Raw genomic sequence first — 107,852 nt, 5'->3', positions numbered from 1 at the left:
ATCTCAAGATCTTTAACAAAATTACCTTTGCAAAATCCCTCTTTCCATGTAAAGCAATATATTCATAAATCCTGGGATCAGGATGGGACATGGCCATCTTTGGTGGCTATTGTTCTGCCTAATGAATACATGGTACTGGGTCTATTTTCTACCCATAGGGAAAAATAATCCTGATGCCTGTCTTACAATATACAAAACAAGCACCAATTTCAAATTATCATAAGCCTAAATGTGAAATATAGAACAGTTAAATTCCTAGGATAAAACATAAGAGAAGGGCAGCCCCGGTGGCTCAGCGGTTTAGCACCGTCTTCAGTCCTGGGCGTTCTCCTGGAGACCTGGGGTTAAAACCCACGTCGGGCTCCCTGCATGAAGCCTGCTTTTCCCTCTGCCGGTGTCTCTGCGCCCCCCACCCCGTGTGTGTGTGTGTGTCTCTCATGAATAAATAAATAAATAAATCTTTTAAAAAAACATAAGAGAATGTCTTCATGAACTTGGGGTAGCAAAAATTTCTTCGGGCCACAAAAAAAAAAGATTAAATAATTAAAGTCAAGAACTATTCATCAAAGACGCCATTAAAAGTTGAAAAGGTAGTCCATTGAATGGGAGAACATGCTTTTAATACATATATCTGACCTGTATCCACAACATACAAAGAACTCTTAGAAATCAATGAGAAAAAGGCAGATGACCCAATGGAGGACTGGATAAATAGCTAAGTGAGGGACCTGCTGGGGGCAGGGGGCTTTTTCCAAGGTGCTCAAAGGTGTTCTGGTTCTTCCCCCAAGGGCCTTGCCCTCCAGCCTCACATCAGGCCCTTTTCCTAGGCTCACATCCTAGTCTTTGCCATGGCCAATAAGTGCAGGTCAGCTACCCCCCCCCCCCCCGTGAACATCCCTCTCTTGCCAGCTCACATGCTGTGGTACCTGACTCCAGTGGTCCTGCCACTCCCCACCATCCTGAGCCACTCCCACTTATCCCTCACTTCCTTTTTTTTTTTAATTGTTTATTTATTCATGAGAGACACACAGAGAGCCAAAGACACAGGCAGAGGAAGAAGCAGGCTCCATGCAGGGAGCCCAATGTGGGACTTGATCCTGGGACTCCAGGATCATCCCCTGGGCCAAAGGCAGGCGCTAAACCGCTGAGCCACTCAGGGATCCCTGCCCTCCCCATACCCTGATTTCTAACCTGATTCCCTAACCCGTTGTCTAACATGATCGCCCCCTCAGATCTCTTACCTGACTCCTGACCTCATCCCTAACACAATGTCCAACATGACCACCCCCCACCCCCACCCCCAGATCCCTAACCTGACCCCTGACCTCATCCCTAGCCAGATTCTCTAACCTAACTCAGGGCATTTGTGCTGCCTGAATATCCTACCCTGTTTCTCTGGACTCTTGTCATTTGTGTAAACATAGAGGGACTATGGAAGATTATGTTCAGTTTGTACGGAGCATAGATAAAAAAGGCCTGTAAAAAAAGAGAAGAGAGAGAAAAAAAAGCAAAAAGAGTCCATGATATAAAAAAACAGACCCACTATGCCAGGATTCTGTGACTAGGACTGCTGCATGGTGTGGGGCAGGAAGGCAGCCATTCATGTGGCATTAAGGGCATGCATGGCAAGCTGCCAGGATGCCAGATTTTTGTTTTTTGTTTATTATTATTATTTTGTATTAAGTAAGCTCTATGTCCAATGTGGGACTTGAACTTGTGACTCCAAGATCAAGCATTGTATGCTCTGAGGACTAAGCCAGCCAGGCACCCCTCTACTTGTTTCTTTGTATTTTATATAAACTTAAAATGTTTGTAACAAGCATGCATTTTTAAAAAGATTTTATTTATTTATTCATGCGAGACACAGAGACACACGCACACAGAGAGGCAGAGGCAAAGGCAGAGGAGGAGCAGGCTCCATGCAGGGAGCCCGACATGGGACTCAATCCTGGGACTCCAGGATCATGCCCTGGGCAGAAGGCAGGTGCCAAACCGCTGAGCCCCCCAGGGATCCCCACAAGTATGCATTCTTTAGCTAATTAGAAAACCCAGTTATTGTTAAAAAATGAATTTCTGTAAAACTCCACCATGGCAGTGAAGCTGCAGAAAGCATCACAAATGGGTGTTTAGAAGCCCCTCTCTATAGAGACCTTATTTTTGGCTTTCCCTTCTCATGCAACCTGGCTGGGCCACAAGTTAATTGTGTCAAGGGCATGTGACCATCGTTGCCACATTTCCTCACACCTGGCCCCTCAAGCAACACAGAGGCAGGTGGGGCCTTCCCCCCATTCGCTATCCTTCAAAGTCCTGCAGACACTTGCAGCATCAATGAAGACCAGCTTTGATTCCCACCCATTCTGTGGGGCCTCACCGCCTGCCCCTATTTGGCTTTGGAACAGACCCTTCCGGGCAGAGGGCCAACGTCAGCTACTAGGACTAGCACAAGCATTCTCCTATACTTTGGGCATTGAAAGGCTAGTCCTGTCTGATGGTGAGCACCTGTTAACTTTGACTCAGACCTGACCCTGAAGCCTGTTTCAGGCACCCACGTGCTCAGGTTAAATCTGCAGCGCTCACTGCCCAGGGCCAGCACGAGCACTTCCTAGCACCTCTCAAGTGCCCTCCACTTTCTCCCACCTGAGATGGGAACTCCAGCCTCTCCCAGTCCAGTATCTGGCAGTTCTGGAAAGGAAAACCGGGCGGGCAGGCTATTACTTCCTGACGCTGAGGGCTGAGTGCCGGGGGACCGTTCTAGTGAGAAACGCCATTCAACCAAATTCAGCCTCCGACGACCGTGAAGATTGGCGCGGAGGACGCAGCTCAGGACCTTCGCCAGGCGGTACCCTGGGATTACATCGGTGAACCCGAGGCCGGCAGGCGAGACCAGGAGGAGGGGGAAGCAGCGCGGCGGGTCCCGCGAACCGGGCTGGAGCGCAGGCTAGCGGGAGTGGCCTCTGGGGACTGCAGCGACCACTCAGGGGCCGCCCCCACCCCCCGCGTTCCCTCCATCACCTCTTCCGTCCCCGCACACCGTTGCGAATACGACCCCCCATCTTAGGAAAGGCGAGTGTGGGGCTCCGGGCTGGGTAGGAGGCCTCGGGGGGGGGGGCGGCGTCTGAGCAGGGTGCGGGTCAGGCCGCGATGTGAGGGCGCCGCCCTGGTCCCGGCCCCCGGGAGGGCCCCGCGGGACTGGCGGACAGCGCACCAGGACTTCGCAGAACACTCCAGCATACCCGCGCCCCTCCGCGGGGCTCTTCCGCAAGGGCTCCCGGACGCCCGCCCCGCGGCCGCTCCAATACTGATGGACCCAGCGCGCACGCGCGGCCGGCGCACAAGCCCCAGAATGCCGCGCGGCCTCGCGGGGCACGCCGGGACCCGTAGTCCGCGGTGGCGCGGGTCCGCCCTCCACCTGGCGGGCGGCGGGAGCCTGAGGGGCCCAATGGGAGCGGCGGCGCCGCCGCCCCGCCCCGCGCCGCCGGACGCTGTGCCGGGACATGGTTGCTGCCGGTGCCGGGTCCTTGAGCTGAGCGTCCGCCGCCGGGAGCCAACCGCCGCCTTCAACCGTCCGCGCGGGCGGGCCGAGGCGCCGGCGGGCGGACGAGGAGCCGCGGCCACCGCGGAGGAGGAGGCAGCAGCAGGAGGCCGGAACGGCCGCCGGGCCCGGGCACATGGCGTCCATCTTACTGAGGAGCTGCCGCGGCCGGGGGCCCGCTCGCCTCCCGCCGCCCCGTGCCGCAGCCGGGAGAGGTGAGCAGCCGGCGCCCCGCAGACAGTGCGGAGCTGGGGGCCGGGCCGCCGGGGGCCGGGGAGGGGGGCGGGAAGGGGGTTGGGACAGCGGCTGGGGGGTCGGAACCCGGGGGCCGGGAGCTTGTGCCAGGCCGGGTGGGGGTATCGGGTGGCGGCTTGGGACACGGGCTGGGGGCCGGAGCAGGGGCTGGGGGCCGGGGCCGGATGAGGGGGCCGGGTGGGGGCTGGGGGCCGGGACCCGGGCAGGGCTGCGGCCTGGAGCCGGGGCCAGGGGGGTTAGGAGAACAGGGGCAGGGAGCCGAGCGTCCGGGCCGGGACGGAGACAGGCGGACGAGCGGTAGAGGGCCTCGGGCCCAGCTGCTCCGCGGCACCCCAGCGTGGGGGGCGGGGGGCGCAGCGGTGGGTGGTGGGTCAGGGCGCTCGGACGCGGCCCGGGGCTGGGGTCACGACGGGCAGGGCCCGTGGGCCGCCTCGCCCCTCCGCCCCGCCCGGGCCGGCCCGTTGTCAGGATTGTCGGAGTGTGGGTGCCGCGCGGGGCGGCGGCCTGTGACTCACTCGCACTGTGACCTTAGCCGCCCGGCTGCTGGCCGTGGCGTCCCGAGCGGGATTTGGAAAGTTTTTTGAAGGCAGCGCGCTGACGGCCAGCCTGGGACTGCCTGGGCACGCCTGTCGTGGTTAAGCTTGGTGGAACGTGGTGGACAGTCGTGCCCTTGGGCCACATTTAGGACTCTTGAGGAGAGATAGCCCTCGGGTTCCGGCCTGGCAGACACAAACGAGCTGATCTGCCGGCTTGCATGACATCGGTGGGGCCAATATCCTTACAGTAGTGTTGTGTGTCTGTGCATGGCGCCAGGCGGGTCCCCTGGTATCCCCAGCCTCCGTGACCCTAGCTGTCCACATAGAGATCACACCTAACTGAGCGCTGGGGGTTCACATGTCTGTAGCCCAGACTCCCTTTCTGACTTTTTATATTAACCTTTTTGAGTCTGTTCCTTATTTGTTAAGCTGAGGACTTCCTTTAGGAATAGTAGAGACTTGGGACACCTGGATGGGTCAGTGGTTTAGCTCCTCCCTTCAGCTCGGGTCATGATCCTGGAGTCCTGTGTCTTTGCGTCTCTCGTGAATAAATAAAGTCTTAAAAAAAAAAAAGGAGTAATAGAGACTCAAGTGAAATATATTTCAAAGTACATCATGATTCACAAAAGCACTCCCAAGAAACCTGATTCTTGTAATTTTTATTTTTTTATTTTATTTTAAGATTTTTTAATTTATTTATACATGAGAGACACACAGAGAGAGAGAGGCAGAGACACAGGCAGAGGGAGAAGCAGGCTCCATGCAGGGAGCCTGATGTGGGACTCGATCCCCAGTCTCTAGGATCACACCCTAGGCTGGAGGTGGCACTAAACCACTAGGCCACCGGGGCTGCCCTTTTTTTTATTTTAAAGATTTTATTTATTTATTCATGAAAGAGGCACACACAGAGAAAGGCAGAGACACAGGCAGAGGGAGAAGCAGGCTCCATGCAGGGAGCCCGATGTGGGACTCGATCCAGGGTCTCCAGGATCACACCCTGGGCTGAAGGCAGCGCTAAACCGCTGAGCCACTGGGGCTGCCTGATTGTAATTTTTAACAGTAGTGGCTGGTTGGCAGCTTAGAACTTTGGAGCCTTGGGAAGGGCATTGAGCAGCAAGAATTGACCATATGAATGGTCTAGGTCCAGTCCAGCCTTTAGTCTTTCCTTCTGCTTAGAGTTCTCCTTGTATTTCTTCCCTGTTAAGGATGGTAATAGAAATACTTGGGCCACTTCAGATTTCTGGAGCATGTTTACAGTTTAAAAGTGAGCTGATGGTGGTTTGGCGCCTGCCTTCGGCCCGGGGCGTGATCCTGGAGTCTCGGGATCTAGTCCCTCATCGGGCTCCCTGCATGGAGCCTGCCTCTCCCTCTGCCTGTGTCTCTGCCTCTCTCTCTCTCTCTATGTCTTTCATGAATAAATGAATAAAATCTTTTTTTTTTTTAAAGTGAGCTGAATTTGTTTTTGTAGTTGTATCATTGTGGGAACACAAATGTTTCTTGTAGTTAGCACTGTTCTTTATTGTACAGGAAGGGGCTCAGAGTGGGTCAGACAGGGTTTGCTGTAGGACCAGCAGGGAATTGAGCCTGGGAGCCCCACGACCAGACTGTGAGGCACAATTTTGAACCAATTCTGAAATGGCACTCCCAGCTGAGCACAGTGGCTTTTTTCTGCAGCACATTTCCCCAGTATTAACCTTCTCTGTCCCTCATTGTCACAATTAGTAAACCAACATTGGTACATTGTTGTTAACGGAGGGCCATACTGTATTCAGATTTCTTTTATTCTGTCTCAGGCTTTACTCTGATTTTTTTACTTTGTTATTTACATACTTTATTTTGCTTGTGCTTGCTTATTTGTTAGTACCTTTCCTTTGTTGTGCATGCATTTTATTCTGATGTCTTGGTTTGTTCCAGGACTTTATCCAGGATACCAGGCTGTGACACGTTTCTCAGGCTTTCCTTGACAGTTTGGAGGATTGTTCAGTTCTGTTGTAGAATCCCAACCTTCAGGAAGGGGAGGGGAGTCTAGGATTGAATGAGATGGCCAGTGGCCTAGGGTATAATCAGTGAGGCCTAGGACATGAAGATAGGAAGGCTTGGGGAGCTTTGGAGTTGGTGGCGTGTGATGTAAACCCCACAGGGACAGAGGCTCCTGAGCTTAGAGATCTTCTAGATCTTGCATAGGAACCTCATCATCTGGCTGTTCCTCATGCCCTTTATAATAAACTATAATAGTGGGGATCCCTGGGTGGCGCAGCGGTTTGGCGCCTGCCTTTGGCCCAGGGCGCGATCCTGGAGACCCGGGATCAAATCCCACGTCAGGCTCCTGGTGCATGGAGCCTGCTTCTCCCTCTGCCTGTGTCTCTGCCTCTCTCTCTCTCTGTGTGTGACTATCGTAAATAAATAAAAAATTAAAAAAAAAACTATAATAGTAAGTAAAGCAAATTTCTGAGTTCTTGTGGTTGGTTTTTTTTTTAAGATTTTATTTATCTATTCATGAGAGACAGAGAGAAAGAGAGAGAGAGAGAGGCAGAGACACAGGCAGAGGGAGAAGCAGGCTCCATGCAGTGAGCCTCAGTCCTGGGACTCCAGGATCACACCCTGGGCCCAAGGCAGGCGCTAAACCGCTGAGCCACCTGGGCTGCCCCCCCTCCTTTTAAGATTTTATTTGTTTTAGAGAATTAATAGAACTGTGGTGGAACTACCAAATTTGTAGTTGGAAGAGTGTGGGTGACCTGGGGACCCTACTTGCAACTGGTGTCTGAAGTGGAGCAGTCTGTGGGACTGAGCCCTGAACCTGTGGGTGTGTGCTAACTCTGGGTAGAGTCAGAACAGAATGGGAAGCTGCCTGGCTGCTCTCACAGAGTTGGAGAATTGGTTGTTGGAAAAGAAAACAAAACAAAAGGACTTCGAGAAGGAGAAAGTGACCCATCTGTGGTCCAAATCCTGTAGTTCTGCTCCTTCCACCATCCCACAGGAGCAGGGCTCCTGGAAGGCCTAGGGAAGCCTTCAAAATGGGGAGATGGTGGGAAGGGACCAGGTAGGACAGGGAATGTGCAATGATGGGAGGGCAGGCCAGGGAGGGAGCTCTGGGAGCTGTGATAGCTTGTCTACTTGCTTCGTGGAATGCACAGGGCCAGGAGCCATTGCTGGGCTATATGTTCTTGAGGTGCAGGGCTGGCCCAGGGCAGGAATGAAGAGGACAGGCCCAGGCGTGGGGCACATCTATTTGGTACTCAGCTGGGGTGAGGCTTGATGTGACTAAAAATGTAATGTTTGAAGTATAAGAGATTATTCTATGATTCATGAAAACTGCTTGTGAGCCCAGACCCCAGCTTAAAGCCAAGCTGCCACCTGTGCTACAAAGCTCTAAATTTGGTGGGAATAGCCTTTTTTTTTTTTTAAGATTTTATTTATTTATTCATGAGAGACACAGAGAGGCAGAGACACAGACAGAGGGAGAAGCATTGTCCCTACAGGGAGCCCAATGTGGGACTCGACTCTGGGACTGGGATCACGCCCCAAGCCAAAGGCAGATGCTCATTCGCTGAGCCACTGAGATGTCCCTGGGAATAGCCTTCTACACAGGAATATGAGAGGTGCCCATGATGACACTGGGCACTGAGTTACATAAGGTGACAAGTGGAAGTCCTTATCCCCAGAGGGTCCACTGGGAGCTCCGAGGGTGTCCAGGAGTTGGCACCTGTCCCCTGCCATGCCCATCTTCTCTCCTCCTTTCTCATGCTGGCGCCCAGAGTGGGCCCATAGCACCCCACACCTGCTCTGTGTACTCCTGCTCCTGGAAGGTCTTAGGGTGCCAGCCTGCCTTTTCAGCCTTGCTGCCTGGCACCCTGTCGACATGATGCCTCTGGCCCTGTTGCTGTCCCCCCCCCCCGCAAACCCCCCCGCCCCCGTATCTGTCTTGTTCCTTCCATAATTGGTTTCCACAGCACAGGGTTTGATCACAGGTAAGCCCGAGCATTGATCATGTGAATGAAGTCTGAATTTATGCTTGTAGAAACCACATTGAGTTAGAAAAAGTGTCAAAAAAAAAAAAAAAGGAAAAAGTGTCAAAAATACATCAAAATCCTAAGAGTGTGCTACATACTTACTAGTAGTGTTTATCCAAGAAATGGCTTGTTCTTAGCATTTGTATTATCAATAGTTCTCATAGCCCTCACCCCCTCATGTGAATAGAGAAGGTGTTGGGTTGTTTGGATGGGGCCCTTGCTCTATGGGGCTGTCTGTGCACTGGGGATACCATGCAGTCTGGCACCAGCTGAAGTGATTAGGGAGTGGTCCTACCTGGGGAGACCCCCAGTCCTGGGCTCTGTGGATCCTTTAGCTGGTGGAACCTGGTGTCCCTGGTTGGGGTGTGTGAAGCCAGGGGCTGCCTCAGATTCCCCTTCTTCCCTAGGGCTACCCCAAGACCCTGTGTTCCTAACTGGATAGACCCTTCACTTATTGACACTCTGAAACCTTGCAACACTCAGAACACACTTATAGAAGCTTACTCTGCAAAAGAGATGCGTGCCCCTTCAGATTCTCAAAGGTGATAGCGATTAAAGTGCCTGGTTTGAGACTCACGTTCTCATTTTCTCCTTGTTTTCCCGTAGGTGGTCTGGGAGATGGTGCTTGTCTTGGCTGTGCCAGCACCGTGGGGTTGATAAGCCACTTGTAAGTAAACAATGTCACTTGACATCCATTTGAAAGTGGGAGCTTGGAAATGCTTGAGTGGTGTGTGACTCCTGATTTTGGGGAGACAGTATATTCTACTTTCCTATTCTTGGTTTTTATTTCTTTTTAGCCTTTATCTTTACACTTTGAAATATATGACCTCATACGTTAGTGGATCTTTGGGAAATAAACATTTATAACCCCAGTACCTGTTGTATATATTATTAAATTTCGATGTATTTTATTCTAGGTTTTTTTTTTTCATGTGTCTCTTTTTAAAAACAGACAGTGCTGTATACTTACAGCGTACTGTGTGCTTTTCCATGCTCACATAACTGCTGTTGTCAGCGACTTCTCCCATACTTGTGCAAAAAGATGTAGGATGTGCCAGGCAGAGTTGTAGGTGTGGGGTTCTGTCAGTGAACACACTAGACCCTCCCTTGGAACCCCATTTGGTCCTTTGCAGAGCATCATGTTGAGCAAGTGCTGGCCACAGGGCTCATCCTCACCTGGTTCTAGGGACATGCCCAGAATGTGGTGGACTTAGCCCTTCCCTTTGGTGGTACTGTTGTGAGGCTGGAAGGCTTCCTGTAGGGAGTAGCATGCATACTTCCCTATCCACTGTCCCACATGGACTCAAACTTCCCTCAGGGTTCCTGTTCTCTCCCACCCTCCATTCCCTCTGCCCAACATCCCCGAACAGTTTCCTTCTGCTCCCCTGCTCCTGCACAGTTGGATGCCCAGACCTCTCTCCTGACTTCCACTTGCTCCAAGTACCCAGAGTGGGGCCCATCTTTCTCTTCTGACATCCTTGATTCTTTCTGTTGGAGAGTGCTGGACCTCCTTCGCAGGTGCCATCCAGCTGCCCCTCACAGTCATGGAGCCATCAAGTCTTTTGAGTTTTCTTACTCATTTGAGATTGTTAATTTGTTACTTCATCTTGACTATAACACTTTTCTGCAGAATGCTTCCTAGAACAGATTTAATTCCCTAAAATAAAAACTGTGTAAGTCATACACAAAAACTTGGTTGATGTTAAAGCAAAATTGTGCTTAAACACAGCAGGCTTGCATGGCTTTTCTTGCATGTGTGAGTGTCTTTGTGGAGTGGGGTTGGCATACATGCAGCGTATGGTGGGAACATAACAGTCTGTTTAAAAGCCCCTCCCAACAGCAGACCCTACTGGCCCCTGCCTGTTGTAAGAGTACTCCCACCTGGCTCTTGAGATTGATTTTAAAGATTTTATTTATTTATTTTAGAGCGTGGGGATGGGGGGCGGCAGTAAGGGGAAACAGAGAATCCCAAGCCGACTTCCAGTTGAGTGGGGAGCCGAGCACCAGGCTCCACCATGCAACCCTGAGATCACCACCTGAGCTGAAATCAAGAGTCAGTTGCTCAGGGGCCCCTGGGTTTGATATTAATTAGATTTCTGACCAGTGTAAGACATTTTTGTCATGAAATCATTCTTTTTATGGTGTGAGACCATTAATGAATGGGTATAAAACATCTTTACTCCTGCCAAAGTGTGTGTTTCTAGATTTAATTTTTTTTAAAGAAATTCCTTTAAAAAAAAAAGATTTTATTTATTTGAGAGAGAGCCAAGCAGGGGGAGAGGCAGAGGGAGAGGGAAAAGCCGACTGCCTGCCAAGCATGGAGCCTGAAGAAGGATTGAATCCCAGGACCCTGAGATCACGACCTGAGCTGAAGGCAGACCTTTCACCGACTGAAGCGCCGCCCAGGCGCCCCCTAGATTTAATTCTAAATGTGTTTTTTTTTCTTAGATTTTATTTTATTTACTCATGAGAGATACAGAGCGAGAGAGAGAGAGAGAGGCAGAGACACAGGCAGAGGGAGAAGCAGGCTCCATGCAGGGAGCCTGACGTGGGACTTGATCCAGGGTCTCCAGGATCACGCCGTGGACTGCAGGCAGCGCTAAACCGCTGCACCACCGGGGCTGCCCTAATTCTAAAGTAAACTGTAATCTGCGGGTAGCATTTGAAGGGCATGGGGCCCAGTGTGAGGCTGGAAACAGTGGCTGGTGATCCTGGGGTGCAACCCATGCTTGCCATAAAGGATGTAACTCTGTAAGGCCAACTTTAGGGTTTTTTCAAGGCAAGCTAGAAGTCTGGGTTTTTGGGTAAAGTCTCTGGTTTTTGAGTATTGGCCTCTAAGGCAGGTTAGAGGACTGCTGTGTGGACCAGCCATGACTGGTTCATCTTCATGCACCACCTGGAGGTGGGGAGTGCTGCCAGTGACCCCAGCAGCCTGCAGAACCTTCCAGGCCTTTTTCTCTTGTATGAGGTGCTTGTGTCTGAGTGGTCTATGCTTCACATTTACCCTGGTGAGTCCTGTTGGCTTTTATCTGAGGGGAACCAGACCTGGAGCCTCCTTTCTGGACAGTCCTTCTGCGTTTACTTTTCAGTTCCTTTTTTTTTTTTTAATATTTCATTTATTCATGAGAGACACAGGAAGGAGAAGCAGAGAAGCAGGCTCCCCACAGGGAGCCCGATGTGGGACTAAATTCCAGACCTTGGGATCATGCCCTGAGCCAAAGGCAGATGCTCAACCGCTGAGCCACCGAAGTGTCCCAACTTTTCGGTTCTGAAGTGGTTTTTTTGGGACTGTAGCTGGAGTGTTCTCAGAATCATAAAATTGGGATGCCTGGATGGTTCCATCGGTGAATCGTCTGCCTTCGGCTCAGGTCATGATCCCGGGATCCTGGGATCGAGTCCAGTGTTGGGCTCTCTGCTCAGCAGGGAGTCTGCTTCTCTCTCCCTCTGTCCATCCCCCTGCTCGTGCTGTCTCTCACTCTCTCAAATAAATAAAATCTTTTAAAAAAAACCAAGAACATAAAATTGAGAATATTAAAGCAGAAGTGTGCAGTTTCCTGGGGGTAAACTGTTTTATTTAGTTAAGACCTTTTCTCTGTTTCAGGAAAAGGTCTCATTTTCTTTATCTGGGCCACATGTACTACCTCTAAGACAGTGCCTAGATATGTTGGGTTTGGTGTGGATGGGCCTCCTTTTTCATTATTTTTTCTAAGTGATTATTGCTGGCACATAAGTCACCAGTTTTCTTGTGTCCAGCCACTTCTCACAGTCATTTATCATATTCTAACTCACACTGTACCACATCTCTTTGGCGGTGGGGCCTGTTCGGGCACGGCTCCCTCGCACTCCTGCTGCTTCTCTACTCTCTCAGCCTCCTGGCGTCAGAACAGCACAGCCCCTCCCATGTTGTCACCCCAGCAAACAGTGTGTCTAGTGTGGTCTGTGTCATGTTAGCTTTTGTGTTTAGTACTGTTTCTACCCTATCGTCTTATCCTTATTGTACTAAAATGTATTTATTAGGGATGGATGTTGAGTTTTTCAGGCACCTTTAAGAGTCCAGCATACCTGCATTTAAGATTCATATTAAAAACTGCTTTATTAATACAATTTTTTTATAAGTTAACAATTTTTAGAAAGTTAAGCACTTTCTTTGGAAAGTAGGCGATGCGGAGCATCCACTGGCTCAGTCAGTGGAGCAGGTGACTCTTGCTCTCAGGGTCATGAGTTCAAGCCCCATGTTGTGTGTAGAGCTTACTTAAAGAAAATAAGATTTTAAGGGGAAAAAAGAATATTAAGCAATGGGAACTATGAAGGTGTTTAGCTGAACTCATACATTTCAAAATAGAGATTATAGGTGAGAGTTGGAGTCTTGCATCAGTCTCAGTATCCAGAACATGTTGCTTTTCATTTTGGTGGCACAGTGTAAAAAATATTAAGCGCCATAGATAAGTACAGGTGACCCTTGAACAATACAATAAGGGATCGGATGCTGACTCCTGTGCAGTCGAAAATGCACATATAAGGGCAGTCCGGGTGGCTCAGTGGTTTAGCACCGCCTTCAGCCCAGGGCGTGATCCTGGAGACCCGGGATCGAGTCCCCCGTCAGGCTCCCTGCATGGAGCCTGCATCTCCCTCTGCCTGTGTCTCTGCCTCTCTCTCTCTCTCTCTCTCTCTCTCTCTCTCTCTTTCCGTCTCTCATGAATAAATAAAATCTTAAAAAAAAAATACACATATGACTTGACTGACTTCCCAAAAGCTTAACTGATAGCCAGCTGTTCATTCTGAATGTAAACAATTAACTTATGTCTTGTATACGTATCATATGCTGTGTTCTTAAAGTAAGCAAGACAAAAGAAAATCATAAGGAAAATACGCTTACAGGACTGTCCTGTATTTATCAGAAAACCTCTGCACAAAAGTGGGTCCAGGCAAAGAAGTCCATGTCGTTCCGAGGCTGGTGTGGTCACAGTAGCACCCTTTGTATTGGTTCTTCTGTGAGATTAATCTTCAGCTAAAATGGTCCAAACCCCAAGGGTGAGCAGGTGGGGAGTTTCTGATCATGGGTGTTAATCTAACTGCTCTTGACCTCCTTTCATAAATAAAGGCAGAGAGGGAGCACCTAAAATTGGGAATATGCCAACTATAATTCGTTAGTCCTGGAGCTCATTCCGTGGGAAAACTGGGGCTGCCTTGAGGCTCTTTCCAGAGTCTCATGCAGTGTGAATGCTCATGAGATGGGTTGCAGAAACACTAAAATGATGGGGACAGCTGCTTCCCCGGCCCCCCAGAATGCTTCTGGCATAGGGTACGCTGGATGTCACAGGGCCTTGAGGGCTCTGAAAGGTGTTGAGATGTTGTGGGCAGTGGTCCCCAGTTCCCCAGCAGAGGGGCTCCTTGTCCTGCAGGCAGGCACTGTTGCACCTCTTGTCCTCAGGCAGAGATGTCCTGCACTTTGGAAATCATTCCTTTTAGTCCTGGTACCTCTTACTCAATTGTCCATTTTTGCTTCCCTTTCTATTGTCACTTTGCCCTTGCTGGCATCATGTCCCTGAAGAACTGAAGGTAGCACATTAAGATTTGGGATCTTCCCATGCCCAGCCTCAGGCCATTGTCTGGGGCAACTGCCCCCTTAAGAACAGGACATGTTAGGAGTCAAATGGTCCACAGGTGTTGTGCCTGTGGCATGTTTACAGCCATTGACAGGAGTTACAAAGGTGCCATGGGGAGAACAGGCATGGGTCCCTTTGCCACTCTGTGGAGCTGATGCCACGAGTCACAGGAAATGCTCTAACCCTATGAACACGTTCCTTTGCCAGGAACTACGTGGTTTTCTCTGTTTTTTGTTGTTGTTTTGTTTTGTTTTTTTAAGATTTTATTTTAAAATAATCTTTACACCCAACATGGGGCTTGAACTCACAGCCCCGAGTTCAGGAGTTGCAGGTTCCACCAACAGAGCTCGCCAGTGCCCCTAGTTTTTCTCTTCTTGAAGGTGGCAGCAGGTTGTCTGTGTTGTGGATGTAGGAGTCAGCACCTGAAGGTAAAATGGGAGGCTTTGACAGGAGCCCCTAAGCTGGCCTTGTAGGGGTGAGGTGGGTGTGTGCTTCTCGGGGGCTCTTGGTGAGGTGGGGCAGAGCAGTGCCCATGTCAGTGGTGTTCTGATGAAGATTTTAAAAACAATAGATTATGTAATTTTATGCTTTTTGAAAATAGCTAAATCTTTCTGGCTAGGTTGTCAGTAATAATAGTCTCCAGTATGCATGGAGATAGCCAGATCTTGGAGCATCTCTGGCCCCAGCTGGATAAACCAGGTGTTTTTCTACTCGCTCTGGTTTCATGAGTCTGTCTTTGCCTGTTGGTTGTCTCCTGCAACTGCTGACATCATGCCTTCTTGTGGAAGCCACTTGCTTCCTTGATAATTGAGGGTTGGAAAATTGGATAATTAAGTTTGAGGGAGAGAGGAGGTAATGCTTATTCCCGTGTGTGAGCACGGTTTGCCCATGTTGGGAGGCAAGGCCAGGGCGCCGAGGGCACAGGCTGTGGCCACAGTCTCACAGACCCAAGGGTCTGAGCAGCGCTGTTGTGTCCTGGGCAGCCTGTCCCTTGGTGACTGTAACTTAGCAGGGTGGGTTCAAGTCCATCACTTAACAGCTCAGGTGTTGATCGAGGGGGTGGGGAGGAGTGGAGGGTGTCTAGGGCTCACGGCACAGGACTGACTACCCTTCAAAAGCAGGAACAGGGACTCCCAACAGGCAGGAGGCCAGTGTGGTATTGATCAATGGATGGCTGGTGGTGCCCTGTACCCGCTGCACCCACTTGATACAGGTTGCAGACTGAGGTGGGTCTGTCCCTGTTTGTGCTTTGGTATTCCCCATCCATGATAGGTGCTGCTAAACTAGACATTCTCCAGCTTCCTTTCAGCGCTGACTGGCAGCGTCTCAACTGCTTTGATGGGGGAGTAATCATAGCTGCCACCTCCCTGGTAGTTGTTGCTGTGTGCAGATACTGTTCTGGGTACTCCATATTTATTTTATTTTATTATTTTTTTAAAGAGATTTTTTTTTTAAGATTTTATTTATTTATTCATGAGAGACAGAGAGAGGCAGAGACACAGGCAGAGGGAGAAGCAGGCTCCACACAGGGAGCCCAACGTGGGACTCAATCCCGGGTCTCCAGGATCATGCCCTGGGCTGAAGGCGGCGCTAAACCACTGAGCCACCCGGGCTGCCCTCCACATTTATATTATCACATACATTTAACAGAGGATGCTCCTGAAAGCACAGGGAGGTTAATTAAGTTGCCCAAGGTCTCACAGCAGTAAGTATTGGATTGGAATTTGAACAGGGACAGGCAGCTGTAAAGCTCAGATCCTCACTGCTGGTGTTGGGCCAGGTGCAGTGAGATGATCCAGCAGATGGGAAGGAGCTAGGGTGTGTATGTTGGTTATAAGTGCACACCTCTGAGGTTAAGTTGGAGCCTGTGGCCTCCCAAAAGTGGGTTTGTGCACTCAGGAAGGAAAGACATTTCCAGTGTGATGGGTGAGATACATAGAAGATTGTGGGGCTCCAAGAATCGTGCAGGTAGGTTGCTCCTGCCCTGGACTGTAATCAAGGCTCTGGGCTGAGCAGAGGGAACAGCATGGGGAAGAGAAGGAGGAGTGGGCTCTAGACGTGATTCATTGGGTTTTTGCACAAACGTATTTGCTGGGTGGTGCACAAGGGCTCTAGACGTGATTTATTGGGTTTTTGCACAAACGTCTTTGCTGGATGGTGCACAAGTTTGGGTCACTGTTGATTTGAGCATCCTCACTGTCTTCCAGGACTCACTGAAGAGCTACAGGTCTTTATAGAAAGTCACCTGGTAAAGGACTCCTGCCCCACCCCCACATTCCCTAAGTCTGGGAACCCACCTGGGAGATCTACCCTGAGGATTGGTCTGTCAGGTCCAGGGCTCAGGTTTCTACTATTTGTGTCCATCCTGTCCCTTTGAGCCCTCAGTCCCTGCCCAGGCTCTTTGGTGTCCTAGTGTCTCATGAGCCCAGGGGGTGCTGGCTGCCCTCGTCTCCCTCACAGGCCCCCCTGCACAGAGCTGCTCGTCTTCTGGATGTGTTTTCCGGCTGTCAGGGAGCAGTGGAGAGCCTGTTTCATGTGCGGGAAGATCGAGTGTGTTTGTGATGGGGCTCTGCTCTGTGTTGCTCTCGTTCGTTGTGGTGCTGGGAGGTCAGGGACAGGGGCTGGCCCCTCATTGCTCTTTCCCTTTCTCCCTGTTGAAGGAACGTTCCATTTCACTGCTGCACTCCCGTCCACCCCATCCACCTTGCCTTTAGAGCCAATCCTCGTGGCTGTTGGACTGTGAGGCCTGAGCGCGTGTGCATGGCAGCCGGAGTGCCCTGGACCCCCACCTCGGCCAACTTGCTCATCCCAGGGCTTCAGTTCCTTCCTTTGCGCTGCTGGCACTCATCACCCCCACTGAGGGATGACTCCGTGGTGGAGAAGTCGCTCAAGTCCTTAAAGGACAAGAACAAGAAGCTGGAGGAGGGAGGCCCTGTGTACAGCCCCCCTGTGGAGGTGACTGTGAAGAAGTCCCTGGGGCAGCGGGTCTTGGACGAGCTGAAGCACTATTATCACGGCTTCCGCCTGCTCTGGATTGACACCAAGATCGCCGCGCGCATGCTCTGGCGCATCCTCCACGGCCACACCCTGACCCGCAGGGAGCGCAGGCAGGTAAGGGATGCGTGGGGCCAGGTGGCTCAACTTTTGGGTGCTTTAAGACACTTTAAGGGCTTTTTTTCCTGCCACTTTTGCTTTAAAAAAAAAAAAAACAAAAACAGAGAAACGAAACCACAAGCTTCCCTATAATACACCACTGATTGCAGCCCTGCTTCCTTCCTGCTTGTCCTTTGGCGGCTCCTCCACCAGAGGTGTTCATGCCTCCTGCTCTGACCTTGTTCCCCCGCCCTTGGCTTCTTTCCTGTTGAGAGGTCTGTGTCTTCCTAAGTGGACTTCTTTTTTTTTTTTTTTTTTTTTTTTTTTTTTTAAGATTTTATGTATTTACTTGAGAGAGAACACAATCAGGGGCAGAAAGGAGGGAGAAGCAGACTCCCCAATGAGCAAAGAGCCCCACAAGGGGCTGGATCCCAGGACCTTGGAATCATGACCTGAGCCAAAGGCAGATGCTTCACCCACTGAGCCCCCCAGGTGCCCTATGCCATCCACCATCTCTTAAAAAAGACTGTTCCTATTTTTCCAGGAGCCCAGACCTTCTAGGTCTCTTCCTTTGTGTGAAGTAACTGATGGTTACACTGTAAACTTTTCTTTCTTCATCCATTCATACTTTTTTTTTTTTTTTGGTGTGTTCCCAAGAGGCAAGGGCATTTTTTTTAATATATATTTTTTGAAGATTTTATTTATTTATTCATGACAGAGCAAAAGAGAGGGAGAGGCAGATGGGCAAAGTGAAAAGCAGGCTCTGTGCAGGGAGCCTGACATGGGACTTGATCCCAGGTCTCCAGGATCACACCCCGGGCTGAAGGCGGCACTAAACCGCTGGGCCACCAGGGCGAAGGGCAGCTTTAAATTCTTAGCACCCTGGATTCCCCAAGGAGAGGTGCACAGATGTCTCTTCCCTTGAAGTTGACTGGCCAGAGGATCTGGGGAATTTTTTTTTTTTTTTTTTTAAGATTTTATTTAATCAGGGCAGCCCCGGTGGTGCAACGGTTTGGCGCCGCCTGCGGCCTGGGGTGTGATCCTGGGGACCTGGGATCAAGTCCCACATCGGGCTCCCTGCATGGAGCCTGCTTCTCCCTCTGTGTCTCTGCCTCTCTCTGTCTATGAATAAATAAATAAAACTTTAAAAAAATTTAAAAATAAAATTTATAAAAAAAAAGATTTTATTTATTCATGAGAAACAGAGAGAGAAAGAGAGAGAGGCAGAGACACAAGCAGAGGGAGAAGCAGGCTCCATGCAGGGAGCCCGATGTGGGGCTCGATCCCAGGACTCCAGGATCATGCCCTGGGCCAAAGGCAGGCACTAAATCACTGAGCCACCCAGGGATCCCCAGATCTTGGGAATTGGCTTTCATGTTTGACAGTTACCTTGGCTTCTGATTTTATACTTGTTCTCAGGAACTTCATGGAGAACCTGGGTGGTGGTTTTAACTGGCTAGAGTGTCCCCTGGGACACTGTTTTAGGAAGGAACAGGTTGAGGATTTGAAGAACAAGTAGTGGCATTGGGATTGCAGAATCATGCTGTTTGCACTTGCTAGGTGTTGATTACAGTGCACAAGTTCATGCTTTATGGCCTGGACTCACTTCTGCTTTAAAAGATGCATGTGTTTGCTACTTTATTGAAGATAGTGAGACTTTAAGAAAAAACAAACAAAAGATTTGGAGGAGGTCAGCCCGGGTGGCTCAGTGGTTTAGCGCCGCCTTCAGCCCAGGGTGTGATCCTAGAGACCCGGGATCGAGTCCCATGTCAGGCTCCCTGCATGGAGCCTGCTTCTCCCTCTGCCTGTGTCTCTGCTTCTCTCTCTCTCTCTCTCTCTCTCTCTCTCTCTCTCTCTCTCTGTGTGTGTGTGTGTCTCTCATGAATAAATAAATACAATCTTAAAACAAAAAAAAAAGATTTGGAGGAGATGAGCATCTCCCAGGGCAAGGTCCCAGGGTGGACATGGGCTTGGCAGAGGCAGCACATCCCTGTTGCCAGTGTTAAGGAGAGGGTTTGTGGAGCTTTGCTTTTTTCCCCTTGGTTAAGGCCTTATACTTTGAATCTGAACAAAATGTTGGCAGGCTTGATAATTACAAAAAGTAGGAAAGTGACTCTTAAATTATATTTACAAAGGCAAAGAGATTATAAAATAACTTGTGTGAATATTGTGTAAGTGGGAGGTATTTGAAATATGAGTTTAAGGTCATGTAACTGTTGAATGCTTGCTGATCACGTTAAGTAGAGAATGACAAAACGAGATTCCCATGGAATAGACTTATTTGGAGAGAGATTTTGTGTTCTGACTTTGGGCCCCATGTTTGGTGGAAGTGTTTGGTGGAAGAAGTGTTTCTGTCCCCAAGACGCTCACCTCGGTCACAGGGTGATCTGGCTCACCCACAGAAATGACTCAGAGTAGTAGTGTTAGCAGGAGGGACCATGGAGCAGCCGTGAGTGTGCAGTCACAGTGTGTGTCTGTTGACAGGTGTGGCCGACATTGGATGAAGCAGTCTGGGGAGAGGTGCAACCAAGACCTGGTTGGTGGGCAGCTGGGGGCTCTGGGGAGCTTAGGGCCACGGAGGGGACATTTGTTCCCTGCTTCTTCACTGTGGTCATATATCCTCTTCACAGAGCTTTCCTGCCAAGTGCTCGCTTCAGGTGGAGCCTGTTGGAGGCCTGATACCCTCACCATGTGGCCATGCTCTTGGGATGATTAAATTGCTGGTCCATCCTTTGATGCCAGGCACAGTACTTAGAGTTACCAGTTTCTCTTGGCGTCATCAGTGTTATTTCCTGACTGTCTCTGGCTTTGTTAGACTATTCTTATCTCGGGATCCCTGGGTAGCGCGGCAGTTTGGCGCCTGCCTTTGGCCCAGGGCACGATCCTGGAGACCCAGGATCGAATCCCATGTCGGGCTCCCGGTGCATGGAGCCTGCTTCTCCCTCTGCCTATGTCTCTGCCTCTCTCTCTGTGTGTGTGTGTGACTATCATAAATTAAAAAAAAAAAAAAAAATTAAAAAAAAAAGACTATTCTTATCTGGTCCTTGACCCTCCTGCAGTTGAGCCTTCTGCTCCCTTCAGTTTGGTGACCAGATGTAACAGTGGTTACAGCCTAGTGGTAGTGCGCACACTTGGCCCCCAGCTTGCAGAGAGGACCCAGGGCTCCTTGGAGACATAGCTCATCAATGACGTGCTATGAGATGAGCCTGTGTCAGAAAGTAAGGGAAGACTTGAAAATAAACAGGGGGCACTTCTGGGTCACCAATGTGGAATAAAATAATCTTTTTCAATTCTTTCAGTAATATTGTACGATTTCATGTTTTTTGATGCTGTTATAAATGGAATTTTTCATTGTGAAATAACACAATTTAAAATTTACCATTTTATTTTTTTGTATATTTTTTAAAAGATTGTATTTATTTATTAGAGGGAGAGCAAGAGAGCACAAACAGGAGTAAGGAAGGAGAGGGAGAAGCAGATACCCCCCTGACACAGGGCTCGATCCTAGGACCCCGTGATCCTGACCTGAGCTGAAGGCAGACGCTTCACCAACAGAGCCACCTAGGTGCCCCTGGAATTTACCATTTTAACCATTTCTAGGTCGATGCTTCTGTGGCACCAAGTACCATCATACTGTTGTGAACATCCATTTCCACCCAAAACTCCACCCCTCATTAAACACGAGCTCCCCACACACAACACCCACCTTCTCTCTCTGTGGTCTGACTCCCCTATGGGCCTCCTATACATGGATCACAGAGCATTTGTCCCTTTGTGACTGGTTCACTTCATTCAGTATAGTGTTCTCAGGGTTTATCCAGTTGGTGGCAGGTGGCTGAGTTCCTTCCTGTTTAGGACTGAATAACATTCCACCATGTGGACTGTGTCTGGTTTGTTTATACATCCGTCCATCCAGGAACACTTGGGGTCTTCCATCTTTTGGCTCTAAAAGGTAAATGGAGTCTTTAAAATTTCAGTTTCCTGGGATGCCTGGGTGGCTCAGCAGTTGAGCGTCTGCCCTTGGCTCGGGGCATGATCCCGGGATCTGGGATCAAGTCCCACATCGGGCTCCCTGTGAGGAGTCTGCTTCTCCCTCTGCCTATGTCCCTGCCTCTGTGTGTGTGTGTGTGTCTCATGAATAAATAAATCTTAAAAAAAAAAAATTCTAGTTGTTGGTTGTAGTACAATTGACCCTTGAACAACACAAGTTTGAACTGTGAATTCACTTGTGCGATTTTTTATAAATATATAAACATAAAAATATATAACTACTATAAATGTACTTCTATGGTTTTCTTAGTATTTTTTTCTGTCTGACATTTTTTAAAAGATTTTATTTATTTGACAGTGAGCAAGCACGAGTTGCGGGGAAGGGCAGAGGGAGAAGGAGAAGCAGACTCCCTGATGGGCAGGGAGCCAGATGTGGGACACCATCCCAGGACCCCAGGATCATGACTTAGGCCAAAGGCAGATGTTCAACTAAGCCCCTCAGGTGCCCCTTTTGTCTGGCTTTAGTGTAAGAATACAGCATAAGATACCTACGACATAGAAAATGTGTGTTAATCAACTGTTTATCAGTCAATAGTAAGTTATTAGCAATTTTGAAGGAGTCATAATTTCTGTGTGAATTTTTGACTGGGTGGGATGGTCCCTGCCCCTAACTTCTGTGTTGTTCAAGGGTGTACTATATATGGAAGTACAACTGATTTTTTTTTTTTTTAAGATTTATTTATTTGAGAGGGAAAGAGCATGTATGTATGCTTGGGTGACAGGAAGGACAGAGGGAGAGAATCCCAAGCAGACTTCCCATTGAGCATGGAGCCCAAGAGGGGGCTCCATGCCACAACCCCGAGATTAGGACCTGACCCACAATCAAGATTCACTGACACTCAACTGACTGTGTCACCCAGGTGCCCCAGGAGTACAACTGATTTTTATATATTGATCTTGTGTCTTGGAGATTACCAAAGTCAGTTATTCTGGTATCTTTTGTTACAGTATTTTATTGTTTTGGTTTTTTTGGGAGGCTTGAGGGGGAGAGAGAATTTTTTTTTTTTTGAAGATTTTATTTTTTCATGAGAGACAGAGAGAGAGAGAGAGAAGCAGAGACGCAGGCAGAGGGAAAAGCAGGCTCCATGCAGGGAGCCCGATGTGGGACTTGATCCCGGGTCTCCAGGATCATGCGTGGGCTGAAGGCAGGCGCTAAACCGCGGAGCCACCCAGGGATCTCTTTTTTTTTTTTTTTTAAGAGGGGAGAGAGAATCTTAAGCAGACTCCCTGCCCAGCGCAGAGCCCGACACAGGGCTCAATCTCAGAACTCTGAGATCAAGAGTCAGCCACATAACCGACTGTGCCACCCAGACATCCCTGCATCTGTTTAGGTGATTATATGGTTTTCCTTTTTTTTTTTTATTACTTAAATGGTTGAGATTGTAAGATTAGATAAAAACAAAATAAAACAAAACAAAACAAAAACAAGACCCAGCTATATGCAGTCTACAAGAAACACCTTAAATGTAAAGTCACAAATAGATTGGAAGTAAAACAGTAGGAAAAGGGAAGTGGTGCTAACAGAAGAAAGCTGGTGTGGCCACCTTAGCACCAGACAGAAGTGACTGCAGAGCAAAGATGACCAGGGATGGAGAGGTCATCCTGGTATCCAGCATTTCATGATACTCCCCTGGTGGCCCTTGCTGCTGCCAGCAAGAGCCAGTCGTCGCCTGCTGCTCTCATCCCGCTGGCCTGCAGGCCCAGTGGGCAGCACCATGGCAGTGTCAAGTCATGTCTGCAGAGCAGGATTCCCCAGTGGGTGGTGTGTGATGGGAGGTGGTCCACTGCTCAGGCCAGCTTCTACCTCTCCTTTCTGAAGACTGTCTTCCCATGGCTTAGTCTTGGGAGGAAGAGCTGGCTTTAAGAGCAGCTGGCTGGGCTGTTTGGAACGTAGCACTCTGGCTGACCCCTGCCAGGCGTTAGGTGCGGTGCACCCCTGAGGGTGGCGGGAGCAGTGTGGTCATACCGGGGCTCTGATCCCTTCCACCTTTTCCCAGTTTCTCCGGATATGTGCTGACCTCTTCCGCCTGGTCCCCTTCCTGGTCTTTGTGGTGGTCCCTTTCATGGAGTTTCTGCTTCCTGTCGCTGTGAAGCTCTTCCCCAATATGTTGCCATCCACGTTCGAGACCCAGTCCATCAAGGTAATGGGGAACTGGGGGCAGAGAGCTCGCTCCAGGGCGGATTGGGCGTTATTCTGACGTTTCTCATCTCCTCCATGATTCAGTCATTCCACACCATGACGAGTACAGGATGGGCTTTGGAGATATTTCTCTTTAAACATGTTTTAGAATACAGTTTCACTTGCCCACCTCTTCAGGCCACAGGTTGAGGCTGCTGGTCGGGGGTGAGACCCATGGAAGGCAGGGCAGACCTGCTGTAGCCCTGGGGCCCATGCACTGCCCTCCATGCTCATGGACTTGGTTCACACCACGCAGTCCCTGCTCCAAAAGGCCACACAAATATTTTTTGAAACCATGAAATAAAAGAAGAAGTCTTAGAATGCATAGCGCCTGGGTGGGAGTGAGTGCTGTTCAGGGGAACGTGGGTGGCACTGGCTTGAGGGGTTCCCATCAGAACAGTGGCAGCAGCTGCTCTGACTGGTGCCATCCAGGAGGCCATGGGGGGACCAGGGTAGGGGCCAGAGGAGTGAAACACCCCCTCTCTGACCTCACAGGAGGAGAGGCTGAAGAAGGAGCTGCGGGTCAAGCTGGAGCTGGCCAAGTTTCTCCAGGACACCATTGAAGAGATGGCCCTGAAGAACAAAGCAGCCAAGGGGAATGCCACCAAAGACTTCTCTGTGTTTTTCCAGAAGGTACCATGATGCTTCAGAGCCATGCTGGCCTCAGCCCACTGGTCCAGTATGCTGGCTAGAGCCTCAGGGCTGCCCTGCGTTACGTGCGGACATGCCTTGCTTCCTTTCTTCCCTCTTCTTGACCTCACAAAGCAAGAGAAACTCCCAGACAAGCATGGGCTGGTGCTGGGGGGGGGGTCCACCAGGAGCACCCCCCCCATCCTGCTCTCCTGAGAGCTTAAACCACATTGACATTCAGAATTATTTGCCTGTGTCTCCAGACTTGGTAGCAGCCCCAGGGGAGGTGGAGTTTGGCCAATGAGGAATAAAGACTGCAGTTGTGATGGGCTGGGGGGCCAGGCTGGGAGAGGAGGGCGCAGATCCCCAGAGCTACTGCACAGCTACAGCCACAGTGGGGAACCTCTTGCCAGTTAGCAGCCTTGGCTCTAATGGTATGGGCAGGAAAGGGGCCAGCCAGTGCGTGCTACCTGGAGGCATCCCCCATGGGGAGCCCCCAAGGGGCTGCTCCCCAGTAGGAGCAGAGAACAAAGTGGGTCTGAGGGAGGGGCTCTTCCAGCTGATCCTCCTTAGTTTCTTTTATTGAGGCTTGTGACCCAAGACGGTGGGTGGCGCTGGGGAACACACCCCCACCACCCAGTGGGTAACCCACGTGATTGTTCCTGCAGATCCGAGAGACAGGTGAGAGACCCAGTAATGAGGAGATCCTGCGTTTTTCCAAGTTGTTTGAAGATGAGCTGACCCTGGATAACCTCACACGGCCTCAGCTGGTGGCCCTCTGCAAGCTGCTGGAGCTCCAGTCCATTGGCACCAACAACTTCCTCCGCTTCCAGCTCACCATGAGGCTGCGGTCTATCAAGGCTGACGACAAGGTGAGCAGCCTGCATTTCAGGCTCTGCCTTTCCAGGTACCTTTGGTTTCTGGTTGCAAAAGCAGCAGCTGTCCTCACTGTAAAGCCCTGGTAGTCCTGGATGATAGAGGAGGATCAAATCCCTTGTTGTCCTGTCCTACCCAGACTGTAGCTGTTGCCATTTTGTGCCTGTTTGCCTGCTTGGTGCTCTGCACACAGCCTGAATGTAAGTGTACATGTACTGGAACGAGGCTGGAACCGTACAGCCCAACAGCTTGTCACCTGGCATGACATTAGGAGACCTGCCCATGTCACTGAGTATTTGTTAAAAGAATAAATGGCAACAATTGCTTGATGTTTCATTATGTGAACACATCATAATTTATTAAGCATCAGTTTAGCTAATATTTTGCTACTTTAAACAGAGCTGTAATACACATTCTTTAACATGGATTTTTGTTCCAGATCTTTGATAGTTTTTATAAAAAGAGTGACCTACACTTGGGGCTCTCAAGGAGAAGGGCAGGAGGTCAGAAGCAAGTCTTGCCTGCAAGCAGACTGCTCCAGGGGCTGTGTTGACCTCTGTGCCCTCCCACCTGCCCTGCCCACATCCCAGTGGCTACAGACCCACTGCTGCGTGTGTCCCCGGTGCACTTTTCTCAGGAGGAGCTCCTAAAACACTCTTCTTTTTCTCCAGTAGTGCCTTTCGCCTTTGCATCTGAGGTGTCTAATGTTCTGATAGCTCTGCAGGCACACCTCAGAGGTGTTTAGCCTCAGTCCCAAACCATTTGTCCTCCTTTTTCTGGAATAGCTCATCAGAGTTCCTGCCTGATTATTCCAGTAACTGGTCTATAGGTCCTTTTTGTTTCGTTTTGTTTTCTTGGGATTGTGTGTTTGTAGTATCTCGTTGTTCCTGAAGGCAGACATTGTCTGTGGGAAGTTTCTGAGGTTCCAGGTATTGCTATCTTGCCCCAGGAGGGTCCACCCGACTCTGCTTTGTAATAGAAGGGCCTGATCCCCTTAGAGTCACTGACCTCGATTCAGGGCTGGGCCTGCAGCTGTACCGCATCCCTTCCCCACCATGCCACCTCCATAACAGAGCCCTGGAGGCCGCTCTGCTTTGTGAGGGTTTTCTGCCTAGCTTCTTGGCTCTGGCTGCTTAGTGGGAGAGCCTGATACCACAGTTATTTCCTATCCTGTCTGCTGAGCAACCTCTTGTCTCTGGCTGTCATCTTAGCGAGATGTCTCTGGCTCTCGGTAGTGGCCTTTGTTTGGACAGGACTCTCAGCTTGCCTTAAGAGTTGGCAAGTGGGGATCCCTGGGTGGTGCAGCGGTTTGGCGCCTGACTTTGGCCCAGGGCGCGATCCTGGAGACCCGGGATCGAGTCCCACGTCGGGCTCCCGGTGCATGGAGCCTGCTTCTCCCTCTGCCTATGTCTCTGCCTCTCTCTCTCTCTCTCTCTCTCTCTCTCTGTGACTATCATAAATAAATAAAAATTAAAAAAAAAAAAAGAGTTGACAAGTGTTCCTGGGTCCCCAGTGACTCCCACCTCCTTGGTTACCTGGTCTCTCCTAGTCCACATAAAGCTGTCTGTCTCTGAGTCTAGTTGCGTTAGCTTTCTGATGCCTCCCAGATGTGGATTTGTGTTTATTTTGCTTTATCTGGCTTTCTAGTAGCTCTCGGTAGGGGTGTTGGTCTGATGAAGAATGGCTCCTTATTCGAGCTAAAAGTAGCAGAGTATCACTGCATTTTTTTTAAGAATGAAAAGAAATCCTTTCTCCAACATGGTACAAATTGTGTGTAGGAGGGTGCTCAGGACATCCACTGAGATAGAGTGAGGAGCTGACTTGGGCGGTCTTCGATGTGCCTCCTCACTCCTAGAGAGCCTGTAGCATGCTACCCTCAACCTCCACTGCCCCGCCTTAGGAGAAGAAGCTTAAAGGCAGGTGGCCTGGGGTTGAGTCCTGGCCACTCACGTGCTCTGTGATCTTGTGCCAGAATCCTATGAAATAAGACAGCAGCCAGACCTCCACAGACCTCCACTGTTGGGAAGGTGGAAGGGCATCCTTTCTCCTGAGTGTTAAGTAAAAAACAAACACAAGAAGACTTTGATTAAGTGGGAGAAGACCCTGGCAGCCCAGGACCAACCAGGTGGGTCCTTTTGCCTGGAGGCTGAAGAGGTACTGCTGAGCACAGACTTGCAGAGCCCTGACAGGAGTGCCCAGCTGGCTCCCTCCATGGAGTGTGTGACTCTTGATTTCAGGGTTGTAAGTTTGAGCCTCATGTGGGGTGTAGAGATTACTTAAAAATAAAATCTTTTTTAAAAAACAAACCAAAAAACCCCTAACAAAAACTTTCTATCTCTGGCCAGAGGACAGGGAAGGGGCTGCTTCATACAGAGGACTTCAGATGGCAGCTGCTCTGCCCCAGGCAGACACCAGGGGACATAATGTCACCCCTACCACATGTACTGCTGGCTGAGGGCTGAGACCTCCACCCTCTTCAGGATGTCACAGCTGGGATGGTGTCAGGGAAGGCCAGCTGACCAGAGCTGCTCCTTCCTTCCCAGCCAGTGGTAACAAGCTGCCCCTCCTCCTCCTGGGCACAGTGCCAAGTAGACCAGCAAGGGCCAGGACCTCCACTTCCACCTCCACCTGACAGTTCCAGAACCTTCCCCATGCATCCCACTGGGATGGTGTCTAGAACCAGGTGGGGCCAGCCTGCCCCTCCTAGCCCAGGAGGTATGTGGAGCCCTGGTGGGAAACTGGCTCAGTGGAGGCTGAATGGGGAGCGTGGCAGCAATGAGGCAGCACCCTACCTATTCCAGACTGTACCATGGATGTAATTTGTGGATATAACTGAGAGATAGCACAGAGAGCTCAGCCACTGAAGGGAGCTTATGACTCACATTTGCCCCAGAAATGGGGGCACAGGCCCACTGAGGGCCAGATGAGATCTTGACACACATGGAAACCAGGGAGGACCTGGGACTTGGCCTTTATTTCTAGTGTGGAAGGAGAAGCCAGCAGTGGCAAGTGATACATGGGGCTCAGGCTTTGTGGTTTCAGAGTTTGAGACAGAATTCTTGCATTCCCATGAAAGCCAGGCCACACAGGAGATCTCAGCCATGTAGTCTTGTTAGTTTGGATCAATAGATGCCAGATCATCAATCACAAAATCTATAGAAGTTGGTTAGAACATCACTCACCACTCCCATGCCAGGGTGTTGTCAGAGGAAGCCAGCTAAGACAGACTATGTTCAGAATCTCATATTTAATACACAAATCATCTGGGTTTAAACTGAAAATCACTCCTCATGTTAAGAACCAGAGGCTCGGGCAGCCCGGTGGCTCAGCAGTTTAGTGCCGCCTTCAGCCCAAGGCCTGATCTTGGAGACCCGGGATCAAGTCCCACGTCAGGCTCCCTGCATGGAGCCTGCTTCTCCCTCTGCCTGTGTCTCTCATGAATAAATAAATAAAATCTTTAAAAAAAAAAAAAAAAAAAGAACCAGAGGCTCTTGGGGCACCTTGGTGGCTCAGTTGGTTGAGCATCCGACTTGATTTCGGCTCAGGTCTGGATCTCGGGGTTGTGAGATGGAGCCCCACATTGGGCTCCATCTGGGTGTGGAGCCTGATTGCTTAATAAAAAGAACCGGCAGCCCTGGTGGTGCAGCTGTTTAGCGCCGCCTGCAGCCCAGGGTGTGATCCTGGCAACCCGGGGTCGGGTCTTACATCAGGCTCCCTGCATGGAGCCTGCTTCTCCCTCTGCCTGTGCCTCTGCGTCTCTTTCTCTCTCTTTGTGTGTCTCATGAATAAATAAATAAATTTTTTTAAATAAATAAATAGAACCAAAGGCTCTCAAAGTGAATAAGAAAAGTCAGAAATGGAGACAACAGAGAAGTGAAAACTAGACAACAATTGTAAAACAGCCGTCATATAGCTACATGGAAACATAGTCTTAGCAGAGGAAAATCAGAAAGTTCAAATGGAAATTTATTTTATTTATTTAGTTAATTTTATTTATTTATTCATGAGAGACACACAGAGAGAGAGAGGCAGAGACACAGGCAGAGGGAGAAGCAAGTTCCATGCAGGGAGCCTGATGCGGCACTCGATCCCCGGGTCTCCAGGATCACACCCTGGACTGAAGGTGGCGCTAAACCGCTGAACCACCAGGGCTGCCCTATTTTATTTATTTAAAGATTTTATTTATTTACTCTTGAGAGCCACAGAGAGAGAGAGAGAGAGAGGCAGGCAAAGGGAGAAGCAGGATCCATGCAGGGAGCCCAATGCGGGACTTGATCCCGGGACTCCAGGATCACGCCTGGGCCAAAGGCAGGTGTAAACCACTGAGCCACCCAGGGATCCCAAGATTTTAATTTAATAGAGATTTTATTTATTTTAGAGAAAACAAGAGCATGAGTGAGCAGAGAGGGGGAGGGAAAATAATCTAAAGCAGACTCTGCACTGAGCAGCAGAGCCCAACGTTGGGCTTGATCCCACGACCATGAGATCAAAAGCTGAGCTAAAACCAGGAGTTGGATGCTTAATTGATTGAGCCACCCAGGTGCCCCCCAAATCGAAATTTGGAAGTGAAAAATAAAATCGAGTAGAAAGCTAGGAGCACCTGAGTGGCTCAGTGAGTGAAGCATCTGCCCTTGGCTCAGGTCATGATTCCAGAGTCCCAGGATCAAGTCCCACATCAGGCTCCCTGCTCAGTGAAGAGTCTGCTTCTCCATCTGCTGCTCCCTCTGCTTGTGTGCATGCGCTCTCCCAAGTAAAAAACTTTTAAAAAGTGTGAAAAGCTCAATGGATGATCTCTATAGCGAAGGGAACAGAAGAGACAGGGTCAGTGAGCTTTTAAGATAAAACAATGAAAATCAGCCATCTTGAATGCCTGAGAAAATAGTTTAAAAAAACCGAGCAGGGCTTCAGCCACCTGTGGGACTAGAGCAAAACATCTAACGTACTTGTCAGAGTTGTGGAAAGAGGAGGGAGGGCAGAGCTGCGAAAGTGCTGGAAGAAATAACAGCTGAACACTTAGCGCATTTTAGAAGCTGAGTGAAGCTCAGATAGAATCAACCCAAAGAAATCCGCAAGAAGACACATCATCATCAAACACTAAAGACAGGTAATTTTGACAGCAGTGCATGCGCTCGGCGTCCAGCCCACAGGGAAGATGACACAAAGGACAATGAGCTGCTCATCAGAAGTTGTTGAGGCCAGAAGGAAGTGGCAAAATATTTTTCATGTGCTGAAAACAATCTTATGACCAGTGAAAATAGTCTGTAAGAAAGAAGGGAATCGGGATCCCTGGGTGGCGCAGCGGTTTGGCGCCTGCCTTTGGCCCAGGGCGTGATTCTGGAGACCCCGGATCGAATCCCATGTCGGGCTCCCGGTGCATGGAGCCTGCTTCTCCCTCTGCCTATGTCTCTGCCTCTTTCTCTCTCTCTGTGTGACTATCATAAAATAAATAAATAAAAAAAAAAAAAAAAAGAAAGAAGGGAATCAAGACATTCGCAGAAGAAGGAAAACTAAGAGACATGCCACCAGCAGATCTGCCCTCAAAGACCCTCCTAAAGGAGGATCTCTAATTGGAAAGGACATGGTCAACCTTTGAACAATGTGGGGGTTAGGGACATTGGAGCCCACTAATTTCTTTATACATAAGCGATGTTACAGTACAGAATTTGTTTACAACTACAGTAATGTGTTACAAAATATATAGAGGGCAGCAAAGGTACATTGTGAATGTGTATAAAACAGTGTGACATTTACAGTCACACCTTTTATATGATCCTTGGCTCTATAGTGTTTGAAGTTACCTTCTCAGGAAGAGAAACAAAATGCCCAGGATTGGATTTGACTCCATTAAAAACACAAGTGGAGGGAGTGTTCTGGCTCTGTATCCCTCAGTGGTAGGCAGGAAGGGGTACAGCCAGGCCCTCCATGTATGACTGTTGACTCCCAAAAAATCTAATTGCTCATAGCCTGCTGTTGACCAGAAGCCTTGCTGATGACATAAACAGTTCATTAATACCTGCTTTGTGTATGATATGTATCATATGTTGTATTCTTAAAGTAAGCTAGAGAAAAGAAAATGTTATTAAAATCTTAAGGAAAAGACATTTCCAGTGCTGTCCTTTGTCGAGAAAAAGTTAAGCATGAGTGGACCTGCACGATTTAAGCCTGTGTTGTTCACGGGGCAGCTGTAATAGGAGGAACCCTAGAGCACAAAGAAAAAAAAAATTATTTATTTATTTATTTTTTTTACAAAGAAAACATTTTGAACGTGGTAAGCAAAATATAGGAAATCCAATAGACTGTTCTTCTTTTTTTTTTTTAATTTTATTTATTTATTCTTGAGAGACACACAGAGAGAGAGAGAGAGGCAGAGACACAGGCAGAGGGAGAAGCAGGCCTCCATGCAGGGAGCCCGACGCGGGACTCGATCCGGAATCTCCAGGATCATACCCTGGGCACTAAGCCGCTGAGCTACCGGAGCTGCCCAGACTGTTCTTCTTGTATGCCTTATAAATTAAGTATGGTTGAAGTAGTGATAGTGCTGTGCGGTGTGGCTCCCCAGGAAGGAGACGCTGAGATAAGTGTGCCTTAAGTGGGCAATGGGGGCTGAGGCTCCTACCCTTTGCAATAATCCCAAACTGGGAAAACCCAGCTCCTTCAAACCAGGATGTTCTAGGGTGTGGTGCAACTCAATAACAGAAGGAGAATCTACGACTCACAGGCACAGCTGGCTGTCTGCACAGGTCTTCAGGGAATCCCCAGAAGCTGTATGCTCTGTGATCCCAGTCATGTGACATGCCTCACATACAAAATTATAGAAATGGGATGCCTGGGTGGCTCAGCGGTTGAGCATCTGCCTTCGGCTTGGGTCGTGATCCCATGGTCCCAGAATCGAGTCCCACATTGGGCTCCCTGCATGGAGCCTGCTTCTCCCTCTGTGTCTCTCCCTCTCTCTGTGTCTCTTATAAATAAAATCTTTTTAAAAAAATTTCATAAATGAAGAACAGATTGGTGGTCGCCAGGGTTTCAGGAGGTGGGAGTGTGTCTATAAGAGGGCAGCGTTAGGTCCTTGTAGGGACAGAATGGTCTCCTGCCACAGTGCTGGCTATGACTTTGTAAGCAATTGAACATTGCCATCGGGAGAAAACCCATTGGTTATGTTTGCACATTGATCTGCAGTCCCTAGAATGGAAAACTTCATTCAGAAGAGAGGAGTCATGGTGCAGTCTCCCTCACAGGGTCATTGTGAGGCTGTGTGGGGCCAACTGACGTGGCAGGTGCACCCTTGCAGAGTGTTCTTGACACTCTGTCCTCTATCACTAGGACTCTGGTTTGCTTTTCTCACTTGGATCACAGTGACCTCGGGCTGCGGAGGAAGGGAGGGGGCCTTTGGCTGAGGCAGGAGACCTGCTGTCCTGTGGATGCTGGAGGTCCATGGGGTGCAGGAAGGAAAACGGGTGACCATGAGGAGGAGGAGGACTGAGCAGTGCCTGGGCAGAGGTGGGCTGCTTTGCTTCTCGGCTGCTTTAGTCCTGGCCGCTATGCTTCCCCAAGGTCCCCACTCTGTCACATGGTTCTGGTCACAGCAGACACACAGCTTAGTGGTGGTGCTTCATCCTGTGCTTGGGAAGGCAGAGTAGGAAAGTGTCCTACAATTAGACACTTGTTTGTTCCCAGGCACATTAACATAAACACCATTACTCTGTATTGACCTTGCCACATGTGGCTAGTTGACTCTCTTTTACAGTTGATCGCTGAGGAAGGGGTGGACAGCCTGAATGTCAAGGAATTGCAGTCAGCGTGTCGGGCACGAGGCATGCGGGCCCTTGGCGTCACGGAGGATCGTCTGAGGGACCAGCTGAAGCAGGTGTGTGGGGGAAGGGCTTCCTCTTCTGTCAGACTCGCATAGATGGGCTTGTTGTGGAAGGACTTTTTTGAAGCTCCAGTGGCCGCCAGGCCTGGTGAGGTGCCTCTTTGGCCTTGGGCTCCAACCTGGTTGGGGCCTGGACCAGGGTCTGTGGTAACCTGGTTAGTCGTGTCCTGACACGCCCCCTGCATTCACAGCTGTAGTCTTTTTCACCTGCTCTCAGTGGATATTAACACTTACTGCCGCCTTCTGGTCCCGTGTGGACAGATGGGGACTAGGTTAACTTCCCTTAAAATTCCAGTCTGTCTCGTAACTGACACCAAGGACCTTTGGGTAAATAGGACCCAGGCCAGCCCAACAGCCATCCTAAGGGCCACTCTCCGCTGCATCTCACTTTCTTAGAGGGTCCTTAGTCAGAGTCCAAAGGCCAGGTCTGCAGCTGGCATCATCTCGAGTAGGTTAGATGTCCGAGCGGCCACATTCACAGCAATTCAGCCATCACACTGGAAGACATGAGGCTTGCCTGTGCCAGCCGGCCCCCCTCAACTTGACCCACAAGGCCAACTCCCTCCTTGGTGGTTGTCCTCTACATGTAGACAAAAATGTGTCACCACCTGCTTCTTCTCTTTTAAAACAAATGGTGTTTAGTATGTGATCCCCTGGGTGGAACCTCCTCTGTAGGGTGAATGTCCCTGTGTCCTCCCTGAGTGTGCCTGGGATTGTTCCCAGCCCCTTTTTTTTTTTTTTAAGATTTTATTTATTCATGAGAGACAGAGGCAGAGACATAGGCAGAGGGAGAAGCAGACTTCTTACAGGGATCCCAATGTGGGACTCAATCCCGAAACTCCAGGATCATGCCCTGAGCTGAAAGCAGATGCTCAACCACTGAGCCACCCAGGCATCCCAGTTCCCAGTCTTCTTTGAGCACAGCTGGGACATGTGTGAATGTGGGACATTGTTGGAAATCAGAGTGTGTGGGTTTCTTCCTTGTCAGTTTGAACATTGTCTTTGTGTCACTAAAATACCCCTCAAATTGGGGGTCCCTGGGTGGCTCAGCGGTTTAGCGCCTGCCTTTGGCTCAGGTCATGATCCTGGAGTCCCAGGATTGAGTCCTGCATCGGGCTCCCTACAAGGAGCCTGCTTCTCCCTCTGCCTGTGTCTCTGCCCCTCCCCCCCATGTCTATCATGAATAAATAAAAATCTTAAAAAAAAATACCCCTCAAATACTGCTGGGTCCTTTGTAGGCATGCGGGGGAGCCCCCAGATGCCACCCTTGTGGGTTTTGTGCCACTTGTAAGTGAAGAGCTTCAAGGGACACCTGGGTGGTACAGTCAGTTGAGCATCCCACTCTTGATTTCTGCTCAGGTCATGATCTCAGTCGTGAGATCGAGCCCCTTGTCAGGCTCCACACTCAGCGGGGAGTCTGCTTCTCTCCTTCTCCCTCTGTCCACCTCACCCCCAAAGTAAAATAAAATAAAAAATGTGTAAGTGGAGAGTTTGGTCATCTTGCTCAGTGCTTTCTGAGCCCAGCGGCCATGTTGCAGGTGCTCATTCGTGATCCTGAAGCATCTTGTGTTTGGTCAACCATGGTGGGCATCGGGTCAGAAGCGGCAGCGGTAGGTAGGCCTTGTAGAAATTGAGAACTCTTGTTTTGGGGAGGACTCCATTCAGTGACCTAGTGCGCCCACCTACTCAAGTCCCCCTTTCCCATCAGACAGAACAGAGGAAAGTTCTAGGGTCCAGGTTCCAAGACAGGCAGATGGGATGGCTAGCAGGCGAGTCTGTGTCTTCCACTCCCAATTGCAGTGGCTGGAGCTGCACCTGCATCAGGAGATCCCAACGTCGCTGCTCATCCTGTCCCGGGCCATGTACCTCCCAGACACCCTCTCACCTGCCGACCAGCTCAAGTCCACGCTGCAGACACTCCCAGAGATCGTGGTATGTGCTGCCAGGAGACCCCTTGTGCGGCCGGCTCTGGAAGCAGCCCTCTCACCCCTCACTTGGCTCTCAGCTGCCTGGCAGCGCTGGCGACAGTCAGGGCCCAGCAGTGTTTCTGTTCCCCTTGGAAGCCCTGATGGCTGTCCCACGGGGTGGTGTAGGTGGGCTGGGGGTGCCGCATGAGTCTCTCTGGCTGTGGCTGAACCTGCCATGCTTCGGCGAGCACTTGGGCCGCAGGCACCTCCCGCCCCTCACAGGTGTCCCCTCTCTGAAGGCAAAGGAAGCACAGGTGAAAGTGGCTGAAGTGGAAGGGGAGCAGGTGGACAACAAGGCAAAACTGGAGGCCACGCTGCAGGAGGAGGCGGCCATTCAGCAGGAGCACCGGGAGAAGGAGCTGCAGAGGCTCTCTGAGGCGGCAGTGGTAAGCAGGGTGCCGCAGTGGAGCAGGTGCCACATGGGGGCTGTCTGCTCAGGCTCTTCCAGAACCTGTGGAATGCATCTAGGTCTCTGTGGCCCGTCTTCTTTTGTCTTGGGGGGGCACGGTGGGGGAAGGGACGCTCGGGGCAGAGGGCTGTGGCTCTGAAGTAGGGGGCTGCACTCTGGGTGATGTATGCTGGTCCCTTGGCTTGGACTGTGGGTATCCTCGAGGTGTGAGCTCTAGACGTGGGGCAGCTTTTGCACAGTTGTCAGGGGAGGCCTAGAGATGGAATTAGGTGCCGGTACCATCTCGGAGGGGGCCACAGTTGACCTGGGGCGCTGCGTGAGTTATGTAAATGTGCCTCGTGGAGTCCTTCAGGGATGCTTCCCAGAAGGTGCGTCTCCCATGGCCGGCTAGCAGGCTCCGACAAACCTCCAGCAGCACGAGGCAGGCTTGTCAAGAGCATGCCCGCCATCCATGCTGCTGTGGCCACTCCAGGATGGATGCCAGGGTGACAGGTGATGCTGAGGCAGCAATGGCCTTGCATTTCAGAAGGAGGTGGAGCCAGACGTGGTGGCAGAAGCTGCCCCCGGGAGGTCTGTAGCCAAGCTGCAGCCAGAAGTGCCTGAGGTGACCCTGCCGTCAGAGGCCCTGCAGGACACTGCCCCTGTCCTGGAAGGCTTGAAGGTAACTGTGCATGCACGCCAGAGCAGAGGCTGTCAAAGCCTCACAGGAGAGTGAAGAGGCTGGGCGGGGCGGGGGGCGGGGCGGTCCTGCAGTGCTTTGGCCTGGCTTAGGCTGAGGAGGGTGAGGCTGCAGCGGGGAGATGTTCTGGAGAGACCTGGTGTGGTATGGTGTGAGAAGAGCCAGGTGCACTCCATACCTGAGCGACTGGCATGCTGAGGCACCCGTTACTTGGCCCACAGCCCTCTGTACCTGTAATGGCAGGGCATCCCCGCCTGAAGGCAGGTATTTCAGGTCCCTTACTGGCTAGGCTGGACATTGTGGAGGAGGGAAGCTACTGTGCACATACCTACATACACACACACACACACACACACACACACTCTCTCGCCACAGGCCCACTTCTGTCACCTGTCCTGGTACCCCCACCCCAATGTGCTGTGCACCTAGCAGTACTCATCTCTGGGTAGCCTCACTGTCCTGGTTGTAGCCTGCTCCCTGACATGGGATACCTTCCATCTTGAACTCATGGGTATTGGGTACAGGAAGACTCTGTAGGCAGATGGCAGCATCAGCTTGGCAGCTGGATCAGGAGAGACCCCGGGATGGCGCATTCATGGTGGGGGCGGGGGGGTTTCAGCTGAGGTTGGAAGAGGGTGGCCTCTGTGTCAGAGGAGAGACAAGGCTATGGAGGCAACTGCTCATGGGGGGAGGGTTGCTTCCAGGGGAGGGTGGGCTTTGTCAGGGATGTTGAGTGGCTGGATGGGTGAGGGCTAAAAACCCGACTCCCACAGGTAGGGTGAGGCAGTCCGTGGCCTTTTGGGAGCCAGTGTAGAGTGGAGGTGGAAGGAGAAACTCCCCTGCGGGTATCTCAGTGTGGACCTGCAAGGGGCGGCAGGAAGGACCCTGCTGGAGCAGGCAGCAAGGAGAGCTGGGTCTGTGGGGAGATCTGGACCGGTGGCACAAGAAGACCAGGGCTGGCACGTTGGAGCTGTTGCTGCTGCCTGAGATGAGGCTCAGAGGCCGTGTGTTTAGGTGCAGGACAGTGGATGGGACAAGCCTGTGGAGGAGGCCAGGGCCATCCTGGGACATGGCCTCAGAGACAGATGGAAACAAACCTATGGTGGCATTGGCCTGTGGAGGAGGCCTGGAGGAAGAGGGGCCATGCTCACTCAAAGGGTGACCCAGGGAAGGGTCAGGCCCAAGGTATCAGGGTCATTTTTGAGGCAGTGCAGGACTAAGACATGGGCAGAGATGGAGCCTGACTGGGCCCATGGAGCGCAGCTCAGGGAGAAGCAGCGCCTGTCATCCAGTAGGGCTGGTGCACAGTCGGCTGTCTTTGTGGAAACAGATGCATCCCATTTCTAGCGAATAAAGACCTAGATATGAAGGGACTGTAAGACTGTCAGGAGAACTAAGGATTGCCGAGGATTTCTTAGCAGGAAGCCCAGACCTTTACGGAACTCTCAGTGACAGGCGTGTGTCCCTGGAAAGATACGTAAGGACAGGAAGGACGAGTGCCTTTGGCCCCATCGGCTGTACGACCTCACAGGTTCATGCTGCCCATTTGCCGTGGGGGCAAGAAACCTGAATAGCTCTGCCCCTGTGAGGAGAGCAGTCTGGTAGCTCTTGTAGGAGAAAGCCCAGGCCCATGTGACTTCATGGGTGAAGCTCCTGGTGAGTTCTGACATGTAAGGAAGAGATCCTTGCAGAGCTATGCAGACTGTCTCCAGAAAGTCCAAGCAGGGGGAAAGTGTCCGTGCTCATTCTGAGATGGGCATTAGCTGATAGCAGTACCAGGTCCACGGGAGAGGAAGGGAACACAAGTGTAAAAATTTCTTAACAAACTTATAGCTGGGCAGCCCAGGTGGCTCAGTAGTTTAGCGCCACCTTCAGCCCAGGGCGTGATCCTAGAGACCTGGGATCCAGTCCCACATTGGGCTCCCTGCATGGAGCCTGCTTCTCCCTCTGCCTGTGTCTCCCCCCCCCCCCCCCGCCGTCTCTCATGAATAAATAAATAAAATCTTAAAAAAAAACTTGTAGCAAATCAGATGTAGCTACTCTGTAAGAAAGAGTAATCTGTCATGATCTGGGGCTTGTCCAGAGGATACAAAACAACAGTTAATGTAATGAGTGTATGAACAGAGTGAAGAGAAAAATCACATGTGATCATCTCAATAAATGCAGAAAAAGTGTTTCACGGAATCCAGCATCTGCTCCTGATTAAAAAAAAAAAAAATTTTTTTTTTCTTGGTGAGCCAGTAGAAGAAAATGTTTTCAACCTGATGAAGAGCATCTGTAGAAACAGCTGCAGCTAGCTGGGTCCCTGATGGCAGGGTGCTGGCGCACGTGTCCACTCCCACTGCTTCTGTTCAGCATTGTGCAGAGGTTCTGGCCAGGATTAGGAAGGAAAAGAATAAAGCCACACAGTTGGAAGGAAGGAGTGAAACTGCCTCTTCACAGAGGATGTGAGCAGCTAAAAATTAGCTGTGCTGCTCTGTACCGGTAATGAGCAATCAAGTTGAAATTTCAAAAGTATATCGTTTACAGTCCCCTGAAGTGAGCCACTTAGGGACACATTTGAAAGTAACCATGAAGAACTGTGCAGTGAATGTTATCGTGTTGTTGAGGGTAATTCACTCAAATGGATTTCCTACACTCGTGGGTGCAGGGGGTCCTCACTGATGAGATAGGAATTCTGCAACTGAGCCGTAGATTCAAAATCATCAAAATCCCAGCAGGCTTTTTTGTTGAAATTGGCAGACTTATTCTAAAATGTATATGGAGGGGCACCTGGGGGCCTTATTTAAGTGTCTGCCTTCAGCTCAGGCCATGATCTCAGGGTCCTGGAATTGAGCTCCGCATCAAGCTTTTTGCTCAGGGCGTAGTCTCCTCCTCCCTCTGAGCTCTCTCTCTCTCTCTCTTTTTCTCAATAAGTAAAATCTTTAAAAAAATAAGTTAATAAAATGTATATGGAAATTCAGAGGAGCTAAAATAGCTGGTGGTGGATGAGCAAATTTGGTCTGTGCTCTGGATGGGATGCCATTAAGCACCTAGGGGCACGAGACAATGCGGATGGGTCTCTGAGTAAGAGGCCAGACGATACCCTTTGTGCATGAGCTCACAGTCTGGGGTGTGATTGTGTGACCTGCTGGAAGGGCAACTCCAAGGTGGTGGCCTGGGGATAGAAATGGTTGGGGCAGCTGACAGGTCTCTATCAGGTGTGATGATTTCACAGATTCATGTGTGTATCCAACATACACACAGCATGGGTGCACTTGGCATGCGGGGGTGCTGCAGGGGCGAGGGTGGGGACTGTGCACATGTCTCCAGGCCTCTGCCAGGCACGGTAGGAGCAGACGGTGTGGATAGAAGATGCGCCGAGTCCAGGGGCGAGGGAGGCAGTGATGGTTTCCCTCCAGCTGGGTGTCCTTTGGGGGTGCTCATGTGTCTTCTTTGCAGGAAGAGGAAATAACAAAAGAGGAGATTGACATACTGAGCAACGCCTGCTCGAAGCTGAAGGAGCAGAAGTCCTCCCTGACGAAGGAGAAGGAGGAGCTAGAGCTACTCAAGGAGGACGTGCAGGACTACAGTGAGGTGGGCCCTTTGCTCCGGGTGGGGTATGCGCACTGGCAGTGTGTGGACCTGCAAACGTGCCAGACAGATAGTCTGGCCGCTTCATAAATAAACTCTTCTTATTCATGTTTCCCCAGAAGACACTTCTTTCTTATACCTAGCTCTTTTTTTTTTTTAAGAAAATATGTCTTTTATAAATACTATTTCTGAATCTGATTGAAAAGAGCTGTTTCGGGGCACTCATTGGCTCAATGGGAGCGTGTGACTTGATCTTGGGGTTGTGAACTCAAGCCCCACCTGGGCTTTGGACCCTGCTTTATAAAAGAACTATGTTTTCACAGATCCATTAGGAAGATTTGACTAGGTTTGAGATTGGAAAAATAATTAGCCATTTTTATAGCAACCCTATTGCTGTGGTGGGTTTTCTGTTGGAAATTAGGAGTTCACCAGAAAGCTTGAGCGCCCTTTCCCTGTCTCCAGCCCCACCAACCATTCCTCCTTGTGATGCTTGCTCATGGGGACAGTCAAGACTTGGGATTTAAGAAATCACTTTCTCTTCCTTGATTGTTTCATTCATATCTTTCTTTTTTTTAACAAATATGAAGAAAGTTGAGGTTCAGATAGATGCCATTTCCTTTACTATAGGAATAATATTTGAGTACAAAAATAAGAGCAAATAGGGGTTCCCTGGATGGCTCAGTGGTTTAGTGCTGCCTTCGCCCTTGGGCGTGATCCTGGAGTCCAGGGATCGAGTCCCACATATCAGACTTCCTGCATGGGGCCTGCTTCTCCCTCTGCCTGTGTCTCTGCCTGCCTCTCTCTCTCTCTCTCTCTCTCTCTCTCTCTCTCTCTCTCTCATGAATAAATAAAATCTTTTTTTTTAAGATTTTATTTTATTTATTCATGAGACAGAGAGAGAGAGAGAGAGAGAGGCAGCAGTGACACAGGCAGAGGAAGAAGCAGGCTCCATGCCGGGAGCCTGATGCGGGACTCGATCCTGGGACTCCAGGATTGCGCCCTGGGCCAAAGGCAGGCGCCAATCCGCTGAGCCACTCAGGGGTCCCCAATAAATAAAATCTTAAAAAAAAATTTTTTTTTTTTTTGAAGGATACAGATAGGATTTTCAGCTCTGTGACTGGGGTGAGTGGGTTCTGCTCCGTTTTTAAGACATTCTCTTAAAACCAAATAATTTCATTAGGACTTGCAAGAGATCAAGAAGGAACTTTCAAAGACTGGAGAAGAGATCTATGTGGAGGAGTCTAAAGCCAGCAAGAGGCTGACGAAGAGGGTGCAGCAGATGATCGGGCAGATAGATAGCCTGCTCTCACAGCTGGAGATGGACCAGAAGGCCGGCAAGTTGGGCCCTGCCGCCGAGAGCCCGCCTGTGGGGTGAGTGTGGCATGGAGGTCAGGCACAGGGAGGCTCTCAGACTTATTAACCTTGTGGTGCATTTCTCAGCTATGATGCCCATCCCCTGCCCTTTGAGCCAGCAGTTCTGGGCAGAAGCCCAGCCGCACCTCTGTCTCCACTTGTGGGTAACCATTTTACTGAAGTAGCTCTCGGAATCATCTCATCACATACACGTACACATACACACATGGACACACATACACACTTTGGCCACTGTTAGGACCACAGCCCTGGCTTGGCTGCCCCCCCCCCCCCCCCCCGGCCACCAGGGGCCACACAACTCTCCAGGCTGCCATCACCTTTCCAGAATGTACATAGGATTGGAAGCTCCCCTGGAGACCCCTGGGCCCTCCTCTCCCTCTTTCTGAATGCCCTACACACAGGCACAGAGTGGCGCTCATGACGACCCCCACCCTGGTCGCTGTGTGAGTAGTGGTCAGGCTGGTGAAACAGCCCTGCCAGGTGGTAGCAGCTGGCACCGGTGCTCCTGTTGGCTGGGCACTTTGCTTTTAGCTCCCACGTCTCCAAGGGGGCAGGTAGGCTGGTCCTCAGGTTCGGAGGCCATCACCCCCAGACGTGGTCCGTGTTGCTTCCTGAGTTGACCTGCTATGCTTTGTGTGCCTGCCTGCCTTCACTGGTCAGAAGGCAACACAGCCATACTCGGACCCTCCTACCTGGGCCCCAGCACAGACTGGCCTGAGGAGCGCTGCCCAGTACCCATGGGACTCTGTCCTCAGCAGCAGTGGAGAGGCCAGGCTGGCCCGGGGACAGCACACATGAGTGAAGGCTTCTGGTTCTGCGTCTGAGTTGGTTGGGCGTTTCCACAGGCAGGGGCAAGGGAGCTCTGGAAGAAGAGGTTGTGTGGGTCCAACCCATAGGAGGCCTGGTGAGGCTTTGGTGGTGCCACATACAGGCTGTGTCATGTCCCCCCCCCCCCCCCCACCCAGAGACAATGTCATCAGCATCAATGAGCTCATCAGTGCCATGAAGCAAATCAAGCACATTCCAGAAAACAAGCTCATGAGTTTGGCCTCAGCTCTGGATGAAAACAAGGATGGCAAGATCAACATTGATGACCTCGTCAAGGTGAGTTGGTGGGACTGGGTTGGGGCTGTACAGACCAGCTGAGGGCTCACTCTGGGGAGGGCACTGTCCACACGTGGCCCTGTCTCTGTCCTCACACTAAACCCTTGGCTTATTTTTTACATGAAATGAAGAAAAGCATAGTTAATGTCCACCAAGAGCAGCCCATCTGCTTGAGGCATCCAGTGGGCCACGGTGTGGTCTGGGAAGTGTGGTAGCAGCAGTGCCCCTGGGGCACCAGACCTCAGAGGATGGTGGCGTCAGACCGTCCCCAGAGCCAGGCTTCAGCAGGGGTCGCCCAATTCCGGGGCGGGGGGGTGGGGGTGGGATGCAAGATGGGGGAACACTCAGGTACCTGGTGTTGGGCAGCCCGAGAGACTTGGAATGGGCTTCCACTTTCATAAGGGGGTCTGAGGAGAGCACCCCTTCACAGTATCTAAATGGCTCCCAGTGTGTCCAGATAGTGATTTTTTTCACACATTTACCAAGTATAGCTGTTGACTGACTATAGTCCGCTTGTAAGACAAGGCATCATCAGGTGCATGTGCTGGACACCATCGCTTTGCCAGCAGCCGGGGCTGGAAGCCTGAGCCCACGTCAGCCGCCCCTTCCTTGGGGCCTGATCCGTGGTGTGGATGGCAGTTGGGAGGCCTGTGCCCTGCATGCCCGTATCCTCAGCCCTTGGCAGAGCTGTGACCCTCATCCCCATGTCTGCTCTCTGAGCCCCTCTCCCTCGTAGCTCTTCACCTGGCCTGGGGCTTTTGGAGCCCGTGGGCCTCCTAAGGTCTGGTGGGGTCTGATGCTGGAGTACCCCAGTGGCTCTTCTCTGGGATGACAGAGATATGCTCTGACTCCGTTGTGTGCCCTGCGGGGAAAGTGCTGCAAGGGTCCAGGCCATCCCTGAGCACCTGTCCCTTTCTTGTGTGCATAGGTGATTGAGCTGGTGGACAAGGAAGATGTCCACATCTCCACCAGCCAGGTGGCTGAGATCGTGGCCCTGCTGGAAAAGGAAGAGAAGGTGGAGGAGAAGGAGAAGGCGAAGGAGAAGGCGGAGAAGGAGGCTGCCGAAGTAAAGAATTAGGGACCCCTACAGCGCCAGCTGCTGGCCCTGCTGTGATAGTGATGGCTGTGACGTGATTCTTAGTGACAGATCTAATATTTTGTCTGGAATAAATCAGAAACTTCCATAATCAAGTAATTTTTAATTTTCATCATTCCATGAAGATTGATTCAGTCTGGAATCCCTGAACCCTTCCCGGGAATCATCTTTGGATTCACACAGTAGCCCCAGCCGTGGTGGTCATGTGGGCAGCCCACCATCGGCCGCACACAGGCCTCCTGGCTCCAGAGTGAGCCTGGCCAGACCCCCTGCATGGGCTTCACTCTGCTGGTGCCTGTCCCCGGAGGAGAAAGGACCAGCCTTGTGGACTCCCTGTGTCCATGGAGCCTGAGGTGTGCAGATGGGGATTAGCGACACACAGCCCTGCTGGGCTCTGGAGAAGATGTGCCCGTCAGCCAGTGGACGCAACTCCTGACCATCACCATACATGGCACTGCTTCACGCTCATTTGCAAAGGTGTCTCTAATGGCCTCTGGAAATTCACAGCTCTCTGACAGGAACATGGTGCCTTGTGCAAGTCCCCTGTTGTGCGTGTCAGCTCTTACTTGGTTTAACCTTTGATTTTACCTTAACCCTTTAACCAGTTAACTAGTACAGAATTTCCACACATGACAGCCTGTCTGACCTAGAATAGCTGATGTGATTGAGGCTGAGAGAGATAGTAATGAAGAACTTGGAGATTAAGCCTTTCCATTCAACTAATTTATCACGCTCTTGTGGTTTTTAGAAAGTTTCCCACCTTGAGGGCGTCAGCACCTCATCACCCGTGTGGGTGTTGGGCCCCGGGATGGTGGGGGCGCTCAGCACACATAACCATGCCCCAGGGTAGCTGTGCAGTGTCGGGGTCTCCATGTGACTCCCAGCTCCTCTGGAACCAGCAGACTAGTGTCTGCTCCTGGGCCTGCGGCGGGATGTCCTGAGGGGCTTCCAGAAAGGCATTCCCCTGGCTTTGGAAGTGTCAGGCTTGCCTGGCGCATGCTGGGGTGGAGCAAGATAGCCTCAGAGGGCTTGGCGTCTAGCCGCCTTGGCACCTGGCAGCTCGGATATTTGGTGCTCTGTGGGGGCAGGCAGGGCTATGCCCTGGGGTCTCAGCTGTGTTGGACTCATCCTTCTGAGGCCAGGTCCGTTAATGGGTAGGATGTTCTCTTGGGGGAATGCAGGCATAGGAGTTGAAAGACATGGGAACAAGAGTGGCCAGGTGAGCCAGGAGCAGAGGACGAGGTCCCAGAAAGGATGGCTTCTAAATTACTTGAAACTTTTTACTCAGCCATTAAAGAGGAAACTTGACAAAATAGGAATAAGATTATGTATTCTCAAATGTAAACCTTTGTAAAGTATCAGTTGGGTTCTAAAGGGTTTTTATTTCGATTATTTGAGAAAGATATATATTCTAGATGCTTAATTAAAATATTTATGAATTACCTTATACTATTTTAGTAGCCTGGTGTTGAGCCATAGGAAGTATATGTGTGTATTTTGGGTTGCCCGTGCACCCCGAGGATGGCGGTTGTCTTTCTGGTGAGCAGTGCTTAGGGGCCCTGTCAGCTGTGCCCAACTCCCATCTTCACCATTGCCGCCTTGGCTGGGTGCCCTGGGCATCTCCACGACGCGGTCACTGCCACAGCCCGGTGCCCCCTGCTCTGGAACACCACCTCCTCCCCCAGCCCCCCACCCCCAGCTTGTCCACATCATCTGGGAGAGACGCTCACCTGCATGTAGGCCGGAGGTGTTTGCCAGGGTGGCCATGACCTGCTGCAGGTGCCCTCCTCAGTGTGGTGTGGCCTTTTACTGTCCTTGACTATTTCTTGAAGCTGAAGCTCATGTCCGGTGGTGGGCACCACAAACAGTGGACCTGGAAATCAGAGTTCTGTGCAATAAGGTTTCTGAGGTGGTTGTGTCTTGACCACCTATGTTGTGTGGCTGCACTTATGGCCTTTCCGCAGTTCAGGAGGAGAAGCCTGTGGTGTGGACGCCTGCATGGAAAGGAAGCCAATTCCTAGCACATGCTTCATCCTTCACCTCACCTGAGCACCCATGTCATCAGTTGGGATTCCGGAAATTGGCATGTGGCTTCTGGAGCCCTTTTGGAATATTGAAATCCAGACTTTTTTTTTTAAATGAAGGGCACTTTGTAATTTTTGAGAATAAGCTGCAGGCCGTGGTTCTCCCAGTGGGGCCCTGGGCTGGCAGGGCAAGAACCCATGGACGTCCTGAGACCAGCTCTGTCTCTGGGACATCCTGTGGTCCCAGGGCCGGCTCCACCTGAGAACCACTTCCTCCCTGGCTGTGTATAAACATCTTTCTTTTTTCTTTCTTTTCTTTTTTTCAGAAATAGTGTTTTTATTAAAATGCCAAATTAATATTCCTATAATAGCTCCGAGTAAGATTTTTGAACCATGTGATGCATCAGAAGTCAAGGTGGTAACTGTCAGAATTCCTGGAGCGTCTGCCATTGCTTTGAGGTCTGCTTCTACCTTTGCAGCAGAAGGGTGGACCGTGGACTGTGGGTGTGGGGGTGTCACTGTGAGGCCAGCTTCCACATGGACATGGGCCTTCCAGAGCTCAAGCCCTGGCCTCAGGTGCCCCCTGGCTCTGTGACATGGGCCCTTACGTCCCGCCAGACGTGCATCTAGACCCATCTCTGTGCTGGTGGCTGGATGCTTAGTTCAATGTATGAAGGCTGAATAAAGCACTGTCTCGATGACCTGTCCACTGTGTGGTGGTTGCTTTGTGCAGACTGGTGAAGGAGGCTTTTGCCTGACCAGGCTTTCCCCCCTGACCCCAGTCCTCAGTGGACGCCTTGGGACCAGGGTGGGCAGGACTAGGATCCTGGCTGAAGGGTCACCAGCCCAGTTCTGTTCTCAAAGACCCTGAGGACTCCTGGGGCTGGGGACACTGCTGCCCGAGGGCTGTGCACTCTGCTGAAGGGGTCCCGGGTGATGTGGGGGCTCTGACTATGCTGCAGCCTGAACAGGGTTCACAGAGCCTCAGGGGAGTGTGGGCAGCAGAACCATCCTCCCAGTTTCCCTCTGGCAGACAGATCACCCCACCTGAGCCCAGGACCTCCACCCTGTCTCAAGTGGCCTCACCCCTTCACTGGTGCCACGCTGCATGGCAGGCTATGTGGGATCCTTCCACCTTTGCACGCCCTGTCCAAGGGCCACTGTCACCAGCATCCCATCTCTTCCTGAGGCCAGCCTTGGCCACTGTCCCCTCTGCCCCATAGGTCCTGAGAGCTGAGACACGGCTCTGGAACCACATGGGAGAGGTTATTGCTATGGGTGCATGCGTGGGGGTGGGGGGCGCTGCTGGGCCTCAGCCCTTGCCTTTCCCTGGCCTGGGCCCTGGGTCAGTGGCTTCCCTAAGCCTGTAAGGCAGCAGGGCTCTGGAGAGGCTGACAGGGCAGGGAGGAGTGGGGGGGAGTGGCAGCAGGGGCTGTTTAAGGAGGTGGCTCTTGCAGTCCAGGGGAAGGCGCTCCTGATCAGAACAAGGATGGAACCCCGAGAATTGGTTGTCAGCAGAGATCCAGGCCCCTATGGTGATACTCAGACTTGTCTGCCCCAGCACATGCAAATGACCACACCAGTTTCTGACTGAAAGCAGCTCATTAGAAGGAGAGAGGAAGATGCTCCCCTGTCATCCCAGGAGGGTCCATCCATGGAATGTCCTCAGGGGCAATTCCAGCTTGTGGACCCCCAGAAACGCTGGAATCCACCTGTGCTGTTTGGGAGTCCCCGGCACCATTCCCTGGGGGCTGGGGGATGTAGGGGCAGGGAGCTGGGTGTGATGGCTGTGGGCATATGCCCCTCATGCCCACCCAGCAAAGTCTGGTGACCCCCTCAGGAGCACCAGCATCTCCAGAAAGCAAAGCCTTCCAGCAAGACACAGCTACACCCCCAGAAAGCTCTGGGAAGAGGAGAGAAAGGCAGGTCTGGGCAAAGGAGAGACAGATGAGGTCTCCATTTAAAACAGCGCAAGGGTGCCTGGGGGACTTGGTGGGTTCAGTGTCTGCCTTCCACTCAGGTCATGATCCCAGGGTCCTGGGGTCCTGGGATCAAGCCCCACAGCAGGCTCCCTGCTCAGCGGGGAGTCCCTCTCCTGAAAGCACGAGTTCGCTTGCTCTGTCAAATGAATGGATAAAATCTTTAAAAACAAACACACTGGTTAGCTGTGGTAGGGGCGATTGGAGCCCTTCCACTCCAGCGGGTTGCAAGTGTGCTTAGTGTGGGGCCATCCACCCTGAAGACTGACAGCTGCAGCCAAGAGTGTGCACCCACCTGCCTGGGGGGAAGGACGCAGGGTGCATGGTTGGTGTCCAGCCTAGCAGGACAGGTGGGTGGGTGGCAGCTGGCAGATTAGGAACAAGATTGCAGGGGGCCAGAAAGGGTGTCGAGGCCCTCAGCCCAGGTGAGCCACCCAGGCAGTGTGGGAGAAAGGTGAACAGGGCGGGGCCTGCGAGTCCAGGAATGAGGAGCTCGCGACCCTCCAAGGGCAGGAGGCCTGTGGGTACCTCACTCCCTGAGCCGCCACTGAGGCCTGTCCCGGGGCTGGGGCGGAACCCACCCGCCCTGGGGACCAGAGAACACTCGGGAAACTGCCAGCCCGGGTTGCAGGAGGAGGTGAGCAGGCAGGTGAGGGGCAGGGCCACAGGTGCCGCCCGACAGGTGCTGTCTGACGGGGCGGGGCCGCGGGGAAAGGCAGAGCCAGCAGGTGGGGGCGGGGCCGCGGGAAAGGTGGGGCCAGCGGGTGGGGGCGGGGCCCGGGGAAAGGTGGGGCCAGCAGGTGGGGGCGGGGCCGCGGGAAAGGCGGGGCCAGCAGGTGGGGGCGGGGAGGCTTCCCGCAGTGCGGAGGGCGGAGCTACCCTTACTTGCGTGTCCGGCGCCCCGACCTGCCCGCCTGGCCTGTTTCCCTGTCCGCCCGCGTCCCGCCCGGGGTCTCCGCTGGCGTCTGGGGAACCGGCCTCTCCCCTGGAGGCCTGGACCCGGGTCCCGAGCCCGCCTCTGGAGCCCCGCGGGGCCGCGCAGGCGAGGACGGGGGCGCGGCGGGGATGCTGGCCGACACTAGAGGGCGCCCCCGACCCGCGCTCCGCCCGCCTCCGGTTTCCTACCCCCCACCCCCGCTTGCTCCCACGTGGGCTCCCCAACCCGGACTCCCCACCGGGCTCCTCTGCGCCAGGCACCCCTCCTCCCCCGCTCTCCCCACCACCCCCGCTCCAAGCTTACCCGCCCCGGCACCCCACCCCCCACCAGGCCCCCGGCTTCCCCTGTAGGGCCATTCGCCCCTCCCGGGTCTCCCAACCAGGCCCCACCACCCCTCCACCACGCCCCCCCACTGGACACCTCCCCGCGGGCTCCCCACTCAGCTCCCCATCTCCCGCCCCCCTCTCCCGAGCTCCACCCCCCCAGGCCCCATCGCCAGTGGGCTCCACTCCAGGACCCCCTCCGCGGGGGGGGGCCCCTTCTGGGCTCCCACCACCCCCAGCCCCACCCCCGCCCCCGCCCCGCCGACCTCCCTGACAGCCTGGGGCCCTGACGCAGGCACTCCCCCGCCCTCCTCCACCTCCATCTCCTGGAGCGTTGGGGACACAAAGCAAGGGGTCTCCTGCAGGCTGGAGGGGTGCTGGGATGCTTCCCCAAGTGGGGTCAGGGTACTGGGCGGCAGTAGGTTCCGATCCAGGACCCTAGCAGCTTCCCCTTCCAGGGAGGCCCCAGACACCGGGAAGTGAGTGACACAGCTATAGAGGGAGCCAGTTAGAAGCCAAGTCAAAGGGCACAAGACCAGGGTCTGGTTAACCAGCTGCCGCCCTCTGGTCAAACCTGACACGGGGTGAGCTGGGCCAGAGGAGGGAGGGACAGATGATGCTGGGGCAGCACTGGGGTCCGGAGAGGACCTGGGCCAAGTTTGTGCATGGCCACAGGTCCCTGAATCCTCTCTAGCCTTACCACTTAGCCTGAGCACTGCTGCCTCCTTTAGGAAGCCTTCCCAGACTTACCCCCCACCACTGAGGCATGAGTGGGGGCCCTGATCTGTGTCCCTACTCCCTCAGGCCCAGAACTCCAGAGCAGAGGGGCCAGATCCTGTCACTGGGTCCTCAGTGCCCCAACCACCTGAGGGGGTCAGTCAGAGTGTAGCATCCACTCGAAGCAGCAGTGGAGTGCAGGGAGGTACTGCCGGAGACCCAGGAGGGGATGCCAGGCCTGGGATGGGGAAGGGTAGCGGAAGCGTCCAGGAGGACTATGGTCCCGGAGCAGAAAGTGCCCTCCCTGAGTCTAGTTGAATCCAGGGCCAGGTGAGGGCTTTGCTGACCTGTGGCTCCATGGGGGGGGGGGGGGCACACCCAGGTAGAAACCTCTCCTCCCCAGCTGACCACAGATGCCAGTAGGTGGGGTGTGGAGGGAGAGCTTCAAAAGCAGCTGCAGGTACCCACACAGGACCCCCAGAGCCCACCTGGACTTCATGAGTTGGGGGCAGCCAGGGGGCTTGGCAGGCCCTTCCTCCCTCCACTTGCTGCTGCATCCCATGAGGCTCTCGTACCCACCCCTGGATGCCCCCTTGCCGGCATTCCCTGCCCATGAGGACCTTGGACTGAGACAATGAAGACCACCTGTGGCCCTGAGGTCCTGCCTGCCCTGCCGTGTTGGACCCCTTGGCAGCTGGACACACTGGACCACCTTCACCCTCACCTTGGCTTTGCCTGGGACTTGTCCTATTCAAGGTGATACCTGGGACTGTGACCCGGGCAGCCAGTCTGTGGGTTCTGGTAGCAGCTGGTGAGCCCTCCCTCCTGGGTTGTTGGGGGGGGCTGATGACAGAACCTGCCCTGGGTGGACAGTGAGGACAGTGAACTGCTTGGAGTCCCAGCAGGACAGGAAACAGGAAAGCAACAGAGCAGGGATGTGAGCCAGTTGTCTGTTTATTTTTTGGAAGGTACGGCTACCAGTTTGGGTCGACACCTTTGGCCCCATAAGGCGGGGGGCCCTGAGAACAAAGACCACCCTGAACCACTGCCCAGCTGATGAGTAAAAAATAGCCATCCAAATTTGGGTCAGTAATAGTACAAAAAAGAACAGGACTGAATTCACGGCTTTCTCTCCCAAGCTTTGAAAGGTAGCAGTCCGGGCTATAAAAGTCTAGAAGCATTGCGTAAGAAGTGTTAAATCTACAGCAAATACATCTTGTAAAAACTCAATAAATTATATATATAGATATATATAAACTTGTAACATCTAATAACATCTGAACCGGCGCACAGGGCTGGCCCCCACTGGAAATGGCCTCCCCGCCCGGAACACACGGCAATTAGAACTTGTATGAAAATACCGGCTTGCTTTGAAGTCCAAAAAAATAAATCTCCTAAAGAAAAACCCTATAGAAATCTAATTCCCCTGCAAAAGGAGGCCAAAGGAAATAGAATATCCTCGCTAGAATCACCTCAAACTATTCAGGGCCCTGGCGGGCACTGGAGACCAAGCTCAAGTCTGGGGTGACGCTGGCCGCACCCAGCACCTGCCCCTCCAATGGGGCCACCCTGCCAACAGAAGCTTGGACTTTCTCAGCTGTTAATAAGTTAAAACTGAAACTTCTCTGCATGCGGCAGGCTAAACATGGCGGGGGGACAGGGATAGGGGGTCTGGGGGTTGATAAATAGCTTTACAAATATACAGGTCCAGGTACAATTTTTAAAACAAAACCGCAGTGCTAGAAGAGCCCTCCATCCTCTGCTGGTTCTTGTGTCGTCTCCGCACTGAGTCTCACTGGAAGCCTCCCTGGCCCTCCGGGGTCCCGTGCCCGCGACACCAGCTCTTCTCCCATATAGATATTTATATATATATGTGTGTGTCCTATACACAGCTTCTATTTATATAAATGTACACTCGTCTCTGGATGAACCTCTCAGAAGTTAAAGGCTCCTGCCTTCGGGTACCCGTAATTCAGTCTCCAAGGAGCAGGGTGGGAAGTGGGGAAGGCTGGGGTGGGGGTGCTCACCCCACCCCCCTGGGACAAGATGCCGCTTGGGAGGGACGTGTGCCACGTGGGGGTTCCCTGCAGGCTCAGCTCAGGCACTGGGAGGGGCCTGGGTCCACACTGGAGGCTCCATGTGGGGCAGCAGCTGAGGGAATGGGGGAGCCTGGGGGAAGGGGCCCCAGGGAGGAGCCCCTTTACATTCTACATTCGGTCCCCCTGGTGCTGCCAGCCAGCACAGGTGGCCAGGAGGTCATTGTACAGCAGGGCGGGTGCCCCAGGGATCCCAGCGCCGGGGCCTCGAGACACACCCACACACGTGTGCCCACACAGACAGAAAGTCGTCTGTCCATCAGGCTGGCCCAGGGCTCAAGCCTGGGCCAGGAGGCCCCAGTGGTTGACAGCACACCACCAGCAGCATGGTGAGCTGAGGTCTGCTCTCACATTGACGGGGGCTCAGCCTGCAGGCCGGTGGCCCTTCACGTCCGAGGACCCCCACCACCGGGTGGGGCTGGAGGCAGCAGGTCATGGGCAAACACGGAATCATCCCCCGAGGAGCTGGAGCTGGGAGTGTCCTGGCCGCCCGGTGAGTACTGCTCAAAAGGCACCGACAGGTCCAGGTACTCCTGTGGGCGCATGGCGGTCAGGGCTATACCCCGCTGCACAGTCCAGGGGATGCTGCACCCCCCGGGCCCCCCGCCCCCGCCCTGCACTCACATCAGTGGACGTCACAGTGAGGATGCGGTCCAGATCCTCCACTAGCTGCTTGAACGTGGGCCTCTGGGAAGGCACGGCATGCCAGCACTCCCGCATGATCATGTACCTGGGAGCATCATGCTGGGGTGAGGCTTCCACCCGGTGCCCACCTGCACCCAGCCCACACTGCCTCCCATGACCCTGGCCCCAGCCAGGCCCTGGCTGCCACCACCTGTGGGGCCGAGTGCTCAGAAGGGGACTGCAGGGCGCGTACACTCACAGGTCGTGTGTGCAGTTGGCTGGCTTGTCCATGCGGTGTCCCTCTTTCAGCAGCTTGAAGAGCTCCTCCACTGGGATGCCAGGGTATGGGGAGCCCCCCAGGGTAAAGATCTCCCAGAGCAGCACCCCAAAGGACCAGCTGGCGGGGAGCATCGGACTGTCAGCCTACCCTGCCAGCCGACCGCCTGCCCTGAACGGACCCCATGGAGAGCAGAGAGCCCAAGAGGCCACATCCAGCTCTGTCCTGCATCCCTGCAGCTCCCCACCCCCGGCCCCACCCCGGGTCTGGGAGACCACATACACATCACTCTGGTGGGTGTAGACTCGGTCAAACAGGGCCTCGGGTGCCATCCACTTCACAGGCAGCCGGCCCTGGGAGGGGGGGAGGGGGCATGTTGATGGCCAGGTGCCCTGGCGGGGGGGGGGGGCAGCTTCTCCCTCCCCCCCTTCCCCAGACTGCCCCCCTCCAGCCGGGCTCACGTTGGTGGTCTTCTTGTAATAGTCAAGGTTGTGCACGTCCCGGGCCAGGCCAAAGTCTGCAATCTTCATCACATTGTCCTCGGTCACCAGCACGTTACGGGCTGCCAGGTCCCTGTGGATGCACTGGGGGCAGGGCGGGGGGCAGGGCTGAAGCTCCCAAGTGGCCCTGGCAGGCTGAGGGACCCAGCAACCCTCCTCCCACCTCCTGCTCACCTTCTGGGAAGCCAGGTACTCCATGCCCCGTGCCACCTGATAGGCACAGGACACCAGGTCCTTGCAGGTGAGCTGCTCCTCAGGCAGCTTGCAGGTGTCAAAGGAGTAGTCCATGCCCGGGGGCCTCCTTGCCCGCAGGTACTCCCGCAGGTTGCCCTTGGCTGCATACTCCACCAGCACGTACAGGGGTCCTGGGAGCAGAGGCAGCTGAGACAAGGGCCCCTGCCCTTGGGGCCGGCCGGCACCAGTGGCCCACCCAGCCGCAGCACATACCACCCTGCGTGCAGGCTCCCAGCAGATTGATGATGTTCTTGTGCCTGCCGATCATCTTCATCATCTCCATCTCAGACACCAGGTCTGAGAGGTCCTTGTCCGTGGCATCATCTGTGCAGGAGGGAGAGTGCGTCAGGTGCCGCCACCCCAGCCCTTGTCCAAGCTCCCCTTGTTACATCCCTCCCCTTCCTCACCTTTTAGCATCTTCACAGCCACAGTGACAGGCTTGGCAGCCCGGTCCTTGTCAATACCGATGGCCTCTGCCATGACCACCTGGCCAAAGCAGCCTTCCCCAAGAGGCTTGCCTAGGGTCAGCCTGGTGGCAGAAACACAGAAGCAATGAGTATTCCCACCAGCTTGAGGCCCTGTCCTGGGTGGTCTCTGAGGCCCACTGCTGCTGTTTCCAGGAAGCCCTCCATACTTGCCCCACAACCTTGCTCATGAGGATGAAGGACGCTGACCCTCCAGCTTCACTCTGTTGCAGGGCCCTCCAAAAGAGCACTCTGCAAGGGGTGACCCGCACCTCAGGAGCATCTGGCTCCAACCCTGCATCCAGCAGTCATCACACTGCCCATCATGCGGATTCCTACTTGCCTCTGATCTAAACCCAATCATATTTTTGAGTGGTGCCTCCTCCCCTACCACAGGGCCACACCCCACATGTGCCCTGACCCCCACCAGATCAGGGCCCAGCCCCAGCACACATGGTCACATCACCAACACTGACCGGGCCCTGGACAGCTCCCACTTGGGGTCAGCAGGCAGCTCCAGCTCAGAGACGTTGGCCAGTGCAGGGCCCTCCCCAGAAGACAGCCGGGCGATACGCACCAGTGGTGTGTTAGAGTTCATGGATGAGTTGGACTCCAAGGACACCTGCTTGGGTCGGCAGGGACAGGTTGGTGCCACGGGGCCAAACCACAGCAGGGGTAGGGGTGGCAGGGCGCCCCTGGGGACAGCAAGGCTTCAGCTTTGCCCGTGTAGACAGGGCTGGCCAGGTTGTGTGGGCCAGGGTAACTCCCAGGTGTCACTTGGTGAAGACAAATAACCCAGGCTCCATGTGGGGACCGCTTAGACAGGGGCTGGACGGGCTCAGCCACCACAGAGACCTGCACCCCAGGGCAGGCCCCAGGCCTCAGACACCGCAGGGCATCCCTGAGCTCAGGAGCCCGGAAGCCTGGGCCGTGGGGATGTCCGGGAGGCCAGGCGGCTCGGAACCTGGTATCTACTTTCTGTTACCTGTCGCTTGAGTGGAAAGCGGGAGACCTTGTGCACGGTAGGCGAGCCCAGGCCCTTCTTCGGGGGAGTGCGCAGACGGCACAGTGTCACAGCTGCCACCACCAGGATGAAGAGAAGGAAGCCCACCCCGTAGCTGAGGACACCTGCATACACGCTGCCAGCCTCACCAGCCTCCACCAGCTCCTCCTCGGCTGCAAAGACACGGGTGTTGCAGGCCTGGCCCAGCCACACAGGGGGCCCCCACGGGCTGCCCTGGGCTGGAACCAGAGGCACAGTGGGCATGGGGGAAGGGACTGAGACGCCAGGATGGGGGTCGGGGGGGAATGCCACGGCCTCAGTGGCCCCCCTTCACTGAGGGTCCTGCAGTCAGAAATGCTGGGTCAGGAGGGGGACACCCAAGAGAGAAGGAGCCCAGCACAGCCAGCAGCATTCACACCCGCCACCCAGGGAGACACCAGAGCTGCCATCTAGGCTGTGGGGACCTGACTGAGAGTGGGGGGCTCCAGGGAGGCCCCTCTGAGCCAAGACACTGCATGTCACCTTTGCTCCCATATCAGCCACAGGGCCTGGTGCACGAATTCTGTGGAGGAAGGTGGCCGTGAGCTGCAGGGCCCCCTGCCTGTCCCTGGCAGCCGTGGAGTGTCCCAAGCCAGCGACCCCAAGAGGACAGGAATAGAGCGAGCACCAGCAGGAGCCAGTACCTGGCAGCACCACCAGCCACGCAGAGTGATGGGAAAACCCGATAGAATTGCCCGCCAGACACGTGTACTCCCCCGCGTCCTCAAAGGTGACATTGCGTAAGGACAGAACCTCTAGCTCCTTGTCGGTGGTGTTAGCGCCCGCCGTCTATAAAGAGAGAACAGAGCGCGATAGGCGAGCGCCAGCACCTCCCACGGGCACCACAGCCAGAGTCCACATGGTGACGATCCCGCCAGGCTGCAAAGAAAACGCTGCCGCCACCACCACCACCACCACTGCCGTGACCACGGCCACGGCGCCAAGGGTCCTCTGCCTCGTGCGTCCACACAGAGCCCGAAGCCAGTCCCTCCACCGGCGAATCCTCTGTCCCAGGTGAGCGCCAGGCGTGCGGCCAGCAGCAGGCTGCGCAAACGCAGCATGCAGGGTTAGCGTGTACGCTGGGGGGGTGCAGGAGAATAGGTGAACTGATGGGCGGACAAACAGACCAATGGGAAGTGAGTAGGCAGCGGAGCCAGGGGCAGGAAAGGGCGAGAGCAAGATACACAGCACACCAGCGTGCACACACAACACACACGCACACACACGGGGGCAGGGGCAGAAGCAGAAGCTCAGAGAGGTACAGCCCCCACTGGGGCTGAAGTCCTGGGGGGGGTGTGGGAGCGCAGGCAGGGTCAGCACAGGCCACGGGGGCTGGAAGCAGGCGGTCACAGTGGAGACCAGAGACACCAGCATGGCAGAGGCGGCTCCATCGGGAGTGCAGTGCGAGCCACAGGGCGGGGAGTGAGCAGGATGGGGGCGTGCAGGTGGGCGCATGGCCAGGGCATCGGAGCTGGAGCTCGGCGTGCCAGACAGCATGGGACAGAGTTGTTACCTGCTTGGGGCCCGTGAACACGCAGCCAAAAGGCCTTCTCAGCCACGCCTATGAAATTGGAGGCTCGACAGAGGTACTCGCCCCCGTCACGCTCGGACACATTGGCCAGGCGGAGGCGTGCGTCGGCCTCCACACTCTCACTGATCCAGGACTGCGGGGACAAGAGACCCGGCTTAGGCGCACCCTTGGCAGCCCGGCTGGGCACAGAGTGGCCATGCAGGAGCAGGCCCTGGTACAGACCCTGCCACGAGGGTGGCCCTCAGAGAATGGAGAAGGGGGTGTGGCTAGGCTATGCCAGGCAGGAAGGCTGCCTGGAGGAGACAACAGAAGCACCTTCCAGTGGCAGGCCATGGTTCCACAGGAGGCACCTTCTCCACGTGCACCCACTACAGCCCAGAGTGCAGCCCTGGCAGGCAGCCCTCCAAGAGGCCCTCCTGGGCTGGCATGCAGCCTGCCTGCCCCTGGGGTCCTGGGTGGGCCTGCTATGTTGCTGCCTGGCTCACGGTAAGCATGTTCCCATGCATGTCGAGATCTCACCCGACCAGGCCACCATGGCCTCTCCAGTCAGGTCTGGACTCCTGCCCTCAGCCCAAGTGCCTGCTCCCCACCCCCACCAGCAACAGATGTTTCTCTTTGGGCTGAGAGTGTTGCAACCTTCCCAGCTCGGGTGGCCCCCGCCCCTCAGGCTGTGGGAACAAAGCTGAGGCCCTGCTGGCCCAAGCAAGGGCCGAGGGAGGCAGGCAGGCAGCAAGCCGTGCTCTGCACACCTGGACGGTGCCGGGTGAGGGTGGCACAAGGAGTGGCTGACAGCACCTCAGGCCCAGAACGTGCCACCTGCCTGCCCCAGGCCTGGAGCTTGAGCCCGGCCTAGGGCACCGTCTGCAGGCCTGCCTCCAGGGCTAAGGCCAACCCTTAGAGCAGACAGGGAAACTGAGGACTCACGGCAGGGCCACATGCTCCAACCTCCCCTCCCCCACACCACCAGTGCTGAGCCGAGCTGGGCCTCCCTGTACCACTTCTCCCCTGATGGTGCGAGGCCTGGGTCCCATCTGCCGGCGCCCAGCCAGGGGTGCCACCCACCTTGAGCACAGTGACGTAGGGCGTACCATCGGGCCCCACTTTGCTGCCGTTCACCTCCACATGCTTGAGCCACTGGATGTGGGGCTGGGCGTCGCTGTACACCTTGCAGTGAAACTCCACATCACTGCCCAGCACGGCTGTCTGGTTGGCCGGCAGCCCGGCCTGCAGGATGGGCCGGTGCGGGGAGCGCTCTGGGGGGGCAGATGGGGTCAGCGCTGCCCCTGGCTCTGCCCAGCCGCCAGCCCTTGCCCGCATTCTGGGGCCTCACCCAGCACGTCCAGAGTGTACGTCTGCCGGATGCTGCCAAACTTGTTCTCCACAACGCATGTGTAGTTCCCACGGTCCGAGGGCACCACGCTCTCCATGACCAGGCTCCACTGCTGGTGTCGCAGCTGCAGGCGGGCGCGCGGGTGAGGGGACAGCAGGCCGAGGCCCCCACCGGCCAGCGCCACCCACCGCCAGGCCCACCTTGATGCCACCAATGCGATGCTCGCCTCGGAACTCCTTGCCGTTCTTCAGCCATGAGATGGACGGCGTGGGGTTGCCAGCGGCCGGGCAGCGGAAGCGCACAGTGTTGGCGGCCGGCACAGCCAGCAGCTTCTTGTCCATCCGCTCAGGCCGCGTCCAGTACGGGGCCCCTGCTAGCAGAGGGGCACATGGCAGCTAGCCCCCTGAAGGGAGCAGAGGCCCACCTGTCCCTTGCCTCTCCAGCTTCAGCATCCCCTCTGCCTTGATGGTCCCAGAATCACCTCCTGGCATTCTCAAGGCTAAGCCACATGGTCCCTCCCTGACTGCCTCCCCAGGAACCCACTCCCGACAAGAGGGCTCCCTGACCCGGGAGCCTTCAAGATACCAGGGTACCTCCCAGGGGAGGCCCATCTGGGGCAGGCCCACTGATGGAGACCCCGCTGGCAGAGGAACCAGGTCAGCCTAGGGCACAGAGCCCAGCGGGATGGGCATGCCAGGCTCTGGAAGCAGTTTACCAGGATGTAAGACCCAACCACCCATAGAGCCCTGAGTCTTAAAGGTAGCCAGGTGCCTGCCAGGATTCATGAGACCCCAAGTCACCCTCTAGCTCACACCAGGGCCTGATGGAAGCGGGAGGGGACATGGCGACGAGGCACAGATGTGGCATCCGGGAGGCCCTGCCCTTTCCTGGTTTTCAGGGTTGAGCCCATCCCCACCCTAAGTGGTTTCCATCCTCCAATGCTGGGGTAAGGGGTGCATTCTTGTCATGGGAGGCTGGATGGGCATCCCCCAGGCCGGGGAGAGACACCCCTCTCACCCCCACCCCTGCCCTGTTGCCTTCAACATAGCCATCTGGTGAAGAAGGGCACTGAGGCCCAGGCAGGGAGCCCTCTGGAGGCAGAGACCATGGTGACTCAGCACCCCTGACAATGCCTGTGGAGGGCAGCCCTGGCGGTGGCCCTTGGGGCCCCTGAGCCCACTGGATTGGGTTGGGGTGGGGGAGGTACCAGCACTGCCCCATGTGGCCAGGGTGGTCGGGAGGACAGAGCAACTGGGCCTGGACTTTGGCTTCTGAACTTCCTGGCAGCCAGAGGAAATAGGGAAAAAACATGAAACCTCGAGGCTCCCCTTCCACGCCCCTGGCAGGGCACATACCCAAGGCAGAGTTATCCTAAGCACCCCACACCTGGCTCCTCTCCTGGGACCCTTCCTCACCTCACCCACATCCCCACCCAGCTCTGCCTCCCTGGCTGGCTCCTCCTCACCTCTTTGCCCACCAGACCCCACAGGACCCCTGCCCCTATCTCACATCTCTTGGCATCTCAAACTTGGCTCCTCCAAAAACAGACGGCCCACCTCCCATAACCAGCCCTCTATGACAGGCAAAGCGTACCTGCCACCGTACTGGGCTTTAAACAGCTGAGTGCTGTCACCTCACCCCGCCCCCACAGCCTGCACCAGCAGATGCTATAGCATCCCCTTCACAGCAATCAGAGGCCCAAACCTGCTGTCCTGGAGCCCACAGACACCCTCCTCTCCCACCTTACATGCCGCTGACCCCATGTCCATCAACCCCACAGCAGCTGTGCTCACACCTGGCCTGGACCACCTTACCCCCAGGCCCTCCTGCCCCCGCTGCAGCCACCCCCCACCTCCTTGTCCCACCTGCAGTACAAGGTCCCCCACCCCCCTAGCTTCTGCCCAGAGAGCTCAGGGCCGCTGCGCCCTGAGGGGACCCTACACTCGGTGTGATCCCGGGGAGGTAGCCACAGGCCTTGGTCTCCTATCTGCTCGATGAACAAGAGACCGCATACCTGCAGCACAGAGGGTTTGGTGGTTAGGAAGCCAGTCCCCCAACCCTGGCCAGCCCCACGTGCCTGGAACTTGGGCTCACCTGTGTCCTCAGCCTCATCCTCCCCGTCTTCGTCATCTCCAGAGGATGGAGCATCTGAAAGGCAGGCAGCAGGGAATGGGCAGGAGGTGACCCCCTGACCGCACCTGTCCAGCATCTGCTCCCAGGCTTGCCCTGGGTGGACCCCCCCACAGGCACTTACCTGTCACGCGCACGCTGAAATAGCACAGGACGCGCTGGGTGAGCCGCTGCCGGCAGCTGTAGGTCCCAGCATCCTCATGGGAGGCATTGAGTACCTGCAGCCGCCGAGGCCCCACCAGGATGCGGTCTGAGGGCACCAGCCCCACACCATCCTTGACCCAGATGCTGGGCCCTGTGGGACTGTCTATAGGTGAGGGGCAGGTCAGCTCCACAGTGTCCCCGCTGCCAAAGACCAGTGGCTCCTGCTGGCCAGGCTCAGGTCCCGGGGCGTCTGTACGGGAGATGGAAGACCGTAAGGCAGGTGCCCCCAAAGCAGGAATACTGAGCACCTGCACACGCCCCCCAGGAGGCACCATGGCATGCCCACTGCTTGGACACTGAGAAGAGGAGGCAGCAGGAGCGTCTAGGACCCACAGTGCTGGGCAAGGCCACCGCGTCCAAGGCCTGCAGTCCTGCCAAGTGTCCCGCAGAGGGCTAGGCGGTGCTACGTGCAGCCCTGCCCCAAGAACCAGTGCTGACTGACGTAGATGATGCGCAAGTAGGTGGCTACGGCTACAAGCTAGATGTATGGACCTTGAAAATTCACGTTGCCAACTGTCAATAAGTATTACTATCCTTTGGTTTCTTTCCAACCCTGCCCCAAGAACCAGTGCTGACGTAGATGATGCGCAAGTAGGTGGCTACGGCTACAAGCTAGATGTATGGACCTTGAAAATTCACGTTGCCAACTGTCAATAAGTATTACTATCCTTTGGTTTCTTTCCAACCATTTAGAAATGCAAAATCCACCCTGAGCTCACAGGCTGCACACAATCAGACAACAGGCAGGCAGTACGTCACAGACCTCTGATTAAAATGGAGACTCAAGGCATGAAGGATGGGGTTGGGGACAGCATGATTTACCCAGCAGGAGGGGCCCACTGAATGCCCCCCATCCCTCATATTGGCTTCAAAACCAGTTCCCTCCCTAGAACAGACCCTCCCCAGCACAAGAAGGCAGCAGTGGCCAAACCTCCCACAACAGGACTCGCCATGGGCCAGGTACCAAAAGCCGATGCACTGTGGGGGTCAGCCCAGGGTGAGGGTCTTAGGGACATGGAACACTGTACCCCGACTCAGAAGCGAGCATCTTGTGTGTGAACTACACCTCAGCAGTAGGCTAAACACAGAGGAAGAAATAAGTCACAAAAACAGATAGGACGGTGCCATCTGGCCAGTGGTGTCTCACAGGCAAGTGGGTTAAGGGAACCTGTGATCCTCCCACCACTTCATGGATAAGGACACAAGCTGGGAGGGGTGGGAAATTATCCAGACTCAGCAATGGGCAGGTCAGAGCAGGAGCCCTCAAAGCCAGGGTAAGTCGCCCCCACCATCTTACTGTGTAAATGCCGAGCTAAGGTAGAGGATCTTTGCCGAGGGCATATGTCCACCGGTCAGCCCCCTGGGTCCCTCCCCCTGCCCAGTGGCTGCCTCACTCTCAAAGAGCCAAGGCCTGAGATCCAGAGACACACCACTGGCGGGCTATCACCCCCAGGCCTTCCTGCCAGGGCCAGACAATGCCTGGTGCAGGCAGGCGGCCTGGGCTTGGGGCCCAGGACAGGGGTGGGTGGTCCCAGCGCCCAGGCCTCCTTCCCCAGACCCAGCTGGGTCAGTTACACCGTCACTTGTCATTCTGCCGATGCGTGGCCTAGATTCGAGGGCGCAGCTGCCCACTTTAGCCACAGTAGCCCCTGGCTTCCCGGCCAGTCCCACTTCTGCCCACCCACTCTAGGCGGCCCCACCGGCCGCATGCCCACCAGAAGGGTCTCTGAAGTATCCTCCAAGACTGTATCCCTGGGGGCCCCACAGTCAGGGGACTCTTGATCTGACCTCCAGCACCCCCCTCAGTCCTGGTCACTGTATCTTGTGGGGACCACCCAGTGCTGGGCACTGACTGAGGCCCCCCAGAAGGCTGAGAACAGGCTGGTCATGGCAGCCTCAGCCCCAGGCCCTGGCCCAAGGGCAACAACAGTTGGTTCCGGTTTGGTCTGGGCAGCGTCGGCAGGTCAAACCATCCACACAGTACTCACTTCAACCTGGTCCAGCGTGGGATTGAGACATGGAGGAACTCCTAGGCCAGCCATCTGCTGGCCGAAGGAGGGAGGGCGGACAGGACCCTGTACTCAGCTGAGGCCCAATCCTTGACCTGCCCAGGTTGCAGAAGCCAGGGACCCCTGGACTAGGGCACAGATTGGCAGCAGAGTCTCCGCCTCCAGGAGGTCTTGATTCATGGACTGAGTGGTGGTGGTGGGGGGGGTCTGGTAGGGGGAGAGAGAATGATGGGCACAAGGGGGCGCTAAAACGGCCACCATTTGGCTCACCTGGGGAGTATCAGGGGCACATGCTCCTCAGCCCCCATCCCACAGCAGCCCCCAAAAGGAGTCTTTCTTGATCAACAAAAAGGGGCCCTGTCCGCACCCGCACAAGTGCTGAGGCCCACACACACTGGAGAACAGAAGTCCTGTGGGTCCCATAGCGCCTGCTCTACTTGCACCCCACAGGGGGCTGAGCTTCATTCAGCAGGGGCTGCATGCCAAGGGCAGCCATAGTCAGACTGTGTCCTGGAAAGGCCCAGCTGGGCTTACAGGCATGTCCCCTAGTCACAGGGACCCCCCCCCCACTCTGCCAGAGGTACCTCGTGCCTCAATTTCCCCCACCAGGACACAGGGCAAAGATCCCACCCGAAGGCCAGGGAGGCCACCGCAGGCTGTTAACATGCCAGAGTATGTGACAAGCAGGGGTGAGCGACCTGACCCATCACCCATGATGTCACCAGGCCATGGCCAGAGCAAGCCTGCCCAGGAGAGAGGACCAACCACTAGAGCAGAGGCTCCCCCATTGCATGGGAAGTGCACGAGCTGGACAACGCTCCCTCCGGAGGGCCTGGGGGAGGACCCCAAGGAACAAACATCAAATTCAGACCTGAGTCAAAGGAACCCTTGGAGCTGGCTGCCCCCAAGGGATGTGGGTTTTGGGGTGGAATGAAGAACACAGGGTTCTATGCAGGATGTGTGAAGCTTCCCACTGCTCTCCAGAACAGGGGACCTGCTGCCAGGCATGTACAAAATAGCCTGAGAGACACAGGTCATCTCAGAGACCCCAAGGTCAAGGGGAAGGTTGGATCTTCCCACCTCCCCACCTGGAAACTTTGACGGGTTTCCTAACAAAGTTAGAAAAAACAGGAGGGGGGATTTGGAGGCGGAGCAAGCACCTACAAGAGATCCCCAACAGATCTGGAGTTGGGGAGCTCCCCTCCCACCCAAAAGAGACATCCCCATTGCTCCTTCCCTTGTAAGTCACTCAGGTCTGGCTGGCTAAGTGTTTCCCTCAAGGGCTCCTGTTCCCCTTTAGTTTTGGTTGTGAAACCCAGCACAGACATGCCCCAGAGTGGCCCCAAGGAGGACCTGAGGCCCTGGGGGCAGAGGCTGAGGCCAGAAGTCCAGCTTCTGGCTCAGCCAGGTTAATGAACCACCCAGAGGCCTGTGGGGCTCAAAGTCCAGCCCTGATGAAGAGGTGGGGGAGGTTGCAACCAGTACTTTTCTGGGAAATGCCCTGAACCAAGAAACCCCTCTTGGCTGCGTGGGGTCAGGCTGCAGGGGGAGTGCCCCCTTCCCCCTCCCAGAGAAGAATGGCCCCAGGTGGAGATGAAGGCTGCCAGATCATACCAGGAGCCCACACCTTCCACACCTTGACCACAGCCAATTCTGGCTTTTTAATTTGTTTCCCCGGGAAAGTGTCAGCTGGAACTTCTAAATTTCACCAGGTCTTTGTATTTTTATGGCCTGGTCCATCTCCTTAAGGAACTGGATTAAAATTTATTGATCCTTCAACTCACTCCCGGTCTCACGAGCTCCACTTTGGTGACCAGGGCACTTACAGTCTGGCGGAAAAAGGCCCCACGCCCTGGGGTTCCTCCTGTGCCCAGAGCTGCCTCCTCCTGCCCTGTCCCAGGACGGGGCCCCGCAAGGTGCCAGCAGTTCCCAGCGGGAGGATGGTCCCCCCCACCCCCCACGCGCCGGCCCCGCACGCCGGAGGGGGGCCCAGAGAGGGTCTGAGCCCCGCCTGCCGCCCCCTCCCCGGGGCTAGTTGACATTCCTCGGCCGTAGGGAGTAATATCTTTATCTGAATGCGAATGCTAATTCGGGGCTCTCCCCGCGACCGCCTATTCGGCGCCCCTGGAAGCTGGGGCCGCCTGAGCCGGCGCTAAAAGCGCGCGCTGACCTCGCGACGGCCTCTGTCACGCCGCTGAATGACACACACATTCAAGCGCCGGCCCCACTTCATTCATAAAAAAATGACATTGTTCCGGGAGGCTGCAGCCGCCGCGGCGGAGAGGGGCGCGGGGGCGCGGGGGCGCGGGGAGGGCGGGCCGCCATCTGCCTCCGGCCGCCCGGCCGCCGCCTCCCTGGCACGGCGCGCCCGCCGCGGCGCTCACACCTCCCTGCGAGGCCGGCGCGGCCGCCATCAATGCGCGGTCTGTGGTCGCGCGGGGCACAAAGGAGCGGCTGTTCGGGTCCCGCCCGGGCGGGGCGTGAGCTCACCGGGGAAGGCCTCCCTCCGTGCGGCCGCCCCCTGTCCCGGGCGCCCGGGGCGAGCCCTGCTGGCGCGTGTGCGGGCGGCGGGGCCGGGCGCCCGGGGCTCGGCGGGGGACCGCGCGCGCAGCACCTCGAGGGTCGCGGCGCGTGTGCGGGGCGGGGCCTGGCGCACGGACGCGCTCCCGCCCCTCCCCGGCGCTCGGCCCGCGGACCCCCGCCGTCCACCCGACCTTGACCGCCCGCTGGGGTCGGCCGCTCCACGCCCCTCGGACACCCACCGTCTCACCGCCCGAGCCCGGCCGGGCGTTGGGAGCGCGCCCTGCGGGGGACACACGCCTTCCCGCACAGGGCCGGGGAGCGCGGCCACTGGACGATGCCGCGTCCCCACGCAGGCCACTGGGGGGCAGCGCCCGGGGGGCCGGCCGAGGCACTCCCACGCCCTCCCACCAAAGTGCGGGCTCTCGCTCCGGGTCGGAGCCGCCAGCTGGGACGGAGGCGGGTAGGGGCGGCGACACCGACAATAGGAACTTTCCGTCGGTGAGAACCCACAGAACAACGGGGATCGTGGACACGCAACCCCTGGGCCCTCCCGAAGTGCTCGGGGTCAGGCTGCGCCCCACTGCGGAGCCAGTCCCGTTCAGGTCCCCGCCGCGGCTCGCCCTGGGGTGGGAGCCCCACAGAGCGCCGCGCCAGCGCGGGCCGAGATCCCCCGGGTTCCGCAGGGCCAGCCCGGGGCTCACCCTCCGGCCCGCGCCCGCCCAGGAGCCCGGTCCCGGTACCCGTCGGGTCCTTCCTTACCTGCGGCTCTCCTCCGCACGACGCGCTGCTCCATGCCTGGGGGCCCCGAGGCGGCTCCGGTCACCACCGCCACCGCCACGCAGAGCGCGAGGGCGCGAGCCGGGGCGCCCATCGTGGGGGCGGGGGCGAAGACGTCCTCAGGCGGCGCGCGCGGGCATGCTGCCCCCCATGGCCCCGCACTGGCCCCGGCGGGCGGAGGGCGGCCCTCGGGATACTGCGGGAGGAGGCAGGCAGCTCGTTACCCGGAGCGGCGGAAGCGGCGGTGGATGGGCTCCTGCGCCCCGGCTCCCCGACCCCCGGCTCCCCGACCCCGGCCGCCCCGCCCGCCGCCGCCGCCCAGGGCTCCCGGGCAGCCTGGCGCCGGCCGCCTCCTCCCCGCCGCGGTCCCTCCCTTCCTCCCCCTTCCCTCCCTGACTTCGGCAGAGCCCTCCCAGGGCGGCGGCGGCGGCGGCGGCGGCGGCAAACTTTCCAGAGCGGGAAGCCTGCGCCCCGGCCAGGCCCCGCCGCCGACACCGCTCGGGACGTGAGCCCGCCGCGCGCTCCGGCCTCGCCGCGCGCCCGCCTCGACCCCTCCGCGCCCGCGCACCGACCTGGCGGCCGCGGGCGCCCACTCGCTGCGCGCGGCTCTTCCTCCCGCTCGTCGCCCGCCGGCCCAGCGCCTGCGCCCGGTGCCTCCAGCGTCGGCTCGCCGGTGCGTCCGTGCGCCCGGCGGAGCAGGACTGCGCGGCGCCAGCTGTCCGCACCGCCGCCGCCGCCGCCACCGCGCACTGAGCCCGGGCGGCCCGGCGCGCGGCAGCCAGTGGGGGCCGGCCCGCGGCCGCCACGCCCCCCGCCCGGCCCCGGCCCCGCCCCGGCCCGGCCCCGCCCGCCCCGACTCGCGGGGCGCGGGACACGCCCCTCCCCCGGGGCGGCCCGGAGGCGGGGCCGCGGCTCGCCCGGCCCCGCCCGCGAAGGGGATTAGAGGGGGCGGGGCCGGGCGGGGGCGCCGGGCGGTCTCGGAGGGCGTGGGAGCCGTGGCTGGACGCGGGAGGCCCCGCGTGGCGCTACTGGGCCCCGCTGGCGCGCACCGGGGCCGAGTGCGGACCTCTAGCTGCGCGGCTCGCGGTCTCCGTGACCACCTGGCCGCCGACTGGGGCCTCAGGCCACGGGACGCGGGGACAGGGATGGGGGAGTTTCGGTGGGTGACGCCTGTCGGCGAGGCTTCGGGGAGCAGGAGCAGTTCAAGCTGCCAGTCCTCAGGTGGAAAAGCCCAGGGCCGCGTCTGCATCCAGGCCATGGAGCTGTGTGTGCAAAGGCCTGGAGTGAGGGGCGGCTCTGCCTGTCGGCCTGCGGCTGAGATACTAGGGGACTGCATCCCAGAAGCTGTGGTCTCACTGGCGCTGCTTTTATTAAGAGCCTGCGGTGCGCTGCTAGTTAAGCTGCCCGACTTCCCTCCCAACGGGGATCTTTACTCCCAATCCTCCAGGAGGAAATAAGTTTGGAGATTAGGTGCTTGCCAGGCATCAGCATGCAGAGTGGGAGCTCTGAGGAGGGATAAGAGTGGCTGGTGGCAGAGCTTGAATGGCCTGGAGATGTGATGGGTCGTGGGGTGGTGCTGAGTGGGACAGATTTGACCTGGAGAGGACCCCATGTAACTGGCTTCTTTATGCATCTTCACAAGGGGGAGGGCACTTCTCCCACGTTCAGGCAGACTCCAAGGGGCACCAGCACTGTAGGAGAGGACACTTCAGCATGGCTCTGGCCTGCCCCACCCAAGTACCTCTGGACCACCTTGCTCCTGGGACTCCATTTGCTCATCAGGAAAATGGCAATGAAAACCCCTCTGTGACTGGTGGCTGGCACCACCCCACAGCTCCAGGGACAGCCTATGCTTTGAAGACGCCAACCTGGAGACACCCCAGCCTCTGACACCCGACTTCAGGGCCCTAGAAGGGCCACACCCTCAGGGAGCCCTTGTGCTCCATGTCTGTGCCTACTTGACAGACGAGCATCTCTGCTGTGTGCTGCCCTCATTGCCTGTGCTAGTTAAGCCCACATCCCCTGTGGTGGCCATGGGCCCTCTGAACCCCAGCTGGGCTGTCCAGACACCTCCAGTGCACAGCCCCAGGCTACCCCACCTATGTCCCCTCCTGGGCATATTAGGCTCTAATATATTAACTACTTACTTAATTGGTTACTTTTTAAAAAGATGTATTTACTTATTTTATATTTGGGGAGAGAGAGTGCCCTGATGGGAGGAGGGATGGAGGGGGAGAGGGAGAGAGAGAGACACAGGATCTCTAACAGACTCCTTGCTGAGCATGGAACCCAACTCAGGGCTGATTTCCTGACCCTGAGGCCATGACCTGAGCTGACACCAATAGTGAGAACTTGACTTCCCCCAGGCACTTAGCATACAAGGATGGCTGTGGGTCCTTGGCCCCCTGACCCTCCTCATCTATGTGATCAGGTTTGTGAACAGAGTGGGCAGATGGGGCAGAGGAGAAGGACTGTCCACTGGCACCTGAGGGATAACTTCTCAGGGGACCTTTCTGAGGCCCGGGAGATGCTCTGTATTGTCCCCTGAAGGTCCTCTCCCCGATGATGCCCAGGGTCCCCCCTGGGGCCCTTGAGATAAGCATCCTGCATCCCCTGGTCTCTGAGAGGTGGGTATCTATCCATCCTCCTGTGAATAACCCACTTTTTGCCCCTAGGACTATCTTCACAACAGAAGTGCCCATGGGGGATTTTGAGTCTGTGTTAGTAGTTCTCGAAGCTTCCCTCGTCCCTTCTCACCATCCCAACAAGCCTGACTCTAGCAGCATTAGGGGCCCTCTCCTCTCTGGCTGGCTGGCCAGCTGGCTGGCCACTGGCAGCACTAACAGTTACTGGGAGATGGGCCCTAGCTCTTCTAGCCTGCTCCATCTCCCTCCAGAGCCAGACCTGGGGAGACCTGTGGGGGTTCACATACCCTGAGGCTGCTGTCACAAATTTCCACAAGCTGGTGGCTGAAATTGTCCCCCCAGTCCTGGATGTTAGGAGTCTAAACCCAGGTGTGGGCAGGGCCCTGCTCCCTGCAGACCCCAGGGGAGGGTCCTTCCTGCCTCTCCCTGCCTCTGAGGCTCCAGGTGCTGCCGGGTGTGTGGTTGCATCACTCCTGTAGGTTCTGTGTCCGTAGTTATGTAGTTACGTGGCCTTCTCCTCTTCCATCTCTGACAGAAACACTTGTCATTGGATGTAGGACCCACCCAGATCATCCAAGATCACCCACAAGAGCTTCATTTAATGACACCGCAGAGAAGAAGGTCACATTCCCAGTTCCCGGGGGTCAAGACGTGGCCCTGTCTTGCATTGCGCCCTCCACACACCTTATAGCAACTAGCTCCTGTGGCTATAGGTGGCTCACAGTCTGAAGGGGTCCCTTCATTATGGCCTCTCCCCTGGCCTCCCCTGAATGTCACAGAATGGGAGGAGGTTCTTGTGGCTCTCGGCTGATTCTGCCAAATTGCTTCCAAAAGGCCGAAGCACTGCCCATTGCCAGCACCAAAGGAGGCGTCCAGTTTACCCCACCCGTGCCACCAGGGGAGGACATTGCTTAAAGGCCTTTTTTATTATTATTGAAAACATAACTGTATTGTTCACAATTGTTCTTTCCAAGTCAACATCTCACAGGGCCTTCCCTTGACATCAGGGCCTGTTATTCAAGATGCTGTCTGTGCTGTGTTTTCCAACATCTCAGCAATGCTTTCTAAAAAGTAGCCAGCCGTTAGAAGCCACTGTGTTACCAGAGCCCTCCTGATGGGGCATTTCCCCTAGACCCTTTGCAGTCCTCCCTCCCGGGGGGGGGGGGCCTGAGGGAGGCCCTCTTTGGGCACATCAGGCAAGTGAGCACATGTGGGGGGCAGGGGTGGAGAGTCAGTGAGGGTCAATGTGGTGGTGTGGGAGTCCTAGGATGGCTGGACTCCCTTCAGGGTTTTTGTTTTTTTGTTTTTTTAAGATTTATTTATTTATTTATGATAGACAGACAGAGAGAGAGAGAGAGAGAGAGAGGCAGAGAGGCAGAGACACAGGAGGAGGGAGAAGCAGACTCCATGCAGGGAGCCCGACGTGGGACTCGATCCCGGGTCTCCAGGATCGTGCCCTGGGCCAAAGGCAGGCGCTAAACCACTGAGCCACCCAGGGATCCCCTCCCTTCAGGGTTTATGCTTCCCTGCCCCGTCCCCCCACAACCTGCACGGCCACCCTTCTCCCAAGGTCCACACCCATGGGGTCCCCAGTGAAGGTGAGTGTAGGAGGCTCAGGCAAGAGTTGGGGGCTGGTGGGCAGCCTGACCTGGCCCAGCCTGGTCAGTGACTCAGAGCCAGGCGGGCCCAGCTTGCTGAGGTCTGTGCAGGTGTGCACAGAAGGGAGGCCAGGCTGCACGGTGCCCTGGGTGCAGGGATTGTGGCAGGCTGTCAGCAGCCGGCCCTGCAGCCATTGCTCCTCACCTCCCCCTGCCAGTGGGGATGTTCTTAGTGTGGACTTGAATCCACATCCAGCCCGCTCTCCACAGTGTTCTCTGCAGGCCACAGCTTCCACAGTACCCAGTAGATGCCCATCAGGGCTGGCGCCAGACCTGGAAGCCCCTGGTCAGAGCCTCCTGCTCAGCTACCCCTGGGACGGAGTGCATGGCCCAGAGATATGGTCATTGCTAGAAGCTTCTCTCTGTCCTGCCACCAGGCTGAGTGCTTCGAAGGGGGAAGCTGAGGCCCCAAGGAAGCTTTGACTTCTCTGGGAGACCCTAGGGAAACCCCAGAGGGCTGCTTGACCTCCCCCTGGGAGCTCCCTGTCTCCCAGGACACATCTCCACCTTCTCAGAAACCACTGCTACCCCTGCCGCTGGCAGGACAACGATGGGGCTGGGGCCCAGGGACCAGAACAGGCCATCACAGGGTGAAACAGGAGGTATCTCTCCATAGTCGACCTGAGCTGGGCTGGGCTGGCCTCCTTCCCCCAAAGACAGAAGAACAGATTTGAGAGAACCAACAGCTGCATGGGCAATCCCTGCCTTTTAAATTGGCATTCAGAAAAAAAAAATATTTTAAAGATTTTATTTATTTATTCATGAGAGACAGAGAGAGGCAGAGACACAGGCAGAAGGAGAAGCAGGCTCCATGCAGGGAGCCTGATGCGGGCCTCAATCCCAGGTCTCCAGGATCATGCCCATGCACTCAGAAAATTTGAGGAGGATTAAAATAAAAAGCACTATTGATTTGTGCATTATAACAGAAAGGGAATTTTAAAAAAACATGGAGAAAATATTCCAAAATCTGTTGGCCAACACTAGCTACTGTACAAGAGGCTTAATTTTAGCTCTGAGCTTCCTGGCAGGCTGAGCAAAAAGGGCAACACCATAATCATGTGCTGTTGGGAGGCTGTCTTCTGGGATATGCTGAAATAGCCCCAGTTGACACTTTGGCCTCTTTACTCCTTTGTTTGCTCAGACCACTAGACCTGAAATCCTGACTTTAGGTTTGGAAAGTGTGGTTGCTCCCAGATAAGTGAAAAAAGGAGCCCAGGGCTGATTGTAGATGCAAGAAAGTGGTGAAAGCGGGTGAGGGAGGGGGAGATGAAAGCTCAAACTCTACTGGGCTCCCACCTAGGCTGGGGGTGAGGGGCCCCCTGCTCCCCACACAGAGCCTGGCATAGAGGCTGCTCCTAGCATGCAGGGTGTAGAGGGGCAGGAGGGAGCTGGTCTGGGCATAGAGCCTGGCTGGGGAGGGTCCCCAAGGGGCTGGGCTGGGAAGAGAGAGCATCAAGAGGTGGCCAGTGCCGCCCTGGCCTGGGAGGGGTTAAAGCCTCCACAGCAACTGGGGCTGGCGGGGGCCAGGCCGGTAGCCGCTGAGCAGCTCAGAAATCTATTTTTCTAAGCACTTGGCATTTGCCTGAAACCTCAAGTGTATTTTCCCTAAGTTTTATTTTTTCTTTGACCCCAAACTCTGGTAAATTTAAGGGAAATTTAATTATGGTGTTTTGGGTCCATTTACACTTAAACCTTCTCAGCATTTTTTCCAAGACCCTTTTGGAGTTCAGCACGTCTTGGGAGCTTTCTAAATGAGCGTTTTTATTATTATTATTTTTTGAAAAGGCTTCACTCCCCCCCACCCCCCACCACCAGCCTTCCTGCCAAGAATAAACAAGCCCGGCTCCGGCTCCGCAGGCTCCGGCTGAATTAGGAATCCAGGCCTCAGGGGCCTCTGGGCCAACCCCACGTCACACCCTCCTCCCTTGTAGGCAGCCTCCACCCTGCTCAGTGGAGTGCCCCTGCCTCTGGGTCCTGCTGGCCCTTCCTGGCAAGTGTCACCTGTTCTAGAAAGCCCCTTCGAACTCTGCCCTGAGCCTCAGCCCAAGTCCCTCCTCGGGGATTCGATCCCTGGCCCTTTGCCCCTTCTAGCCTCTGTGCAGATCCCCCGTGGATAAACCTCAGCCATGCTTTCAGCCAGAGCCAGTGAGGTCAGAGTGGCCAGGGGGTCCAGTGGGCAGGGGAGGGCTTCGCCACTGTCCAGCCCAGGTTGGGACCATGGGACCCCCAGAGCCTGCACTGGGGCAACATGTATCCTGCGGGACTGGGAACAAGAGGACTTAAGGTGGGGGTAATGGTGGCTCCTGACCAAGAGACTCACACCAGTTCCATCATCAGCCCTGTTTGACAGGTAGGGATAACGAGGCACAGAAGCTCAGTTGGCATGACCTGCCCAGGTGCATAGTGACCGGGAGCAGCTGCCCTGCCTTGGGGAAACCACCACTGAGCTTGGGAAGGGGGATGCTCTCTGCAGCATTTAGGGAGCCCACAGAGTGGGCTGGACCCCCCAGCCTCAGGCAAGTGCCTAGCAGCTGGAGGGAGGGCCGGCCCTGCCCCCACCCTGGGCCCTTCCGCCGGATGCTGGCACACTGGCCCGCACAGAGCTAATTGGAGGAGGCAGCTGTTTGCAGAGCGAGCTCACCCAGGCTGGGCAGAGGCTGCTGGCTGTCAGGAGCCCTGTAGTCCTCGTGCACCCCCCAGCCAGACTCAGGCTGCACTATGAACCCCTGCCCCGCCCCACCGGCCAGGCCCCTTCCTAGGAAGACAAGGCAGAGGCCGTACTCCAGGCTTCCCCTGATGGCCACTTGGAGCCCTGACTGTGGGCAGTGGGAGCTGGAGGCAGCAGCAGCCCTTGGCCTGGGTAGGGGGTGGAGGGGTGGCTGCAGGCTGGCAGGTCAGAGACGGGTTCTGGAGGCAGAGTCTGGGGCTGCCCCGTTATGTGGTCTTGGACAGGGAGCTCAGTCTCCCCTCGGTAAAGGGGCTCTGACAGCACCTAGGTGGGTGCTGCTTAGGAGGAAGGAGGCGGCTATGGGAGGTGCTCAGAGGGGGCGCAGGGGGAAAGTGGGCCTCTGGGGGTCCTGGGCTTCTTGGGGAAGTGGGCCTGGCTCTGGGGAATCTGGGAGGAAAGGACTGGCTGGCCTCTGCCAGTTCAGGGCCCCTTCCAGCCACCTGGGAAGGAGAAGGGGCACAGCTGGCCCACCGAGGGCCTCTCCCCACACCCAGCTACTGGGACTGGGAGGAGACAGGCTAGAGTTCCTGTGGGGTCCAGCCAGTCCCCTGTGGGAGGGCAGCTGAAGCCAACAGCTCTGCAGGAAAAACACTCCGGTCCCACCTCTCGGGAGGTCGGGGCTTCTAGGGTCCCCCAGGCTGCTGGAAGCCCTGTTCCTGTGGAAGCCCAGGGGTGGGACTGAGTGCACGGGGCACACGGTGAGCACGGGGGAGGCCTCTCTGTTGAAGCTGAAGACTTGGCCCACATAGTTAGCATGGCACCGTTTTACAGATGGGGAAACCAAGGGCCAGTGTCCTGAAGCACCTCAATGGGCCTATCTCAGCAACTATTTTCTCCCCCGGGGGATCCTCCCACACAGGGGGAGACCTAGGATATAGGCACCTCGGGGCAGGGGGATCTTTCAGAGAAGGGGACCCTCACCATGTAGCTCCCAGCCTCAGTTTGCTCCTCTGCATAATGGGCCTGCCCTCCACATGGGCCCTGATGGACTGCGAGTCCCCTGCCTTCCTCCAGCCTCAGGGCCACCTCTGCCCATGCTTGCCCACTCCTCCCAGTTCTGGGAGGCCCCTAATAGAGATGTCTTTGCAGGGCCTCCCAAAGCCTCCCTCCCTGGCCACGCCTGCCTGCCTTTCCCATGGCCTGAGGCTTCTGACAACTTTATTGTCCAGTGGCCAGCCCAGCAGGGCCTGGGGGCGTGGTTGGGATGGCCCCCTGGGCGTGGGAGATGCTGACCACCACCCAGACAGAGGGTAGCTGTTGTGGAGAGGGTGCTGGGGCAGCGGGCAACCGTCCCATGTCCACACCTGTGCCTGCACAGGAGTCTGACTCAGGTCAGACTGGAGCTGCTCAAGGGGCCACAGCCAAGGAGTGGCTTCATGAGGGCCCCAGGCTCAGGGCAAGAGCAGTGGGGGCTTCTCAGGGAAGCTGGAGAGGTGTCTGCTCCCAGGCCAGGGAAACCAGAGAGGCCCAGGTACAGCCAGGCGGGGGCCAGGGGTGGCCTATGGACCAGGGCAAGGACCCAGCAGGCGCCTAGGGGAGGGTGGCGGGGGCTGGGGCCCGTGGCTCCCAGGTCCAGGTTATCAGAGGAGGGGAGTCTGTGCTGCCTCAGTGCAGATCAAAGGGGCTTATCAGCCCAGGGCTCCCTTCCCACGGCCACCCTTCCGCACTCCCTTCTCTCCCGCCTCCCAGCAGTCTTTGCCCTAACCATGCTCCTGCAGCCTCCACGCCCATCCAGACCCTCCCTTGTGCCCCTCTCTGGAGCCTTCCCGGTCCCTGTGACTCTGGGGGCTTAGCCCCGGATCCCTGACCTCCCAGGACTCTAGTCTCCAGCGAGGCCATGACCGATTTCCAGGGAGGGGTGGCAGGAACCTCTGTAGAAGTCCGTGGTGGAGGGCTGTAGTGCTTGTCTTTGGATGATGTGTTTGTTCATCCTGGGGATACCAGAGGACTGGAAGAAGCCTGCCTCCTGGGAAGATTGCCTACCCCCAGCAGGTGGGGCCTGGAACCATTATGGGGGGCTTGTGGGGACACATTTTTGAGACAAGCTTGTGTCGGCAGACTGGGCTTAAACCCTGACCATGTCAAGCTAGCTGTCACCCCCAACAAGACGGCATGGCCCGGGGCATCCATGTTGCTGATGAAAAATTCTATGAGCTTCTACTGCCAGGGCTGCCTGCTGGGCTGGGCCGGAAAACTGGGTCAGAGCAAGGCTGGGCAGGCCCCCCACACCCGCCTAAGCACGCACCCAGTGAAGGCAGGGGCTTCGGTCCCAGCACACCCTGGGCCCAGGCCAAGCCTGGGTGCACATGTTCCCATGTGTACGCGTATGTGCTCACATGCTCGTGTCTTAGGGACAGCTGACAGCCTCTGCTCAGGGCTCTGAGTGGCCACCCACTTGTGCCTCCCCACCCAACCCAGGGACCTATTTGGTTGAGGGAAAACTTTAGCCAGGGTGGACTCCAGGCTAATCCCAGTTCCCAGGCTAGCCCACAACAGCTGGGTAGCCCTGGGGTCCTGGCCAACCCCAGCCAGCTCAGAAAGGGCTCCCTCTCCCAGCCCCTGGGGTCTTTGGGGCTAAGGAGAGGAATGAACTCCAGTAGACAGAGGAGGAATGCACTTTGATTCAGAGAGGCTAGCTGCCTGCCCTGTGCACACAGCAAATCAAGAACAGCCACTCCTCCTCAGCATGCCTCTGATCATGCCTTTCTGGGGTATGGAGTGTCTTCATGAGCTGCCTTCGCAGGCACCCTAGCCCTGATTCTCACTGACCATGTCCCCTCCTCCCCTTCCCAGCTTCTGAGAAGCTTCCAGAAGCTTCCAGGGGTTCAGTGAGGCCTGTCTCCAAGACCCATGGGACTCCTTAGTGCTCAAGGTTTATCCTACTGGTGGTGGGTACCTGTGGGAGCAGTGTCCCGGGCACCTCAGGGTGAAATCCAGGTCCCCACACCCTGAGGCCCAGCCCACAGAGAGTGGGGGTTCAAATGCCCACTGCCACTAGGCATCCCCTCCATCCCCCGACCCATCCACAGGCCTCTTTCTGCCTCTACAGTCGAGTGGCAGGGGGACAGAATTCAGCATGCAGGCCACAGGAGTGGGGCCATTCACACACCATCCTAGGCTGGGAGGCCGTCTCCAGTCCCTGGTCTTGCTGTCTTCTCATGCTTCCTTGCTGCATCCATCCTGCTGAGAGGCAGGGGGGCAGCAGATCTCTGAAACCAAGGGGCAGTAGAACTTTACAAACCTCTTTATTCCTGCATCCCCATCCTGCCCTAACCCTGTCCTGCACATGGGCGTGCATGCGTGCGCCCACACACACACACACACACAGACACACACACACACACTCGACCCAGACAACGTGTTCTCCTTGTAAAGAGCTTAAGGGTTCTGGGCTGTGTGCTCCCGTGAGCTCACAGAACTGGTAGCACCAGAAATCAGGCTGGCTGGGCAGGTGGAGACTCGACGGGGCCAGCCCACTCCCCGGGGGCCTCTCCCCTCGGGCTTTCCCTGCCTGCCCTGTCCCACCAACCCTGAAGATGACCCTCCGAAGTGGGGAGCTAGTATGTGAGCCACCTGCCCCTTCCCTGCAGCCCCCTTGTGAATGTGCTCACGCCCTCAGGGCTTCAGTGTCATCACCCAGACCCCATCCTTCCCATCTCTGGAGTGGTCCTAGCCCGAAAGGCACTGGGTATGGAGGTCCCAGCTTTGCTGGCATTCCTGAGTGGTCTTGGGTACATTGACAGTAAAGGTGCCACTCGATGGATGAGGTGGCCGGAGGCTGGGTCTTGATCAGATTCCCTGGGACACATGGGAGAGGGGCCGGCCTCGGAGCCTTCCCACAACCCTGGCACCTCTGCCCTGGAGGAATCACCTCCGGGAAGTCAGACCCTGCCCACTGTCCTCCACCAAGTCCTCTGGAGGGGGCGTTACCTGAGGCCCCACAGCCAGGGCCAGCTCGCCCAGGGCAAGGCAGCTTTGCTTGCTCACAGGCCCTGGGCTAAGGAGAGTGGGGGAAGGGGCTCCTTGGGGTGGGGTCTTTGAGGTCTCAGGGGCATGAATTTATGGCCCTAGAGGTCAGAGACCATCCCCCGAGTGGCAGCTCTATGGCGTGTGGGCCACCATGTGGCACGACACCATGTGGCACGACACCCTGTGGCAGCCATCGTTCTCCAGGCCACACAATCTCTCCTGTGGTGGCCGAGGACGTCCACAAGGCTGTCCCCACCGCAGATGCCCAAGTCCAGGTCCCTTCTGCAGTTCCCCAAGGCCCTTCTGCTCTGGGCTCTCAGCCAGTCTTCCCTCCACCTCCAGGTCTCCAGCTCTGCGCCCAGAGGCTCTGTCCTCGGTCCTGGCTCACTGGGGCCCCCTATCCAAGCTAAGAGGGCCCACGGAGCGCCTTGAGCCTGGCCCAACCCCACACTCCTGGAGGGTGTCTGGGTCTAATGGAGGGAGTTTCAAGGTGGGAGAGGAGGATGCTGTTCTCGGAGAGTCAGGACCTGTATCCCCAGAAAAGGACTAAGGCTGCCCAGGCTTGGAACAGCTGTGTGACTCTGAACCAGGGGCTGCCTGTCCTCCTGCCTGTCGGGGCAGCAAGTGTAGTCTTGAGGACAGCTGGCTGGCACAGGGTGGCAGAGCACAGGGTTCACTCTTTGCTCAGGCGGGACTCCCAGAGGCCCCAGGACGTGCACCAGGCCCTAGCCAAGGCACCCCACATCCGGGCCGTGTGCGGCGGCCAGCTGCTGCCAGCTGGAGCCAGGACCTGCCAGCAAGGACACATCTGTCCTGCCAGGTGGGCAGGATTAGTGGCCCTCGAGGAGCACAACAGCCCATTGACAGTGGCCCAAACACAGCTATCTTTGCCAGGGATGCCTGCCAGGACCCTGGCCCACTGAGCCCCCAGCCAGCTCCCCCAAACCCAGGGCCCTGCCCTCACAGAGCATCTAGGCAGGCAGCCCTTGATTAGACACATGAGATGCCAGGTGTCAGGGCATGACACTTCCCTGAGCCCAGTACCTGCCATCCCAACTCTGCCAATATCTTGGATGGACAATGACGGCATTGGCCAAAGCCCTTCAGGAAACTTACCCCTTCTCAGGATACCCGTTCCACCTGGGAGGCATCTTGGGGCTCAGGGAAGTCCCCAGGTCCTTGACAAGGGAAGTTCAATGGGGGGAACGAGTGTTTGTGTGGGTTGATGCCCTTGGGGACAGGGTAGGATCTGGGCTCTCCCAGGGGCTAGACTCAAACAGTTCACCTCTCAGGGCTGGTTCTGGTAGGGCCAGGGTCACAGGTAGAGGAGATGGCTCTGCTGGGGCCAGGGGTCTGCCAGGGCCGGGGCAGCTTAGGTCCCTGCCCCGTCTGCGCCCCAGGGCTGAGACAGAAGGAAAGCATGCCCATGGAAAGTCGGCACCACACACATCTGAGCAGGTTTTGAGCTTTAAGCTGCTGAGAGGACACAGGTTTTTCAAACTAGATTTACTTAGGCCTAGAAAGCAGAAACTAGGGAGGAGTAGTTATTTAGCTCTTAGCTGGATCCTGAGCTCCCTGGAAGCCAGGACAAAGAGAGAAAGCAGATGCTGCTGTAGCTCTCCATGCCCAAGGAAGAGCAGCACAGGAAGGTTCAGCTGGAAAGGTGGTATGCCCCTTGGCATTCTATGTCCACGTTTTCTTTCCTAAGGCTGAGACCATGGCACCCTCTGCCCACAGCTCTGGAGGGGCCTGTATAGCCATATGGGCCTGGATCCCACTCCAGGCAAGGAGGAGTTGAGGGGCACCCAGTGAGGTCATCTAGCCCAGGCCTGGGCATAAGGTGGGATCAGGGCTGGGTGGGACCTCTTGGGTGGGTTCAACCCTGTTGGCTACTGTATCTTCCCAGAGCCACCTAACTCAGGCACCTGCAAGTCTCCGGGCACCTGACCTTGGGCCCTGCTCTCACTGCCACCACCCCAGGGAGCCAAGGGTCCTGACGAAGTCTGCACGGGACCACACCATTCTTTGCTCAGGAGCCCTATGGCTCCTGGGCTCCTGGCTGAGTGTCAGCAAGGCCAGGGGCTCACAGGACAACCTCTCTGCCCCACCTCCTGCCAGCTGGTCCTCAGAGGCAGCCCTCATCTCTACCTGGGGCCTGTGCCTGAGGCTCCCTGTCCCTGGAGCTCTGCCCCCCTCCCCAGCACCCTGCCATACCCGCTCAGGTGCCACCTGCTCCACAAAGTCATCCTTGACTCCTCTTGGTCATGGGCAAGAGCCACTCATGATAGGCGACCCCCAGGGGGCCCTAAACCCCGTCCACAGCCTGGACAGAGGCCTGGCAGTGTGTCTGGGAGGGGTGAGAGGTTGGCCATGGGAACCAGCGGAGGGGGGGGGGACCCTGAGGCAGCCGAGCAGCAGGTGGGCTCGGGGTGTGTGGGCTGGGCTGTCATCCCTGCTCCCACCCAAGCCAATTAGGTGTGGAAGATGGGGACCCACGGGAGGGTTACCTCTTGGGGCCCAGCCTCCTGTGGGCTTCACACCCCCCACTCTGCTGGGCCATCTGGCCCAGGGCTTCCCTCAAAATGAAGTGAGGGTCCCCACATCTGCAAGGCTAGTGAGGAGAGCTCTGCAGGGTGAAAGTAGGGGCGGCCTGCTGCAGGCCACAGGGTTCTCGGGATAGTGGGTGGGTGGTGGGCCAGACCCAGGGACCTCAGTGGTGGTTCCCCCCTGCCCCCGCTCCATGTCGTGAAGCCACACAGACAGAATCCTGCCCTCTCAGGCCCATCCCTGGAGGCTCCCATTGAGCCCAGCCCCAGCCCTCAGCACATTGCATCTCACTTGTCTGGACTTCTTGGCACCTGTGTGGGGGAGGTGGGCTCTATGCCAGGCTGGCAGGCTGTTCACCCTGGCCAAGGACGCCCCCCTTGCTCTCTCCTACCCTCTCAGCCAGCCCCCAATGCACCCAGGAGACAGGCGGATGAGCTCGTCTTCCCAAGCGGGAAGGAAGGAGGCATCCTCCTGGGGACACCTCACAGCCCATGGGCACTGAGCCAGCCTCCCTCCAGGCTCCGCGTTCTCTCACTGGTGGGGGCTGCCCTCCCTGGGCTCAGGTTCCCTGGCATCCTGTCTGACATCCTCCCAACCTGGCCTGACACAGGGCTGCTGACATGGCCTGAGGGGAGGAGGGGCCGTGCCCAGGCACAGAGGGCAGCGAAGCCTGGGGTCCTGTCCTGGTGATCTGCCGGGGTGACTATAGACACCAATGAGAACTGTTGGGTCTAGACGCTAGCCTGTGGCTGGCTCCTCGGGCAGAGGAAAGAGCCAAGGAAGGGGTCAAGTTCTTGAGCCTTGGCTGCTTCATGGAATGGGCCTCTGCCTTTGGGGCCCACGTGGGTGCAGGACAAGGGGCTGACACCCTACCAGCTTCATCCTTCCAACAGGGCTGCCATGAAGGCAGCGTGCTCTGTCTGGAGTACTGGGGACAGGTCCTGGCCATGCTTGCTAGCATTAAAACCCTGATTCGTTGCAAGCATGTGGGGTCCTGACGGCCAGGGATAAGCCAGAGGCTGAACCCTGAGAGGGGAGTGAGGTTCTGCCTCCTGGGGCTGATACTGTGGATGACAGGAACACACGGCGGAGGGGGGGAGGTAAGCGCATGAGAGCAGGTGATGGGGCAGGGGCCGCGGCCGGGGGAGGGGGTAGAGGCCAGGGGTGGGCAGGGGGCAGCTGGGTCAGCAGGCCCTGCAGCTGGAGGAGGAGCGAGCCCTCAGTTCCCCGGGGGCACCGGGTGGTAGCAAGGCTCTGGGCAGGAGCATGACATGATCCGATTACAATCCGGCAGTGGCGGGGAGGGGTGAGGGGTGACAGAACAGAGGCCAGTGGTCGCTTGGTCAGTGGGGAGGACCCAGGCCCCAGGGCTGCTCAAGCCCAGGAAGGCATGAGCAGGGACCCCTAGCAGCTGACGTTGGGAACACCGGGAGGGGGGGCAGGAGGGACAGAGGAGGGGGACCCTGAGTGGAGGGGCACTGACGGCTCAATCCTGCCCGTCACCACTCAATGGGCCCTTGTCTCTGGCCATTGAGTGCTGCATTCCCGGCCCCCTGGCGACGGCCCGGCCATGGCCATCTCCGGGGAGGCAGGAATGTGGCGGGCGGGGCTCAGGCTGGGGGTGGGGGCTCCCGTTCTCACGCCCGAGGCCACTCAGGCCGACTCAATTGGAATTTAAATGCCAGCCATTGTTGTTTCCAGAATAGCCAGGAGTCAGCACTGCCCTAGGGGCTGGACCAGGCTGGGACTACAGCAGCAGGCCAAAGGAGCAGGCCAGCCCCCTCCTCCAGGCAGCCCTCCTGGATCCCTCCATCCCTCTCTACTGGCTGCCCAGCTCCAATTCTGTCTGTCCTGGAGGGCCAGACAGCAGGGCAGGGACCTGACTGGTCCCTCGTCAGGGACCACTCGTCTCCCCAAATGGCTGGGCCAGGCTTCCCTGTGAATTACAGCCTTCACCCTTCCTGGATCCCCACTCCAGGGGCATCAAAAGGCCAGGACAGCCCAGCCAAGGGGCTTGGGGCCATGCTTTTGGGGTTGGCTGTGGGTTTCTATGCACCCTTGAGTCTGGTGGTGGTGATGGGAGCTGGGGCAGGGCCTGAGCAGAGGAATTGAGAGCTGCGCACAGGTCCCTCTGGATTCTGGAGCTGGGAGGGTCTCAGGACCAGGGATGCACACGTGGTTGCCCCCAGTCCCCCTTGCCTTTCAAGGAACTCAGGTTTGCCAGAAGGGTCACTGTTCTGGATCTAAGCTGGAACCTCAGGAAGGAGCACGGTCAAGGAGGCCCCTAGCTTGCAGGAGCACGGGAGACCCATGCAGGTCTGCCAGGGCCCATTGCCCAGGCTGGGGCCTCTGATCCCATCCTATCTGGAGGGCCTGTGACCTGTGATGGGACAAACCAAACTAAAGAGCTAGCCATCCCCAAGCCTCTGTGGGAGCCCTTGCTGTGACACTTCTGATTCCTGGGCCTCCTTCCCGACACTCCCCCAGTGCAGCTCAAGCCCCTCTGCCGCCTTGCTGGGCAGGCATGTCCCCTAGCCTCCCGGCCATGCTCCACACCATCCTCTCTGTCCCTAGCCCATATGCCCTCTGAGGGCCAGGACAGCTGACCGGAGGATGCCAGTCTGCCGCACGCCCCACCCCCCCAGGCCGGCCCCTTCCCACCACCTCTTCCTCTCGGAGACTTCATTCATTTATTTATTTGCTGAACCTCTGACGTCCCTGAAAGGGGCCTTTGTCTGCACAGACAATCAGTGGCACAAATGGAAATGGAGTTGTGTTTGAGGAAAGTCTAGTGTGTGTGTCTGTGGGGGTGGGGGCTGTGGCCAGGCTGCCAGAGGTGGAGGGAATGGCCAGCCAGGGGGACCCTGAGCATTGTCCCCTCAGGCCCAGCCATGAGCCCTCTGATAGCCAGACTTCCAGCCCTAGAAGCCCTATGGGGGAATGAAGAGCAAAATCCTAGGTCCTCTGGTCACTGTGTTCACCACGTTCAGTCTGGCTCCCTGATGTCATCTTCACAGAGGCAGAGCTGAGGGTGGGGAGAGGAAGCCATGGACTAAGCATCACCCCTGACCAGGAGACCTCATGACCCTACTGTGCAGGGAGCAGCGCCTCAGGCCCAGGGAACAGCCCCTGCAGGAACCATGCTGGCAAGTCTGAGGAAGTGAGGGCACCTGGTGGGGGAAGAGGCCGGCCAGGGGGCTGCTGTAAAGCCTAACTAGGGTGACCCCTAGGGGGCTGGCTAAGGGGGTGAGGACCTGATCAAGGTTTGCCAAAGGCTGCGTGGGAGGAGGGTGAGCTCTTGGTCCTTGTGGGAGGGGACGTGGCCTGGGTCCAGGGCTGGTTGGGGAGGCTGACAGTGGTCAGTTCCGGGAGGTCTCAAAAACAGAGGTGTAGATCTGTGGGTGGCTTGTGGCAGGCTGTGGATTTGGGGGTAGGATAGCTGATTCCTCATGAGAGGAGGCCCCTCAAGGTCAGGACTCCGTTCTGCCCTGTGCTGCTTACACTTGGGGCTGATACAGGACGGCCTCGGAGGCCACCAGACAGAGCTGTATCACGGAGGCAGTCTTTTTCCCAGAAGCCTTCCTGGTGGAGGTGTTTGTGGCTGGACTGAGAAATGGGCAGAGCAGCACAACTCCTAGGCTGGGGCAGGCGCATGTTCCTTCCTGAGCATGGCCTGGGCGGGGTTGGGGAAGGGGTAGGAGAGGCTCCTAGGCTCTGAGGCGAGCAACCCTGACCCAGCACCTGCCACCTCATCTCAGGTGCTGCTCTAACCGCCACCTACCTTGGACCAGACATGGCCCATTTATGGGCAGAAGAGGCTAAGAGGAGGTAGGCATCAGTGCCGGCAGGCTGGCCTGGCAGAGCGTGAGGGCTCTGACCAGCAGTCACTTGTCCATCTTGTCCACTTCGGGCTGGCTGTCCTCATCTGGTTTAGGGTGGCTGGACTCTCTGCTGCAGCCTCAGCCCCGGTGACTGCTGTCTTCAGAGCTGGGGCAGGAGGGCTGGGCAGGAAGCTGGGGGGAAGAACCTGTCTGCCCAGGGCTGAGCACGCAGGGTGCAGGATCCCCAGATCCCCAAATTGGACTTGCCCCTGAGGAGGGGGCCGTCCTGCTAAGGCATAGGCACAGCTCGGGATTCAGGCCCCCTTGGGCTGGCCTGTGGGTGGCAGTTAAATCCCAAATGTCTGCTCCCTCTGGGGACATCCTGAGGCCCAAGGTGATGGGCCTCTCCAAGGCCCTCAGGGGATGAGCTCTGGGACTGTGGGCATCTTCCCCAGCCCCTCACTTAGCAGCGTCCCTGGGGCTGAGGGCCTGGCAGTCTATCCTCTTGGGGAATGTCTGCTTTACTCCAACGCATTGACATGTGGGGCTGTTTGCTGCGGTGACAGTCAGTCCTCACCTGCCAGCTCCTGCCTGCCTGCCGCATAGCTGAGGACCCCATCTCAGACTTCAATCTATAGAGGCCATGGGGGGAAGTGGGCATTGTCCCTTGGGCCCCTGGGGTCCTGCCACGGGCTTTACCCTTCCCAGCCCCACAGCTTCCCCACCCCGACAGCACCTGCCACAGCCTCAGCCCATCCATCCTAAAAGCAAAGCTGTGTGGTTTTGATATGCTCAGGCCAGCACCTGGGGACAGAGTCTAAATGGGATGGGCTTCTGGGGGATGTTGGGGCTGGCCTGAGGGCCATATTTTGGGGCCCAGGTGTTGCCAGGGCCTGGAAATGACTGACAGTAGCCAAAGGGACCCATAGTCCAGAATCAATGGCCATGGGAGCAGCCCTGAGCCCAGAGGGGCGGGTCTGGGAAACCTAGCTGAGTCCAGGAGTGCCCTGGCCCAGGTAAGAGGACAGAAGAGTCACAGGTGAGTGAATGGCCCAGGTCTTGCAGGCAAATCCCCAAGATGTGGGGATGAAGAGGAAGCAAGGGAGAGGCTCCCCAAAGACCCACAGTGAAAGGCCCAGCCTGCATGAAGGCTACAGGGTAGCGGCTGAGACTCAGATCCAGAGGCTTCTGCAGATGTGCGATGCAGAAAAGTAGCCCAGGCAGCAGAAGAGTAGGGAGGCAGGACAGCAGGAAGGTGCTGATGAGGTTACTAGCAAGGTGGCTGGACCTCGTGGCCTCTCTAAGGGCTGTGGATGCAGCGTGAATGAAAAGCTGTTCTAGAGGAGGAGCAGAGAGCTTCAGGCTGCCTGGCCCAGGGAGGGCTGAGCCTAGGGACAGAGAATAGGCTGAACCCCTGGGGGGGGTTTGAGGCTGCAGAAAGATGAGTCCCTCCATATCCACCTTGTCCCATTCCTCCGGCCACCACCCCATTGCCTACACTCAGCTGTGGGGGATCAGGACAGATGGGCACTCTAGGCAGGGATGAAAGCCTCTATGCCCCACAGAATGCCCAGGAAGAGCCACTGTCCCTGGGAGCTCCCATCACAAGCAATGAGGGCCAGGAGGGGCAGGGCCTGGGGTCAGGGGCTTCCCAGAGCAGACACTGCTGGGCCTCGGCGAGGCTGTAAGTGGGGAAAGGCTCGGCAGGCAGCTGGAGGCTGGCCCATAGTGGTCACCCCCTGGGGACCGGGCGGGCACAGGGTGCCCCAGGGAGGGTGCTGTGAGAGCACCACTGTTCCTGGCCCCCATCCTGACCCAGATCTTGCCACCACCTGAGCAGGAAGGGAGTTGGGATCTGAGATTAAGCCTCCCCCAACTTGGGTACTGAGACACCAAGCCAGGAGAGCCCCTGCCCTTTCCCGTGTGTCCTGCCTCCATCCCCCCCGCCCCGCCCCCATCCCGGCCTGCTCTGGAACCTGCCTTATCTGGGGCAGATCAACCTGGGAGAGGCTGGGACAAGGGTCCTGCTAATCTCTAGTCTCAGGGGAACTCCTGCCAGGTTTGCAGCGGGTGGGGGTGGGGGTGGGGGTGGGGTTGGATTTCCAGTTGGCCCCTTCCCAGGCGCCGACACCTGCCCTGGGTGCGACTGGCCCATTCTGCTGCTGTCACAGATAGCACCTTCGGCGCTCACCGGCTGTCCGGGAACAAGGGCTGGCACCAAGCTCCAGCCGGGCAGGGAGGCGGGCACGAAGGGGCAGGCCCTGAGGGAGAGCTGCTTGGAAGTGAGAAGGCTGCCCCTCTTCCGTCAGCTTCTCTCAGGGGCTCAGACTGCCCTGGGCTCAGGTGTGGATGCCATCTACCTTACTGTCCCCAGAGCACGGAAACTCGGTGCCCCAAGCCGACTGCAGGGAGGGCAGGCTTTTTGGAGGGGCGAGGGGCATGGATGAAAGGGATTTGGGGGTCCCCTCCCTCTGGAAACACGGACTGCCCCTGCACCCAATTGGCCTCAAATCCCAGGTCAAATGAAGCAGCCAGGGAAGAAGTGGAAGGAAGCCAACAGCGGCTGGCCCATCTACAGCACCACCACAGGATCAGCCCCTGCTCACAGCCCAGGCCCGCCCAGCTCCCCAGGCTGGTTCCCGCGAGCTCCTCCCTGCCTGGTCCTGTGCGCAGTGGGGGCCACGGGCATCCTTAAGTGGCTGTGACCCCCTCCTACAGCCTGTTTGTCATCCTGGCAGATGGGTTGGGCTGTCTCAGGGTCCCTTGCCTTCACCGGATCTCTGGGAACATGTGTCTGGGTGCCTGCACCTCTGTATAATCAGAGCTGGCTCTGGCCAAACCCCGTGCCGGGTTCTGGCTTTTCCAGGGTACCGGGTCACCAAAAGGCCTCCATATCTCTCTGCATTGACCATCAGCCTCTCCCACAACCATGCACCACAAATATTCACTGAGCCCTGACTGTGTGGCGGGCTAGGCCTGAGACTTACGCTTGTCCAGGGGCCACATGCTCACACCTGTGCCCCGTGTGCACACACAGGTACACAAGGGTGTGCTGCATATCTGTACTCGGAAGGTCAGGCTAATTGCTTCTCAGTCTTTTAGTTAAGATCAACTGTAGTATCTGTTCTTATCAGTTTATTTATTTATTTTTAAAAAGATCTTATTTATATATTCATGAGATTTTATTTATTTATTCACGAGAGACACAGAGAGAGGCAGAGGGAGAAGCAGGCTCCCTGCGAGGAACCCGATGGGGGACTTGATCCCAGGACCCCCAGATCATGACTGGAGCCAAAGGCATTAGCTCAACCACTGAGCCACACAGGTGCCCTCTTCTTATCAGTTTCATGGAGGGTCAGGAGCCTAGAGTCCTTGGTGGGGCCTGCTGATCAAGCCCTGGGCCCCTGGGGTTCCCCTAAGTGGTCAGGTCAGAGGGTGAGGGGCCTATGCTCCCAGCCTAGCCCCCTGCACCCTGTCAGTTGCTCCTTTGTGGGCTTCTGCCTGCCAGGCCCCGTTCCCCCCTTCAAAGTCTGGGCCCCACAGTTGTAGTCCATAACTAGAGTGGGGTATGGGAGTGGGAGCTGCACCACAAGGTAGACCTAGACTCCAGCGACACTGTGAGGCCCCAGCACTGAGAGCCCCCATCTGGTGGCCTGTAGCCCCAGCCCCTCCAGGGACTCCAAAGAAGGAAAGGGCAACCTTTCCAAGGCGGCACAGGGTGGGCAGAGTGGGGTCACTCCTGGCAACCCCATCCCCAACACCTCCCAGCCAGCCATCACAGCCTGCCAGCACCCCGTCTCCCTCCTGTGTGCCCCATGTGGGCCATAACTCCCAAGTGACTGGAAGCCCTGGGTTGGGGGAGGTTTATAAAACCCACAGAGCCCCTCAGAGACCTCCTAGGGCTGCCCTATCCAGTCTGACCTACCTGGGTACCCCCGGTCAGCCTCAGAAGTTTCTGGCAAGTTCCCTTGGTCCTAACACCCGCCCCCTAGAGCTCCCCATGGCTGCAGAGCCTGGAGCGCCAGGGCCTCCCCTCTTTAGACCCTCAGGGCTCACCGCAGGGCCACGGATTACTCCTCTGAGTGAGAAGTGCTGAGAGGGAGCCCCCTGTGTCTAAACTCCAGCCAGCCGTTTCTGCCCCCCCCCCCCAGTCTGCTACCTGGTACCAGCCCCACCACATACCCCTGTGGCCCCTGCCTGGCTCCTGCCCGGTGTGAGGATGTCTTGACTTCTGAGCTCCGGCTGTTAGGGGGCTTTGCGCTGGGAGGGGGCCTTCCTGCACTCAGGTGCTTCTCCTTCATGGAAGGCAGGTAGGCACAGATAGGGGATGTCCCTTGGGTCTCCCCTCTGGAATGGTCCCAAGACTCCCCTCCCCCCTCCCACCGCTCCTGCGCCCCCCTGGCGTGGAGCCCAGCAGCCCGCGGAGCTCATTAGTGCAGCGGCAGCCCTGCCGAGCTCGCTTTAATTGGGGCCGGCAGGACGTGAGAACCTGGGGACCCTGTGCCCGGGCCGTGGGGGAGGGGGCACCTTCCAGAGCCGCCCGCAGCGGGCCCAGATTATCTCGGCTCAGTGGGCCCAGCGAGTGGTAATTAAAGCTGCCCGCCTGGACTGCGGTGACAGAGGGAGGCTCCTGTGCCCACCCTGGCCAGAACTGCCGTGTGTACCCTGTGCCCATGAGCCCAGGTGGCCACCTGGTACGCCCTAGCCCACCTCCCATCTTGCCTGCTGCAGTACCCAGGGCAGTCACTGAATGCCAGGGTCTGAATGCTAGGTGACACGGTCCTGGAGGACCGTGGTGGGAGGGTGGTATGTGAAGGAAGGCTCACGAGTAGAGGTATGGGTATGCCAGCCATTCTAGGACCTTGTGGGGACCCCACAGGCCTGCTGCTACTCGGGAGCTGCCTAAAGCCCTGGCTAGGTGGTAGGACACTGGACCCTAACAGAGGGGCAGCCCCCTTCAGCAGGCATGGGCTGAGCCCATGGGCGCATCCACTGGGTCAGGCCACTGGACACTTGAGGCCCTTTGTGGCTCCTGACTTCATCTGGTTTCCCAGAGGCTTCACCTTGGGGTCTTGCAGCCAGGAGGGCTGGATCATGGGGGCCACACTGGCCCACAGAAGGGTGCAGGTGACAATGCAGGGGGCATTGCCTTGCTTCCAGAAGCTGCAAAGGGTCTTGGGGCAGGGGGCATGGTGTGGCCTGGCCAAGGGGGTTAGGTGGACATGCTGAGTGAGAGGCTGGGGCCCGACCAGGGCAAGCACACAGTGGAGGGTGGTGCAGGAGGCCTCGAGGCCTGGCTCCTGGCATCTGCTGTTGATGGGACGTGGAGGGAGAAGGGGTCCTCTGCTGCTCATAGGCCTGTGGTGGGGCCCTCAGCCGGTCACCCCCATGCCAACCCTGTCATTAGTTGATCGGGTTTCCCGATGCAAACCCCAGGCTCCATGCGGTTTCTCCAGCGTCATAGGATCTGGCCTGGCCTGTCCTTGTCCCAACCAGGCGGGTGGAGGCCCCTGGGCAGGGGAGGGTCTAGATCTGCCCCTCTTCTGCCTTTCCAGAGGCAAAGGGGTGAGAGGCAGTCATGACCTCCTGAAGCCAGCAACAGCAGGACTCCTGGCCTTATGATCCCAGTGGGGCCCAGGACCCAGGGAGCTTCTGTTCTGGGGCCCTACAGCCAGGGGTTCTCCAATAAGGCCTGGAGGCCCCACACTGTATGTGGTGGGCCTTGAGTTCGGGGTGGGGGGTGGGGTGGGGGGTAGGGGGTAGGGGGAAGTGGTATACAAGGAGACTGAGGCAGCAGAGCTGTGGACCCACAGGCAAGGCAGCCTGTCTTTCTTTCAGGCAAGATCCCAGGAGCAGATGGGGCAGCCCTGGGGGCCTACAGGCCCTGAGTCCCTCCGGGGGCTGGGGGCAGGGTTGGCCACATGGGTGCCTGTCCACCGGGTACTATGGCCCCCCCCCACAACACCCGCCCCGTGTGGGAAGCAGGCCTGTGGAGGAGGGGAGCTGTCAATGTTTTACCACCAAACTTGAGAGGCCATCGTGACTCCAGGGTGGTAGTAAGAGTGAGGCCCACAGGCTCCTGGGTCTGGTTTGGCCACATTTTTTTCTCTCAGGAGACAGGCCTGTTGCTTCCTCTGGAGAAGATATTTACTCTTCCCAGGGTGGGGGCGCTGCTGTGGTGCACATGCATGTATGTGCATGTATGTGCGTGTGTGCACATGTGGGGCCCGGTGCACTGTCTGGGTGGCAGGTGGGTTTGTGCAGGAAAGGAGGCCCAGTCCAGGACCTGCTCACCCTGGGCAGATGCTGAGCCCCCCCGCCCCCAAGAAGGATGTGGCTGCTGAGAGTGAGAAAGGGGACCCCGGGTGTAGAATTTGGCAGTATGACCTTCCCCACCCAGGACTTCAGTCTTCCTGTTCCATCTGTGTCAGGTGTCTGGGACACTGTGGACCAGCCACTGTGTCATCCCCAAGTCTAGCTGGGGACAGTCTTCTAACATCTGTAGTCTCCTCTCTGGCCCCCCTGGGAGTCACTGGCCCCACGGCCCCAGAATTACTTTGAGAGAAAAGGGTGAGCCTCTCGCAGGGTGCTGGGGGAGGGATGCTAAACCACTGAGGTAATCTTAGAGCCCAGGGCTCCAGGAGAAGAAGGTTTTGGAGACCCAGAGGTCTGGAGCTCAGTTTAGGAGAATTCAGGCAGGCTGCCGGGAGGAAGAGATGCTCAGTTTAGCGAGAAGGTTAGAAGCAAGGGCATGAGGGGGTTTTGGAGCAGCCGGGCCCTATAGTTCTAGGGGCGCTGCTTGGAGGTTGAGGGACGGAGCACCAGGCCACCCCGGAAGCTGTAGGGACAGGGGCCCCGGGGGCAGGGCCTGCCGGCAGGTTGGGCGTCCAGGCCCACGCTGCCCTGGCCTGGCACGCGGGCCTCCCCTTGGCTGGGCTGGAAGCTCGGCTGACGCCCGGTCCGAGCCCGACGACCTCGGGGGAGGGGGCTCCCCCCACCCCACCCCGCCCGCGGTCCGGCCTGTGCGGGGCGGGACCGGCGGAAGGGGCGCCCCGGGCGCCGCTCAAAGGGCCGCTAATGTGCGCTAATCCCGGCCTTTCAGGCGGCCGGCCGGGCTGTTGGCCCAACAACCCGCGTCTGAAAGGGGAGCGCGGGGCGCGGGGGGCCACTGCCCCCGGCCGCCACGCCCCCGACCCCGGCGGCCCCCCGCCCCCGGGACCCGGAGGCCGCGCGACCCGGCGCAGGTGCGCGGGCGCAGGCCGGCCCGGCTGGGGAGACTGAGGCCCGGGCGCGGAGCCGGGGGGATGGGGTGGGGGTCCAGCTCCCCCTCCCGGGCGGAGTCGGGGCCGGCGGGGCGGGGAGGGCTGGCTGGGCCGCCCCCTCCGGCTGCGCGGCGGTTCCCAGGCCTGGGAGGGGCGCGGGGGCCCTCACGTCGCAGACGGGCTGGGCCCCTCCGGAGCGTGACCCCGGCTTTCAGCGCGCCTCTGGCCCGGCCCCAGCGCCTCGTTAGGGATTTAATTAAGGAGCCGCCAGGGATTTGCATAATCTCCGAGCGGGGCTGGGAAGCCCCGGGCCGGAGGGTGGGCAGGGGAGGAGCTGGCCGGGCTTTGGGCTGGGGTCTCCCGGGGCGGGTATAGAGGGTCCCTAAGGAGGCCAGGGGGCAGGCTGGAGGCAGGAAGGACCCCTTTGTGTCAAAACCGGCCCTGGAATTCCCCATCGGATCCGAGGGTCCCTCCCCCACCCCAGCTGACTGAGCCCGTGGACTCAGCTGGCCTGGGGCCCTAGGAACCGGGAAGGGCTCCCCAGGAGGGCCCCCCTGCCCCTGTCCCTGGGCACCACCCCCCGCAGGCAAACAGTGAACGCAAACATTCCAGCCCGGGTGGCCCCGGGGAGCAACAGGCCCCGCCCCGCCGGCAGGTCCCTGGTGGCAGCTGGGGTCAGGCCGGTAGGGGTTCCCAGCCCCGGGGGAATGATGTCCAGGGCTGCCCACTCTCCCAGGGCAGCCATGTCCTTCCCAGGAGGTCCTGGCCTGAAGAACACAGGGACCCAGATCTGCACCCCAGTTCTGGCTGGAGCTTCCCTGTGGCCCCGGGAGCTGTGATGGTGGCCCCAAGATAGAAGTTAAAAAGAGGCCTTTTTCTTGGGGACTTGGCCTCCATGAGGCCATCCATGAGGCCCACACTGCAGGCAGCCTGGCTTCACATTCTCAGTCTCTGTCCCTACTGGCAGTACAGATGGGGACACTGAGGCACTGGTGCATCCTGCCCCCACTGCCCGCTGGCATCTCTGACAGGGCAAGGACATGACCATGTGGCCTTGGGAAGGTGGCCAGGGCTCAGCCAGGAGGTCCTTTCGGCCACTGCCGCAACACCGGCAGCCCCCCTCCGGTGCCTGGCACCCGTCTGCCCTGCGGGCATTCCCACAGCCTTCAAAGGGCACTGTGGGGGCCCAAACAGGGCAGGGCTGAGGCAGGGCCTTTCATCTCCAGGGTGGCAGGCTGGGAGCGGGATGATTCCAGGGGGCACAGCCACCTCCCAGGCCCTTCCCCCTGGCACCCCTGGCAGGACCTGGCACCATCACCCAGCCTGGGTGCTGCTCCAGGCATCAAGAAGGAGCCCCAGGGAAGGCTGCGGGGGAGACAGGAGGCTTGGGGCTGGTAGCACCCCACTCAGGCTGAGTCCAAGGGCCTGGAATCACCCTTCTCCATGATTGACCCAGACCTCTGCCCCTGCCTGTGCCCTGCCACCTGCACCCATGTGCCACTCTGCATCTGGAGAGGCAAAGCCAAAGTGCCTGCTCTACCCCTGAGGCGAGAGTCCCTGGTGGCCCCTTGCCTGGTAGCCCTCGTTTCCTGCCTCCCCCACAGGTCCATGTTCTCCAGCCACTGGGCAACCAGGTGCCCCATGCTTGAGGCCGCTAAGGCCTGGCTCCTTCTTATTATTCAGGTCTCAATCCAAGAGGGCCCTCCTCCCTGTGCCAGCCCTGCCTGGGTCTTGAACTCCCGTCGCTGGATCCCAGTATCAGGTCTTTAACATATACTGTGATCTCTCTCAGTGGGAGGCCAGCCCCACCCCATGCAGGTCATGTTCTCAGGACCTTGCACCTGAATTGGAGGGGATGGTATCAGCCATCTGTGACCCCTGGTGCAAACAGGGAGTATAGAGTGCGGGCACCTAGCCAAAGCCAGAGCATGGGGGGGTGCAGGCAGAGGGGCTCTGAAGCCCGGAGGGAATCTCCACCCTGGCCGCTGGCCCCATTTTCAGGGGAGGTGTCTGGAAAGTCCACAGGCCAAAGCCCATTGCGCGTTCAGCAGAGCAGCCAGATGACCCTGTGCCCCAAACAAGCCCTTGCTTGTCTGATTTGGTGCGTGAGGTCTTACTACTGGGTTCCTACCCTGCTAGGGACCCAGATGCAGGAGGTCACCTCAGCCCAGTCCTCTGGGCTCTGCAGTGGTGTAGAGAGGAGGGAGAGAGGACCTCAGGCTGCACCTCCACTGTGGTTCAGGGGCTGGGGTGCTTTGGGGAGGCCCTGGAGGAGGCCATGTGCACAGAGGTGCTGGGCAGAGGGTGTCGCTCAGGGGGTCCCTACTGGGGCGAGGCTCGGGGGCTGGGCTGGGGGCCACCAGGGCTTCCTTTGGGGGTCGATGTGTGGCAAGAAAGTACACTCACAGCCCCCTGAATTTCTGCCCACTGTCCATGCCAAGGCCTGTGTGTGGTACCCTCCAGCCCTCCAGCCATGGGAGGGATACAGATAAGGCCCCTGGTTTCACATTCATTTCCACTTGATTTGTCTCAATACTGTCCTGGGCATTTCTGAAGCCTCCAGTCCCCTCCCCTCCCACCGCACAGCCTTTGGGGTGGGGGGGCTGTGCCTGAGGGCTGGCCTGGGGCTCCGGCCTCCACTGCAGGGTGCCACTGTTCTTAGAAGCCCTGACCCCCTCCCCTTCCTCCGGCCCCCACCCCTCCCCCAAACCCCCAGCCCAGAACAGGCCTGGGTCTTCATACCAACCCCTCTGTTCCTCACACCCACCCCTCTGTTCCCCAGGCGGCCCGTCGCCCAGCCCAGACAGGGACGGAGGTGGTGCACCCGGGAGCCAGCCAGGGGGTGCATAGGGGCCCCAGCGTTGTGGGGGGGGACCCGGGTGGGGCCACCCAGAAAGCCCATGGCTCTGGCCATCGGGTCCCTGAAGCTGGAGCTGGGCCCTCCTGACGGCAGGGCGGGGGGGGGGGGGTCTCTTCTGAGGTCCTGGGGTGCGGCTAGAGTCCTGCGCCTGCCCGGTGCCCAGCCTTGCCATTGGCGCCTCCCAGCCGGGCGGCCGCAACCCCGATGTTGCTTTAATAAAACAAAGTTTTTCTTTCGTGCACAGCCTCCAGCGGTGAAAGGGCCGATTTACGGACGCCCGCGCCCCCTCCCGCCGCCCCGCCTGCGCTGCGGTGGCGCTGGCCTCACCGGGTAATTTATAGCTTCAACTTCGCGCACTCGCGCTGGGCCAGGCAGCAGCATGACTGGGGCCATTTATCCCGGGGGCCCCCCCCAGGCCGCGGAGGACGGCCTCTCCCCGCCACTCACAGGCGCCATTCACGCCCGGCCGCCCGTTCCCGCCCAGGCCACGTTCCTTATTAAGACTTTTGGAAACTCTGTAGAAGCCATGGGTGAAAACAAGCTGGGCTGTTTGCGCGGTGGCCACCGCCCCCAGGTCGCCGGCCCGGTCCGCAGGTGAGCAGCGGGGGAGGCCGCTGCTTGCAGCTCCCTGTCTCCCTCTCTGCTTGGCAGATGTGGTGTCCTCCCGGAAGCACAGCTCACAGGGCCCTGGAGGCAGGCGAGTCACAGTAACATCATCCCGTTTGGAGGTTCCCGGGTTGGTGACCTGCTTGCCCGAGGCCAGGAAATGGCTTCCTTTGGGGGGTGCTCACTGGTGGCCCTCCCAGGATCCCCACCCCAAGAAGGAAGGCATCCATCACAGGGGTCAGGGGTCTCAAGCCCATCTGAAGCTCAGAGTCCCAAGGGCGAGTGTGGTATGTGGACAGAGCTCAGGGCTCCCCAGGGAGGATCTGCACTGTGACCCCTTGGGGCGGGTGGCGGGTAGAGGGGTACTGCTGTGATCATGAACACACAGTGATGTGCCTCAGCATCAGCACCTGCCTCACACCCCACCCTGGTGATGCTCCTGGGCCCAGGCCTGGATCTGGACTGGCACACATAGGCCCATGGGCACACACTCACGGCACATGCACCGAGGGACAACCATAAACATATGAATATGCCACCTACTCAGGGTCTGCACGTGGACCCAGTCCACGGGCATCTTGACTGGGGGTCCTGAACTCAACAGGGTCGTGCCTTGCTCCTGACCCTCAGTCACTGCCCAGCTTGAGCACTGGCAGCTCTGCACCGGACTGGCTCCCAGGCCAGATCCCTGAGTCCTTCTTGAGTCTATCCACCTTCCACCCACCTGGGCACCCCACTGGATCTTGGCCTCCCCCCTGGCTGGCCTCCCCTACACTCTCTGGACCACCCTAGGAGCCTGTCCCTGGTCTCCCTGTGTCTGCCTGGCCTCACAGTATGTTCAGTGGAGCGGTCCTGGGGAGGTGTGGGTGGTGAGTTGTCTGCTGGGACCTCAGTCCCGGAGCAGGGGTGACCCTGTGGAGGATCCTGTGGAGGCACCCTATCCTGAGCTGCCTGTCCACCCCCACCCCCCCAGCCCAGTGCATGCTGCTGATGCAGGATGGGCTGGCTGGGTGCTGAAGGCAGTGCCTGGTGGTGGGCTCGTGCCGCGGAAGCTGGTCCTCCTCCACAGGCACCTGGCACTGGGGCGAAGTGAGCCCTGTCTGTTGCTCCCGGGATGCCTCCTCCCACCTGCTGACGCCCAGGAACAGCCCAGGCCTGCTGGCCTCCCTGGGGTCTGCTCACTCATGCCCCTGCCCTTGGAGCTCCTTGGAGATTGTCCAGTTTGGCCTGGACTGCAATCTTCTATGTGTCGCTCTACTTCTACAGCAGGTCCCTGGACACCTGGCCCTCCAGAAGAAGGAGGCTCCGGGCACCCAGGGGCTCACCAAGGCCACAGTGAATGATGGGCCTTGCATGCTGCCCCTGGAGGCTGTGTGGGAGGCACTTTGGGAGGCACTTTGGGTGTGAGGGCATGGCCGTGGGCAGCGGGGCAGTGGGCAATGGGCTGGGAGCATCCTTCTGCTCAGGGCCTGGACGAGGACATGAGCAGGTGGCTGTCACCTCCACCATCTCTGCCCCAGCTCTGTGGCCCACAGGGGCTCCACCTTCCTTCCCTGTGTGAGTGGGAGCTCTGCAAAGGTTACACCCCACCGGAGTGCAGCTCCTAGTCCCAGGTCAGGATGCAGGAAACTTGTGAGCCCAGAGGGAAGTGATGATAACCCAAGCCCTGGGTTGTGTCCTGCTGCTGTGCAGGGCCTCATCCCACCCAGTGCCTCTGGCAGGGGACCGGGGCACAGGTTGCCTGGGTGGGGGCACTGGCAACCCAGGTCTCAGGCCCTGTATCTTCAGAGATGAGATTTTCGGTTTGTTCCCCATTTTAAGGGGTCAGTGATGGGGGCCTGGCTGGGGGTGGGCGGCCCCAGGGCAAGGGCCCGACAGGGTTAACGAGCTGCCTCCACTCCCACCGAGCTGCCTCCACTCCCACCGTCATAGTCGGGTCATTAAAACCCCATCTCCTGCCTGTGTCCCGGCCCTCCCGGGGCCTCCCGGGCCTTTGTCTCACTTTCTAAGGCTCTGACAGGATCGGCCGGGTGGGGGCCCAGGAAGAGAAGGGGGCCCACAGCATACAAAGCCCCCGGCCCCCCAGCCCTGGCGCCTCCTCTGCCAGGATGCCAACCCAGAGCCACTCCCAGGATGCCCTCCTCCGGGGGCTGGCACGGGCTGGGCTGGGCAGGCGTCCCCCAAGCCCAGCCTGGGATGGATCCGCCCCAGCCGCACCCCACGGCCACCCCTGCGCTGTTCCCAGGCCCTGTGGCAAGGAGCCCCCAGCCCTCCTCACATTTGCCCACGCTCGGCTGCAGGTTGCTAGGAGCTGGCTGGGGGGTGGGGGTGTGCGGCCTGCGGCCGGCCCGGGTGGAGGATCCGGGCAGGGAGGCAAGCGCCCAGGGACAAAGCCTGCCTCTGATTAAGTCATCTGCCTGATGGCACCACACATGCCCCTCCAGCCGGCTGAGGGCCACTCCTGCCCATGCTTCATGGTCACTGCAGCCCCAGGAGCCCCTGTGCTGGGGCTAGGTTTGAGGGCCCCCCTGCCACAATCAGAGGTGTCTGTTTCCACCCACCTGATCCTCTATGTAGCATCAGCTGCCCATGAGACCCTCTCAGGTCTGCCACTGACCGGCAGGTGGCCACAGCCAAGGCCCCTTGGCCTCCGTGTACTGTTTTGTTCTGCAGGCTGGCTGAGCATCTCAAGGCCCTAGTGCCAGGGCTGCACTATCCCCATATACCCCTGTCTGCCCCCCATGCCCCATGACCTCTCCCACCCCGAGTGCCCATCAGAGCTGGAGGTGCTGCCATGGGGCACCAGGAAATGGCCAGGGTGGGAAGGTGGGCCCCTTAGTTTCGGGAAAGGAAGTAGGGAGGTCCTTGTACCACAGCCGCCTTTCCTGCTGCCCCCTCACAGGTCTTCCAGGGACCTCTGTCCTCCTTGGGGGTCTCCTGGGTGTGCCCACCACCATGAGAAACTCTATGTTAGCTTTCCTCAAAGACCCTTCACCTGGGGACCTGCTGCCCCACTAGGCATGTAGGAGGCCCTGGCCCAGCAACAGCAGTCAGGTGGGGAGGCCCTGGGGGCAGGGCAGCTTCAGGACCCTCAGGCACCTGACCCCTAAGGTCGGTGGAGAAGGCTGGGGCCTCAGGGAGGGGCCACGGTGTGTGCCAGGGGTGGTGGCCTCCCAGGCTGGCCTGCCCCGGATGGGCGGGATCAATGCCTAGGCTGAGCCAGGCTGCAGATGGGGTTTCAGGATGGGGCGGGGACTTCCTGGGATTTGCCCTTAATCAGGTCCTGGGGCGGGCAAGTTTATCTGCATCTCAGTCACACACTATCTCTGCTGCAGCAGGGGGCCCCAGGGTCAAGCACGGCTTGGGGTGGGTGCCAAGAGCCTTGCTGTGGAACCTGGACCTGCCCTTCTTTCTCAGGCCTTGCCCTCTCCAGGGGTGAGAAGACTGATGTGCTCCACAGCCAAGAGGGTGGTGGTCAGCTCTCTGGGGAACCCACCTAGGGTCCCAGGGCCCTTCTCCCCAGGGAGCTGCTCTGTGAGCATGAGATGCCCAGAGAGCATGCGAGTGAGGGAGGGGCTTTCTGCCCTCTTCCCCCTGCTCATGAAGGGGTGGGCTTCGGCTGGGTGCCAGGATTTGCCAGGACCTCACTTCCTATCCTATGGGCTATGGCTCACTCTGCTTTCCTGGGGACCTTGGCTGAGTCTCAGTACGGGCACAGGATGGAGCTCTGGAATCATCCTTTGGTTTATTTTTATTTTATTTTATTTTTATTTATTTAATGGTTTTATTGATTTATTTATGAGAGACACAGAGAGTGAGGCAGAGACACAGAGAGAGAAGCAGGCTCCATGCAGGGAGCCTGATGCAGGGCTCGATCCCGGGACTCCATCCCGGGACTCCAGGATCATGCTCTGAGCTGAAGGCAGATGTTCAACTGCTGAGCCATGCAGGTATCCCTCATCCTTGGTTTAAGCCCCAATATTTCCAGCTCCATCTTGGCTGGGCCCGGGACCTGGGCTTACACGCAGATAGCCTTGAATCCACCAAGTGTCCATTGAGCAGCCATCAGTGTGCCCCATGGTTCAGCCCAGGGGCAGCGGAGGGAGCACCCAGATGTCCACCCTCTACCTGACACAGCTTCGAGTGTGGCTCTCGAGGCCAAGGCCATTGACTCCTGTGGACTTGAGAGCCTGGTCTTTGTGTTCCCGGGTATGAAAGGGGTCCCGACCTCGGGTCAGGTACCATGCCAGCCCAGGGGACATGGTGATGAGGCAGAGCCACTCTCCCCTGCCCTGGTGTCAGGGAGAAGGCCTGTTGTGACTCCTGAGCCCTGTGGCTACCTTCCACTGCCCTCAGACCCCCAGTTAAGGGAAGGCATGTCCCTGTCCTCACAGCCTCACTGAGCTGGTTCCCCTGGCCTTGGAGACCCAGAGCAGCAGGGGCTGACACCCCAGGGGAGGGAGCTTTCTTGAGCCAGTGCCCTTGAGGTCCATGGTAGGGGCACCTTCAGCAGAGCCTTTCCTTCACTGGCAGGAGTGCAAAGCAGCTCTGGGGGTGGGTTCCACCTTGGGGCTGGTGGGGACCATCCAGTGTCTCCCCCTAGCCAGGATCCAGCCAGGAAGCTGGGGTAGGGCTGGAGAAGGGCCTGAGGCAGGGAGGTCGTGAGAATGATGCCAGTGCTGGTCCACCCTCTGCTGGGGCGGCTGGAACAGGATGGGAGGGAGGGGTGCCTCCATCATGCCTGCTCAGGCCTGTTCAGGCTGAGCTTTCCCAGAACCCTAGGCTACAGCCCTGGAGGGATGAGGGGTGGGGGTGTCTGTGCCACCCCTCTCCCACTCTAGCCCCACCTTTGGAGCAGCCTCTACCCCTTGTGGCAGAGGCAGACCCAGACTGCAGGGGCTCTGGATGGAGGGAGAGGCAGATCCTTTCCAAATCCCCAGACCCGGCTGTCTCAAGGTAGCTCTTGGCTTCTTCCTTGGGGTCCCAGGCTCCTGGTATACAGCAGGCACTTATCAGGTCTGTTGTGGGACTGTCTCTTGCACCATTTCCCTCTCATTCCTTCTGCCCTGTTCGTGGCCTCCTGCCCCACCCCACTCAGGACCTGCCACTTGCCATCTGCCCTGCTAAAGACCCTGTACCCCCACTGACCTCCCCACATACCACACTCACTTTCACAGACTGACTGCTCCCCCCCCTCAGCTGATTCACTGGCAGTCTTCTTGCTGTCAGCCAGGAAGCTCCTGAGAGCACGACCTTGCCCCACAGTGCCTGGGACCGTGTGACTGGGCAGTTGATGTTTGTTGGGCAGATGGATGGCTCAGTGACTGGTCCAGTGGCAGCGTGGGACAGGCAGAGTGATGGAATGGTAGCCAGGGGCATGCACACAGTTGTCTGGTGAGCCAATAGGTCTGTGGGCGGCATGTAGCATGCAGAGGCTGCACACCACAGGGTGAAGAGATGGGGAAGGCTGATGGGCATATGGGACTCTGATATCTGGGAGACAGGTGGGTGGTGAGGGTGTGGAGGGGCTCTATATGGTGGAGGGGTGTGTATATGGAGGGTGAGGGGGTGGTGGAGGGGTGTGTGTGCAGTGGGTGGAAGGGTGGAGAGGTGAGTATATGGAGGTGGAGGAGTGATGCAGGGGTGAGTATGTGGAGGGTGGTGGGATGGTGCAGGGGTGAGTGTGTGCAGGCTGGGTATATGGGGGACAGAGGGTGGAAATGGAAGTTGGTGTCAGCCCGAATCCTGGGAGTTGGCACCCTGAGCGTGTGGAGGTTTGAGCTGCTGGGAGTTGGTGATGGTCCCAAGGGGAGGCGGCTGGGGGGCTCCGTCTGGAGTATGGAGAACATGCCTGGGGGCCTGGAGGCCTTGGGTTGGGAGCTGGCTGCTGGTATTAGCAGTGTGGGGGCCCAAGCAGCCAGGAAGCCGGACTCCCATCAGCACTGGCCAGGGGCCGGGAGGCATGCCTCTGCCTCCCCCTTCTTGAAGCAGAGCTGAGGCCTGCTCATGGGTGGGGAGGGGTGAGTCATCAGCCTCGGGAAGCCCGGGTGAGGGAGTCCCACACCTGCCTCGGTGGGCCCTGGAGCACCTTGCTGTTCCCAGTGGAGGTGAGGCCGCAGGATGACATCACGTCTGCCACGGGTGCCCCGGGGCCTGGCAGCGGACACCGGAGGTTGGGGTGCTCTGCCCAGCAGTAGGCCAGGTCCTCACCTTGACCCTGCCAGCTGCAGTTCACTCAGGGTCACTCCAGGGTCACCGGGGGGGCGGGGCACTAGGAGGGAAAAGCCACCCACCGCCGTCCTCGGGTGGCCTCACCGGGTCTTGGCTGTGGCTGCCTGGCTCAGGGCCCAGCCCTTCTCTCCCCACCCTGTCCCAGGCCCCTGGTAGGGACTTTCAAGGACTCAGGCTGAGCTGGGTCACGTCTGGTGTGCTGGCTGTGACAGCAAATAGGGTCTTGGTAGAGCTTCCCCAGAGAACAGGGCCAGGAGAGGCAAGGGCAGTCCCACAGGACGAAGCCACCCTCCACACCTTCCCAGACACACTGGGAGGCATCCTCTGCTCCGTGGGGTGCTGAGGCCAGGTGGTGGAGTCGGGCTAGGGACAGCCAGTGGTGCCACCTCAGGGCTCCCGACCTGGTCACTGCTCATCAGCAGAGCCAGGTGAGGAGGCCCTGAAGGGGTGTGGGCCTCACCACTGTTGACACTGCAGCTGCCATTGTGCCTCCTGGGCTCTCTCCCCTGTGCCAATGGGGTGAGCGGTCTCAGCCCAGCACATGACAGAAATGGGATCTCCACCCCCTTGGCCCCTCACTGTACTGCCCATCCTCTGAGCCTGGCTGGGCTGGGGCAGGGATGCAGCGGGGCAGCAGAATAGGGCGAGGTGGGGGGGGGGGCTGGGCAGACACTGGCCACTATGTCCACAGGAAGGGCCAGGGAGGCTGAGCTGGAAATCTTAGTAGCCTCCTCACTAACCACCTATTGACCTTCCCCTTCCCCTGCCGCCCCTGCTGTCTGTGGCTGGGGCTCCCTGAGCAGGTAGGACCAGGGCTTTGGCTCCCACTCTGGCCTTGGCCGAGCCCCCTGCACTCTTGCAGCTGAAGAAGGATGTGGCTCTCCTGGTACATCCCTGCCTGGAGGGAGCTGGAGGGGCAGGTGGGAGCCCTGGGCTGTGGGCGCAGGCAGACACAGGAGCCTGGGGACAGTGCCCTGCCATCGGAGCCAGGATGGAGTTGCAGTCAGTAAGCAGCGATGCTCAGCCCATCACCATGGAGATGGCCTTCCCTGGGCATGCAGTCCAGGCCCTCTGCTGACCATGTCCCTGACACACCAGCTGGAAGCTGGCCTCTGCTCTGGGGCCTAGGCCTGCCCCCCCACCCCTGCCCCAAGGAGGCCCTTGCCTGGAAATGTCCCTGGGGCAAGGTAGCAACTCTGCTCAGCAGGCCTGGGCCTCAGCTTCCCCATCTGTTAAATGGAAATCATGAACCATGAGAGCTACTCCCATCTGGGCAGTGAGCCCTGTGCCGTGGCAGCCGTTGTCACCCGGAGGGGGCCCAGCCTGTCCCCCCCCTTCTTCCCCCAACCCCAGGCCTAGAGCAGAGCAGCCATTGCTGGGGTCCCCATCTGGAAACGATTGTGCTCGTGGCCCTCAAAGATATAATTAAAATATATTGGGTTTTTATGCTCTTTCCTTGGCTGGGGTGGAATCCAGGCTGGTTATGAAACAGGATCGCGCTGACGGTAGGCGTGGGGGGCATCTGACCCCAGCCCGGGCTGACCGTCTGTACAGCCTCCTCTGTTGAGGCAGCAGCAGGGGAGCCTCTGAGGCCTGTGCCTGCTGCCCCTTGGCCTCTGAGTGATCCTGTACTCGGGGGGTGTCTCCTGCCTGCCCTTTGGCAGGTGGTGAGACTGCTGGGTTTGGTCCTGCTCCTCCTCCCTGGGAACCCCTCCCTTCCCTCTCCTGGGTCGTACCTTCTAGGCCTTGCCTCTCCCAGGAAGCCTCCCTGCCTGGCAGCCACATTGTAGAATGGGGCCCCCTTCTTCACACAGCCCTGTCTGTGAGATTCGACGGTCATCCTGGCCTTGAGTGCCCAGGACGGGTTTGGGGCTTGAGGGGGCCTTGGATGGGTGCCTGCCTGGCTGAGGCCAGCCGCTCTTCCAGCCCCAGTATCTCCGCCAAACCGCCGGCTCCAGGAGCTGATGAGAACAGCCCACTGCAGCCTCCGGAACTGGCAGCCCAAGGGGCAGGGCACTGGGCGGGCCGCTGCCTCCTTCAGAAAGCCCCCAGCCTGCAGGCTGGGCCGCTCCTCTCACCCTGGGCTTGGGCTCCTCTGAGGGACCCCAGGTAGCCTCAGGCCCTGTCTCCCTCCCAGCCTCAAGCAGCGGTGCCCTCCTGGCCCCCTGCCATTCCATTTCTCCCTGGCCTGGGGCTGGCACTGGTGGCTGGGGGCAAGGCCATGGCAGGGGCGACCCTGACCGTGTCCGGAGAGTCCTGCTCAAAGCGGCTGCTGTGTCCTGTCGGTGGGCTCTCCAGTGTTGTGGCCTCTCAGGGAGGGGGAGAGGACAGAGGGGGCCTGAGGGGCCCTATGTCCCACCGAGAGCTCTGTGTGTCCAGCCACACATTGCCCCACAGCCTGGCCCCAGAACCCTCAGTACAGGGCTGTCCCTGCCACAGAATGGGTGACAGCCATCCATCCCCACTGGCCTCTGGCAGTGGGATGGGAGGCTCTCCTCATCAGGAATGAGCCCCGGGGGCTGGCAGTGCACTGCTCACACTGTGGGGGGAGCACCTGGGCATGCAGGCCCTGCTGGGCTGGGGGCAGCCTGCCCGGCCCTGCGGGAGCCCCATGCCCCACCTCCTTCGGGGGATCCTTCTCCCGGGGCCTTCCCGGGTCTCCTCCAGGTGTCCCCACTGCCTCCCCGTATCTCCCACAGGCCAGTCCCCACAGGTCACTGTCCTTGCCATCCACCCTCTGACACCCTCTGCGGCTTCTCTGGATATGGGTCCCGAGGCCAGGGTGCTGGCCTCCTCTGCCCATGCACTCCCCCAAGTCCCCACACTATGGAACTGGCCCTAAGCCTGAAGGCTGCCAAAGGGAGCCCAGGGTAGCTTTTCTGGGGAGGGGCTCCTTTGAGAAGCCCCCAGCCTCCAGTGAGTCAGGGCCTGGCCAATGTCGCAGAGCAGGGCTCCATGGTAGGGTGGGCCCCAGCCAGCCTGACCTATGGGAGGGTGTGGTCTCCCTTCTTATTGTCCCCGCCCCCTCCTGCATGTGTGGGTCAAGAGCTCAGGTCTTGGAGTCCGGAGCTGGCTTCAGAGCCTGGCCATAAGGAGGATGACAGCTCGGCCTGGGGCCCCAGAGCCCTGGCACCTCTTCTCTTCCTGCTTTGCTAGAGCTAAGTCCCTGTGCAGAATCCTGGCCTGCAAGCCTCCCCCTGGGCTGCAGGGCAGTCAGGCCCAGAGCACCTCCCCCAGGAAGCCAGCCTTGCCCAGCTGTCCCTGGCAGGAGGGAGGGGCACGTGTGGCTAGGCCTGTGGGGTACCTTGGGCCAGACAAGCCTGGGCTCAGGGCGAGGGCACATTCCTGCTTCCTGAGCATGTGGGGAGGGGGTTCCCAGAAGCATCAAGCAGACCTGGCCAGTGGCCCGTGGGAGAGCCCCAGCACTTCCTGCTTGGCGGAGGACTGCCTGCGGGAGCCCAGGAACCCGGGAGCAAAAGAAGAAGTGGAACATGTCAGCAACAACAACCATACTTGCCCGCCTTCTCGGGGCCTGCCCTCTGCCAGGACCTGCATGGCCTCCCCTCCCGGGGATCCTGAGCCGACAAGGGCCGCCCCGGGCATCTAGAGCCCCTGCCCTGCTGCCGCGTGTTGCCGCCTTCTCTGGTGCTGCAGGGCCAGGACTATGGTCCCATCCAGCCGCCTGGCTGTCCTGACTCCATCAGGGCCCCTGCTTTGGGTTGTCACCGTCCATGTGAGGACATGGGGAGGAGGGGCTCAGGAGCCCCTGGGCTATTCCAGGAAGCAGAGGAGGGTGGATCACCAGGGCAGGGTGGGGAGTGGCCCAGAGGCCGAGAGGGCTGTGGGACCTCGGGCAAGTCACGTCGCCTGTGGGGTGGGGTGCCGCCCCGGCCCGCCCTGCGGGGCGGGGGGGAGCAAAGTGAGATCATGCTGCTGGCAGGCGAGCTGGCACCTGGCATGTAGGGTGCGCTCCCAGAGGGAAGCGGCAGCAGGGTGGGCACGTCAGGGCGGGCATAGATCCGGTCCATGCCTGCCTGGCCCGGGTGGCCCTGGGGCTGGGTGGGGCCTCGCCAGGGGGACACAGTGACCCCCCAGGCAGCTGAGAGGCTGGGTGGGTCACGCAATGACCAGTCTCTTCTTGGAGAGGGGCCCTCTGCTGGCAGCGCCCACTTCCCATCCTGAACCCAGCTCTAGAGCCCCTCCTCCAGGAAGCCCGTTGGTGCTGGGCTGGCCCATAGTGGATTGCCCCATGAAAAGAAGTGGTGAGCAGGATGGCAGCGTCCCAAGGCCTGGACCTTGTCAGCAGCATGGGGTGACCAGGGCCTGGGCGCCAAGCCCTGCTCTGGAGGCAGCTGCAGGGTCAGCTCCCTTCATCCCTCACAGTGACAGGAGCCCCAGAGCCTGCCCCCCAGCGGTGTGCTGTCATGTCTGTGACTGGGTGCTCAGGAGGGCCCTTCGGAGCCTGAAGTCCCAAGTCCTCCAAGTGCCAGGCTACGGGGTAGGAGGACCACTCACCTGGGAGCCTCCAGCTTTGAGGATCCACCTTTAGTCAATGAGGCCAGGTGAACGGGCAGGAGCCTCAAAGCAGAGGAAGCACACCCACCGAGCTGGGTGATGGAGGGGTTGAGACCACATGGTGTGTCCAGTGCGGACAGGTGGGTGGAGGTGGGAAGGCCTGGTGGATCCCGGCCCTTGTTCCCGCCCTGGCTCTGCTCTGTGGGTGAGCTGCCCGAGGGCTGGATGCAGGGACACAGGGACATGGGGCTGGCCTAGCCATGTGTTTCTGATTCTCGAGGCTCCCCAGCGTGCTACTTGTGTAAGAGGCGCCCCCCCACCTTGGGCCTGCCCAGAGCCCGGGCTCCTCTGGCTGCTTGGCCTGGCACAGGGTGACATACCCGCCAGCCCCAGCCAAACTGAGGGGGATGGTGGGGGGCCACCTTTCAGGTCCAGAAGAGGCTGAGGATCATTGGCACATGACCTCTGTGTAATACAGAGAGGGTGAGGGCCCTGCCTGGGGTCTTGAGAGCAGGGAACAGAGCCAGGCCAGCCTAGTCTTTGGTCTCCCAGGATAGATGCTGCCCCAGCCATCTGCCCTCTGGGGAGCGCCGGGCCAGTCGGGGATGCGGGCTGCCTATGCTTTGTGGGAATGTCAGGCCTTGCAGAGCACCGGGGCCAGTCCTCCCTTGGGTTGGGGCAGGCTCACCCCTGTCCCTGTCCCATGGTCCCTGCTTCTGCCACGGGAGGGGAGGGAGTATCCCAGCCACCCCTGCCCCGGGAAGCTTAGTGGGAGTGGGTGTGTCTCCATGGCGTGTAGGGGGTAGGGCAGAGGAGGCTGGGAAGCGGCAGCTGGACCTTACTGGCTGCAGAGGGTGCCTGGACATCCCTGAGGTGCACTGATGCCCCTACTCCCCCCACACCCCTAGCCCACAGCATGCCACCTCTCAGTGTGGTTTGTAGTCACTTGCTCACTCCTCTGCCCTCCGCCAGTAGGTTGGCTTTGCCAGGACAGGGACTGGACCCATCTGCTCCCGGCTGTCCTCCACGGCCTGGAAGAGGGCTTGGAACACAAGAGGCCCTCCACACATGTTTGTCATGTGTGTGGACAATGCATTTGTGCAGTGTCTCAGGGCCTGAGGTCCCACCTCCTCTTGGGGGCTGTCAGGGGTCTGGGTGGCCAGACCCACAGTGGCCAGCCCCTGCCCTACCTCACCCCTAGCACCAACCACTGTCTTCTGGTCAGCCCTGCGACTGGACTCACAGTCACCAGGGCCCCTAAGAGGGTCAGGCGTGGCCTCAGCAGCTAGTGCTGGGCAGTCCCTAGGTTGGGGTTGGGGGGGCGTCAGGCTCTCCCACAGGCCACAGGGCTGGGACACTGCCTGCGGGTGGGAGGTTCACAGTTTGGCCCCAGGCCCTGTCCTTGGCAGCTCTCCAGGCCCCACCCGGTCAAGGCCCTGCCAGCCTGGCACGCCAGGGAAAGACCGCCCTCTGGTGGGACCCCGTGAGCTGGCTGCAAGTCTGGCTCTCTCCCCGTCGGCATACACAGCACCATTGGACACCCAACAGACGGATAGACAGCAGGCCAGGCCAGTGGCCCACTGGCCGGCCACCTCTCTGCAGCCCAGCTCAGGCGCCCCCTCCTCAAGGAAGCTCAGTGTCACATGTCACCCCGTTGAGATAAACACAAGCGTGCTCTCCCACAGCCCTGCCTGCCCCATCTCTGCCCCAGCAGAGTGAACACCTGGGTCCCTAGGATTCCAACCCAGGGTAAGCCCAATGTGGGCCCGCGGGGGCTGGGTGCACACAGGACTGGGGCATCTTCTCCCAGTTGGCCAGGACGACCACGTCAGAGGGTACCGCCTCTGGGCACCTGGCTCCTGTGCTGGGCACAGCCTCCCCTCACTGGGTCATTCCCTCCCTCCCTCCCCCACTCACTCATTCGTACACCCTGTCAGTGCACCCGCTGTCTGCAGGAGGGATGTCCTAGAGCAAGGGGACCTGGGGGTTTCCTGCTGCCCACACATCTGTCTACCCCTGTGTTCACTCTACAGACACCTGGAACCCAGGGCCAGGTTGAGGGCAGAGGGTTTTCTTTGAAGAGTCTGGCCCACTCCTGAAGTATTATTGTGCTCTGTTGCCTGGCTGGTGATCAGGGGGGCCAGGGTGCAGTGCCTCCCACCCCCAACATTGCTGGACTAAGACTGGGCAGGGAGGGAAGGGGCTGTCTACCCCTCCCACCCCCCCCCCAGCTTGCCCAGAGCCTCAGGGGATGATGCTGGCCCCACCCTGGGAGTTCCTCACCCAGCACCCCTGCTAGACTTTGGGGTAGGCCTGGGTTGGTGCACGGGGGTCTACTGGGTAGAGGGGAGGTGTAGGGGGGAGGATTGGTGCCCCCAACAGCTGAGCAGGACCCTAGGGTGGAGGCTTGGCAGGAGGCAGCCCAGTCCAGCCCAATGGCACCCCCTGCAGGCTTCCTGGCCCAGCGGCTGCCTCACAGCCTTGGTCTCAGAGAGCAGGAGGGTCAGAGGAGCCAGGCCGGGCAGTGCAGGGGTCCTGGGAATGGAGGCCTCTAGGAGCAGGGCCGGGGGGCATGTCCCCACATGTGCAGCCCCACAGGCGTGCTGTCCACCTCATGCACACACCCCGACACATGTGCCCACCTCCTGAGTGCACCCCATCTGGGCTGCATTCTGGCCTCATGCAGACTCATTGGAAACAGGAGCTGGCTGGGGGCTAGAGAGCAGTCACTGGGACCAAAGTGGTGTGGTGGCTTGCTGGCCTCTGCCTGCCAGGACCTCCCAAGAAGGCATGAGTGACATGAGCCCAGCACACCCAGGGTAGCAGAGGGGCCAGTGAGGGAGCCCAGAGCCCAGGTCACACATGCACACACAGCACGAATGCCCTTCGGTCTTTCCAGAAACAGAGTGGCACAGACGGGGTGGCCTGCCCAAGAAAGGGCCTTCTGGGCACCCACTTGGCCACGCAGAAATCCTCATTCCCTTCTAAGGGGCCAAGGAGAGTGTGGGGTTCCACTGGGGCTGGGGGCAGCTGTGGGTGGAGGCAGCACTTGACTTCAGGGAGAGGCAATGGTGAGGGGGAACAGATGGTGACCTACAGCTGGGGGCCGCAAAGGTGGCCAATCCCCTGCTCCTCCCCCAGGGGGATGGAGCCACGTGGCTGGCAACTCCTGGCCAGCAGCCCTCGCAGCGGGGTGTGGTGGCCACAGGTCGGGGGAGGTCAGGTGGGGCACTCATGCCGAGTGTCCCAGTCCCTCATGACCTACCTAACCTAATCCCCTCCCTAAGCAACCCCTGCCCCATCCTGATACCATCCTGCTAGGGGGTTAGACTTGTCACGGGAGTTTGGGGATGCACATTCAGTTCATAAGAGGAGGATTCTCCACAGGCTTGGGGGGGCATCCCACACCCTGAGGTGCTCATGTCCCGGGCAGGAGAAAGATAGCTGGCAGCCCCTGGGTGCCCGGCTAATGAGGCCTCTGCACCCACCCTACTGACCCTACTCCCCCCTCCCCCCCCCGCTCCTTTCTGGGGACCTGGAGGCAGACTCTGTGTCCCCAGACGCCGTGGGTATCGCATGCGGGGAACGCAGGGTGCGGAAGTTGAGCCGCAGCGCCGCATGCCTGGCTTGGCGGTGTTTACCCGGGGAAGACCTGTGCCAGGCCTGCCCGGCCTTGCAGGCCCGAGTCAGCTCAGGCTCCAGTATAAACACCCATTCAGTCGCACAAGGCCCCTTTGTCCCGGAGAGAGGCTCCTGGCCCAGGATGCTGCCCGGCGGCCCGTGTCCTCAGCACGGCCTGCTGCCCCGACTGGCCTTCTCTGGGCAGACTCCTTGGCCTGGCTTAGAGAGGCCCCGGCAGGGGACAGGGCCCCGGCGGCAGCACTCGGTGAGGGTGGGTGGCAGAGAGACCAGGCAGGCAGGCCTGAGTGAGGAGGTTGCCCCTACAGACCTCTTCAGGGCAGCCCCGACCCTGCAGAGAGGCAAGAGCCCTGCTGCTACGTGGCCACCGTGCTGCCCATGCCAGACGTGCCTGCGGGGCCAATGAGGCTGCAGGGCTGCCCGGTCCTGTCCCCAGGCAGAAGAGGTGCTGCCCACAACCTGTGCCCTGCCCGGCCTCTTCTCCCACTGTGGCCTTTGGTCCCTGTGGGCCTCAGTAGGCTCTTGAAGCTCTTCCTCGGTGGGGGTGTGGCGGGGGTTCCTGTGCAGGGGAGGAGTATGGTGGGGCAGGTTCCTGTGTAGGGCAGGTAGGTGGGTCCCAGGGACAGGGTTAGGGCTGACACGAGGGGTGGCGGGCAAGGAAGAGGTTACGAGGTTTGGAGTAGGGTGGGAGGGACTGTATGTCAAGAGCAGGAGCCCCAGTCATCCTGGGGAAGAGCTAGTATGATGAGGACGGCCCAGAGCGCTGCTTCAGAGGGGCAGGCCTTGCAGCTGGGCCAGCCTGGGTGGTGCC

General features: G+C 57.7%; 2 protein-coding genes and 1 pseudogene across 10 annotated transcripts; 2 read left to right on the top strand and 1 right to left on the bottom strand.

Moving 5' to 3' along the window:
• Nucleotides 1-3,455: 3,455 nt before the first annotated feature.
• Nucleotides 3,456-45,569, top strand: LETM1 (leucine zipper and EF-hand containing transmembrane protein 1). 2 transcript variants are annotated; one of them, XM_055326440.1, is made up of 14 exons: nt 3,542-3,747; nt 8,940-9,000; nt 16,600-17,050; nt 23,080-23,223; nt 23,757-23,894; nt 24,560-24,763; nt 32,512-32,631; nt 34,438-34,569; nt 34,844-34,990; nt 35,540-35,674; nt 39,134-39,268; nt 40,446-40,636; nt 41,605-41,743; nt 42,672-45,569. In XM_055326440.1, the coding sequence occupies exons 1-14, from the start codon at nt 3,669-3,671 to the stop codon at nt 42,819-42,821; spliced, it is 2,226 nt and encodes a 741-aa protein (XP_055182415.1). In that variant the 5' UTR covers nt 3,542-3,668; the 3' UTR covers nt 42,822-45,569. The 2 variants fall into 2 exon arrangements, with proteins under 2 accessions (XP_055182416.1, XP_055182415.1); XM_055326441.1 differs by lacking the exon at nt 16,600-17,050 and having other exon boundaries at nt 3,456-3,747.
• Nucleotides 45,570-49,755: 4,186 nt separating this feature from the next.
• Nucleotides 49,756-65,312, bottom strand: FGFR3 (fibroblast growth factor receptor 3). Of its 8 annotated transcripts, none has more exons than XM_055326412.1 (18): nt 65,133-65,312; nt 64,543-64,756; nt 59,172-59,441; nt 59,012-59,065; nt 57,118-57,290; nt 56,918-57,041; nt 56,650-56,840; nt 55,570-55,720; nt 54,000-54,190; nt 53,491-53,639; nt 52,958-53,079; nt 52,764-52,874; nt 52,491-52,681; nt 52,278-52,400; nt 52,099-52,169; nt 51,799-51,936; nt 51,540-51,645; nt 49,756-51,448 (listed from the first exon to the last, which is right to left on the bottom strand). In XM_055326412.1, the coding sequence occupies exons 2-18, from the start codon at nt 64,652-64,654 to the stop codon at nt 51,302-51,304; spliced, it is 2,424 nt and encodes an 807-aa protein (XP_055182387.1). In that variant the 5' UTR covers nt 64,655-64,756; nt 65,133-65,312; the 3' UTR covers nt 49,756-51,301. The 8 variants fall into 8 exon arrangements, with proteins under 8 accessions (XP_055182387.1, XP_055182388.1, XP_055182391.1 ...); XM_055326413.1 differs by having other exon boundaries at nt 53,491-53,636; XM_055326416.1 differs by lacking the exon at nt 55,570-55,720 and adding an exon at nt 54,701-54,845.
• A 19,698-nt stretch (nt 65,313-85,010) lies between these two features.
• On the top strand, nt 85,011-85,180 carry LOC129510703 (U2 spliceosomal RNA; annotated as a pseudogene).
• The last annotated feature ends 22,672 nt before the right edge of the window (nt 85,181-107,852 follow it).

This window comes from Nyctereutes procyonoides, unplaced genomic scaffold, assembly GCF_905146905.1.
Source record: "Nyctereutes procyonoides isolate TBG_1078 unplaced genomic scaffold, NYPRO_anot_genome, whole genome shotgun sequence".
Taxonomy (NCBI): domain Eukaryota; kingdom Metazoa; phylum Chordata; class Mammalia; order Carnivora; family Canidae; genus Nyctereutes; species Nyctereutes procyonoides.
This window is presented reverse-complemented; position numbering and strand designations above follow the sequence as displayed.

Excerpts from the sequence above, each read along its gene's own strand:
- LETM1 (XM_055326440.1), top strand. The coding sequence starts at position 3,669 with ATGGCGTCCATCTTACTGAGGAGCTGCCGCGGCCGGGGGCCCGCTCGC. Across the intron at positions 32,632-34,437 it reads TGAGGGACCAGCTGAAGCAG|TGGCTGGAGCTGCACCTGCA; the intron begins GTGTGTGGGGGA and ends TCCCAATTGCAG. Across the intron at positions 41,744-42,671 it reads ACATTGATGACCTCGTCAAG|GTGATTGAGCTGGTGGACAA; the intron begins GTGAGTTGGTGG and ends TTGTGTGCATAG.
- FGFR3 (XM_055326412.1), bottom strand. The coding sequence starts at position 64,654 with ATGGGCGCCCCGGCTCGCGCCCTCGCGCTCTGCGTGGCGGTGGCGGTG. Across the intron at positions 57,042-57,117 it reads ATCGCATTGGTGGCATCAAG|CTGCGACACCAGCAGTGGAG; the intron begins GTGGGCCTGGCG and ends GCCCGCCTGCAG. Across the intron at positions 54,191-55,569 it reads TGTTCACGGGCCCCAAGCAG|CCGAGGAGGAGCTGGTGGAG; the intron begins GTAACAACTCTG and ends GTGTCTTTGCAG.